The sequence below is a fragment of the Schistocerca gregaria genome, chromosome 7, assembly GCF_023897955.1.
Source record: "Schistocerca gregaria isolate iqSchGreg1 chromosome 7, iqSchGreg1.2, whole genome shotgun sequence".
Lineage (NCBI taxonomy): Eukaryota > Metazoa > Arthropoda > Insecta > Orthoptera > Acrididae > Schistocerca > Schistocerca gregaria.
In genome coordinates this window covers 401,207,587-401,329,482 of record NC_064926.1, presented here as the reverse complement: position 1 = coordinate 401,329,482, position 121,896 = coordinate 401,207,587, and the positions used below count along the sequence as shown (strand labels likewise).

General features: G+C 42.8%; 1 protein-coding gene and 1 pseudogene across 2 annotated transcripts; both read left to right on the top strand.

The window, feature by feature from the left end:
* The first annotated feature begins 411 nt into the window (after window positions 1-411).
* On the top strand, window positions 412-58,884 carry LOC126281711 (oxytocin-neurophysin 1-like). Of its 2 annotated transcripts, none has more exons than XM_049980886.1 (3): window positions 412-516; window positions 4,805-5,009; window positions 58,766-58,884. In XM_049980886.1, exons 1-3 carry the CDS (start codon window positions 412-414, stop codon window positions 58,876-58,878), a joined length of 423 nt encoding a protein of 140 aa, XP_049836843.1. In that variant the 3' UTR covers window positions 58,879-58,884. The 2 variants fall into 2 exon arrangements, with proteins under 2 accessions (XP_049836843.1, XP_049836842.1); XM_049980885.1 differs by lacking the exons at window positions 412-516; window positions 4,805-5,009 and adding exons at window positions 23,359-23,463; window positions 29,580-29,784.
* Window positions 58,885-81,718: 22,834 nt separating this feature from the next.
* Window positions 81,719-92,623, top strand: LOC126281709 (isotocin-neurophysin IT 1-like; annotated as a pseudogene).
* Window positions 92,624-121,896: the final 29,273 nt, after the last annotated feature.

The window sequence follows — 121,896 nt, the reverse complement described above, 5'->3', positions numbered from 1 at the left end:
AATTGGTTTAATCCTTCGCCTATTCACATCCTCTGCTAAACTATAGATCTATCCATTATCAAAGATAATTTTTGCCCCCCCCCCTACTTTATTGATGAAATCTCTTTCTACTAATTGGGGCCATCTGCCACTTAGTTTCTTTGCTTCTACGGATCATTCTATCTTTACACACACACACACACACACACACACACACACACACACACTAAGGGACAGATGAAAGGATGAAGAGGGTTGGAGCATGAGTGGTTGTATTGCAGTCCAGAGGTGAAAAGAAACAGGGGATGTGGGAGGGCTTTGGAGGCGGTGAGGACAAGATGGCCTGCACGGTGGGCATCGTTAGTATTCCAGTCCCGGACGACTGTGGGGGTATAAAAGCGGTGGACGCGACTCGACCGGCACACAGCAGCCATGAGGTTCCAGCAAGCAGTACTGCTCACCGTAGCTGTCAGCATCGCGGCCGCCTGTCTCATCACCAACTGTCCCCGTGGGGGCAAGAGGGCCGGCCTGCAACACGTAAGCCGTCCATGTTCTCACTCGCTGCGCTGTCTACTGATTCCACCTTAAAACTTCCCGCTATTTACACAATTAACAAATTTATTAACTCTCTTCAAATTGTCTTCACGTCATGTTTACTGTTAAGTCATCTCTCTCTGTTCGGGTTTGGTGGGTCTGTCCTCTTCAGGAGTATGGAAAAGTCTTGTTAAGGGAGACCGATGTCAATAGCCTTTAGTTTCTGGTCCAAGTGTACTTCCTCAGTAGGTACGCTATCTTGGTTTTCTGGCAGGTGCCAGAAATACCTGCTGCTTTTACCTCTGTCGAACATCGTGACTGTGACTCAGCAACAATGAGGAACTGTGTAGAACGGGGAGACTTGAATTGGACGTGCGGTACGAGCTAGTGCGATGTTCCTTTGCGTTGTCAGCACTGGTCTCGGTAGAGAGATGATATAATACACCACTGACATTAGCGGAAGCGTGTCATAGTTGTAGTCTGGATCGAGAAAAAAAGGTAATCGCGTGGTTGTATTGCAGTCCACGAGTGACTATTTCAGAACTTACAATAATTACGTTATTGCAGTGCTTGCGTTGCTCAGAAGTACGATGCAATGTTCTTGATGGAAGAGGCACTGTAGCGACTGCAGCCGTTATGAAATACAGTTGCGAATATTGGCAACCATCAGCTGTATAATTGAATGACGACAGTGAAAATTGTGGCGGACTGGGACTGTAATCCGGATTTTTCGCTGATGGGGAGCGACTGCTTTACCATTAGGCGATCCGAGAACGACTCACGTGTAGACACAGGGTTGACAACACGGGGAAGTTTGGGTTCGTCTATAAATCGTGCTCGGATACCCTAGGGTAAGATAAACCGGCAATCCTGGTTCGAGTCCCAGTATGGCACCAATTTTCATTTGCATCATCCATTGTACTACTGATGGGCGTCCATAATTGACCTACTAAGGTCGCACTGAAACTGTCTAGACTTAATGACAAACTTCAATCTGATTCTGACTTGTATAGTGCACATTATATATATATATATCCTCACTATGTGATGCATGTACTGCTAATGGTTGTCAGTAAGATACGGCATCAGGCAGGCAAATGGAGACTGAGGCCACTTTCAAACATGTCAGTTTGCTGATAACGCTGTCTCACAAGGGAATGCTGCATCTCTGTGTCCGTCACCGCGATCACTCTGAAAATGTTCACACCCCTTATTCACCCTGACAGACCCTGCAACAACACTAAACGCAAACAAGACTAATGTACTCTGGTTAGCATCCTACTGGTAAGAGAGAATTGTAACTCTAATCATTTACATATCCGGTTATGGTGTGTACATGTATGAAGTCACACTGACAACTGACCACGTCTTCTGGATGCTCATTTTTTTTGTTAGATAGTGTCATATGATAGCCAACGGCGTTGCCGTTGCGGTAACACCAGTTTTCCTCAGATCACCGAATGTAAGCGGGCTGGGCTAGCACTCGGATGGGTGACAATGCAGTCTGCCAAGTGCTGTTGGCAAGTGGGGTGCTCAGACCTTGTGAGACAAACTGAATAGCTACTTGACTGAGAAGTAGCGGCTCTGGTTTCGTAAACTGAGACACGGCTGGAAAGCAGTATGCCGACGACATGCCGCTCCATATCCGCATCCAGTGACGTCTGTGGTCTGAGGATGACACGGCGTCCGGTCGGTAGCATTGGGCCTTCTTGGCCTCTTCGGGCGGAGTTTAGTTTTAGCCTAATATGATCAATTATATATTCAGAGGTGAGCTTTTTGTGCTGGGGCGTAGATAACTACTGCTCCCTGCACATTGCAGTTGACAGAATGATCCTCATACCTCTCTTCACAGAATGGGTGTAGCAGAAAGCATTACTGTATGTGCAACATGGTTACAGTGTGGGCTACTCTCCTTGCAGAAGTGTCGACACGTGAGTCCAAAGGCCAAACCTATCCTGGACCCACGCTTATAGTGCGGCCGGCACTCTGGCATCTGGTAGAATAACATTCGGCCCCACTCCACAGACTCTTCCAGAAGTGCCCACATTCCGCTTTTAACCTTCCCGTGTTTCCCTATTAGCCAGCCAGGCAAGTTGCTGCACATTATCAGCAGAACGGGTAGTTTGTCCGCTCATCTTCTCACTACCCTTCACTACGTAGCAGTATATTCTGTACTCCTTCATAACAGTGCTAATGAGCAGACTTCGTCATTAATGAAAAGTCTTTTCATACCCGATTAGCACAAGACGAGGCTCAATGAAATATATGCTCATTTTGGATCATTTTAGGGCAGAAAATGGTGAATTTTATTTGTTCTTTTCTTCCTTTTCAGCGTATTTCGGCGTTATTTATTTATTTCGATATGAAAAAATCTCTGAAACTTCACTCTCTTTCGAGTGCTACTGGCTATTCTCAGTTCGAACCATCATCATGTCACCTCTAATGCATGTTATCTATGGTAAGCAGAACCATCTCTGAAAGTTGAAATTCCTAAGAACCTGAAGATTTCTTTTACACTGGAAGGCCAACTGAAGTAAAGTTTTGGAAGACTAGTTTCTGTAACCTTAGTGTGTTTCAGCTAGCTGAACAAAAAGAGATAAGTCCCCCAAACAGGCCTTGAAACCCAACAGTACCGACCGGCTTCTGTGTCATCGTCAGCCCACAAGCGCCAGTGGATGCGGAGGGGCATGTGGTCAGCACACCACTCTCCCGGCCGTACGTCAGTTTACGAGACCGGAGCCGCTCCTTCTCTAACAAATAGTTCCTCAGTTTGCCACTCAAGCACTGAGTGCACCCCGCATGCCAACAGCGCTCAGCAGACCGTATGGTCACCCATCCAAGCGCTGTCCAAGCTCGAGAGAGCTTAACTTAGGAGAGCCGACAGGGACCGGTGCTACCACTGTCTGACCCCAGTTATAGCAATTTTAATTACTTTTTCCAGGATGTATATTCATCTACATTTACATCTACATCCATACTCGCAAGCCACCTGACGGTGTGTGGCGGAGGGTTCACTGAAAAACAGTTCATTCTAAATTCCCAGAATGCATTTTAGCAAACACGGAATTCGTTTCTCATTTGATGTTGATCTAAAACTACATGTCTCAAAAGAATAAGCTTTTCTTTCATACTAAACTTTCTTCACACTACGTTGCATACCCCCAGGATGTGGTTTTTAATATCTGCTAAGTGATATTTTTTTGCTATTTCAATCAATGCTTGCCCATATACTGCTAAATGGCCTCACGCCCTTCCCATGCATTTCTACCCACTTGTCAGGCAGTGCTTCTTTGTCCTCTTTCAAAATATTTATGGAGTGAGGAAACTGCTGGTAAAATTTACAAACATTGCTTAGCATACTCGAGGTTGCCGAATGCGTGTTTAGTAACTTTTTACACAATTTGCATTGCGAGACACATACTGATTTAGTTGAAACTACCTCACAGACGCACGAAAACTTTTCCCCTCATGGACTTGGGTACTGCTTCCTGACTGATACATACTTCCCAATTCTCCATTTCTCCTCAGCATTCTTTAAGTTTGTTTTTTTCATTTTCCTGCTCCTACCGTTATGAAAATGAGCTACAGCGAAGTTACCTACAACCGGCCGCTGTGGCCGAGAGGTTCTAGGCGCTTCCGTCCGGAACCTACGACTGCTATGGTCGCAGTTTCGAATCCTGCCTAGGGCATGGATGTGTGTGAAGCCCTTAGGTTAGTTAGGTTTAAGTAGTTCTAAGTTCTAGGTGACTGTTGACCTCAGATGTTAAGTCCCATAGCGCTCAGAGCCATTTGTACCATTTTTGAAGTGACCTACGCAAACATATCCCGGCTGGTGACGTTACGTTGATAGCGCAACATGTCAGCTGTAGCAGGCTGTCGGGGTTTGTGAAACTCGGGCGTGCGGAAACCTAAGATAACCTGCTGTGGTTCAGTACACAGCTACTTTTGAAATTTGTGGTAAGTTCCTAGAGGACAAATTGCTGAGGTCATCGGTCCCTAGGCTTACACACTACTTAATCTAACTTAAACTAACTTACGCTAACGACAACACACACACCCAAGCCCAAGGGAGGACTCGAACCTGTGACTGATGGAGTCGCACGAACCTTGGCAAGGCGCCTGAGTCCACAGGTCTACAGGTACTCTAGTTTCTCCGTCGCGGCATGCTGAGCTGCTTAAGTGGTTGCAGCGAAGAGAGGGGCAGGAGAGAGAATCCTTACACCTCTAAACTCTAGGCAGACTGGCTGGTCACGGACTGTTGCGGTTACAGCCTGGCCTGGTGGTGTTGCAGAGGTGCGCGCCGTGCGGCCCTGGAGGGCAGGGCGTGTGCCTGGGCCCTCACATCTGCTGCGGCCCCCGCATGGGCTGCCGGCTGGCCAGCCCCGCGGACACCGCCGTCTGCCGCTCCACGGCGCCCTGCCCCCTGGACAGCCCCGAGATGCGCTGCGCCGGCGGCGTCGGCCGCTGCTCTGCGCCGGGGGTCTGCTGCTTCAAAGGTGAGCCAGGTGGCCAGGCATGTCGGGCTACGGAATTATTCTGTATCCTTGTACATCTTCAATTAGCCATTGAGGGACAATGAGGTTCAGCTGATTGCTTGATTCGTGTTACGGAATTCGCTGAAATAGTGACATATTTCCTGGTCGTGAAGGGACCTCCTCTCCTTTTTAAAGTGCCATATCTCAATCGGTAAAAACGCAACTATTAGGGGATCACTTCGTTGCCAACCTGTCTTTCTTCCTTTTCGACTGTTGCATATTCTTTTTTCTCATTAACAGATAGATATTTAAAGTTCAAATTTATGTCACACTCGAAGGTCTACAGTCCATTGGCGATATAAGAAGTTGAAGCTTCAAAGTCAATGCAATCGACAGCTATCGCCGTTTGTTTTACACACTCATCAAAACCTATCTTTCTTCCCGTTGACCTAGAATCATGAAATTTAAAAAAAAGCAAGGTTTCACAATAAAACCAAAGCAAAAATCTGTAAACTGTAGAGCTGCAATTATATTATGGAGAAAATTTTTTGTCATTTGTTATCTGACCCTCTGTCAGTTTCTCAGTTTCTTAAGATTCTCTTTTTCGTCAGGAATGAATAAATGTATCAGTTTGAAATTTATGTCACACCCTAAGGTCTATGGCCCCTTGACGGTGTAATAAATTTAAGCCTCTAAGTTAACGCTACTAAAAGATACGGCCAATTATGCCACATATTTTCCCACTTCGGAAGTCAGTCACCAGTACTTGCTGTTAGTTAGAGTCACCAAATGTGGCAAAAAGCGGATATCTGCAGTGCCAACCAATGCTACGAACTCAGTATGGAATCGGACCATATTCTATCAGGCCCAAAGAACTTTGTGCATTTTTAATGACTTCAACTGTTCCTCAACACTATTGACACTAACATCTATTTCATGTGTGATCTGAGGTTTTCCCGGCGTACAGAAATCTTGAAAATTTCTCTGGTATTCAGTTGGGTAGCGTCGTCCAAAAGGCACGATATTTCGGCAATCCGACTTCTTGCCATCTTCATTCATCTCTGTAGTGGTACGAGAATCAAATTGGGGCATGAAGCCTGGATTTTCGTTCGTAAAGAAAAATTTGAAAACAGAGTTAAGGATTTATGCTTTTGCTTTGCTGCCATCAATTCAGTTACTGCCTGGTCCATAAGAGTCTGTTTGTGCTACGCTACGATTTTACGTAAAAAAAAGCAGTGCGGGTGATCTTAGTGACCATTTGGATGTGTGTGAATTACTGCCTGATGAATGAGGTCCAACACCTGTAAGTAGATACACAAGAAATACTATTTTCCACAATAGGGCGTAATAATTTCGAAGATATATTTTTCCATTTCAGTAATACCATAAAAAAACGACAGCAGGACAAGAGGAACAGAACAACACACACGCAGACATCGTATACAATGCTCGTACCAACGTAAATAGCTGAAAATTTAAATCATTAATGAGAAAGTTGCAGGTTTTCGAAACAAATCGATTATGACTAATATAATTAAGCTGTGGAGTTCTATATGACTCCAGTCTTCCACAGTTCTCTATACAACTAAAACATTTGCGACTAAGTTTTCAGTTCGTAGTAAGGTGGTTAGCGTTGCTGATTTTCGATTTGGGGCTCCAGGTTCGGTTCCCGACGGGGTCCTCATCATTTGATCTCATGTTTATCGACGTGCTGGAGAGCCCTCAAACAGAAAGACCTTCGTTCTCCTTTTTGTGATATTGACACTTGCATTGGTGAACAAACACTTGCTCATCTCGATGCAGTCGAGATTTAAAGATTAACATTTACATCTACTTTCAAGACGCAAGCTCGAAAGTTTCGCTTACTATACAAATTATCTGTCCCCAAAAAATGTAAAGTAATATTATAGCAGATCTACTTTATGTTTACAACATTCTATTGATCGGATTTTAAAGACAGTTTTCTCATGTTTTAAAGCTGACATTTGTGAGAGAGGTTCCATTTGAAAGAACGCTTGTAAAATGAAATACGTGCAATTTGCGGTTATTCAGGCGATCAGGTAAACCAGTCGTTTGGATCAGTGATTTCAGAAGGAGAAATTCTGAATGTCATTTTGACAAGCCTCTTTTAAAGTCAACTTTGTACCGATAAGAGAGTTCTATTGTGATGGTAAGAGAATTTCAACTGGAGATATCGACTTGACAATCGTCCCTCTCGATTTCTGAGGAGTCACCAGATAAATGTGACGTGACGGAAGAGGGTATGGCACATTTATTATGCATCAATAATGTTTTCTTTCTCAGAATTGGTTGGTATAAGCTTTCCAGCTTTTTGGCAACAGAGTTTAGAAAGAAAACTTTGTGTTCACAACGAACGAATGTTCTGAGACGTCGTTCGCAGAGATTCACCTTATTTCAATGACCAACGTCTCCACTCATGTCATACGTGGCTAAAATTTGCCGGCCATAATTAGCAGTTCAAAAAATAGTGGAAATTCTTCCTGCTTGATCTATCTTTCGCAGATGGAACTGCGATCAACCACCAAGTCTTGTGAAGTTAAGTGTTTAATATGCAGTCGTATCTAAATATGAGAGCTTGGTGAAAATTAATTCCTCCGAATTTCTTATGTGAAAACCCTTAATGCTTTTCAAGTAAAACAAACTTTATTAGCATTATGTTTTTTTTTCTCTTCACGTATATATATTTATTTAGCAACATAGTTATCCTGGTGAAGGACACATTTCTCACAACGAGAGACCGTTTGTTCATACCGTCACTGTAGAAAGTTTGACTTTGTTTACGCGGCCACAACCTCACTTATAGTTGCACCGCTTCATTACTAGCAAAGTGAAGTGCTCCACAGTGTTCTTTCAGTTTTCGAAGCAAACGAAAATCGGATGGGGCCAATTTGGGACTGTGTGGAGGATGACGATGACTGTGAGCCTAAGACGTCGGATTGTTGGAGAAATCTCAGCACTCGTGTGTGGTCTGGCCATGTCATGTTGTAGGAGAGGTTACTCCATGTGTGGACTATCTCTTCGGTTACAAACTCGGTTACAGCACGCTGTTTCTCACACACTGACAGGGTTACGTCACCATGTTACACGCTAGAGTTCGGAGTCCTTTAGTAACAGAAGGTTGCAACTTGCGTCACCGAAGCGGGAAAGTCGACCTAGTAATATGTATGACGTGTAATACCACAACCGACATTGCGGACAGAATGAAAAAATTCAGGAGCATTATTTTTCAGCTCACCATTGTAATATAGAAGCGTTTCGTGATTAACGTTCAGTTCCTCATTATGGTCAATAATATCACAAAGCATTTTTGGCAGCTTGAACCGCATTCATCCTTTATTTGTAAACAATTTTTAAAATCTGTCGATTTTCTGTTATATTTTCACTCATATTCAATATAAATTCGTTTTTGGCTGTGCTGTGCTAGATCCGAATATGTTTCCAGAATTATGTGATCATAAGTTTGGAAGTTTATGGTAAGGACTATGGGACCAAACTGCTGACGTCATCGGTCCCTAGGCTTACACACTACTTAATATAAATTAAACTAATTTACACTAAGGAGAACACACACACCTATGTCCCAGGGAGGACTCGAACTTCCGACGAGGGGAGCCACGCGAGTCGTGACAAGACGCCTTAGACCGCACGGCTATCCCTCGCGGCTATGTGATCATAAAGTCAGCTACTGCAGATTACGACATTCACATCAACGTTTCAATACGTAAAAGGAAGTAAAGGACGGAAGAGTAGTGTTTTCCGTCCCGTCGACGAGGAGGTCATTAGAGACAGGGCAGAAGCTAGCATTAAGTAATGATTAGCAAGGAAGTCGGCCGTGCCCTTTCAAAGAAAACATCCCAGCATTTGCCTTAAGCGATATAGGGAAATCACGTGAAACTTGAACATGGATAGCCAGACGCAGATCTGAACTGTCATCCTCGCGAATGCGAATCCAGTGTGCTAACCACTTCGCCACCTCACTCGGTCAGCTTAAAGAAATTCACAGCCATGTTGCCGGTTTTATTACCTGTAGGAAATTATTATATTTGATCGACAAGTGAGTTTTGAGGAAATGCTCCGTGAAGTTAAATGGAATTCCTGGGAGAAGATATTCTTTTCACTACTGAGAAAATTTAGGAGACAGGTATTTAAGACAGACTGCACAACGATCCTACTGCCACGAACATAAATCTCACACAAGGAATGCGAACACAAGATAAGAGGGCTCAGTATTCTTGCGGAAACATATAGATAGTCGTTTAGCCTTTCCTCCATTTGAGAGTGGAACAGGGAAGGGAATGAGTAGCAGTGGTGTAAGTTACCGTCCACCATGCACCGTGTCGTGGCTCCCGGGATATGTACGTAGGTGTAGAAAATTGTTGCTGAGGTTTACACATTCCAATTCGTCACAGATTATCAATGACCCTTTATAATTACTCCAATAATTTAAAATGACCCTTAGTCTAAAGAAATCCACCCTGAGTGCATTGCAATGTGTTAATTCACCGCCAACTACTTCTTTAGTAGGAAAAAAGTGTTTTATTCAAGATAATTCACACGTTCGTCAAAAAAAACCAATAAAATTATGCTCTATTTTTTCTGGTGCTGTATTTTTCTTTTGTGTCTTGTAATAACGATGAAATAATTGTATGTTTCAGACTCATGCCACATTGATACTTCGTGTATTGCTGATACAACTGAATCCGCCGATCGGCATCCTGTGGACACGTTTGTTATCAGCGACGGTGACCGTGACGAGATGAGAATGTAATTTTGCAGCATGTAAAAGTTGAAATTCTGATAATAAATAAAGTTCTCATTAAGACTGAAACTGTCTTTCACTTATACTTGTTATATTTGTTAGCAATAATCGACTTTTATTTTATGTATTTGTTTTTCTGAAACAAAACTACTGTGGCATGGAAAGAGTCAAGAGTGCACAGAGCCTACTAAGAATTTGTAGTTCACAGAATGGTTATCAGAAAATAAAGTCGAACAGACAGACGGACGGACAACAAAGTGATCTTCTGGAAAAATTGGAAATTTGTGGTAACTTCTATGGAACAAAACTACTGAGGTCATCAGTCCCTAGGCTTACACACTACTTAACCTAACTTAAACTGGCAGCCGTGCGAACAGTGGCTATGCACCTAGACCGCACGGCTACAACGCACGGCTTAAGTGATCCTCTAAGAGTTCCATTTGTACCTATTGAGGTGTGGAAACCTAAAACATGAATGCAAGTTATGTACAATATTACATTCGGTTATGAAGGAAGTAAATTCTTGGTATCAGTCGGCAGTCACATTAACCTTCATGAATAATACTGCATCCTTTGTTTAAGGATTCTTCTTGCTGTCTTAGCCAACATAACGTGTTTATACTTCAGCCATCTTCAGACACTATTATTGAGAAAAAAAGCAACCTAAAATGGAAGTAATGTGTAATACTATTACGAAATGCAAGAAGACATTCAGGGGTTCGACAACTGATCTAACCTCTAGCGTTGACACTGAACGAGAAATTACATTTTTTTTTTCTCATAAGTTTTCTGTTTCATCTGATGTGCCAGGTAACGACTCTCTATATCACTCCAATATAGGGATTTTGCCCCATATGACTATCTCTAGGACAATTCCTTCATGTCCTCATACATGTTCTATCATCCTGTCCATAAGTAAGCGAAGAGATCCACCTCAGTGATTACATATCAACAATTCCTAAGTTTTGTTGTACTCAATTCACTTCCATTGCCGAGAAACAGCTGTGAAATACGAGCTGGATCGAGTCCATACTTTGAGGGCCAATCGATCCATAGCTTTGAATAACTGAGATACGCTTTTAGTAGCAACCAAGAAATATAAATGCTCACTGGGCTTGTGTGGTGATTGCGAATTTACAAATATTCCTCAGTTTGGGATTTGTAATGCCAAGTACTCGCACAAGCCTCCGATATTTGAGACAACTTGCTGCTGCTCTATCTTCAAGCGTAGATTATCTTGACGATATTGTCACTCATGAGAGAAGAATTTGAGAACCGTGTTTTCACTTTTTGCAAGAAGGACTAAAGTATAACCTCAAAAAGAGCAATTTTTTTGCAGCAAAAAGGAGGGCATATTTTGAATGCATTTATCAATACATTTATGTAGCAGCATATCATTTTAACTGAGCATCTAATCTACGCTACTAACCTCATGGAACGGCAAGCATTCCCAGGCAAAGTAAATTGCTGTGATAAATTTGTTCTCTAGGCTGCTGATATTACCCGCTCAGTCAACAATCTTCGCCACGGGAAGTGTGTTCAGTACTCTCTATCGTCTCGTCCTTTTCTCATGGTACTGACGCTATGCTGTACGGTGTTGATGCAGTTCTCGCAGACAGAAAGGCTGGTGGTTCCAAGCTAGCAATAGTTTTTACATCTCAGACCATCACAACCGTTTTTCGAAACTATTCACACATCGAAAAAGAATTGTGCCATTAAAATGTTCTACATATATTCATGCTATCTAATCAAAAGTATCTGGGAACTTATTACTGAATATTTATATGAGATGACTCAACCCTTTACCTTGATGAGAGCTTGAACGCTACTGGGAATAACGAATCTGAATATCTGTGGAGAATGTCAATACATTATTGCTCAAGAGCCGAAACTAGAGAAAGTAAGTGTTATTGGATGTTAGGGTTTCGAGCGGACTCCTCGTTCTAACTCATCGCATAGGTGTTCCTTTGAGCTGACGTTGGAACTATGGGCAGATCAGTCCATCCCAGGAGAGATACTGTCGGCAAACCTTCACCTCACTTGGTACTTTCTGGCAAGCTGCATTGTCATACTGATGCAATCACCGACTCTGAACTGTTCCTCTACTGCACGCGGACACAAAGCTATGAAGTGTGGTCATATACATTTGTATTTAGTGTTCTCTTAAGTGTTAGGAGGACCACATCCTGACCAAGATAAACATGATACCACCTCCTAGCTACTTCACTGTTGACACAACACGTGATTGCAAGTAATCTTATACTGGAGAGCCAAACCAAACATAGGACGAATCATGACCCCAAATCACTCGTTTTCAGTCATCCAGTGTCTAGTGGAGTTGCCGCCTATACTTTCTCAAGCGCACTTGACACCGACTCTAGAAATGTGTGTCTTATAAGATGATGCTCGACCTCTGTACCCATTACTGCTGTTAGAACTTTGGAGCTCATGAGTGATTCCTTCCCTCATTTAAAGCGATTGTTGACGACTAACATCCGCTATGATCGCTCGACGGTCAGCACATGAGGTCTGCCTAGTCTGGTTTTACGTCTGGTTGCTCCTTCACATCACCAACAATCGGTTTGGGCACTCTTAGGAGGATTGAGATGTCCCTGTTGGATCTGTTACCCAGGTGACATCCGATCACTAGACCACACCCAAAGTCACTGAGTTCTCCTGCCCGACCTGTTCTGCTGGTTCTGCTTCTCTACTGACAACACTTGCCACCCCCACCCCCACCTCCTTTTCTACTGGCAGGTCCGTCTCTCGTGGTCAATTTCGCGTTACTTCGGGGTGTCCGGATACTTTAACTCAGTTTGCATGGGAATAAGTTTCAGCCTGTCACCAACCACATAGCATAAGTTGGTCCTTGCTTGAGCACCTCTGTCAAAGCATTTGATAGACTGTAACACTGGGCTTCATTCATGGTTTCGTTTTACAAGCGACACCTGGCTGCACGTTGATATCGGCAATTCGACTTTAGCGTCACCTTTGCTCCTTCGGCATGCGATTGGTGGCGGTTGCCGATAAAATCCAGACACTGCTGGGTTCCCTCGAGATAGAGACATTGAAACCTGGCTCGCTCGTTGGAGTATTGTTCGGAACTTGATGTTAAAAGTTTTATTTAAAGCTAAAAATGTAATAATTTTTGTAGTGTGTGTACATATGTGCTACGTAATGGTTGGAACAATACGTTTTAGTGCATTTTTTATGACAATTAGCGCATGTTGTAACTTATATTCGTATATATCTGCCACGTCGCGCTGATTGGCCCATGTGTTTGAACAGAACATTCTATTATTAGAATCGGCTGTGTAAATACTCTACTGTATAATACACGCTGACGATGAACGTATTATTCTGATATTTAAAACTAATTAAGAGACTGTCGCAGTAGGTATAAATTGGTAATACTCTCGAGAAAGCGCTTGATAGACTTGTGTTGTTTGACTGTGAAAGTGATACCGAATTATCCACAAGAATAGCGAGTGAACAATACAGCCCTATGAAAGAATTTACTGAATAGTGTTGACATTACCGGAACTGTAACTGGTATTGTAGCATTCCCTCGCTATGTGTCAATCTTTCTTACTGTATTGGAACACTTCAGCGTTTATAAGAACAGCAGAAAGGAGCAGCCCGCGCTGAAGCTTCAGCCATGTGCTTTAAGTTTTGATCGTTAAGCAAACTTTGCTATCGCTAACCAGTCCACCTACCATTCCGTTTTCAGCATGTTGTGAAATAACCCAATGCAGGTACCTTGTTACGTTCATAAATAGTGATAGACCCACGATTTCATGAAGTAGAAATAATGTGTTTTCAGCTAGATATTTATCTGTTGGCTACCATAATTCTACAGTCACCGGTTGGACCACAGCTGAAGCTACTCACCATAGCTAATCACCAAACACGTCGAAACGCCAAAAAAAAACTGAGAAACGCCATTCTGGACATTTCTCAAAGAATAGCACTTGTTTTCAATGAATTTTCGCTTCTGAGCATCAATAGCGATCAATTCTATACGGCCATCCACCAAGCTCTGCAACTTTAGGTTCTTAAGATGCGGTACGAAAGTCTATGGGGAATGACCCAGACGAAGAACCTAGACAAGAAACGTGTGTTGCCCGAATACGGCAGTAGATGCCTAACAACTAGTCATGTGTGTAGTATATGGCAGCACCAGAGCTACATTCTCACCATGAACAACCCCAAATCGGACATGAGAACGAGTTCACTGGGATTTCGTTGACCATTTTGTGAAATCCAACCGATTGTTTGTGATGGATGAAGTGTTCAATTTTCCCTGTATTAATAATATGCAACCTAACTCCGCAGAAGCAACCGTTAACGCTTTAATTAAGATCCCGGAAACAGTTACATACAGCGATCCACCGTTTACAGCTCACAAGTTTCCACCATATCTAGATCTACATGATCAAGCTGTATCTAATGTGTTTTTATGTCTTATCCTTTGAAACTATTAACTACAGATTAACTAATGATAATTATGAAATATTTTGTCGAAATTACTTTACAGACCGTACAAATATGATACAGAGAAATCAATACACAAAAAATTCGCAGCTGTAATGCACTATAACTGTTAGTGGCATATTTTTCACATGGTTTTCAAGTCTTCGCAAATCTCGTTTTTGACTGAGTTACGATGATTGAAAAATGGGTCTCGGCCCGAAACTATTCATCGAGTGAATAAAAAATTAAAATGGTTTTTCGTTATACAGAGAAGGTTTAAAATTTAATGCGCAGTTCTATAAATCCCCCATAGTTATATGTATTCTAGAGGCGGCATGAGTGTCCTGGTAAGTTACGTAATATTCCTTATCTATGAGCATTCAAAATTTGCTATTTCATATGTATCTATAGTTTTATGTACGTATTGTCATGTTGTAGATGTAGGTACGCTACGTAAATTTTGTTAATAACTTGTTTAATATTATTTGGATATTTCAGTGAGTGGTTGCAAAATAAGTGCAATAGTTTTCTCTGTAATCTAGTATATTATACATATGTGTACTTAGCTTTAAATTTGAACAGTGGTCTTTATTACAATGTCTGTCTTGAATTCAGTAGTGTTTTATGTCAAGGAAACTATTTAAGGACGAGTGATGCGATATGTCGTCAGAAGGCCTTTGTCTGTGTCTGTCTTTTGGAGTCTTTTGTCAGAGATTTTGTGGTTTAGCGGTGAAATAAACAAACTTTTTGTTTTACATTCCTGTTCTGAAAGTTCCGTAATTCCAATGGTACCTAATAAAGGAATTCGCGTAATACTGTAAATATCATAAAATTTGTTATTCCATTTGGTTACTACTAGGTCACAATTGTCCAATACATGTTCGCAACATTTTGCATTTACAAATGAAGCCATAGTTAAGAAAATTTAGGTTAGCATTGTTATGTTTCAGTATTTTATGTATTATGATGTATATTCTATGTAAAAGTCTTTCATATTGTGTACGCCAGTTTCAGCATAAAATAAGCAGGGTTTTGTGGATAGTTACTCATAAAAATGTTAAACTTTTAATTGTTAGTTTAATAAATTTGCTCTGTAGTTTTGTTGACTTGATTACTAAAAAAAAGTATAAATAGGAGGAGCATTAGGGTCAAGAATGGACAGTTGGAGACCGTTTTGAGACGCAACTACTGTAGAACTTCTATGCAATAATGTAATTATGTAATACAGTATTTCAACTATGTAGGCTGTTATGTGGAGTGGGCTCCCACTAAGAAGAAATGGTGCAGCTTGTCATAAATAAACCTCTATAATACGACTTGGCACATGCAACTTGATACAGTTACCAGATGAAATGGACCGAGGTAACGACTATTTCAGCAGCAGCACGAAGCAGATTACTCCGAATTACACCGAACTACGATGCGTATAAGAAATCAACTGAACTATATAAGTATCACTGCTGAACTAATTACTAAAGTGTAAACTGTTTTAGCAGTAAACATTTGCATTTCTATAAAAGTAATTCTTGGAGATGTGGAAGCCAATGTGATCAGCCAAGAAACACCCCCATGATCACACGTTTCTTGCTATCTGTGGAACACAATAATAACAATAAGTTTTTGAGGGTTTTTTGTTTGGCTCAAATAATCTCTTTTCGGTGTTGAAAATTTCGCCGCAGCAAAATTTGACTGTCTCCCCAAGTTACAATAGTTTGGTTACATCAGCTGCGAGCCATAGACTTTAACACTTCAATGGACTATAACTGTTTGTTGCAGTTGATATTTGTATTCTTTTGTTGAGGACTTGTACTTTTTCACAGTGGTTATTCAGGAGAACGAACTTCACTTCTTGTCATAACTTTGCTTTCTAACTGAATCTATTCTGTTAATTATCGTGAATTACTTTACAGTTTAAAGTAATTTCTCTAATTAATACTCTGCTCAAACTTCATAATTAAATATTGCTTGTTTTTGTTTTGAATCTGCGGTTCATGTGAGCCACAATTCACATATCTGTAAATAGTATGTTGTAAGCATTTATTTGGTTTAAACTATAACTATCTGGCTTCATCAGCATCATTAATCTTACGGTACTTATCCAGTCATTTTGTTATTTAGTTACATTTTTCGCTGCCATTTTTCTTTAATAAAAATTGTTTAGGAATTATTTCTATGTTACACGATCTGGTTTTAAAACGACGGAGCACCCCCAGCCTCTCAGATATCACAATGAGTCAAGCCAACAAATTAGGTAATGCGTTACTCACACCTGTGGCAGCATATAAATCTGAGCTGCCGGTGCATTCGTAGGGGATGACCTACTTGTTTTACTACGAAGAGACAAGCAGTCAGTCTTGAGTGATGCAGTGCAGTTAACGGCTAGTGTGCACGATTAGCAGTTAATTTTGTGCAGTAAAATCTGGAGACATCGAGTTGTTGCATTCACAAAAGTAAGTCGTCTCAGATATGTACCTGCCGCGTATGCACGATTTTTTCGAGTCCAGATCAATGTCGTAACTGCTTGCACCACAAATCCAGCGAGAATTGTAGCCAAGAAATGCAACACGACGAGCAGCAGATATATGTTTCACAAGAGTCGCTGACACTACTTAGTTCATTATTGTTTAATTGTTTGTTAAGATACTGTAATGTGTTAACTGCTCACTGCTTACACGTCTATGTTGCAGCTAAGCAGGCGAAAACGTTTTTGTTTTATAGTTACATGTGTGAGGGGGGGAACGGTTACGTTAGGAAAAGTTCGTGTTAATTAGTTATGGGCAACATCCCTGTCAAGATGGTTTGTAATAACATGTGTTGGTATTACTTAAAGCTGATTAGTTCCTTTCTTTCAAGTAATTATGCATAGTCGTGTTGTTAAATAAAAATTATTATTATCAGTATAAATCTTTGCTCAGCAATATTAATGTGACGTAAAAGAGGAGGCAGAGGAAATGCCTTTGGGCCTATAGAAAAGTGATTATTTAGTTCCTTAAGTTTTCCTCATCTACTGAGATAATCGCTTTGCCATAATTCGTGGTTAATTTGAGTTGTAGGAAACTGTGTTTACTTGCTTCATTTTTTCATTGAAGTCAAGAAATTAAATTTCAGGAAAATCCTGGTTAATGATTTTAGATGAATATACAGAAACAACTGTCAGCTTTACTCACACAGAACAATCGATCATGTTCTTTAGCAAATAGTATGTTTTCTTCAGGTGAAAAAATCAAGAGAGAAGGTTATACTATCCCTGCTCCTACTACTGGATGTTTCTAAGTCATTGCAGCAACGTCTAAGACAAGAAATGCAGTGTATGTCAAAAGTGGTTAGGAAAAAGACTCATTTAAGCAGTTACTAAACTCTTCGAAATAATACGATTGCTTTAATAATAGTCCAAACAATTTTAGATCACGCTTAGACGTTGTACAAATCTAAAAGTACTAAAAACTTTGTCATAGATGACATATTTCAAGGCTAGCATTACTGAAATGTAACTAGCTCACTCAAGTGTAAAAACATGGCACTTCACTCAAGAGCTACACTTCGATCTAAGTTAAATAATTTGTTTCGTGGAAGCTCTGACTTCTCTTACTCTTTACTCCATGTACACGTGAGGGTAAATATAACGTTTTCTCATTCGGAGGAGAAAGTTAGTGATTGAAACGTCAAAAAAGATCTTCCTGCAACGAGAAATGCCTTTTTTTAACGGTTCCCACACCAACTCGTTTATCATAACCTGTGACACTTTCTCTATTTCTCGATAGTGCGAAACGAGCCGCCTTTATTTGAACCTTTTCGTTGTCGTCCGAGGGTTGTATCTGGTAGGGAGCTCATAGTACGCAGCAGTACTCCAGAAGAAGAGGGACAAGTGTTGTGTAAGCAGTGCCTTTAGTAGATTTGTTTCAGTTCCTAAGTGTTCTACCAAATAAAGCCGTCTTTGATTCGCACATTTTCTACATGATGGCTCGATTTTGTTTGTAGTAGTGATCCCATGGTATTTCGTGAATCTACAACCTCTAAATGTGTGTTATTCATCACCTAAGCAAAATCTAATGCTTATTAATATTGTTGAGAATCCCTCACCCTCTTTTATTTCCGGTTAAATACCACTTTATTGCAACACACAGATAAATTGTCTAAATTATTTTGCTATTCCTTCGTACCTTCTGAGGAATCTGCAAGAGTGTAAACATTACACTCATCTACAAAGAATCTAAATAGGTTTCCTAAATAGGTTACACAAAAGTAAGATCAACATAGGGCCTAGGGAACTTCCTTGACGAACCTCAGTTATCACTTCGGTGTCATTAGATGACTTCCTGGCAATTGCTAAAAACTGTGCACTTTCTGAGAAAAAATTAAGAATCCAGTCACACAGATTTTTTTTGGATTAGGGATTATTTGTGAGGGATGGTGCCAGAAGCATTCTGAAAATCTAGAAATATGGAATCAACATGAATCGCCTGTCGACTGAATTAGCGTGAATAAAAAGTCAGTAGTGTGAAAAATATTTCTAAATTCATGCTTGATACTTGACAATAGATTGTTTTCTTCGCAGTATGTCGTAATTTTAGAACACAATTTTACTACAAATCGATGTCGTGCCTCCCCACTTACTTAATAATAGTGAGGTGGGACGAGTGATTTTGGCTTTCAAAAAGCAAATGTTCAATACGAACAGGCGAAGTGTCCACAGAATCAACTTTAACGCCGTTTCTAATTCTTTACTGTTCTACATTGGTGAGTGAAAGAAATCACGTCAAAGTACTTCAAATGCACCAACTCTGGCTGGCGCTGCAATTCTGCATTGGGTACTGAAACCACCCCACTCTGTCTCTATTATCAGTTTTCGCTCTCGGTCTCTAAAATGCTTTCGGGAGGGCTGCACATAGTTAACATCCATGAGACGGAGTTGCCATTTACGTGGTATGTCAAGAGTAGCAACGGATGTGCTGTCCCCACAAAAAAAAAAAAAAGCGTCAGCAGTTGCATGTGGCTACCACGAAGCTCTTGCGTTCCTCATACGGTTCTCTTCTATGTCAACCTGTTCAAGGACCAATTTAAAGGTATATGTTGCTAGACACTGGGATTCGAATGTTTTATTGTCATCATAGACTTATATGTTGTTGCTGACCTTAGCACAGTCACGGCAATATTCGACTTTCTGTTTTTGTATATTACAACTAACTTTAACAGATGTCAGACTAGCGCCAATAGATCATACACATAAATCTTGCAAGAAACCGCAGTATGAAGCAAGAGAGATGATGTTCTGTGTGTTCTGTCGGAACAGTAACAGAAGATGAATTAGAAGCAACCACATTTGATAAGAAGACTAACAGGGTGAGGAACAGTGCCATCACAAATTGTAGTCGTAATTTATTCGCCATTGTAAAAGACTCAAAAGAGGAGTTGAATAGAACGGACAGTGTGTCGAAAAGAGGTTATAAGATGAAGATCGACAAAATTAAAACAAAGGTAATTTAGAGTAGCTGAATGAAATCAGTCGTTGCTGATATAATTAGATTAGGAGACGTTATGCTAAAAGACGTCGATGATTTTGTTAGCTCCCACCATCTTGGTAGTCTGATCACATGGAAGAAAGTCTACGAAGTGTTTCCTTGTTTCAAGTGCCTTCTTATAACATGAGAGCTTCGACTCATAAATTCTTATTAAACACTGTATGATTATATTTGAAAGGTACCCACTGCTGCTTCAGATTAACACTATGTACAATGGATTTATTATCGGGACCTTTGCATAAATGCCCAAACTTAAAAACTATGTCAATTCCGCTTGGCTCAATGATTGACATTCAAACATTTAGTAAAATTATTAAATAAAATTTCTTTTTCAACAGATAATAAAACAAAATAAAGAAAGGTTTGTCTAATCTTATAGAAAGAATGTACCGACTCATATATGATTTTTTATGGAACAAATTTGTTTATTCATTGAGCATTTCAGATATTTATAAGAACAAAGAAATTCACTTCTTTAATGAAATATTAAGGCGGCTGATCTTTACACAGCATGTAATATGCATCAGATTCCTCAATGTAATTTAAATGCATCTGACTTTCTTATTAACAATGTAAAATTTAACGCATCTGACTTTGTATCTTTATTGATCGTTAACGCATCTGACGTGTTACTAAAACTATGGTCCCCTACAGAATGGTATCTGTTATTAACACAAGTGCCCACTTTTGGATCGGAAGAAAAGGATATTCCACAACTGTACCCATTAATCAATATGCACACACAATTACTGCACCAACATATGCACAGGACAAAGCAAGGATCGAGCCGTTAGCAGTTCCGACAGTCACCATACAGTAACTATCTGTACTCAATATTATTCCACCGAATCCAAAATTATTACATATAACTTCCGAGCCTATTTGATTATGCACTTTGATAGCCACTATTGTACTGCTGTCTACTCCCCACGCAAATTCACCCACTGAAATATGAAAACCCTTCCAAAATTACATGTACAAAATACACACACTCAAGATGAACTACTTACTTTGTTGCAGCAAAAATTCATGGCTACGTTATCAGTTTACTAATCTCATTTCCCGTTCAGCAATTTTAATTATTCAGAAAATCTCCCCACGTGACTCTACTTTCCAATAAACATGAATAAGCAAGCATTATCTTCTCTTGATTTGCTAAATTTCGACACACGCTTTCACACGAGATACCACGTGTCCTTAACAAAGGATCGACCTTACTAAATCTTTCAAGATTGCAGATATGTAAGAAAATTGAAAATTTATAACAGTACTTAATTTAACACGAATATTTCGTTTAATAGCACACTTCCTACTTACATGCTATAGGTCCCTAGCACTCGTGCATCCACTAGTTATAAAATTGTTGATCAGCCCCACGTTGTGAGTGCCAGGTGTAAAACTAAATAAATTGCCACATGCACTCAAATATTTCAGTTTTTCATAAAGAACTTGCTTGCACAAACAAATTAGATTAAATTATTCACCATGAAATTGTATGTCTTGCTGCAAAAGAAGGTTGTTTACCTAATGTGAAACCATTAAACATAAATAAGACACATTTCTCACACTTAAATCGAGCATGGCTCGACCCATCTCAGAAAAGCGTCCTCTCTCGTCTAAGTCTTCAGCAGCATCCCACGACTCGCAGCCACGCTACCGTTCTGCTTGCCTCACCGCTCATGGTGGGGTAGCTCCCAACCAATCAGCGACTCAGCATTTCTCCAGTTTAAAGTTGCCGCTCAAACCTCCGTTCTACACAATGAGAAAGATACCGCGCTTTTCCTCCCAAAGACTGAAAAGTAAGTTTTGCAGACTATCCAACCTCACTACAGCCAAAAGCGGAAGTTTCAGAGCTTCTATATTAGCTGCCTATCGACTAGTTATTCCCCATCGTTCACCCACAATTGCTAAATACAATTCGATCCGTATGACCTCCTCGAAGATTCTTCCTGCAGTTACTTTCATTTCTTTCTCCCTCCTGCTGTGGACTCAATAGCATAAGGAAATAATAGGAAACAGTGTACATTCTTAACTTATTCAGATAATAAAAACAGTTCGATTCAACTGGTCATTCGTTTATAACTTGGTGTTCGTTTGCAGTCACCGACAGTAAGTCTGTACTTAGTAAATTAAATGATATTATTACGACCTAAAAATGATGTTATTTCGATCAAACTCGTGTTCTCAGTAGAACACGACGATCAGTTACATTAAGTATTGTTAGATTGTTAGAAATATAAATAAGAGTTGCCATTGCCAAAGACAACAGCCTCCTCTCATCACCAACGACTTCCTTTAAAAAAAGTGGCCAGAGAATGGGCTTGCCCTGCGAGAGCATTCTCGCACATTTTTTCAAATATGATGTGAAAATTTGTTATATATGACCTAGCACAGAGGAGACCCTAATCTTTCTAGTGGTCCACTTCCCAATATATTTAGCAGGCAATTTGTTTAAATTGTTAACAAAATATAAAAATAATAATTGACTACAATATTGTTGACTTAAAGGACGTTATAAGCTTGTCCGTCAACCCATATTATCACAAGTTTACCTAATTTCTGCCCGAGATTAACTGTCCATCTCACTCATATGGAAGTTTCCACAACGTCAATATGCACTGGTACTAGTTGAGTGCCTATTACAATGTCATATTGCTTTTACTATTATGAATTTCTAAAACAAAACAAAATACTTGGTGCAAAATATTATTTTCATGTACACTGGCTCTAGTTGAATGTCGTTTTAGTGTCATATTGCATTTATTCTTATGAATTTCTAACCCAAAACACAATGCATATTGAAAAACGTTATTTTCATGTACACTGGCAATAGTTGAGTGTCCTTTTAGTGTCATGTTGTATTTACTCTTTCAACTCCTAAATCTTAAAACTTATACATGTACACTCCACTCAACACCTCTCACTTTGTATAGCCCACAGTAACTTGGTATGGCATCTCACTTCATCAAAATTCAGTAAAACAAAACACTTTATCAGGATTGACTTTAGTGAGTTTAACACCCTTTATATTCCCCTTCATCCGAAATACACTTCTTACTCCAAAATACAACCCTCAATCCAAAATAACATCAATATACTGAAAAAGTACAAGGAATTATTTCGTTGACATCGTCAAGCTTGCGTAAGCATTCATAGTTAGCTAGAGTCGTCTCGAGTTTTCACTATTTGGGCATTGAGAACTGCACTGCTGTAGTAAAGATCTGGCAGACTAGAGACTGGAATAATGTCCGTTTGCTTTCGAGAGACAATAGCTTTCATATTTTTTTGGGTTATATGTAGGCTACAGCGCGACGTCTTGCGTTTTGCAAGAGTTTGTGTGTGTGTGTGTGTGTGTGTGTGTAAAGGTAGAAAGACGCTTAGAAGCAAAGAGACTAAGGGACAGATGAACGGATAAAGAGGGTTGGAGCGTGAGTGGTTTTATTGCAGTCCAGAGATGAAAAGAAACAGGGGATGTGGGAGGGGGTTGGAAGCAGTGAGGACAAGATGGCCTGGACGGTGGGCATCGTTAGTATTCCAGTCCCGGACGGCTGTGGGGGTATAAAAGCGGTGGACGCGACTCGACCGGCACACAGCAGCCATGAGGTTCCAGCAAGCAGTACTGCTCACCGTAGCTGTCAGCATCGCGGCCGCCTGTCTCATCACCAACTGTCCCCGTGGGGGCAAGAGGGCCGGCCTGCAACACGTAAGGCGTCCATGTTCTCACTCGCTGCGCTGTCTACTGTTTCCACCTTAAAACTTCCCGCTATTTACACAATTAACAAATTTATCAACTCTCTCCACATTGTCTTCACGTTATGTTTGCTGTTAAGTCATCTCCCTCAGTTGGGGTTTGGTGAGTCTGTCCTCTTCAGCAGTATGGAAAGGTCTTGTAAGGGTGACCGACATCAGTAGCCTTTAGTTTCTGGTCCTAGTGCACTTCTCCAGTAGGTACGCTATCTTGGTGCTCTGGCAGGTCTCAGAAACGGCTGCTGCCATGTCGAACTTCGTGACTGTGACTCAGCTACAACGGAGAAGTTCGTAGAATGGGGAGACCTGAATTGGACATGCGGTCGTTCTAGTGAGAGGCTGCTTTACGTTGTCAGCACTGGGCTCGGTAGAGAGATACCATGATACACCACTGGAATTAGCGGTAGGGTGCCGCTAGTTACAGTCTGGAATGTAAAGAATAGAGCATCAGATGGTTATATTGCAGTCCACGAGTGACTATTTTAGAAGTTACAATATAGGTTATTGCAGTGCCTGTGTTATTCAGAAGTACGATGCAATGTTCCTGATGGAACAGGCACTGTAGCGACTGCACCCGTAATGAAATACATGAAATGTATTCGCAGTTGCGAATGTGGGCAACCATCTGCTGTATAATGGAATGACGACAATGAAAAATTATGTCGGACTGGAAAAGAATGCGAATTTCTTGCTTATGGGGAGCGCTTGCCTTACCATGAGGTGATCCGAGAACGGCTCACTGGTAGACACAGGGTTGACAACATGGGTAAGTTTGGGTTTGTCTATAAATCGTACCATAATGGTGAAATAAACCGGCAATCCGGGTTCGAGTCCTAGTATGGCACAAATTTTCATTGGCATCATTGCATGTACAACTGATGGTCGTCTGTAATTGCAACAACGAATACATATCATGTTTTAATAATTTGTGGAAATCGTAAGTGTGCAAAAATGGTACTACCTCATGTGTGTGATTACTATATGCTGAGTAAAAGCACGAATATTTTCCAGTTTGAAATATTCAAATGTCTGTCAATTCCTAAGGGACAAAACTGCTGAGGTCATCGGTCCGTAGACTTACACACTACTTAAGCTAACTTAAATTAACTTATGTTAAGAACAACACACACACACACACACACACACACACACACACACACACACACGTCCGAGGGAGGCCTCGAATCTTCAGCGGGAGGGACCGCGCAGCCCGTGACATGGCGCCTTAAACCGCGAGGCCACTCCGCACGGCTCCAGTTTGAAAAATTGCTTAGAAGTTTAATGATTGCTTCTATATACGATGGTGATTTTGGAAATTTATTTAATATGAACTTAAACGCTTAAGTGATGGTTAGTTCAGCAGTAAAAGTTTGCCTTACTAATAATGACAGAACGCCTCTTTAAGAACATTTAGCTTGCTCAGAAGAAATAGTTATAAACCATCTAATTTAAGTGACGTAAATATTTTCAAAGACTTCATCACTAAGAAATAATATTTAATTTGGACATTTTGAAACAGTTTGAGTTTATCAACTGCGTATGGATCGATAGCTTGAAGAGGAACAGTTCTTTCAGAAACTTTGCGAAAGAGCCAAAGGATATAACTGACAAATGTTACAATTTTACAATTTCAACATGTTGTTGGTGTGGGAAAAGCAACTCTTTTATTTAAAAAAGAGTTTATTACAAATCTATCACAGTTGCAGCACATATATATTTTGGCGAGTAATTTCGAACCGACTGATTGATCCTCAAGTCTGACCTACTGACATCGCACTGAAAGTGTCTAGTATTAATGACAAACTTAAGTCTGATACTGAATTATATATATATATATATATATATATATATATATATATATATCACTATGTCTACATCTACATTTATACTCCGTAAGCCACCCAACGGTGTGTGGCGGAGGGCACTTTACTAGCCACTGTCATTATCTCCCTTTCCTGTTGCAGTCGGGAATGGTTCGCGGGAAGAATGACTGCCTGAAAGCCTCCGTGCGCGCTCGAATCTCTCTAATTTTACATTCGTGATCTCATCGGGAGGTATAAGTAGGAGGAAGCAATATATTCGGTACCTCACCCAGAAACGCACCCTCTCGAAACCTGGACAGCAAGCTACACCGCGATGCAGAACGCCTCTCTTGCAGAGTCTGCCACTTGAGTTTGCTGAACATCTCCGTAACGCCATCACGCTTACCAAATAATCCTGTGACTAAATGCGCCGCTCTTCTTTGGATCTCCTCTATCTTTTCTGTCAACCCGACCTGGTACGGATCCCACACTGATGAGCAATACTTAAGTATAGGTCGAACGGGTGCTTTGTAAGCCACCTCCCTTGTTGATGGACTACATTTTTTAAGGACTGTCCCAATGAATCTCAACCTGGTACCCGCCTTACCAGCAATTAATTTTATATGATCATTCCACTTCAAATCGTTCCGTACGCATACTCCCAGATATTTTACAGAAGTAACGGCTACCAGTGTTTGTTACGCTATCATATAATCATACAAAATAGGATCCTTCTTTCTATGTATTCGCAATACATTACATTTGTCTATGTTAAGGGTAAGTTGCCAGTTCCTACACCAAGTACCTATCCGCTGCAGATCTTCCTGGATTCAGCTGCAATTTTCCAATGCTGCAACTTCTCTGATTACTACAGCATCATCCGCGAAAAGCCGCATCATTAAGATAAGGTAACAGGAAGGTAAACGGAGACCAACAATGAGGCCCCTTTCAGACTTGTTAAGTGCTGATAATGCTGTCTCACACGAGAACGCTGCATCTCTGTGTCCGTCACCGCGATCACTCTGAAAATGTACACGTCCCTTATACACCCTGCCAGACGCAACAACAACAATAAACGCGAACAACACTAATGTACTCTGGTTAGCATTCTACTGGTCAGAGAGAATTGTAACTCTAATCATTTACATATCCGGTGATGGTGTGTACATGTTTGAAGTCACACTGATAACTGACCATGTCTTCTGGATGCTCACTTTTTTTGTCAGAGAGTGTAATATGATCAGCCAACGGCGTTGCCGTTGTGGTAACACCAGTTTTCCTCAGATCACCGAATGTAAGCTCTGTCGGGCTGGGCTAGTACTTGGATGGGTGACCATCCGGCCTGCCGAGCGCTGTTGGCAAGTGGGGTGCTTAGCCGTTGTGAGGCAAACTGAGGAGCTACTTGGCTGAGAAGTAGCGGCACCGGTCTCGTAAATTGACATACGGCCGGGAAGCAGTGTGCTGACCACATGCCCCTCCATATCCACATCCAGATGACACGGCGGCCGGTCGGTACCGTTGAGCTTCTTGGCCTGTTCGGGCGGAGTTTAGTTTTAGCCTAATATGATCAATTATATATTCAGAGGTGAGTTTTTTGTGCTGGGGCTGCTCCCTGCACATTGCAGCTGACAGAATGATCCTCCTACCTCTCTTCACAGAATGGGTGTAGCAGAAAGCATTACTGTATGTGCAACATGGTTACAGTGTAGGCTACTCTCCTTGCAGAAGTGTCGACACGTGAGTCCAAAGGCCAAACCTATCCTGGACCCACTCTTATAGTGTGGCCGGCACTCTGGCATCTGGTAGAATAACATTCGGCCCCACTCCACAGACTCTTCCAGAAGTGCCCACATTCCGCTTTTAACCTTCCCGTGTTTGCCTATTAGCCAGCCAGGCAAGTTGCTGCACATTATCAGCAGCATCTTCTCACTGCCCTACACTACGTAGCATTTTATTCTGTACTCCTTCATAACTGTGTTAAGAGTAGACTTCGTCATTAATGAAAAGTCTTTTCATACCCGATTAGCACAAGACGAGGCTCAATGAAATATATGTTCATTTTGGATCATTTTAGGCCAGAAAATGGTGAATTTTATTTGTCCTTTTCTTCCTTTTCGGCGTTATTTATTTATTTCGATATGAAAAAATCACTGAAACTTCACTCTCTTTCGAGTACTACTGGCTATTCTCAATTCAAATCAGCATCAGGTCATCTCTAATGCATGTTATCTGTAGTAAGCAGAACCATCTCTTAACAAAAATGGTTCAAATGGCTCTGAGCGCTATGCACCTTAACATCTATGGTCATCAGTCCCCTAGAACTTAGAACTACTTAAACCTAACTAACCTAAGGACATCACACAACACCTAGCCATCACGAGGCAGAGAAAATCCCTGACCCCTCCGGGAATTGAACCCGGGAAACCGGGCGTGGGAAGCGAGAACGTTACCGCACGTCCACGAGATGCAGGCCATCTCTAAAAGTCGAAATTCCTAAGAACCTGAAGATCTCTAATTACACTGAACGCCAACTGAAGTAAAGTTTTGGAAGTCTACTTTCTGTAACCTTAGTGTGTTTCAGCCAGCTGAAAAAAAAAGAGACGTAAATCCGTCCAAACAGGCCTTAAAAACCCAACGGTACCGACCGGCTGCTGTGTCATTCTCAGCGCACAGGCGCTACTGGATGCGGATATGGAGGGGCATGTGGTCAGCACACCACTCTCCCGGCCGTACGTCAGTTTACGAGACCGGAGCCGCTCCTTCTCTAACAAATAGTTCCTCAGTTTGCTTACCAAAGGGCTGAGTGCACTCCGCTTGCCGACAGCGCTCAGCAGACCGGATGGTCACCCATCCAAGTGCTATCCCAGCTCGAAAGCGCTTAACTTTGGTGTGTTGTCGGGAACCGGAGCTACCAAAGCGCCAAGGCCATTGGCTGACCCCAGTTATAGCAATCTTAATTACCCTTTCCTGGATCTCTATTCCGGATTCGCTGAAAAACAGTTCATTCTAAACTCTCCGAATGCGTTTTAGCAAACACGGAGTTGGTTTTTCAATTTATGTTGATTTGAAAACTGCGTGTTTCAATCAATAAGCAGTTCTTTCATACTAAACTTTCTTCGCACTACGTTGCATACCACCAGAGTGTGGTTTTTAATATCCACTGAGTGATATTCTTTTCATATTTCAATCAGTGCTTACCTATATACTGCTAAACAGCATCACACTCTTAGCATACATTTCTACCCACTTGTCAGCAACTGCGTGTTTGTCCTCTTTCAAAATATTAAAGGGTTGAGGAAACTGATGGTAAAATTTACAAACAACGCTTAACGTACTCAAGGTTCCCGAATATGTGTTTAGTAACTTTTTACACAACTTGGATTGCGAGACACATACTGATTGAGTTGAATGTGCCTCATAAATGCACGAAAATTTGGGCTCTGCTTCGTGACTGGTACGTATTTCCCAATTCTTAGTTTCCCCTCAGGCTTCTTTAAGTTTGGTTTGTTCGTATCCCTGCTATCACCTTTATGATAAATGAGCTGCAGCAAAGTTACCTACCGCTGGCCGCTGTGGCAGAGCGGTTCTACGCGCTTCCGTCCGGAACCGCGCGACTGCTACAGTCGCAGGTTCGATTCCTGCCTAGGGCATGGATGTGTGTGATCTCCTTAGGTTAGTTAGGTTTAATTATTTCTACGTTCTAGGGGACTGGTGACCTCAGATGTTAAGTCCCATAGTGCTCAGAGCCATTTGAACCATTGTTGAAGTTACCTACGCAAACACATCCCGGCTAGTCACGTTGTATTGATAGCGCAACCTGTTGTCAGCTTCAGCAGCCTGAACGGGGTTCGTGAAGCTCGGGCTTGAGGAAACCCAAGATGACCTGCTGTGCTACAGTACATAGCTACTTTGGAAATTTTTGGTAAGTTCCTATGGGACAAAACTGCTGAGCTCATTGGTCCCTAGGCTTTCACACTACATAATGTTACTTAAACTAATGTACACTAAGGAGAATACACACCCATAGCCAAGGGAGGACTCGAACCTCCGACGGATGAAGCCGCGCGAACCTTGGCAAGGCGCCTGAGACCCCGCGGCTACTTCGCGCGGTCCACAGGTACTCTTGTGTATCCTTCGCGACAAGCTGAGCTGCTTAAGTGGTTGCAGCGATCATAGGGGCAGGCGGGCTGGAAGGAGGGAACTTTTACATGTCTAAACTCTTGGCAGACGTGCTGCAGCGTGGCTACAGCTCGGCCTGCTGGTGTTGCAGAGGTGCGCGCCGTGCGGCCCTGGAGGGCAGGGCGTGTGCCTGGGCCCTCACATCTGCTGCGGCCCCCGCATGGGCTGCCGGCTGGCCAGCCCCGCGGACACCGCCGTCTGCCGCTCCACGGCGCCCTGCCCCCTGGACAGCCCCGAGATGCGCTGCGCCGGCGGCGTCGGCCGCTGCTCTGCGCCGGGAGTCTGCTGCTTCAAAGGTGAGCCAGGTGGCCAGGCATATCGAGCTACGGAATTACTCTGTAGCCTTCAATATCTTCAATTAGCCATTCAGGGACAATGAGGGTCAGCTGGTCGTTTGACTCGTGTCATTTAATTCGCTAAAATAGTGACATATTTCCCGGTCATGAAGAGACTTCCTTTCCTTTTTAAGGTGCCATACCTCAATCGGTAAAAACGCAACTGCTGTAGGATCACCTCGTTGGCAGCCTGAACAGATAGACATACAAAGTTCAAATTTATGTCACACACGGAAGTCTACAGCCCATTGGCGATATAAAGAATTGAAGCTTCAAAGTCAATGCAATCGCCATTTATGTCACATCTTCTGATACAAACACACTCATCAAAAGCTATCCTTCGTCCCGTTGACCTAGAATCAAGAAATATAACAAAAAAGCAAGATTTCACAACAAAACCAAAACAATACTCCGAAAACTGCAAATCTACAATTATATTATTATTATTGTTACCTGATTATCTGTTCGTCCGTCTGCTAAGACACTCTTCTCTCAGTAATGAATAAACGTATCAAGCTGATATTTATGTCACACCCTAAGGTATACCGTCCCTTGGCGGTGTAAAACATCAAGCATCTAACTCAACGCTATTAAAAGATAGGCCATTTATGCCATATATTTTCACACTCGGTAAGTCACTCACCAGTACGTGCTGTTGGTCTAGAGTCATGAAATGTGGCAAAAAGCAACGTTCCGGCATTGCCAACATATGGAAAAAACTGATAACGGTAAATCTGTAGTTACATCACACGAATTTTTTTTTCTCAGTTGTTATGTCTGTCTGTCCGTCCGTTCGCCTGTTGAGACTCCTTTTTCTTGGGAAAGGGTAGGCGTATCTTGTTGATATTTAAGTGATATGGTAATATCTACGGACCCTTGGCGGAGTAAAAAGTTGAAACTTCTGAGTCAACACAATCAAAAGATAAGGCCATGTACGTCACATATTTCGATACTCGCAGCCTTACTCATCAAAGTCTATAAGTTACGTCTCATTTGATGAAATTCGGCGAGGAGCAAGATTTCACAGTAAAAAGTAAAGGAAAACACCCGAAAATTGATAATTAGTATTTTATCAAGCGAAAAAAATACGCCTTTAGACATGTGTTATCCGACGTCAGATTTGGAACTAAAGCATTATCTAAAGTGTTGGAATCCCTGGAACCGATATCTGGCACGTATCAGTGTCGATAACAGCCAAAAATGGTCGAGATTCTCGATTTGTGGAACGGGTAAGCTGTCTGTATACACATACGAAACCCTCAGTGATCGAATCCTAATTGCACCTGGCTAGTTTTTTTAGAGCAGGGATCGGTAACCTTTCAGTACCCACGGTTTGCAGTGCCTAATACTGAAAGACTTGTGGATCTAATATTTAAGAGGTGCTGAAAAAAATAAGTAAAAATTCAGCAACCTTTTACATTCGATGGAGACGTGCGTTTTACATAAATTCTCCGTGAACTCAAATGGGTTCTCCTGGGAGGAAGACTTTGTTTCCACTGCTGAGAAAATTTAGGAGACAGGCATATATGACAGTGAAGAACGATGCTACTGGCACGAACATACGTCTCACACAAGGACAGCGAACACAAGACAAGAGGGGTGAGGATTCGTACGCAAGCATATAGATAGTCGTTTCTCCCTTTCTCCATTTGAGAGTGGAACAGGGAAGGGAATGACTAGCAGTGGTGTAAGGTACCCTCCACATGCACCGTATGGTGGCTCCCGGGATATGTATGTACGTGTAGAAACTTGTTGCTGAGATTTACACATACCAGTTCATGATAGTTGGTCAATGACACTTTATAGTTACTCCAGTAATTTAAAATGACCCTCAATGTAAAGAAACACCAAGAATGCATTACAGTATGTTAATTCACCACCAAACTTCTTCACTAGGAAAACGTGTGTTATTCAATCGTTCATTAAAAAAAACCAATAAAATTCTGATCTATTTTTTCTCGTACTATAGATTTCTTTGATAACTTGTAATAACAATGAAATAATTGTATGTTTCAGACTCATGCCACATTGATACTTCGTGTGTCGCTGATACAACTCAATCCCCCGATCGGTATGCTGTGGACACGGTTGTTGTCAGCGACGGTGATCGTGAAGAGATGAGAATATAATTTTTCAGCATGTAAAAGTTGAAATTGTGATAATAAATGCAATTCTCATAAAGATTGAAACTGTCTTTCATTTATGCTTGTTATGTTTGTTAGCAATATTCGACTTTCATTTTATTTATTTGTTTTTATGAAACAAAACTACTCTGCCATGGAACGAGTCAAGAGTGGACAGGGCATTGACTAAAATTTGTAGTTCACAGAATGATTATCTGAAAATAAAAGTCGAACAGACAGACGGACCGACAACAAAGTGATCTTCTAACAGTTCCGTTTGTACTACCTGAGGTGTGGAAACCTAAAACATGAATGCAAGTCATGTACAGTAGTATATTCAGATATGAAGGAAATAAATTCTTGGTGTAAGTCAGTAGTCATGTTAACCTTCATGAATAATTCTGGATCATTTGTTTAAGGATAGTTGTTGCTGTCTTATTCCACATAACGTGTTTATACTTCAGCCATCTTAAGACACTATTATTGATAACAAAAGTAACCCTAAAATGAGAAGTAATGTGTAGTACTGTAACGAAATGCAGGAAGATATTTAGGGGTTGAACGACTGATCTAATTACTAACGTTGATACTGAACGAGAAATTGCCAATTTTTCCCTCAAAAGTTTTCTGTTTCGTCTGATGGCCACGCCACGACCCTCTCTGCCACGCCAATAAAGTATTTCTCCCTATATGACTCTCTCTAGTACAATTCCCTCATGTCCGCATATATGTTCTATCATCCTTTCCTGCCTCGGTGATTACATATCAACAATTCCACAGGTTTGTTGTACTCAATTCACTCTCGTCGCCTCGAAACAGCTGTGAAATACGAGCTGGATCAAGTCCATACTTTCACGGCCAATCGATCCATAGCTTTGATAACTGAGACACACTTTTAGTAGTAATCAAGAAATGTAAATGCTCATTGGGCTTGTGTGGTGATTGCGAATTTACCAAAAATGCTCAGTTTATAGTGCCTACTACACTAAACTTCATGCAAAAAAAAAAAAAAAACTATCCAAAATGTCAATGACATATATTTCTTATAGGTGCATTTCGCTGGTAAATGCTTTTAATTACCTCTAGATGAATAGCTCAGACGTTTATGTTGGTAATTACGACCTTTTCATTATTCTAATTCGGTGCCTCCCATTTGTAATGCCAAGTACTCCAACAAGCGTCCAATATTTGGTACAACTTGCTGCTGCTTCTTCTTTACGCGTAGATCATCCTGACGATATTGTCACTCATGAGAGCATAATTTGCGAAACTTGTTTTCACGTTTTGCATAAAGGACTGATGTCTAGCCTAAACAAGAAAAAATTTTTTTGAAGCAAAAAGCAGGGCACATTTTGAATGCATTGAGCAATACATCTATGTAGCAACATATCATTTTAACTGACGATCTGATCTATCCTAATAACTTCATGGAACTGTCAGCATCTGCACGCAAAGTAAACTGGTTTGATACATTTGTTTTCTAGGCTGATGATATTCGCAACACACTCAACAGTCTTCGCCACGGGAAGTGTGTTCAAAAAATGGTTCAAATGGCTCTGAGCACTATGGGACTTAACATCTATGGTCATCAGTCCCCTAGAACTTAGAACTACTTAACCTAACTAACCTAAGGACATCACACACATCCATGCCCGAGGCAGGATTCGAACCTGCGACCGTTGCAGTCTCGTGGCTCCGGACTGAGGGCCTAGAACCGCTAGACCACTGCGGCCGGCTGAAGTGTGTTCACTACTCTCTATCGTCTCGTCCTCTTCCCATGGTACTGAAGCTATGCTATACGGTCTTGATGCAGTTATCGCAGACATAAAGGCTGATGGTTCCAAGCAATTAACAGTTTTTACATCTCAGAAAATCACACCCGTTTTTCGGAACAATTCACACATCGAAAAAGAAGTGTGCCATTAAAAAGTTCTACATATATGCTGTCTGATCAAAAGTATCTGGACACTTATTAGTGAATGTTTATAGGAGATGACTCACCGTTTGGCTTTATGACAGCTTGAAAGATACTGGGAATAAGGTGTCGGAATACCTACGGAGGAATAACAACATATTATTGTTAAAGAGCCGAAGCTAGAGAAAGTAAGTGTTAGGGTTTCGAGCGGAGTCCTCGTTCTAACTCATCCCCTAGGTGTTCAAATGGCTCCGAGCACTATGGGACTTAACATCTATGGTCATCAGTCCCCTAGAACTTAGAACAACTTAAACCTAACTAACCTAAGGACATCACACAACACCCAGCCATCACGAGGCAGAGAAAATCCCTGACCCCGCCGGGAATCGAACCCGGGAACCCGGGCGTGGGAAGCGAGAACGCTACCGCACGATCACGAGATGCGGGCCCCTAGGTGTTCCTTTGAGCTGACGTTGGGACCATGGACAGGTCAGTCCATCTCCGCAAACCTTCACCTCACTTGGTACTTTCTGGCAAGCTGCATTGTCATACTGATGCAATTACCGACTCTGAACTGTTCCTCTACTGCACGTTGACACAAAACTATGAAGTGTGGTCATATACTTTCGTATTTAGTGTTTTCTTAAGTGAAATAAGATTACCACATCCTGACCAAGAAAAACATGATACCACGTCCTCAGTGCTACACTGTTGACGCAATACGTGATGACGAGTAATGTTCTGCTGGATCGCCAATCCAAACATAAAACGAATCATGGCTCCGAATCAAACGTGTTCAGTCATCCAGTATTCAGTGGCGTTGCTCTTTCACCGTCTCAAGCGTGTCTTATAAGAAGCTGATCGACCGCTGTACCCCTTTACTTTTAACTTCCTACGCACTGTCATTGTGCTGGGTGGACTGCTGGAGCACTTTGGAACTCAAGAGTGATTGCTTCCCCCATTTAAAGCGATTGTTAACTTCTATCATCCGCTATGAATGTTCGACGGTCAGCACATCAGGTCTGCCTAGTCTTGTTTTACCTCTGGTTGCTCCCTCACATCACCGACAATCGGCTCGGGCACTCTTAGAAGGATTGAGATGTCCGTGTTGGATCTGTTACCTAGGTTGCATCCAATCACTAGACCACACTCTAAGTCGCTGAGGTCTCCTGGCCGACCTATTCTCCTGGTACTTCATATCTACTAACAAAACTTGCCACACCCACCCCCACCTCCTTTTCTACTGGCAGGTCCGTCTTTCGTGGTCAATTCCGCGTTACTTCGTGGTGTCCGAATACTTTTACTCAGTTTGCATGGAGATAAGTTTCAGCCTATCACCAACCACATAGCATTACTTGGCCCTTGCTTGAGCACCTCTGACAAAGCATTTGATAGACTGTAACGATTAGATTCATTTCTGGTTTCATTTTATAAGTAACACATGGTTGCACGTTGATATCGAAAATCGGACTTTAGCGTCGCCTTTGTTCATTCGGCATGCGATCGCTGGCGGTTGCTGAGAAAATCCAGGGACTGCTGGGTTCCCTCGAGATAGAGACAGTGAAAAATGGCTCGCTCGTTGGAGTATTAGTCAGAACGTGATTATAAAAGGTTTATTTAAAACTGAAAAGGAAATAATTTTTGTGGTGTGTACATATGTGCTGCGCAATAGTTGAAACAATACGTTTTAGTGCATATTTTATGACAATTAGCGCGCGTTAACTTATATTCGTATATATTTGCCATGTCGCGCTGATTGGGTCATGTGTTTCAACAAAAGGCTCTATTATTAGGATCGGCTGTGAAAATACCGTACTGTGTAATACACGCTAACGATGAACGTATCATTGTGATATTTAAAACTAATTAAGAGACTGTCGCAATAGGAATAAACTGGCAATGCTCTCGAGAAAGCGGTTGATAGACTTGTATTGTTTGACTGTGAAAGTGATTCCGAATCATCCACGAGAATAGCGCGTTAACAATACAGGCCTGTGAAATAATTTTCTGAATAGGGTTGATGTTACCGGGACTGTAACTGATGTTGTAGCATCCACTCTCTATGAGTCAATCTTTCTTACTGGGTTGGAACACTTCAGTGTTTATAAGAACTGCAGAAAGGAGCGGCCCGCGCTGAAGCTTCAGCCATGTGCTTTAAGTTATGATCGTTAAGGAAACTTTGCTATCGCTAACCAGGCCACTTACCATTCCGTTTTGAGCACGTTGGGAAACAAACCAATGCTGTTTCATAGATAGTGATAGACCCAAGATTCGACAAAATAGGAATAATGTGTTTTCAACTGGATAACTATTTGTTGGATACCATAATTCTACAGTGACCGCTTGGACCACAGCTGAAGCTACTCACCATAGCTGATCACCAAACATGTCCAAATGTCCAATAAAAATAACAAACAAATAAGAAACGCGATTCTGAGCATTTCTCAGGCAATAGCACTTGTTTTCAGCAACTAGTCATGTGTGTGGTATATGTCAGCACCAGAGCTACATTCTCACCATGAACAACCTCAAAACGGACATGAGAAGGAATTCACTGGGATTTCGTTGACACATTTTGTCAAATCCAGCTGATTGGTTGTGATGGATGCATTGTTCAATTTTACCTGTATTATTAATACGCAAGCCAACTTCGGAGAAGGAACGGTTAACGCTTTAATTAAGATCCCGGCCCCAGGCATATTCAGCGATCCATTGTCTACAGCTCTCAAGTTTCCACTACATCTAGATATACATGATTAGTCTCTATAGAATGTATTTTTATGTCTTATCATTTGAAACTATTAACTACTGATAATTATGAAATATTTACGTATATAGTCCACATCAATGAAACTATGTTTCACATTACATTATATTCGTTATTAATGTTTGTGAACAACTGATTTCTTCCTGAAGGAATTATTTTCTAGTGAATTTCTGAACACGCGATTTAACTTCAAAAGTAGGAAATAGCGTTATGCGAAGCAGGCTTGCAGGGCAACAGCAGAGGTCCGTTTTTTACGGCTTATGCCAACCTTCCAACCGAGTAGACGAAGTGAACAAGGTGGGTGACGAACGTGAGGTATGTAGGTGCCTGAGTGCCAGATGCTGGTTTTACCATAGGGTCGGTGTGTGCATGCTGACTGAAATATGGAGATGATACTACTGTAGCTTAGATGGATGAAATGAAATATTAATATTATTTGTTTTCGACGAAATTACGTTACAGACCGTACAAACATGATACAGAAAAATCAATACACCGGAAAATTCGCAGTCCTATACGTTGTAAATGTCCGTGGAATATTTTTGACATGGTATTCACGTCTTCGAAAATACCATTTCTGGCTGTGTTACGATAATTGAAAAATGGGTCTTGGCCCGAAACTAGTCATCGAGTGAAAAAAAATTAAAATTTGCAATTCCAGAATGGTTTTTTGCTATAGAGAGAAGGCTTAAAAGTTCAAGCGCAGTATTATACATCCCTCATAGTTATATGTAATCTAGAGACGGCATCAGTGAGTATTCACAATATGCTACTTCATATATATCTATAGTTTTATGCATGTATTGTCATGTTGTAGATGTAGGTGTGCTACGTAAACTTTGTAAATAACTTGTTTAATATTGTTTTGATATTTCAATGAGAGGTTGCATAATAAGTACAATATTTTTCTCTATTATCTAGTATATTAAGTATATGTGTAATTAGCCTTAAATTTGAACAGTGGTCATTATTGGAATGTCTGTCTTGAATTCAGTAGTATGTTATGTCACAGAAACTATTTAAGGACGATTGGTAGCCTATGTCGTTAGAAGGTCTTTGTCGGTGTATGTCTTTCAGAGTCTTTTGTCAGAGGTCAGTACTGGTAAGTCTGATGAGGAAACTTTGTGGCTGGGCAGCTGGATGCTATAGACTTTAACACTTCTGTGGACTTGCAACAATTTTTGTGAGCATGAGTTACATTGCCTAATTTTTTACTTAAAGTAGATTGTTTGATTGTGTTTTTTGTGACTGATTTCCACGACTATACGAAATGTAATTTTGTGTTTGGTTTTTGAAGCAGTTATGAACTATAAATGTTTGTTCCAGTTGATATTTGTACTTTTTCACAGTGGTTATTCAGGAGAACGAACTTCAATTCTTGTCATAACTGACAGTGAGAAACTTTGCTTTCTAACTCTGAATCTATTCTGCTAACTATCGTGAATTACTGTGCGGTTTAAAGAACTTTGCTTGCTAGTGTTTCTCTAATTAATGGTCTGCTCAAAACTTAATAATTAAATATTTCTTGTTTTCATTTTTAGTGTGCAATGCATGTGAGCCACAATCCACATATCTGTGAATATACGTCGTAAACATTTATTTGGTTTAAACGATAACTATCTGGCTTCATCAGCATCACTAATCTTAAAGGACTTATCCAGTCATTTTGATATTTACTTACATTTTTCGCTAACAACTTTGTTTACTTTAAGTTGCTTAGGAATTTGTTCTATGATACTCGATTTGCCTTTAGAACGACGGAGCACCAGCAGCCCCTCAGATATCACAACGAGTCCAGCCAGGCCGTCTTCAGTGGTGCAATACAGTTGACGGCTAGTGTGCACGTTAAACAGTTAATTTTGTGCAGTAAATATGGAGACATCGAGTTGTTCCATTCACAAAAGTAAGTCGTCTCAGATATGTACCTAACGCGAATGCAATTTTTTTCGAGTCCAGATCTATGTCGCAACTCTTTGCACCACAAATCCAGCAGAATTGTAGCCAAGAAATGCAACACGACGAGCAGCAGATATATGTTTCACACGAGACGCTGACACTACTTAATTAATTATTGTTTAATTGTTTGATAAGATACGGTAATGTGTTAACTGCTCACTGCTTACACGTCTATGTTGCAGCTAAACAGGCGAAAACGTTTTTGTTTTATAGTTACATTTGTGAGGGGAGGAACGGTTACGTTAGGATATGTTCATGTTAATTAGTTTGGACAACATCCCTGTCAAGATGATTTGTAATAAGATGTGTTCTTATTACTTGTAGCTAATTAGTTCCTTTCTTTCAAGTAATTATGCATTGTCCTGTTGTTAAATAAAATATTATTATTGGCAGTATAAATGTTTGTTCATCAGTATCAATGAGACGTAAAAGAAGAGACAGAGGATATGCCTCCAGCCTATAGAAAAGTGATTATTTAGTTTCTTAAGTTATGCTCATCTACTGAGATAATCGCATTGCCGTAATTCGTGGTTAATTTGAGTTGTAGGAAACTGTGTTTGCTTGCTTCATTTTTTCATTAAAGTCAAGAAATTAAATTTCAGGAAAATCCTTGTTAATGATTTTAGATGAATATACAGAAACAACTCTTAGCTTTTGTCACTCAGGAGTATCGATCAGGTTTTTTAGCAAATAGTATGTTTTTTCAGGTGATAAAATCAAGAGATAAGGTTATACTATTCCTGCTCCTACTATTGAAGACACGCACTGTGGTTTATTGGATGTTTCGAAGTCATTGCAGCAACGCCTAAGAAAAGCATTGCAGTGTATATCAAAAGTGGTTAGGAAAAAGACCCATTTAAGCAGTTACTAAACTCTTCGAAATAATAAGATTGCTTTAATAATAGTCCAAACAATTTTAGATCACTCTTAGACGTTGTACAAATATAAAATTACTAAAAGCTTTGTCATAGATGACATATTTCAAGGCTAGCATTACATAAATGTAACTAGCTCACTCAAGTGTAAATGCATGACACTTCACTCAATAGCTACACTTCGTTCTAAGTTAAATAAAAAATAAGAATCCAGTCTCACAGAATTTTTTTTTGATTAGACATTACTTGTGAGGGATGGTGCCAGAAGCATTCTGAAAATATAGAAATATGGAATCAATGTGAATCCCCTGTCGACTGAAATGGGGCGAATAAAAAGTCAGTAGTATGAAAAAATTTTCTAAATCGGTGCTTGAGATTGACAAGAGATCGTTTTCTTCGAAGTATGTCGTAATTTTAGAACACAATATATCTCCCAGAATCCTACTACAAATCGATTTCGTACCTCCCCACTTACTTTATAATAGTGGGGTGGGACGAGTGATTTTGGCTTTCAAACAGCAAATGTTCAATACGAACAGGCGAAGTGTCCACAGAGTCAACTTTAACGCCGTTTCTAATTCTTTACTGTTCTACATTGGTGAGTGCAAGAAATCAAGTCAAATTACTTCAAATGCACCAACTCTGGATGGTGCTGCTATTCTGCATTGGGTACTGAAACCACCCCACTCTGTCTCTATTATCAGATTTCGCTCTCTGTCTCTAAAATGCTTTCGGGAGGGCTACCCATAGTTAACATCCATGAGACGGATTGGCCATTCATGTGGTATGTCGAGATTGCCAACGGATGTGCTGTCCCCACAGTGCCTCATACCCTGACAATGGACACCCACTGCCCCCTCCCCCCTTGCTCAAGTTGCTCTTTCGCCAGGGGGCAGCTAACGTCGGAACATAGTTTACGTCAGCCACGAACAATGTAATGATTGACATATGTTCTGGGCCCCTCCTTGTGTACTGTAAATGCTAGTCACAGGGCAGCGTCAGCAGTTGCTTGTGCCTATCAAGAAGCTCTTGCGTTCCTCATACGGTTCTCTTCTATGTCAACCTGTTTAAGGAACAATTTAAAGGTATATGTTGCTAGAGCATTGGATTCGAATGTATTGTTTTCATCATTGACTTTCACGTTGTTGCTGAACTTAGCACTGTCATGGCAGCATTCAACTTTTTGTTTTTGTATATTACAACTGACTTTAACAGATGTCATACTAGTGCCGATAGATCATACACATCAATCTTGCAAGAACCCGCAGAGAAGTAGCTATGAAGCAATAGAGATGATGTTCTGTGTGTTCTGTCAGCCCAGTAACAGAACATGAATTAGAAGCAAACACAGTTGATAAGAAGACTAACAGGGTGAGGAACAGTTCCATAACACATTGTAGTCTAAACTTATTCGACATTGTAAAAGACTCAGAAAAGCAGTTGATTCGAATGGACATTGTGTCAAAAAGAGGTTATAAGATGAAGATCAACAAAATTAAATCAAAGGTGATGGAGAGTAGCTGAATTAAATCAGGCATTGCTAATGCTAAAAGACCTTAATGACTTTGCTAGCTCCCATCATGTTGGTAAAGTATGATTACATGAATGAAGTCTACAAAAGGTTTCATTGTTTCAAGTGTCTTCTTATAACATGAGACCTTTGACTCATAAATTCTTATTAAACACTGTATGATTATATTTGCAAGGTAGCCACTGCTGCTTCAGTTTAACACTATGTGCAATTTATTTATTTATGATCGAGACCTTTGCATAAATGCCCAAACATGAAAGCTATGTCAATTCCGCTTGGCCCAATGATTGATATTTTAACATTTAGTAAAATTATTGAATAACATTTCTTTTTCAACGAATAATAAAACAAAATAATCAAAGGTTTGTCTATTCTTATAGAAAGAATGTTCCGACTCAAATATGAATTTTTATAGAACAAATTGGTTTCTTCATTGAGCATTTCAGATATTTATAAGAACAAAGAAATTCACTTCTTTAAAGAAATATTATCGCGGCTGATCTTTACGCAGTATGAACTGTGTATCAGATTCCCCAATGTAATTTAAATGCATCTGATTTTCTTATTAACAATGTAAAATTTAACGCATCTGACTTTGTATCTTTATTTATCGTTAACGCATCTGACTTTTTACTAAAACTATGGTCCCCTACAGAATGGTATCTCTTATTAACACAAGTGCCCACTTTTGGATCGGAAGAAAAGAATATTCCACAACTGTACCCATTAATCAATATGCACACACAATTACTGCACCAACATGTGCACAGGAGAAAGGAAGGATCGAGTCGTTAGCAGTTCCGACTGTCACCATACAGTAACTATCTCTACTCAAAATTATTCCACCGAAAACCAAAATACATATAACCTTCGCGCCTATTTGATTATGCACTTTGATAGCCACTATTGTACTGCTGCCTATCCCCGACACAAATTTACCCTCTGAAATATGAATACCCTTCCAAAATTACACATACAAAATATACACATTCGAGATGAACTAATTATTTTTTTGCAGCAAAACTTCATGGCTACGTTATCAGTTTACTAATCTCTTTACCCGCTTTGAAGTTTTAATTATTCAGAAAATCTCCCAACGTGATTCTGCATTCCAATAAACATGAGTAAGCAAGCATTAGCTTCTCTTGGTTTGTTAAATTTCGACACACGCATTTACACGAGATATCACGTGTCCTTAACAAAGCGACCACGTTATTAAATCTAGCAAGACTGCAGCTACGTAAGGAAATTGAAAATTTGTAACAGTACTTAATTTAACACGCATATTTCATGTAATAAAACACTTCCTACTTACATGCTATAGGTCCCTAGCACGCGTGCATCCACTAGTTATAAAATTGTTCATCAGCCCCACGTTGTGAGTGCCAGGTGTAAAACTAAATAAATTGCCACATGCACTCAAATATTTCAGTTTTTCATAAAGAACTTCCTTGCACAAACAAATTAGATTAAATTATTCACCATGAAATTGTATGTCTTGCTGCAAAAGAAGGTTGTTTACCTAATGTGAAACCATTAAACATAAATAAGACACATTTCCCACACTTAAATCGAGCATGGCATGACCCATTTCAGAAAAGCGGTCACTCTCGTCCAAGTCTTCAGCAGCATCCCACGACTCGCAGCCACGCTACCGTTCTGCTCGCCTGACCGCTCATGGTGGGGGCGGCTCCCAACCAATCAGCGACTTAGAATTTCCCCGGTTTAAAGTTGCCGACCCAACCTCCCTTCTACACAATGAGAAAGATCCCGCGCTTTTCCTCCCAAAGACTGAAACGTTAGTTTTTCAGACTGTCCAACCTTCCTACACCTCTCTACAGCCAAAGGCTGAAGTTTGAGAGTTTCTATCGACTAGTTGTCCCTTATCGTACACCCACAATCGCTAAATATCGTTTGATCCTTATTATCTCCCCAAAAATTCTTCCTGCAGTTATTTTCACACTTTCATTTCTTTCTCCGTCCTGCTGTGGACTCAATTGGATAAGGAAATATAGGAGACAGTGGGCATTCTTGAAATATTCAATCAATAAAGACAGTTCAGTTCAACTGGTCATTCTTTTATAACTTGGTGTTGGTTTGGAGACACCGAGAGTAATTCTGTGCTTAGTAAATTAAATGATATAATTATGACCTAAAAATGATTTTATTTCGATCAAACTCGTGTTCTCAGAAGTACACACGATCAGTTGCATTAAGAATTGTTAGATAGTTATAAATATAAATAAGAGTTGCCATTTCTCAAGTCAACAGCCTCCTCTCATCACCAACAACTTCCGTTAAAAAATTGGCCAGACAATGGTCTTGCCATGTGAGAGCATTCTGCCACATTTTTTCAAATATGATGTGAAATTTGTTATATATGAGCTAGCACAAAGGAGAGCCTAACCTTTGTACTGGTCCACTTCCCAAGACATATAGCAGGAAATTTGTTGAAATTGTTAACAAAATATAAAAATAATAATTGAGTACATGATTGTCGACCTAAATGACGTTATAAGCTTGTCCGTCAACTAATATATCAGAAGTGTACCTAATTGCTGCCTGAGATTAACAATTATGACAAATTAGAAGGTAAATTACACAAAGGATTTTCTACACAGCATCATTTTTATATACACTGGTACTAGTTGAGTGCCCCCTCACAATGTCATATTGCTTTTACTATGACGAATGTCTCACCCAAAACACAATGGATATTGAAAAACATTATTTTCATGTACATTGGCACTCTTTCAACTCCTAAATCTTAAAATTTATACATGTACACTCCTCTCAACACCTCTCACTTTGTATAGCCCACAGTAACTTGGTATGACATCTCACTTCATCAAAATTCAGTAATACAAAACACTTTATCAGGATTGACTTTAGTGAGAAGTTTACCACTCTTTATATTCCCCTTCATCCAAATTACACCTCTTACTCCAAAATACAACCTACAATCCAAAATAACATCAATATACTGAAAAAGTACAAGGAATTATTTTGTTGACATCGTCAAGCTTCAAGTCCTGAATTCATAATTTTGTCCATTGCTACAGTTAGCAAACATTTATATATAATCACTCTCAATTGTACATTTTCACATGCATCCTACTGTTTCCCTAAAGTTACGACCCACCTTGGCGTCTATGATTTTTCTTATTCTGCACTCAGTCTTGAAGTCCACACAAAGCACTTTATCCACTAGTTACTATAGTTCCATCTAAATACTCCCCGTGTCTCTGTAATGCTGCTGAGCTTTGACGTGTGTACCATGGCAGTAAGCGCCCATTGTCCTCGCTCTGCCACACTCGCTCGTGCCTCCTGTTGTACTGCCGCGCGCTTTCACTCTCTGTGCCATGGCACGCCCATGCATATCTCCGGTTGTGACATTTCTCTATGATCTGCACAAGCCTACAATTCTTAGTATTTTCCCTATCTTACAATCTTACTTATCATACTTACGTACTATGAATCACATAATTATCACTTTACACCTTAACCCCAAAAGTTCTTATATTACAATAGATCATAATACCACACGGAAAATATTCCTGTTACTTTGAATATAACTGTCACTTACGTTTAGGTTGGGTCAAGGATTTAATGTTCAGTTTAGGGGATCCAGGCTAATCTCCTGGTTCACACATCACTCAGCATTTATGCATCATGTATACAGTCTTCTGTCTACTTGTTTGGCCTCATAATTCCAAGATTCCCAGTCACATCCTCTGCTATTATGCATCCATTTGAAATCACTCACTATGTAGTACTCAGTTGTTCACACAGATTCACAGCAGTGGACGTTTCTCACTCCTCCTTTGCACAAATAACAAAAAAAAAAGATATACCACCTGTTGCTCTTATAACTTGGCACTTTCTAATTTTGTTCAACCTGTCTGCCTCGTTCTTCCTTCTTTGTCACTCGTAGACCTCAAGTTTCTCTACACATAAACATCACTACCTCCTGGAACATAGGCGTAGAAACAAAGAAAATTAATACAACCATTCAAATATTGCAACATATTGTCCCCCTCTCTCTAGATGTTTTTAATTAATCATTTTACGACTAACTCAATAATTCTTCAATTTTAGTCTTTCATTGCCTCCGCTTTTCCGTTCTCTATCTCCCGTTATATGTAGACCTCATTATTACTTTTCATTCCTCTTGTTTCCCGTTCATTTGGTTCTGTTCTGCCATATTTATTATTAACATAATCTCACCTGCTCATAGCAATACAATAAAACTACATAACGGCTCAGTATAGCCTACACCAACTTGCACATACACAGTATAATAAAGCTCCCCTCATCGCGGCTTCAAAACGTATCTTCAAAGACTCGCATCATCGCGGCACCAAAATAAAACATATAAAATTAGCACGACTAATTCACATAAAAAATATCATTATTTCAATCCTGCAACATACCGTCACACGTATTTTCAGCTCACTTGATTCACGATTAGTCGTCCTTTGGCCTACATACTTAGCTTTATTGTTTTACATTAGTTCACCTCAGCCTTAACTACTATTGTCAGTCTGTTCTTCTCTTATTTCTATATTTCACAAACTGTTGCATATTCTTACATTACATATGTGGTGTGATCCCCTTGAATGACTACTTCTCAAAGTTTCAACTTCCACTGCATTCTTATGGATAACTCTCCTTACTCTAAATGGCCCGTAAAACACGTTAAACAATTTGTCTGTTTGAAACCGATGTTTCTTCGACAATCTGTGCGCCGTAATTAACACCATATCTCCCCTCGATAACTGTTTTTCTCTAATTTTCCCTTTTTGCCCTTTTACCCTTTCTACATCCCTTTTTTTAATCCCTTCAATAGAGCGTGTAACTATTTCCCTATGCCTCGTAATTGTGCCTTCTAAGTACCTCACAATATCTCTAAAAACATCTGGTGCCGCTTGATTATACATGACAGTAACTGGCGCCAACACTGTTACACCAAATGGCATCTCTTTCAAAATCTCCTCAAACTCTCTTAAATAGACACTCTTGCTCCTTTGATTTCTATTACAGTAAATACTGCACAACTACCATAACTCGTTAATAATCCGTTAACATGGATTGCTCGCCGGGTGATAGCGTGATATGAAATTGGTTTGATTCTTCGTCTCCGCACATTCTCTGCTAAACTATAGATATATACAGATGTCCATTAACAGAGATCATTTTTTCACCCCCTCCCCCCACCTTCCTCTTTCTACTCCCCTAGCTACAGTTCTTGCCGTGGTCCTCTTTAATGGCGTCAATGTGACATACTTTGACACTAGCTCAAAAGTTACTGGCACGTATCTAAACCCGTCTATCGACATAGGCAGTGGCCCAGAAATGTGCGGCTGCTAATTCTCTCAATCTATTCGGTAAGGCTCGATGGATGGGAGGTTTCGTTGAGACTGTTAACGGTTTTGCTTTCTGGCAAGTAACGTACTTCTTAAGAACCAATCTAACTCTCCTCTCCATGTTCATGAAATACACCGATTCCCTAAGACGTAAAATACATTTTCTAGATCTGTAATGTCCGTAGCAAAAGTGCACGTGCCGTACTACCTTGTTTACCAGTACAACTGATACAGAAATGACCCAAATCTCTGACTGCACTCTTCTGCAAAACAAAATATTATCATTTATCCTGTAAAATTAATCGAGCTTTCGGTTATTTTGCTGCACCTGTTTATCTCTAACCATCCTCAAAACAAAGTCTCTCAGTTGGAAAATTCCTATTTCCCCTCTAGCGTCTCTAACATAACTTTGAGATGGCATTTCAAGCATATACATTAAATCAGTCCAGTTTTCCCTATGTCTGTATCCTCAGTCTTGTCGTTCCCTAATGGATTGCGATATAGAGCATCTGAAACTACGTTTTCCTTCCCAGGTAAATGTACTACGAAATCCTGCAGATACGGTGTCCATCTCATCACCCTTCTGTGTGTCAGTTTGGCGGACGACAGCAACAGGAGCGTTTTATGATCAGTGTAGATCTTAGTAAGACGCCTGTACAAGTAGTACCGGAACTTACTAAATCCCCACACGATCGCCAAAGCCTCAAGCACAGTAACCAAATAGTTTTTCTATGCTTTTCTCGGTACTCGACCTGCAAAGGCAATTGGTTGCTGTATGATAGTTCCTCCTCGCTCGATTTCTTGGAACAGGGTCACTCCCAGCTCGCAACGTGAGCTATCGGTCGCCAAGCAGATCTCCTTATCCAAATTTGGATGTCCTAGTACAGAAGCCTCGAACAGTGCCGTTTTTAATAATTCAAATTCGTCCTGCGCCACAGCATCCCAGGACCAAAAAGCCTTCTTTCCACTTAAGTAGTAGAGTCGTGGCGTAGTCATTCCTTTGATTTGAATAAACCTCTTGTAGAAATTGATTAAACACAGATAATCTCGTATTTGTCCCTTTGTCTTCGGTACCGGAAAATCCCTAATCGCGTATAATTTATCCGGCTCCTGCCTAATCCCCTCTGGGGATATGACATGCCCTAAGAAATCTATCTGCTCCTTGCCAAATTCTGACTTACGCAGGTTCACAGTGACTCCAGACATAACAGAAGCATCTAATAAAATTTCTATCGTTCTGTTATGTTCGACCCAATTGTTCTGCGCTATGAGTACATCATCGATGTATAACGTTACTTTGTTTCTAAACTGTTCCGGAATCACAGTATACAGTGCCCTAATGAATGTCGCTGACGATACGTTCAGGTGGAACGGAAGCTTGCGGAATTGGAACTACTTTCCATAGCATAAGAATGCCGTATACTTACGATATGCGTTGCGGTGTCCGACTTCACATGCCAGAAGTTTCTCTACAAATCGACAGAGCTTAGCACGCTTATCCGACGGAAACGGTGTAACAACTCCTCAAGTGTTTCTGGCCGATCTATATCCGATACTACGATTTTGTTAACCCCACGTGAATCCAAAACCAACCGGATGCTCTTGTCGTTTTTCTCAATACATACAAGCGGACTGCTGTACGAACTAAACTCTGGTTCGATTATCTCCTGCTCCAGCATGATTTTGATCTCTTTTCCACCCACTCTTTGTACACCAGTGGAATTGAATATACCTGCGCCTGAAACTGTTGGTGCGGTTTCACGCTGAATTTATACACGAACCCAGGTATGGTCCCAGTTGTTTGCTGAAAGATCCTGGAGCGTCTTCTACGAATTTCCCTAAGCTCTCTGTACTCGAAGGTCTCCTTCATGTGAACAATTTTGACATGTATCTCTTCTTCTCATATATCCTCAATCCCTAATCTGCTATTTACTTTCCTTTCTTGTTTATCCTCGGACCACATTTTCCCATCTCTTCTCACCTCCAACGCTAAACTTATTGTGAAGGAAAGCCCTACCTCTTTACATTCATCGATTGGTATCTGAACTTCTACGTCTTGATTTTGTAAACTTACTCTATTTCTTCCAATGTCTATGTGCACCTTATGTCTACCAAAAAAAATCATATCCAGGATTCCCTCAAGCGATAATGTGGGAATTATCGATACCACAACATTGAGCGTCTGTCCTAAGTATTCCTACTCTATCTGTGTCTGCCTTTTTACCTCCACACACTTGTCTCCCATAGCCCCTCACACTATGGTTTTTGTAGTTGTAACATTGACCACGTTTTGGTTGCGCTGCACGCTAGAAATACATCTTCTTTCACTGCGCTCGTCTGACTCCACGAGTCCACTATAAACGGAATTATCATATTATTAATTTCTATGCTAATGATCGTCTGTCTCGCGTTTTATTTTGCGTCATTCTCTTCCAAAAACGTCTCTCTAATTTCGCCGTAGTCTGTTATAATACTATTCCATACGACATTTCTGTCGTTGACAGGCCCGTCGCATAGCTGTCAAATTCTGTTTCTCCTGTCCTCATTACCTCTGTTCGCTTCTACTCCTTGGCCGGCCTCCCATCATTTCCACCACCATTACCTCTACTATCGTTACATTGCCGTCGTTCAGCACCATAATTATATGTCCTGTACTGTCCACCTCCATCGTTTCCTTGATGCCAACTGCTATTACTCTGGTACCTTCCCCCATCGCTTCTGCGATTCCCATTCCGAGTACTATCGTTTCTCTCATTACTATTTCGCGTATTATTCAACGGTTTCCATTGATTGTAACCATAATTACCTGAAGGAACAGCCTACAAAATCCCTCGAAAGTGACGCATCTGTCTACTTTTTCTTGCATTATAGCACGGGCCTCATCACGTAAGTAATCACACACGGACTTAACTCTTAGCTTGTGGCCCGAAGAAGTCGATAAAGAATCATGGAACGTATCCACCCACATTTTCGGGAGTTGCGAAGCATCGCCGCCAGGATAGTGCGTATAGCTCTGTACCGTGACGAAATGCTTTCTGCATTCCTCATCCACATTGTCCATGTGTTCTTTGCTAGTACTTTCTCGTTATTCCCCGTCCTCTTTAGCCTGCATAGCCTCTTCCCTAATTCTGCCAAGTCTCTTTCTTCTGACTCCTCTAACGTGCTCATTTCGTGTAAATTGTCGCCAGTACGCCTTACTGCTACAGGTGTTGCAAAATTAGGTGGACGGATAAGGTAAGGAACGAGGAGGTTCTGCACAGAAACGGAGGGGAAAAGAATATGTAGAAAATACTGACAATAAGAACGGCCAGGGTGACAGGACATCTGTTAAGACATCAGGGAATAATTTCCATGGTACTGCGGGGAGCTGGAGAGGGTAAAAATGTGGAAGAAGAGAGAGATTGGAATACATCAAGCAAATAATTTAGGACGTGCGTTGCAAGTGGTACTCTGCGATGAAAAGGCTGCCACGGGAGAGGAATTCGTGGTGGAAGGGTAGATCCCCAGTCAGAAGACAGATGACTTAAAAAAAGGCAAAACAGCGGGGAATAATATGGTATATATTCTGAATAAATCCAACGTGCTTCCATAAAGTAAATGTGTTGTATCACTTATTGAAGGCCCTTCGTATTAAATTTAAGTTAGTGCAGCACTTAAATCTTAAGCTCCAAGTATTGGTATTTAAAAAGGCTAATTACTTACTTTTGTAGTTTATGTTGATTTACTATCGACTGAAGCTGAACAGCCAGCCGGGGTGGCCGAGCGGTTCTAGCCGCTACAGTCTGGAACCGCGCGACCTCTAGGTCGCAGGTACGAATCCTCACACGGGCATGGAGGTGTGGGATGTCCTTAGATTAGGTAGGTGTAAGTAGTCCTAAGTTCTAGGTGACTGATGACCTCAGAAGTTAAGACGCATTGTGCTCAGAGCCCTTCGAACCATTTTTGCAGCTGAACAAAATGTGTTTTGAAAGCTACATCTTTTCGGTTGGATAGGTAAAGCCTATTCTTGGGTCACATTACAGTTGGATAAATGTGCGAAAACTCTCAACACCTTGAAACTTCCTAGCAGATTAAAACTGTGTGCCGGATCGTGATTCGAACTCGAGACCTTTGCCTTTCGCGGACAAGTGCTCTACCAACTGAACTACCCAAGCACGACTCACCCCCCGTCTTCACAGCTTTTATTCAGTCAGTGTCTCGTCTCCTTCCTTCCAAACTTCACAGAATCTCTCATGCGAACCTTGCAGAACTAGCACTTCTGGAAGAAACGATATTGCGGTGACATGGATTAGCCACAGCCTGGGGGTTGTTTCTAGAATGTACTTTTCACTCTACAGCGGAGTGTGCGCTGATGTGAAACTTCCTGGCTGATTAAAACTGTGTGCCGGACCGAGACTCGAATTCGGGGCCTTAATCTTTCGCGGGCAAGTGCTCTACCAATTGAGCAACCCAAGCACGACCTGTCAGCTTTAATTTCCGCCAGTTGGTAGAACACTTACCCGCGAAAGACAAAGGTCCCGAGTTCGAGTCTCGGTCAGGCACACAGTTTTAATCTGCCAGGAAGTTTCATATCAACGCACACTCCGCTGTAGAGTGAAAATTTCATTCTCTCAACACCTTCCTGAAATTCGTGGGTGGAATCAACTTTTAGCAGCCTAGGACTGCACGAGGATATACCTCGTGTCTCCAGTGCATCACATTACTGTGCAGATCGCCAACTGGAATGCAGAACTCCTAGCTCTGTGACTGCATGTGTTGCTGTTTTGCACCTGGAGAAATGGTAAACTGCTGCTTTCTGTAGCTCGGTAAGGCTGAACGAGAAACAACGGAAAAATACTGAAGACATCATTTCGGCTCGGATTTGTAAAGCTCGCGTTTACCTCGACTGCTCATCAATTCCGAAACTTCAGCTGCACCAAGAATTCGCTCTTATTTCTCATGAAGAGAGTGACATCTAACAATACGCAAGACACACAGTGATTATTTTGTTGGGAGAAATTTAGGAAAGTACAGTTCATCCGTAAAGGAGGCTGCATATAGAACGCCAGTGCGACCTATTCTTCAGTACTGCACGAGTGTTTTGAATTCGCACTAGGTCAGATTAAAGCACGACACCGAAGCAATTCAGAGGCGGGCTGCTAGACTTGTTATCGGGAAGTTCCAGCAGGAAGCAAGTGTTACGGAAATGCTTCGGGAACTCGAATGGCAATATCTCGAGCTAAGGCGACGTTCTTCTCAGGCAACACAACTGAGAAAATTTAGAGAAGCAGCATTAGAGCCTGACTCCAGAATGATGCTGCTGCCGCCCACATACTTTAAGCGAAAGGACGACGAAGATAAAATACGACAAGTTAGGGCTCATACGGCTGGATACAAACAAAGGTTCTTACCTAGGTCCATCTGCGAGCGGAACAGGAAGGGAAACGACTATGACAATACAGAGTACCCTCCGCCAGGCACCGTTTGATACAGACTACAGACTGGAATAATGTCCGTTTACTTTCGGGAGACAAAAGCTTTCATATCTCTCTGGGTTATATGTAGGCAACACAGCGACTGACTGCGTTTTGCAAGAGTTTGTTTTCTCAATTTAATTGCCCATCAAAGATTATGCCGAGCTCTTCTATTGTTTTTTTTATCTTTAATAGGGTAATTGGGGGCCGCTTAGTTTCTTTCCTTCTAAGCATCATTCTACCCTTACACTTACACACACACACACACACACACACACACACACACACACACACACACACATACACACACGTGTGTGGAAAGAAACAGGGGATGTGGGAGGGGGTTGGAAGCAGTGAGGACAAGATGGCCTGTACGGTGGGCATCGTTAGTATTCCAGTCCCGGACGGCTGTGGGGGTATAAAAGCGGTGGACGCGACTCGACCGGCACACAGCAGCCATGAGGTTCCAGCAAGCAGTACTGCTCACCGTAGCTGTCAGCATCGCGGCCGCCTGTCTCATCACCAACTGTCCCCGTGGGGGCAAGAGGGCCGGCCTGCAACACGTAAGCCGTCCATGTTCTCACTCGCTGCGCTGTCTACTGTTTCCTCCTTAAAACTTCCCGCTATTTAAACAATTAACAAATTTATTAACTCTCTTCAAATTGTCTTCACGTCATGTTTACTGTTAAGTCATCTCTCTCTGTTCGGGTTTGGTGGGTCTGTCCTCTTCAGGAGTATGGAAAAGTCTTGTTAAGGGAGACCGATGTCAATAGCCTTTAGTTTCTGGTCCAAGTGTACTTCCCCAGTAGGTACGCTATCTTGGTGTTCTGGCAGGTGCCAGAAACGCCTGCTGCTTTTACCTCTGTCGAACATCGTGACTGTGACTCAGCAACAATGAGGAACTGCGTAGAACGGGGAGACTTGAATTGGACGTGCGGTACCAGCTAGTGCGAGGTTCCTTTGCGTTGTCAGCACTGGTCTCGGTAGAGAGATGATATAATACACCACTGACATTAGCGGAAGCGCGTCATAGTTGTAGTCTGGTTCGAAAAAAAAGGGCATGGCGTGGTTGTATTGCAGTACACGAGTGACTATTTCAGAACTTACTGCACTTATTGCAGTGCCTGCGTTGCTCAGAAGTACGATGCAATGTTCTTGATGGAAGAGGCACTGTAGCGACTACAGCCGTTATAAAATACAGTTGCGAATATGGGCATCATCAGCTGTATAATGGAATGACGACAGTGAAAAATTGTGCCGGACTGGGACTGTAATCCGGATTTTTCGCTGATGGGGAGTGATTGTTTTACCATTAGGCGATCCGAGAACGACTCACGTGTAGACACAGGGTTGACAACACGGGGAAATTTGGGTTCGTCTATAAATCGTGCTCGGATATCCTAGGGAAAGATAAACCGGCAATCCTGGTTCGAGTCCCAGTATGGCACAAATTTTCACTTGCATCATCCATTGTACTACTGATGGGCGTCCATAATTGACCTACTAAGGTCGCACTGAAACTGTCTAGACTTAATGACAAACTACAATCTGATTCTGACTTGTATAGTGCAATTTATATATATATATATCGTCACTATGTGATGCATGTACTGCTAATGGTTGTCAGTAAGATACGGCATCAGGGAGGCAAATGGAGACTGAGACCACTTTCAAACATGTCAGTTTGCTGATAACACTGTCTCACACAGGTACGCTGCATCTCTGTGTCCGTCACCGCGATCACTCTGAAAATGTTCACGCCCCTTATTCACCCTGACAGAGCCTGCAACAACACTAAACGCAAACAAAACTAATGTACTCTGGTTAGCATCCTACTGGTAAGAGAGAATTGTGACTCTAATCATTTACATATCCGGTTATGGTGTGTACATGTATGAAGTCACACTGATAACTGACCATGTCTTCTGGATGCTCACTTTTTTTGTTAGATAGTGTCATATGATAGCCAAGGGCGTTGCCGTTGCGGTAACACCAGGTTTCCTCAGATCACCGAATGTAAGCGGGCTGGGCTAGCACTCGGATGGGTGACCATGCAGTCTGCCAAGTGCTGTTGGCAAGTGGGGTGCTCAGACCTTGTGAGACAAACTGAATAGCTACTTGGCTGAGAAGTAGCGGCTCTGGTCTCGTAAACTGAGACACGGCTGGAAAGCAGTATGCTGACGACATGCCGCTCCATATTCGCATCCAGTGACGTCTGTGGTCTGAGGGTGACACGGCGACCGGTCTGTACCGTTGAGCCTTCTTGGTCTGTTCGGGCGGAGTTTAGTTTTAGCATAATATGATCAATTATATATTCAGAGGTGAGTTTCTTGTGCTGGGGCTGCTCCCTGCACATTGTAGCTGACAGAAAGATTCTCCTACCTCTCTGCACAGAATGGGTGTAGCAGAAAGCAGTAGTGTATGTGCAACATGGTTGCAGTGTGGGCTACTCTTCTTGCAGAAGTGTCGACACGTGAGCCCAAAAGCCAAAGCGCGTGCCTGGATCCACGCTCATAGTGTGGCCGGCACACGGGCAGCTGGTAGAATATTCGGTCCCTACTCCTCAAACTTTTCCAGAAGTGTCCACATTCCACTTTTAAGCTGTGGATGTTTGTCTAGTAGCCAGGCAGACAAGTTGCTGCACATTGTCAGCAGAACGGGCAGTTTGCCCGCTCATCTTCTCATTGTGCTACACTACGTAGCAGTTCATTGTGTTCGCCTTCATTACAGTGTTATGAGCAGACATCGGCATTAATGAAAAGTCTTTTCATAACCGATTATTACAAGATGTGGCCCAATGAAATATATGTTCATCTTGGGTCATTTTAGGCCAGAAAATGGTAAATTTTAGTTGTCCTTTTCTTCCTTTTCAGCGTATTTCGGCTTTATTTACTTATTTATTTCGATATGAACAAATCTCTGAAACTTCACCCTTCTTCGAGTACTACTGGCTATTCTCCATTCGAACAATCATCAGGTCATCTCTAATGCATGTTTTCTGTAGTAAGCAGAACCATCTCTGAAAGTCGAAATTCCTGAAGATGTCTATTGCACTGGAAGGCCAACTGAAGTAAAGTTTTGGAAGTCTACTTTCTGTAACCTTAGTGTGTTTCAGCCAGCTAAAAAAATAAGAGAAGTAAATCCGCCCAAACAGGCCTTAAAAACCCAACGGTACCGACCGGCTGCTGTGTCATTCTCAGCGCACAGGCGCTACTGGATGCGGATGTGGAGGGGCATGTGGTCAGCACACCACTCTCCCGGCCGTACGTCAGTTTACGAGACCGGAGCCGCTCCGTCTCTAACAAATAGTTCCTCAGTTTGCCTACCAAAGGGCTGAGTGCACCCCACTTGCCGACAGCGCTCAGCAGACCGGATGGTCACTCATCCAAGTGCTATCCCAGCTCGAAAGCGCTTAACTTTGGTGTGTTGTCGGGAACCGGAGCTACCACCTCGGCAAGGCCATTGGCTGACCCCAGTTATAGCAATATCTACTGAGTTATATTCGTTTCCTATTTCAATCAATGCTTGCCTACATACTACTAAATGGCCTCATGCCCTAAGCATACATTTCTAGTCACTTATCAGCCCCTGTGTCTTTGTCCTTTTTCAAAATAGTTATAGAATGAGGTAACTGCTGGTAAAGTTTACAAACATCGCTTAACATACTCGAGGTTCCTGAAGGCGTGTTTAGTAACTTTTTAGACAATTTGTATTGCGAGACACTTACTGATTTAGTTGAAACTGCCTCACAGACACACGAAAACTCTCCCCTCCTGGACTTGGCCTCTGTTTCGTGACTGGTATATATTTCCCAATCGTTAATTTGTGCTCAGCCTTCTTTAAGGTCGGATTGTTCATTTTCCTGCTCCCACCCTTATGATAAATGAGCTGCAGCGAAGTACCTACAGCCGGCCGCTGTGTCCGAGCGGTTCTAGGCGCCTCAGTCTGGAACCGCGCAACTGCTACGGTCGCAGGTTCGAATCCTGCCTCGGGCATGGATGTCTGTGATGTCCTTAGGTTAGTTAGGTTTAATTATTTCTAAGTTCTAGGGGATTGGTGACCTCAGATGTTAAGTCCCATAGCGCTCAGAGCCATTTGAACCATTTTTGAAGTAACGTACGCAAACATATGCCGACTTATCATGCTGCATTGATAGCGCAACCTGCTGTCAGCTGCAGCAGGCTGAACAGGGTTTGTGAAGCTCGGGCGTGCGGAAACCCAAGTTGACCTGCTGTGCTTCAGTACACAGGTACTTTGGAAATTTGTCGTAAGTTCAAACTGCTGAGGTCATCGGTCCCTGGGGTTACACACTACTTAATTTAACTTAAACTAACTTACGCTAACGACAACACACACACCCATGCCTAAGGGAGGACTCGAACCTGTGACTGATGGAGCAGCGCGAACCTTGGCAAGGCGCCTGAGTCCACAGGTCCACAGGTCCACAGGTCCACAGGTCCACAGGTCCACAGGTCCACAGGTCCACAGGTACTCTAGTGTCTCCGTCGCGACATGCTGAGCTGCTTAAGTGGTTGCAGCGAATAGAGGGGCAGGAGGGAGAATCTTTACACCTCTAAACTCTAGGCAGACTGGCTGGTCACGGACTGTTGTAGTTGCAGCGCGGCTACAGATCGGCCTGCTGGTGTTGCAGAGGTGCGCGCCGTGCGGCCCTGGAGGGCAGGGCGTGTGCCTGGGCCCTCACATCTGCTGCGGCCCCCGCATGGGCTGCCGGCTGGCCAGCCCCGCGGACACCGCCGTCTGCCGCTCCACGGCGCCCTGCGCCCTGGACAGCCCCGAGATGCGCTGCGCCGGCGGCGTCGGCCGCTGCTCTGCGCCGGGAGTCTGCTGCTTCAAAGGTGAGCCAGGTGGCCAGGCAACTCGAGCTACGGAATTACTCTGTACTAATCTTCAATTAGCCATTCAGGGACAATGAGGTTCAACTGGTTGCTTGATTCGTGTCACGGAATTCGCTAAAATAGTGACATTATTTCCCGGTCATGAAGAGACTTCCTCTCCTTTTTAAGGTGCCATACCTCAATCGGTAAAAACGCAACTGCTTTAGGATCACCTCGTTGGCAGCCTGCCTGTCTTCCTGTTCGGCTGTTAAAACCCTTTTTTCTCAGGAACAGATAGACATACAAAGTTCAAATTTATGTCACACACGAAGGTCTACAGCCGATTGGTGTTATAAAGAATTGAAGCTTCGAAGCCAATGCAATCGCCATTTATGTCACATATTCTGATGCAAACACACTCATCAAAACCTATTCTTCTTCCCGTTGACCTAGAATCAAGAAATATAACAAAAAAGCAAGATTTGACAATAAAACGAAAGCACAAAATCCGAAAACTGCAAATCTGCAATAATATAATGCGGAAAATTTTTTGTCATTTGATACCTGTTTCTCCGTCTGTTAGTCAGCCTGCTAAGTCCCTCTTTCCTCAGGAATGAATAAATGTATCAAGTTGAAATTTATGTCACACCCTAAGGTCTATGGTCCCTTGGCGGTGTAATAAATTTAAGCTTCTAAGTTAACGCTGTTAAAAGATACGGCCATTTATGCCACATATTTTCACACTCGGGAAGTCACTCACCAGTACGTGCTGTTGGTCTAGAGTCATGAAATGTGGCAAAAAGTAACGTTCTGGCATTGCCAACCGATGGAAAAAACTGATAACGGTAAATCTGTAGTTACATCACACGAATTTTTTTTCTCAATTGTTACGTCTGTCTGTCCGTCCGTTCGCCTGTTGAGACTCCTTTTTCTTGGGAAAGGGTAGGCGTATCTTGTTGATATTTAAGTGATATGGTAATATCTACGGTCCCTTGGCGGAGTAAAAAGTTGAAACTTCTGAGTCAACACAATCAAAAGATAAGGCCATGAACGTCACATATTTCGATACTCGAAGCCTTACTCATCAAAGTCTATAAGTTACGTCTCATTTGATGAAATTCGGCGAGGAGCAAGATTTCACAGTAAAAAGTAAAGGAAAACACCCGAAAATTGATAATTAGTATTTTATCAAGCGAAAAAAATACGCCTTTAGACATGTGTTATCCGACGTCAGATTTGAAACAAAAGCATTATCTTAAGTGTTGGAATCCCTGGAACCGATATCTTGCACGTATCAGTGTCGATAACAGCCAAAAATGGTCGAGATTCTCGATTTGTGGAACGGGTAAGCTGTCTGTATACACATACGAAACCCTCAGTGATCGAATCCTACTTGCACCTGGCTAGTTTTTTTAGAGCAAGGATCGATAACCTTTCAGTATACACGGTTTGCAGTGCCTAATACTGAAAGACTTGTGGATCTAATATTTAAGAGGTGTTGAAAAAAATAAGTCAAAATTCAGCAACCTTTTACATTCGATGGAGACGTGAGTTTTACATAAATTCTCCGTGAACTCAAATGGGTTCTCCTGGGAGGAAGACTTTGTTTCCACTGCTGAGAAAATTTAGGAGACAGGCATATATGACAATGCAGTACGATGCAACTGGCACGAACATACGTCTCACACAAGGACAGCGAACACAAGACAAGAGGGGAGAGGATACGTGCGGACGCATATAGATAGTCTTTTCTCCCTTCCTCCATTTGAGAGTGGAATGACTAGCAGTGGTGTAAGGTACCCTCCACATGCACCGTATGGTGGCTCCCGGAATATGTATGTACGTGTAGAAACTTGGTGCTGAGTTTTACACATACCAGTTCATGATAGCAAGTCAGTGACACTTTATAGTTACTCCAGTAATTTAAAATGACCCTCAATGTAAAGAAACACCAAGAATGCATTACAGTATGTTAATTCACCACCAAACTTCTTCACTAGGAAAACGTGTGTCATTCAATCGTTCATTAAAAAAAAACCAATAAAATTCTGATCTATTTTTTCTCGTACTATAGATTTCTTTGATAACTTGTAATAACAATGAAATAATTGTATGTTTCAGACTCATGCCACATTGATACTTCGTGTGTCGCTGATACAACTGAATCCCCCGATCGGTATCCTGTGGACACGGTTGTTGTCAGCGACGGTGATCGTGAAGAGATGAGAATATAATTTTTCAGCATGTAAAAGTTGAAATTGTGATAATAAATGCAATTCTCATAAAGATTGAAACTGTCTTTCATTTATGCTTGTTATGTTTGTTAGCAATATTGGACTTTCATTTTATTTATTTGTTTTTATGAAACAAAACTACTCTGCCATGGAACGAGTCAAGAGTGGACAGGGCATTGACTAAAATTTGTAGTTCACAGAATGATTATCTGAAAATAAAAGTCGAACAGACAGACGGACCGACAACAAAGTGATCCTCTAAGAGTTTCGTTTGTACTAGCTGAGGTATGGAAACCTAAAACATGAATGCAAGTCATGTACAATAGTATATTCGGATATGAAGGAAATAACTTCTTGGTGTAAGTCAGTAGTCATATTAACCTTCATGAATAATTCTGGGTCGTTTGTTTAAGGTTAGTTGTTGCTGTCTTATTCCACATAAAGTGTTTATACTTCAGCCATCTTAAGACACTATTATTGATAACAAAAGTAACATAAAGTGAGAAGTAATGTGTAATACTGTAACGAAATGCAGGAACACATGCAGGGGTTCGACGACTGATCTAATGACTAACGTTGACACTGAATGAGAATTGCCAATTATTTTCTGTTTCATCTGATGGCCACCCCACGACTCTCTCTACCACGCCAATATAAGAATTTTTCCCTTTATGACTCTCCCTAGTACAATACCCTCATGTTCTCATGCATGTTCTATCAACTTGTCCATAATTAGGCGAAGAGATCCGCCTCGGTGATTACATATCAACAATTCCACAGTTTTGTTGTACTCAATTGACTCTCGTTGCTGCGAAACAGCTGTGAAATACGAGCTGGATCTAGTCCATACTCTGAGGGCCAATCGACCCATAGCTTTGAAAAACTCAGATACACTTTTAGTAGTAATCAAGAAATGTAAATGCTCACTGGGCTTGTGTGGTGATAGTGAATTTACAAATAATGCTCAGTTTATAGTGCCTACTCCACTAAACTACACTAAAAAAAAGTATCCAAAATATCAATGGGAAATATTTGTCAAATGTGGATTTCGCAGGTAAATGTTTGTAATTGGCTCTAGATGAATAAATCAGACATTTATGGTGGTAATTACGACCTTGTCATTATTCTGATTTGATGCCTCCCGTTTGTAATGCCAAGTACTCCAACAACCGTCCAATATTTGGTACAACTTGCTGCTTCTATTTCTTTATTCGATGTGTTTCATCTGGATACTATTATCCTGACGAAATTGTCACTCATGAGAGCATAATTTGTGATCTGTGTTTTCATGTTTTGCAAGAAGAACTACAGTACAACCTAAACAAGAACAAAAATTTTTGAAGCAAAAAGGAGGGCATATTTTTAATGGATTGAGCAATACATTTATGTAGCAGCAAATCATTGTAACTAAACATCCGATCTATCCAACTAACCTCATGGAAGTGCAAGCATCTGCACGCAAAGTAAATTGGTGTGATAAATTTGTTCTCTAGGCTGATGATATTCGCCACTCACTCAACAGTCTTCACCACGGGAAGTGTGTTCAGTAATCTCTATCGTCTCGTCGTCTTCCCATGGTACTGAAGCTATGCTATACGGTCTTGATGCAGTTATCGCAGACATAAAGGCTGATGGTTCCAAACAATTAACAGTTTTTACATCTCAGAAAATTACAACCGTTTTTGGAACAATTCACACATCGAAAAAGAAGTCTGCCATTAAAATGTTCTACATGTATATATGCTATCTGATCAAAAGTATCTGGACACTTATTAGTGAGGAGATGACTCACCGTTTGCCTTTATGACAGCTTGAACGATACTGGGAATAAGGTGTCGGAATAACTGCAGAGGAATAACAACACATTATCGTTAAAGAGCCAAAGCTAGAGAAAGTAAGTGTTAGGGCTTCTAGCTGAGTCCTCGTTCTAACTCATCCCATAGGTGTTCCTTTGAGCTGACGTTGGGACCCTGGGCAGGTCAGTCCATCTCAGGAGTTATACTGTCAGCAAACCTTCACCTCACTTGGCACTTTCTGGCAAGCTGCATTGTCGTACTGATGCAATTACCGACTCTGAGCTGTTCCTCTACTGCACGTTGACACAAAGCTATGAAGTGTGGTCATATACTTTCGTATTTACTGTTTTCTTAAGTGAAATAAGAGGACCACATCCTGACCACGAAAAACTGCTGGAGCACTTTGGAACTCAAGAGTGATTCCTTCCCTCATTTAAAGCGATTGTTAACTTCTATCATCCGCTATGAATGTTCGACGGTCAGCACATCAGGTCTGCCTAGTCTTGTTTTACCTCAGGTTGCTCCCTCACATCACCGACAATCGGCTTGGGCACTCTTAGAAGGATTGAGATGTCCGTGTTGGATCTGTTACCTAGGTTGCATCCAATCACTAGACCACACTCTAAGTCGCTGAGGTCTCCTGGCCGACCTATTCTCCTGGTACTTCATCTCTACTAACAAAACTTGCCACACCCACCCCCACCTCCTTTTTTACAGGCAGGTCCGTCTTTCGTGGTCAATTCCGCGTTACTTCGGGGTGTCCGAATACTTTTACTCAGTTTGCATGGGGATAAGTTTCTGCCTATCACCAACCACATAGCATTACTTGGCCCTTGCTTGAGCACCTCTGACAAAGCATTTGATAGACTGTAACAATTAGCTTCATTCCTGGTTTCAATTTATAAGTAACACATGGTTGCACGTTGATATCGAAAATCCGACTTTAGCGTCGCCTTTGTTCCTTCGGCATGCGATCGCTGGCGGTTGCTGAGAAAATCCAGGGACTGCTGGGTTCCCTCGAGATAGAGACAGTGAAACGTGGCACGCTCGTTGGAGTATTAGTCAGAACGTGATTTTAAAAGGTTTATTTAAAACTGAAGGGTAATAATTTTTGTGGTGTGTACATATGTGCTGCGCAATAGTTGAAACAATACGTTTTAGTGCATATTTTATGACAATTAGCGCGTGTTAACTTGTATTCGTATATATTTGCCATGTCGCGCTGATTGGGTCATGTGTTTCAACAAAAGACTCTATTATTAGGATCGGCTGTGAAAATAGCTTACTGTGTAATACACGCTAACGATGAACGTATCTTTGTGATATTTAAAACTAATTAAGAGACTGTCGCAATAGGAATAAATTGGCAATGCTCTCGAGAAAGCGCTTGATAGACTTGTGTTGTTTGACTGTGAAAGTGATTCCGAATTATCCACGGGAATAGCGCGTTAACAATACAGGCCTGTAAAATAATTTTCTGAATAGGGTTGATGTTACCGGGACTGTAACTGATGTTGTAGCATCCACTCTCTATGAGTCAATCTTTCTTACTGGGTTGGAACACTTCAGTGTTTATAAGAACTGCAGAAAGGAGCGACCCGCGCTGAAGCTTCAGCTATGTGCTTTAAGTTATGATCGTTAAGGAAACTTTGCTATCGCTAACCGGGCCACCTACCATTCCGTTTTGAGCACGTTGGGAAACAAACCAATGCAGGTTCATAGATTGTGATAGACCCACGATTCGACAAAATAGGAATAATGTGTTTTCAACTGGATAACTATTTGTTGGATACCATCATTCTACAGTGACCGCTTGGACCACAGCTGAAGCTACTCACCATAGCTGGTCACCAAACATGGCCAAATGTCAAAAAAAAAAAAAAAAAAAAAAAAAAAAAAAAAAAAAAAAAACCCACACACACACACACACACATAAGAAGCGCCATTCTGGGCATTTCTCAGGCAATAACACTTGTTTTCAGCTACTAGTCATGTGTGGGGTATATGTCAGCACCAGGGCTACATTCTCACCATGACCTACCTCAAAACGGACATGAGAACGAATTTACTGGGATTTCGTTGACAGATTTTGTCAAATCCAGCTGACTGGTTGTGGTGGATGTATTGTTCAGTTTTCCCTGTATTATTAATACGCAAGTCAACTTCTGAGAAGCAACCTTTAACGCTTTAATTAAGATCCCGGCCTCAGTCACATACAGCGATCCACCGTCTACAGCTCTCAAGTTTCCACTACATCTAGATCTACATGATTAATCTCTATCGAATGTATTTTATGTCTTATCATTTGAAACTATTAACTATTTATGAAATATTTACGTAAATAGTCCACATCAATGAAACTATGTTTCACATTACTTTATATTCGTTAATAATGTTTGTGAACAACAGATTTCTTCATGAAGGAATTATTTTCTAGTAAATTTCTGAACATGGGGTTTAACTTCAAAAGTAGGAAATAACGTTATGCGAAGCAGTCCTGCAGGGCATTAGCAGTGGTCAATATTTAACGGCTTATGCCAACTTCCAACCGAGCAGACGAAGTGAACAATGTGGGTGACGAACGTAAGGTATGTAGGTGCCTGAGTGCCAGATGCGGGTTTTACCATAGGGTCGGAGTGTGCATGCTGACTGAAGGACGGAGATGATACAATTGCAGCTAAGATGGATGAAATGAAATAGGAATATTATTTGTTTTCGACGAAATTACGTTACAGACTGTACAAACATGACACAAAAAAATCAATACACCAGAAAATTCGCAGCTGTATGTGCTGTAACAGTCCAGGGCATATTTTTGTCATGGTTTTCACGTCTTCGGAAATACGATCTTTGGCTGTGTTACGATGATTCAAAAATAGTTCTTGGCTCAAAAATAGTCATCGAATGGATAAAAAAATTAAAATTTGCAACTCCGGAATGGTTTTTCGTTATACAGAGAACGCTTAAAAGTTAATGCGCAGTATTATAAATCCCACATACTTTTATGTAATCTAGTGGCGGTATGAATGAGTATCCACAATATGCTATTTCATATATATCTATAGTTTTATGCATGTATTGTCATGTTGTAGATGTAGGTGCGCTACTTAAACTTGATAAATAACTTGTTGAATATTGTTTTGATATTTCAATGAGAGGTTGCATAATAAGTGCAATATTTTTCGCTGTTATCTAGTATATTATTCATATGTGTAATTAGCTTTAAATTTGAACAGTGGTCATTATTGGAATATCTGTCTTGAATTCAGTAGTATGTTATGTCACAGAAACTATTTAAGGACGAGTGGTAGGATATGTCGTCAGAAGGCATTTGTCAGTGTATGTCTTTCACAGTCTATTGTCAGAGGTCAGTACTGGTGGGTCTGATGAGGAAACTTTGTGGCTGAGCAGCTGGGAGCTATAGACTTTAACACTACTGTGTACTGTAAATGCTAGTCACAGAGCAGCGTCAGCAGTTGCTTGTGACTGTCACGAAGCTCTTGCGTTGCTCATACGGTTCTCTTCTATGTCAACCTCTTTAAGGATCAATCTAAAGGTATATATTGATAGAGACTTGGATTCGAATGTTTTGTTTTCATCATTGACTTGTATGTTGTTGCTGACCTTAGCACAGTCACGGCAGCATTGAACTTTTTGTTTTTGTATATTACAACTGACTAGCAGATGTCAATCTAGCGCCGATACATCATACACATAAATCTTGCAAGAAACCGCAGAGAAGTAGCTATGAAACAATAGAGATGGTGTTCTGTGTGTTCTGTCAGCCCAGTAATACAACATGAATTAGAAGCAAACACAGTTGATAAGAAGACTAACAGTGTGAGCAACAGTTCCATAACACATTGTAGTAGAAACTTATTCGACATTGTAAAAGACTCACAAGAGCAGTTGAATAGAATGGACATTGTGTCTAAAACAGGTTATAAGATGAAGATCAACAAAATTAAAACAAAGGTGATGGAGAGTAGCTGAATTAAATCAGGCATTGCTGATGCTAAAAGACCTCGATGACTTTGTTAGCTCCCACTATGTTGGTAAAGTATAATTACATGAATGGAAGTCTACAAAAGGTTTCATTGTTTCAAGGGCCTTCTTATAACATGAGACCTTTGACTCATAAATTGTTATTAAACACTGTATGATTATATTTGCAAGGTAGCCACTGCTGATTCAGTTTAACACTATGTGCAATTTATTTATTTATGATCGAGACCTTTGCATAAATGCCTAAACATGAAAGCTATGTCAATTCCGCTTGGCCCAATGATTGATATTTTAACATTTAGTAAAATTATTGAATAACATTTCTTTTTCAACGAATAATAAAACAAAATAATCAAAGGGTTGTCTATTCTTATAGAAAGAATGTGCCGACACAAATATGTATTTTTATAGAACAAATTGGTTTATTCGTTGAGCATCAAATGTGCATCAGATTCCCCAATGTAATTTAAATGCATCTGACTTTCTTATTAACAATGTAAAATTTAACGCATCTGACTTTCTATCTTTATTTATCGTTAACGCATCTGACTTTTTACTAAAACTATGGTCCTCTACTGAATAGTATCTCTTATTAACACAAGTGCCCACTTTTGGATGGGAAGAAAAGGATATACCACAACTGTACCCATTAATCAACATGCACACACAATTACTGCACCAAAATATGCACGGGAGAAAGGTAAGGATCGAGCCATTAGCAGTTCCGATTGTCACCATACAGTAACTATCTCGACTCAAAATTTTTCCACCGAAAACCAAATTACATATAACCTCCGCGCCTATTTGATTGTGCACTTTGATAGCCACTATTGTACTGCTGCCTACCCCCGTCACAAATTTACCCTCTGAAATATGAATACACTTCCAAAATTACACATACAAAATACACACATTCGAGATGAACTACTTACTTTTTTGCAGCAAAAATTCATGGCTACGTTATCAGTTTACTAATCGCTTTCCCCGCTTTGAAGTTTTAATTATTCAGAAAATCTCCAAACGTAATTCTACATTCCAATAAACATGAGTAATCAAGCATTATCTTCTCTTGGTTTGTTAAATTTCGACACACGCTTTTACACGAGAAATCACGTGTCCTTAACAAAGGGACCACGTTATTAAATCTATCAAGATTGCAGCTACGTAAGAAAATTGAAAATTTATAACAGTACTTAATTTAACACGCATATTTCATGTAATAAAACACTTCCTACTTACATGCTATAGGTCCCTAGCACTCGTGCACCCACTAGTTATAAAATTGTTGATCAGCCCTACGTGGTAAGTGCCAGGTGTAAAACTACATAAATTGCCACAGGCACTTAAATATTTCAATTTTCCTAATGAACTTGCTTCCTCAAGCAAATTACATTAAATTATTCACCGCGAAATTGTTATAAAACCACAAACTTGCAAATTACTATCACAAAGGAAAGCAACAATTTTACATCACCTACTACTGCACATTATTTAACTTAGTAAATTTCGTCACCCCAAAATATTAATATTACTTTACGTCTAGCTGCAAAAGAAGGTTGTTTACCCAATGTGAAACCATTAGTCATGAATAAGGCACATTTCCCACACTTAAATCAGGCATGGCTCGACCCATATCAGAAAGGCGTCTTCTATCGTCCAAGACTTCAGCAGCATCCCACGACTCACAGCCACGCTACCGTTGTGCTCGCCTTACCCCTCATGGTGGGGGTGGCTCCCAACCAATCATCGGCTAAGAATTTCCCCAGTTTAAAGTTGCCGGTCCAACCTCCCTTCTACACAATGAGAAAGATCCCGCGCTTATCCTCCCAAAGACTGAAATGTAAGTTTTACAGACTATCCAACCTTCCTACAGCTCTCTACAGCCAAGGGCTGAAGTTTCAGAGCTTCTATAATCGCTGCCTATCGACTAGTTGTCCCTTATCGTACACCCACAACAGCTAAATATCGTTCGATCCTTATTGTCTCCCCAAACATTCTTCCTGCAGTTATTTTAACACTTTCATTTCTTTCTCCGTCCTGCTGTGGACTCAATAGGATAAGGAAATATAGGAAACTATGGGCATTCTAGAAATATTCAATCAATAAAGACAGTTCAATTCAACTGGTCATTCTTTTATAACTTGGTGTTGGTTTGCAGACACCGAGAGTAATTCTGTGCTTAGTAAATTAAGTGATATTATTATGACGTAAAAATTATTTTATTTCGATCAAACTCGTGTTCTCAGAAGTACAGGACGATCATTTGCATTAAAAATTGTTAGATAGTTATAAATATAAATAAGAGTTGCCATTGCCCAAGACAACAGCCTCCTCTCGTCACCAACAACTTCCGCTAAAAAAAAAAAGGGCCAGAGAATGGACTTTCCATGCGAGAGCATTCTCGCACATTTTTTTCAAATATGATGTGAAATTTGTTATATATGACCTAGCACAGAGGAGACCCTAATATTTTTACTGATCCACTTCCCAAAACATATAGCAGGCAATTTGTTTAAATTGTTAACAAAATATAAAAATAATAATTGAATACGAGATTGTTGGCTTAAAGGACGTTATAAGCTTGCAACTCATATTATCAGAAGTTTACCTAATTGCTGCCTGAGATTAACTGTCCATCTCACTCATGTGGAAGCTTTCAGAATGCCAGAAAAATAATTACAGCTCTTAACAATAATGACAAATTTGAAGGTAAATTACACAAAGGATATGTTACACCGCATTATTTTTAAGTGCCCTAGTGCTAGTTGAGTGCCCCTTACAGTCTCATATTGATTTTACTATTGCGAATGTCTAACACAAAACAAAATACTTATTGAAAGATACTATTTTCATGTGCAGTTTCTCTAGTTGAATGTCCTTTAAGTGTCATATTGCATTTACTCTTATGAATTTTTAACCCAGATCATAACGCATATTGAAAAACATTATTTTCATATACACTGGCACTAGTTGAGTGTCATTTTAGTTTCATTGCATTTACTCTTTCAACTCCTAATTCTTAAAATTTATACATGTACACTCCACTCAACATCTCTCACTTTGTATAGCCCACAGTAACTTGGTATGACATCTCACTTCATCAAAATTCTGAAAAACAAAACTCTTTATCAGGATTGACTTTAGTGAGAAGTTCACCACTCTTTATATTCCCCTTCATCAAAAATACACCTCAAACTCCAAAATACAACCTTCAATCCAAAATAACATCAAAATACTGAAAAAGTACAAGGAATTATTTCGTTGACATCGTCAAGCTTCACGTCCTGAATTCATAGTTTGTCCATTGGTACAGTTATAAAACATTTATATGTAATCACTCTCAACTGAACATTTTCAACGCAACCTACTGTTTCCCTAAAATTCCGACCCACCTTGGCGTCTATGATTTCTCTTATTTTGCCCTCAGTCTTGATCTCCACACAAAGCACTTTATCCACTAGCTACTATAGTTCCATCTAAGTACTCCCCGTGTCTCTGTAGTGCTGCTGTGCTTTGACGTGTGTACCATGGCAGTAAGCGCCCATTGCCCTCGCTCTGCCACACTCGCTCGTGCCTCCTGTTGTACTGCCGCGCGCTTTCACTCTCTGTGCCATGGCACGCCCATGCGTACCTCCGGTTCTGACATTTATCTGTTATCTGCACAAGCCAACAATTCTTAGTATTCTCCTTATGTTACAATCATACTTATCCTACTTACGTACTATGAATCCCATAGTTATCACTTTACACCTAAACCCCCAAAAGTTCTAATACTACAAATTTTTTATGTGACAGAAAACATCTTCAGTCACGTGTCTCTTTGGTCACAACATTCATGGAATACCACACAATGAATATTTCTTTCAGTTTAAATCACAAATTTGGATGTGCCTAAAATTATCCTCAGTGACTCCTCCCCTACCTTACACATCAACCAACAAAATTTTTAATGCTACAAGTTTTTATGTTACGAAAAAACATCTTCAGCGACATTCAGGCAATACCACATAGTAATTATTTCTTTCAGTTTAATAACTAAAATTATACCCAGTGACTATTCCATATCTTACACATCGACCACCAAAAGTTCTAACACTACAACGTTTTATGTGACAACCATAAAACATCTTCAGGACTTGTCACTGTTGTCACTCCAATAATGTAGATCATAATACCACACGGAAAATACTCCTGTTACTTTGAATCTAACTGTCACTTACGTTTAGGTTGGCTCAAGGATTTAATGTTCAAGTTAGGGGATCCAGGCTAATCTCCTGGTTCACACATCACTCAGCATTCATACATCATCTATACAGTCTTCTATCTACTTGTTTTGCCTCATAATTAGAAATTCCTAGTCACTTTCTCTGCTATCATGCATCCATTCGAAATCGCTCACGTTTGTAGTACTCAGTTGATCACACAGATTCACAGCATTAGACTATTCTCATTCCTCATTTGCACAAATAACAAATTGTCATTTCACTCAACCTGTCTGCCTCCCTCTTCTCGATGTCTTCCTTCTTTATTACTCGTAGCCCTCACGTTTCTCTACATAATAACATCACTACCTCCTGGAACATACGTGTAGAAACAAAAAAAATTAATACAACCATTCAATTATTGCAACATGTTTTCCCCCTTTCTTTAACATGTTTTTAATTAATCATTTTTAAGACTGACTCAATAATTCTTCAATTTAGTCTTTCATTGAATCCGCTTTTCCGTTCTCTATCTCCCGTTATATGTAGACCTCATTATTACTTTTCATTCCTCTTGTTCACCGTTCATTTGGCTCCGTTCTGCCATATTCATTATTAACAAATTCTCACATGCTCATAGCAATACCATAAAACTACCTAACGGGTCAGTATAGCCAAAACCAACTTGCTGATACACATTATAATAAACCTCCCCTCATCGCGGCCTCAAAACGTATCCTCAAAGACTCGCATCATGGCGGCATCAAAATAAAACATATAAAATTAGCACGACTAATTTACATAAAAAATATCATTATTTCAATCCTACAACGCACCATCACACGTCTTTTCAGCTCACTTGATTCACGATTAGTCGTCCTTTGGCCTACATACTTCGCTTTATTGTTGTACATTAATTCACCTCAGCCTTAATTACTATTGTCAGTCTGTTCGTCTCTTAGTTCTATATTTCACTAAATGTTGCATATTCTTACATTACATATATGGTGTGCTCCCCTTGAATGTCTACTACTTAAAGTTTCATCTTCCACTTCTTCTTATGGATAACTCTCCTTACTCGAAATGGCCCGTAAAACAGGTTAAAGAATTTGTTTGTTTGAAACGGATGTTTCTTCGACAATCTGTGCGCCGTAATTAACACCTTATCTCCCCTCGATAACTCTTTTTCTCTAATTTTCCCTTTTTGCCCTTTTACCCTTTCTTTATCCCTTTTTTAAATCCCTTCAATAGCGCGTGTAACTATTTCCCTACGCCTCGTAATTTTGCCTTCTAGGTACCTTACAATATCTCCAAAAACATCTGGTGCTGCTTGATTGTACATGACAGTAACTGGCGCCAACACTGTTACACCACTTGGCATCTCCTTCAAAATCTCCTCAAACTCTCTTAAATAGACACTCCAGGTCCCGTGATTTCGATTACAGTAAACCCTGCACAACTGCCCCAACTCCTTAATAATCCGTTCACATGGATTGCTCGCCAGGTGCTGGCGTGATATGAAATTGGTTTGGTCCTTCGTCTCCGCACATTCTCTACTAAACTATAGATATATACAGATGTCCATTAACAGGGATCATTTTTTCGACCCCCCCCCCCCTACTTTATTGATGAAATCTCTTTCTACACCCCTAGCTACAGTTTCTTGCCGTGGCCTTCTTTAATGGCGTCAATGTGGCATACTTTGACACTAGCTCAATCGTTACTTTCACGTAACCTAAACCCTTCTATCGACATAAGCAGTGGCCCCAAAATGTTCGGATGCTAGTTCTCTCAATCTATTCGGTACGACTAGATGGATGGGAGGTTTCGTTGAGACTGTTAACGGTTTTGCTTTCTGGCAAGTAACGTACTTCTTAAGAATCAATCTAACTCTCCTCTCCATGTCCATGAAATACACCGACTCCCTAAGACGTAAAATACATTTTCAAGATCTGTAATGTCCGTAGCAAAAGTGCACGTACCATATTACCTTGTTTACCAGTACAACTGATACAGAAATGACCCAAATCTCTGACTGCACTCTTCTGCAAAACAAAATATTATCATTTATACTGTAAAATTAATCGAGCTTTCGGTTATTTTGCTGCACTAGTTTATCTCTAACCATCCTCAAAACAAAGTCTCTCAGTTGGAAAATTCCTATTTCCCCTATAGCGTCTCTAACAAAATTTTGAGATGGCACTTCAAGCGTATAAATTAAATCAATCCAGTTTTCCCTAATGTCTGTATTCTCAGTCTGGTGGTTCCCTAATGGGTTGCGAGATAGAGCATCTGCCACTACATTTTCCTTACCAGGTATATATACCACGAAATCCTGCAGATACGGTGTCCATCTCATCAACCGTCTGTGTGTCAGTTTGGCGGATGACAGCAACAGGAGCGTTTTATGATCAGTGTAGAGCCGCCCGTACAAGTAGTATCGGAACTTACTAAATCCCCACACGATCGCCAAAGCCTCAAGCACAGTAACCAAATAGTTTTTCTATGCTTTTCTCGGTACTCGACTGTCAAAGGCAATTGGTTGCTGTATGATAGTTCCTCCTCGCTCGATTTCTTGGAACAGGGTCACTCCCAGCCCGCAACGTAAGCTATCGGTCGCCAAACAGAACTCCTTATCCAAATTTGGATGTCCTAGTACAGGAGCGTCGAACAGTGCCGTTTTTAATGAATCAAATTCGTCCTGCGCCACAGCATCCCAGGGCCAAAAAGCCTTCTTTCCACTCAAGTAGTACAGTTGTGGCGTAGTGACTCGCTTGATTTGAATAAACGGCTTGTAGAAATTGATTAAACCCAGATAACCACGTATTTCTCTCTTTGTCTTCGGTACCGGAAAATACCTAATCGTGTATAATTTATGAAAAATGGCTCTGAGCACTATGGGACTTAACATCTGAGGTCATCAGTCCCCTAGAACTTAGAACTACTTAAACCTAACCAACCTAAGGACATCACAAACATCCATGCCTGAGGCAGGATTGGAACTTGCGACCTTAGTGGTCGCGCGGTTCCAGACTGAAGCGCCTGTTTTTGTTGTGAACGGCCAGTGTCGGTTGGTCCGTCAGTGTGCTCCCTGCCACCGTTGGATAAGCAGCTGCAGCAGCAAGTCGTATAACCCTAGCTTACTTATTTGTTAGATAGTTTAATTAATTTCTTTGCGTGTTTTTGGGTACTTGCATTGTTTAATTCATATATTTCGGGCGTATTATAGTACTTGACAGTTCTAGCATCGCGCTTTAGTGTTTACTTCGTAGATTCTTACTTAAATTGCGTGTGAGTTTCGTATAGGAGGTGCAATTTCGAGTTTTACTTACTGTAATCGTAAATGCAGCAGATTGTAGCGCAGTCGTTAGGCATTTGTACAGGTTAGTTGATACATTCTTTTCGTGTTCCGCTTGCGTTATCTAGGCACGGACTCGTGTTTCGGTAACTGTTGTTAAACATCGATTAGAATGGACAGGGACTGCGATTGCTGCGTTCGGATGAGGGCTGACTTGGCATCCCTTCGCTCACAGCTGCAATCGGCGCTGACTTCGGTCGCGTAGCTTGAGGCTGTTGCCAATGGGCACCACTGTGGGGAGCCGGACTCGGGTATCACGGGGATGTCAACCTCGTCCCGTCTGTCCCCAGATCGGTCTGCCGCTGTGGTGGCCCCGGTTGCTGCCCGCAGTGGGGCTGAGCCCTCGCCTGTGGTTGATTGGGAGGTCGTTCCAAGGCGTGGCAGGCAACGAAAGGCGTCCCCAGAGGCTGATCAGAAAGCCTCCCCGGTGCGTCTGACAAACCGGTTTCAGGCACTGTCTCTGGCTGAGCCAGATGCAGCTGCCTGTCCTGTTTCAGAGGATCACTCTCAGCCTTCAAGGTCCGGGCAATCGCAGAGGGTGGGCTTACTGGTAGTTGGGAGCTCCAATGTTAGGCGCGTAATGGGGCCCTTTAGGGACACGGCGGCTGAGGAGGGGAAGAAATCCAGTGTGCACTCCGTGTGCATTCCGGGAGGAGTCATTCCTGATGTGGAAAGGGTCCTTCCGGATGCCATGAAGAGCACAGGGTGCAGCCAGCTGCAGGTGGTGGCACATGTCGGCACTAATGACGTGTTTCGCTTTGGATCTGAGGAAATTCTCTCTGGATTCCAGCGGCTATCTGATTTGGTGAAGGCTGCCGGTCTTGCTTACGAGATGAAGGCAGAGCTCACCATCTGCAGCATCGTTGACAGAACCGACTGCGGACCTTTGGTGCAGAGCCGGGTGGAGGGTCTGAATCAGAGGCTCAGACGGTTTTGCGACCGTAATGGCTGCAGATTCCTTGACTTGCGCCATAGGGTGGTGGGGTTTCGGGTTCCGCTGAATAGGTCAGGAGTTCACTACACTCAGCTGGCGGCTACACGGGTAGCGGAGGCTGTGTGGCGTGGACTGGGCGGTTTTTTAGGTTAGAAGGCCTCGGGAAAGTGCGGGATGGGCTGCAATGTCAAAGGGTGCTTGGCAATTATAGGACGTGCTTGGATCAAGGAACAGTCGGAATTATAGTTGTAAATTGTTGTAATTGCGCTGGAAAAGTCCCTGAGCTTCAAGCGCTAATAGAAAGCACAGAAGCTGATAACGTTATAGGTACAGAAAGCTGGCTAAAGCCTGAAATAAGTTCTGCAGAAATTTTTACGAAGTCTCAGACGGTGTTTAGGAAAGATAGATTAGGCAGAATTGGTGGTGGAGTGTTTGTGTCTGTCAGTAGTGGTTTATCTTGTAGTGAAGTCGAAGTAGATACTCCGTGCAAATTGGTGTGGGTGGAGGTTATACTTAACAGCCGAATTAAGTTAATAATTGGCTCCTTCTACCGACCCCCAGACTCCGATGATACAGTTGCGGAACAGTTCAGAGAAAGTTTGAGTCTCGTAACAAATAAATACCCCACTCATACGTTTATAGTTGGTGGGGACTTCAACCTACCCTCGGTATGTTGGCAAAAATACTTGTTCAAAACCGGTGGTAGGCAGAAAACGTCTTCCGAGATTGTCCTAAATGCATTCTCCGAAAATTATTTCGAGCAGTTAGTCGACGAACCCACGCGAATTGTAAATGGTTGCGAAAACACACTTGACCTCTTGGCCACAAACAATCCAGAGCTGATAGAGAGCATCATGACTGATACAGGGATTAGTGATCACAAGGTCATTGTAGCTAGGCTCAATACCATTTCTTCCAAATCCATCAGAAACAAACACTAAATTATTTAATTTAAAAAAGCGGATAAAGTGCCACTAGAAGCCTTCCTAAAAGACAATTTCCATTCCTTCCAAACTGACTATGCGAATGTAGACGAGATGTGGCTCAAATTCAAAGATATAGTAGCAACAGCAATTGAGAGATTCATACCTCATAAATTGGTAAGAGATGGAACGGATCCCCCGTGGTACACAAAAAAGGTCCGAACGCTGTTGCAGAGGCAACGGAAAAAGCATGCGAAGTTCAGAAGAACGCGAAATCCCGAAGATGGGTTAAAATTTACAGACGCGCGAAATTTGGCACGTACTTCGATGCGAGATGCCTTAAATAGGTTCCACAACGAAACATTGTCTCGAAATTTGGTAGAAAATCTGAAGAAATTCTGATCGTATGTAAAGTACACAAGCGGCAAGACGCAGTCAATACCTTCGCTGCGCAGTGCCGATGGTACTGTTATCGACGACTGTGCCGCTAAAGCGGAGTTATTGAACGCAGTTTTCCGAAACTCCTTCACCAGGGAAGACGAATGGAATATTCCAGAATTTGAAACACGAACATCTGCTAGCATGAGTTTCTTAGAAGTAGATACCTTAGGGGTTGCGAAGCAACTCAAATCGCTTGATACGGGCAAGTCTTCAGGTCCAGATTGTATACCGATTAGGTTCCTTTCAGATTACGCTGATACTATAGCTCCCTACTTAGCACTCATATACAACCGCTCGCTCACCAATAGATCTGTACCTACAGATTGGAAAATTGCGCAGGTCACACCAGTGTTCAAGAAGGGTAGTAGGAGTAATCCATTTAACTACAGACCTATATCATTCACGTCGGTTTGCAGTAGGGTTTTGGAGCATATACTGTATTCAAACATTATGAATCACCTCGAAGGGAACGATCTATTGACACGTAATCAGCATGGCTTCAGAAAACATCGCTCTTGTGCAACGCAGCTAGCTCTTTATTCGCACGAAGTAATGGCCGCTATCGACAGGGGATCTCAAGTTGATTCCGTATTTCTAGATTTCCGGAAAGCTTTTGACACCGTTCCTCACAAGCGACTTCTAATCAAGCTGCAGAGCTATGGGGTATCGTCTCAGTTGTGCGACTGGATTCGTGATTTCCTGTCAGGAAGGTCGCAGTTCGTAGTAATAGACGGCAAATCATCGAGTAAAACTGAAGTGATATCAGGTGTTCCCCAGGGAAGCGTCCTGGGACCTCTACTGTTCCTGATCTATATAAATGACCTGGGTGACAATCTGAGCAGTTCTCTTAGACTGTTCGCAGATGATGCTGTAATTTACCGTCTAGTAAGGTCATCCGAAGACCAGTATCAGCTGCAAAGCGATTTAGAAAAGATTTCTGTATGGTGTGTCAGGTGGCAGTTGACGCTAAATAACGCAAAGTGTGAGATGATCCACATGAGTTCCAAAAGAAATCCGTTGGAATTCGATTACTCGATAAATAGTACAATTCTCAAGGCTGTCAAGTCAACAAAGTACCTGGGTGTTAAAATTACGAACAACTTCAGTTGGAAGGACCACATAGATAATATTGTCGGGAAGGCGAGCCAAAGGTTGCGTTTCATTGGCAGGACACTTAGAAGATGCAACAAGTCCACTAAAGAGACAGCTTACACTACACTCGTTCGTCCTCTGTTAGAATATTGCTGCACGGTGTGGGATCCTTACCAGGTGGGATTGACGGAGGACATCGAAAGGGTGCAAAAAAGGGCAGCTCGTTTTGTATTATCGCGTTATAGGGGAGAGAGTGTGGCAGATATGATACACGAGTTGGGATGGAAGTCATTACAGCATAGACGTTTTTCGTCGCGGCGAGACCTTTTTACGAAATTTCAGTCACCAACTTTCTCTTCCGAATGCGAAAATATTTTGTTGAGCCCAACCTACATAGGTAGGAATGATCATCAAAATAAAATAAGAGAAATCAGAGCTCGAACAGAAAGGTTTAGGTGTTCGTTTTTCCCGCTCGCTGTTCGGGAGTGGAATAGTAGAGAGATAGTATGATTATGGTTCGATGAACCCTCTGCCAAGCACTTAAATGTGAATTGCAGAGTAGTCATGTAGATGTAGATGTAGATGAACCGCTCCTCCACACTGGCCGGCTATAATTCATCCGGATTCGGCCTAATCCCCTTTGGAGATATGACATGCCCTTGGAAATCTATCTGCTTCTTACCAAACTCTAACTTACGTAGGCTTACAGTGACTCCAGAATTAGTAAAAGCATCTAATAAAATTTCTAGCGTTCTGTTGTGTTCGACCCAATTCTTCTCCGCTATGAGTACATCATCGATGTATAACGTTACTTTGTTTCTAATCTGTTCCGGAATCACCGTGTCTAGTGTCCTAATGAATGCCGCTGACGATACGTTCAGGTCGAACGGAAGCTTGCGGAATTGGAAGCACTTTCCATAGCATAAGAGTGCCGTATACTTACGATATGCGGTGAGAGGTCCAACTTCACCCGCCAGAAGATGCTCCGCAAATCGACGGAGCTTAGCACGCTTATCCGGTGGAAACGCTGTAACAACTCCTCAAGTGTTCCTGTCCGATCACTTCCGATACTATGATTTTGTTAACCCTACGTGAATCCAGCACCAACCGGATGCTCTTGTCGTTTTTTTCAATACATACAAGAGGAGTGTTGTACGGACTAAACACTGGTTCGATTATCTCCTTTTTCAGCATGATTTTAATCTCTTTTCCACCCACTCTTTGTACACCAGTGGAATTGAATATACCTGCTCCTTAAACTGTTGGTGCGGTTTCACGCTGAATTTATACACGAACCCAGGTATGGTCCCAGTTGTTTGCTGAAAGATCCCGGAAAGTCTTCTAACAATTTCCCTAAGCTCTCTGTACTCGAAGGTCCCCTTCATGTGAACAATTTTGACTTCGATCTCTTCTCTCTTATATCCTAAATCCGTAAACTGCTACTTCATGTTTATCCTCTGACCACATTTTCCCATCTCTTCTCATCTCCAACCCTAAACTTAATGTGAGGCACAGTCCCAGATCTTAACATTCATCGAATGGTATCTGATCTTCTATGTCTTGATTTTGTAAAGTTACTCTATTCTTTCCAGTGTCTATATGCACCTTATGTCTACTAAAAAAATCCATCTCCAGGATTCCCTAAAGCGATAATGTGGGAATTATCAATACCACAACATTGAACGTCTGTCCCACGTATTCGAACTCTACCTGTGCCTGCCTTTTTACCTCCACACATTTGTGTTCCTTAGGCCCCCACTCACTATGGTCTTTTGTAGTGGTAACATTGCCCACGTTTTGGTTGCGCTGCACTCTATAAATACATCGTCTTTCATTGCGCTCGTCTGACTACACGAGTCCACTACAAACGGAATTATCACACTATTAATTTCTATGCTAATGATCGTCTGTCTCGCGTTTTCTTTTGCGTCATTCTCTTTAGGACGTGCGTTGCAAGTGCTACTCTGAGATGAAAAGGCTGCCACGGGAGAGGAATTCGTGGTGGAACGGATCAAACCAGTCAGAAGACAGATAACTTAAAAAAGGCAAAAGAGCGGGTAATAATATGGTATATTGAAATCCTGAATAAGTCCAACGTGCTTTCAAAAAGAAAATGTGTTGTATCACTTATTGAAGGCCCGTCGTATTAAATTTAAGTTAGTGCGGCACTTAAATTTTAAGCTCCACGTATTGGTCTTCTTGGTTCCTACATTAGAATGGAATATGGAGTGCCATGGAGTCGGCACACCGCTGTCCCAGACCTAGGAGCCGCTAGTACTCGCCCAAGTAGCTCCTCAAATAGCAGCACGAGGCGGAGAGCGACCCATTCCAGTACTGCCACCAAGGAACATTACCTGGCCGCACCGGCAACTGGAGTCAGGACCTCCCCATAGCAGTCAGCCACACTGACCAGTGGGCGGCGGAGACGGACAGTGAGGAAGGACAACTCGTGTGGCATTGTCAAGGAATAAGGGAGAGAGTGGCACGGATGTGGTAAGCAAACTGCGGTGGCAATCATTAAATGAAAGGCGTTTCTCGTTGCGGTAAAAACTGCTTACAAGATGATATTCTTTCAAATGCCAAAATACAAAGCCGGAAATAAATAATATATTTGGAAAGACGACGTCGATTTTGATCCAATGACGGTGTATGCCACCTTTGGGTTAGTGGATGTATTGATAATGGTTTCAACGTCATCCGCCAATAGATGGTGTAGTGGCATAGCTACCAGAGAACCATCTGTATCTAACATTTAATAGAGAATGTTCACAGCCAGAAGGCTTAGTGTGATGCAAACGTTTGAAGCAAGCAGGCAACCATGCCACAGTGACGCATTCGTGCTTCCTGCAACTGAGCAAGACTGAAAGAGATCAAACTGTGGGCTTCTCAGCGACGGGATGGTTCTTTCGGAGAACTGCCACACAACTGGACATACTGCAACGATGCTGGTGTCAGTGGTCATTGGAGGAGGTTCTGGACGTCTACGCAGCGTAGACGCCCGCTAGGATTGTCGTATACGGCAGCAGTGCCTGATCATACAGCCACCACAGCACGGATAGAAGGGCTTGTGACCGCAGACGTGTCAACATCAGCTGTTGCGAACCGGTTTTGAGCAGAGGGGTTACGGGCACGTATACCTCTAGACCCTCTTCCGCTCACACCACAGCATCAACGTGCACGCTTCGACTGGTGTCGTCAAAGGATCACCTAGAAGATGGAATGGCGCTCCGTGGTTTTCAGCGATGAAGGCTGATTCTGCCTGCATGCAAGGTGAAGCGAAATTGAAAATCTGAAGTAGAAAAAAAGATCAGAATGATTGAGAAAATACTGCTAGTTTTCAACAAAAATGCCACATTAATACCCCTGGAAGTGGAGAAACATGAAATAAACTTTAAAAAGGCTAATTACTTACTTTTGTAGTTTATGTTTATTTACTATCGACTGAAGCTGAACAGCCAGCCGGAGTGGCCGAGCGGTTCTAGCCGCTCCAGTCTGGAACCGCGCGACCGCTAGGTCGCAGGTTCGAATCCTGACACGGGCATGGGCGTGTGTGATGTCCTTAGATTAGTTAGGTGTAAGTAGTCCTAAGTTCTAGGGGACTGATGACCTCAGAAGTTAAGACGCATTGTGCTCAGAGCCCTCTGAACCATTTTTGCAGCTGAACAAAATGTGTTTTGAAAGCACCATTTTTCGGTTGGATAAATGTTCGAAAACTCTCAACACCTTGAAACTTCCTAGCAGATTAAAACTGTGTGTCGGACCGTGATTCGAACTCTAGACCTTTGCCTGTCGCGGACAAGTGCTCTACCAACTGAGCTACCGAAGCACGACTCACGCCCCGTCTTCACAGCTTTAATTCCGTCAGTGTCTCGTCTCCTTCCTTCCAAACTTCACAGAAGCTCTCCTGCGAACCTTGCAGAACTAGCACTCCTGGAAGAAACGATATTGCGGTGACATGGATTAGCCACAGCCTGGGGGGTGTTTCTAGAATGTACTTTTCACTCTACAGCGGAGTGTGCGCTGATGTGAAACTTCCTGGCAGATTAAAACTGTGTGCCGGACCGACACTTGAACTCGGGACCTTAATCTTTCGCGGGCAAGTGCTCTACCAATTGAGCAACCCAAGCACGACCTGTCAGCTTTAATTTCCGCCAGTTGGTAGAACACTTACTCGCGAAAGACAAAGGTCCCGAGTTCGAGTCTCGGTCTGGCACACAGATTTAATCTGCCATTAAGTTTCAATCAACGCACACTCCGCTGTAGAGTGAAAATTTCCTGTTAGCAGCCTAGGGCTGCACCAGGATATACCTCGTGTCTCCAGTGCATCACATTACTGTGCAGACCGCCAACTGGATTGCAAAACTACTTGCTCTGTGACTGCATGAGTTACTGTTTTGCACCTGGAGAAATGGTAAACTACTATCGTGATTCCGTGGTGCATTAAAGGCAGGGCCGTCCTTAACGGGTATTGGCGGACAGATGACGCACCCATATTACTACCATGTTCAAGTGTTGAAAACTGATGACGAAATCTGTGCGCTAAGGTGTTAAACAGGCTGCTTTCTGCAGCTCGGTAAGGCTGAACGAGAAACATCGGAAAAAGACTGAAGACGTTATTTCGGCACGGTTTTGTAAAGCTCGCGTTTACCTTGACTGCTGATCAACGCCAAAACTTCAGGTGCATCAAGAATTCCCTCTAATGTCCCATGAAGTGAGTGTCTTCTAAGAAGACCCAAGGCTACAGTGATTGCGGTAGGGAAAGCGAATGGCCAACTTTGTTTTGTTGGGAGAAATTTAGGAAAGTACAGTTCATCTGTAAAGGAAGCCGCATATAGAACGCTAGTGTGACCTATTCTTTAGTACTGCACGAGTGTTTGGAATTCGCACTAGGTCACATTAAAGGACGACACCGAAGCCATTCAGAGGCGGACTTCTAGACTTGTTACCGGTAGGTTCCAGCGACTCTCAAATGTTACGGAGATGCTTCGGGAACTCAAATGGCAATCTCCAGAGGGAATGTGACGTTCTCCTCAAGCATCACTATTGAGAGAGTTTAGAGAAGCTGCATTTGAAGCTGACTCCAGAACGATGCTGCTGCCGCCAACATACTTTTAGCGAAAGGACCATGAAGATAAAACACGACAAATTAGGGCTCATACGGCTGGATATAAACAATAGTTTTTGCCTTGCTCTATATGCGGGTGGAAAAGGAAGGGAAACGGCTATTAATGATACAGGATACCCTCCGCCACTCACCGTTTGGTGGCTTGCGGTGTATGTATGTAGCTATGTAGATTTAGGTAGAACTGCAGTTTTTCTCATAAAAGCCAGCAATGATAAATATGCAGTTCAGTGGAGTCGTGGCCCTCCCTTGAACAATGACACCAGTAAAGAAAACAGTACTTGAAAAAAAAATCCCTAACTGATTACATGAAGGACTGACATCATCCAACAACTGAATGTTACTCTAAGGTCTTATGTAAGCATTCAGAGTATAGTTTTCAATTTTTACGCCCCGAGAACTGCACTGCTCTAGTAAAGATCTGGAAGGACTAGAGACTGGACTAATGTCCGTTTAGTTTCGGAAGAAAATAGCTTTCATATGTTTTTGGGTTACATGTAAGCAAGAGAACGATTTCCGGTGTTCAGCAAGTGTTTCTTTTTCTCAAATTAAATGTCCATTAAAGATTTTGCTGACTCTTTTACTATTTCTTTTTTTAATAGAGTAATTGGGTGTTAGCTGCCGCTTAGTTCCTTTGCTTCTAAGCATTATTCTACCTTTACACACACACACACACACACACACACACACACACACACACACACACACACGTGAGCCTGAGTGTGTGTGTGTGTGGTAGAAAATACTTAGGTGCAAAGAGACTAAGGGACAGATGAAAGGATGAAGAGGGTTGGAGCATGAGTGGTTGTATTGCAGTGCAGAGGTGAAAAGAAACAGGGGATGTGGGAGGGGGTTGGAAGCAGTGAGGACAAGATGGCCTGGACGGTGGGCATCGTTAGTATTCCAGTCCCGGACGGCTGTGGGGGTATAAAAGCGGTGGACGCGACTCGACCGGCACACAGCAGCCATGAGGTTCCAGCAAGCAGTACTGCTCACCGTAGCTGTCAGCATCGCGGCCGCGTGTCTCATCACCAACTGTCCCCGTGGGGGCAAGAGGGCCGGCCTGCAACACGTAAGCCGTCCATGTTCTCACTCGCTGCGCTGTCTACTGATTCCACCTTAAAACTTCCCGCTATTTACACAATTAACAAATTTATCAACTCTCTCTAAATTGTCTTCACGTTATGTTTGCTGTTAAGTCATCTCCCTCAGTTCGGGTTTGGTGAATCTGTCCTCTTCAGCAGTGTGGAAACGTCTTGTAAGGGTGACCGACATCAATATCCTTTAGTTTCTGGTCCAAGTGTACTTCTCCAGTAGGTACGCTATCTTGTTGTTCTGGCAGGTCTCAAAAACGTCTGCTGGTTTTACCTATGTCGAACTTCGTGACTCTGACTCAGCAACAATGGGGAACTGCTTAGAATGATGAGACTTGATTTTGACATGCGGTCGTGCTAGTGGGAGGCTCCTTTGCGTTTTTAACACTGGGCTCGGTAGAGAGATACCATTATGCACCACTGATATTAGCGGTAGGGTCTTGCTTCTTTGCAGTCTGGAATGAAAAAGGAAAGCATCCCGTGGTTTTATTGCATTCTACTAGTGACTATTTCAGAAGTTAACAATAATTACGTTATTGCAGTAGCTGTGTTGTTCATAAGTACGATGCAATGTTCCTGATGGAGCAGACACTGTAGTGACTGCAACTTTTGTGAAATACATGAAATGTATTCGCAGTTGCGAATATGGGCAACCATCTGCTGTATAATGGGATGACGACAATGAAAAATTGTGCTGAACTGGGACTTACATCCGGATTTTTCGCTTATGGGGAGCGATTGCCTTACCATTAGGCTAACCGAGAACGACTCGTGACTAGACACAGAGTTGACAACATGGGGAAGTTTGGGTTTGTCTATAAATCGTACTCGGATACCCTAATGGTAAAATAAACCGGCAATCCGGGTTCGAGTACCATTATGGCAACAAATTTTTATTGGCATCATTCCATTGTACTGCTGAAGGTCGTCCATAATTGCAACAGCGAATAGATATGATGTTATAATAATTTGTGGAAATCGCGAGTGTACAAAAATGGTACTGTCTGATTACTGCATGCTGAGTGAAACCACGAATATTTTCCAGTTTGAAATGCTCAAATGTTTGAATGTGTGTGAATTCCTAAGGGACCAAACTGTTGAGGTCATCGGTCCCTAGACTTACACAAGGCTTAAGTTAATATAAACTAAATTATTCTAAGAACAGCACATACACCCCCATGCCCGATGGAGGACTCGATCTCTGACGGGAGGGGCAACGCACTCCGTGACATGGTGCCTCAAACCGCGCGGCCACTCCGGGCTGCTCCAGTTTGAAAAGTTGCTTAGAAGTTTAATGACTCCTTCTATATACAATCACGATTTGGAAATTTATGTAATATGAACTTAAACGTTTAAGTGATTGCTAGTTCAGCAATAAAAGTTGGACTTAAAGAAAACTTTTTATTTAATGAAGAGTTGATTACAAGTCTATCACAGTTGCAGCGGATATTTTTTGTTGAGTAATTTCGAACCGACTGATGCACCCTCAAGCCTGATCTACTGAGATCGCACTGACAGTGTCTAGTCTTAATGACATACTTCAGTCTGATCCTGACTTGCATAGTGAGCATTATATACATATATAGACATTTACCTATCGTCACTATGTGATGCGTGTACTGATAATTTTAGATTGTTCTCATTAAGATAAGGCAACAGGCAGGCAAATGGAGACCGACGATGAGGCCCCTTTCGAAAATGTTGGGTGCTGATAATGCTCTCTCATACGAGTACGCGGCATCTCCGTGGCCGTCACCGTGATCACTCTGAAAATGTTCACGTTCCTTGTACACCCCGCCAGACGCTGCAACAACACTAAACGCGAACAACACCAAAGTACTCTGCTGAGGATTCTTCTGGTCAGAGAGAATTGTAACTCTAATCATTTATGTACCTGATGATGGTGTGTACATGTATGAAGTTACACTGACAACTGACCATGTCTTCTGGGTGATCACTTTTTTGTCACACAGTGTAATATGATCAGCCAGTGGCGCTGCCATTGTGGTAACACGGTTCTCCTCAGATCACCGAATATAAACGCTGTCGGGCTGGGCTAGCACTTGGATGGGTGACCATCCGGTCTGCTGAGCACTTTTTGGCAAGCGGGGGGTGGGGGGGGGGGGGGTGCTCAGCCCTAGTGAGGCAGACTGAGGAGCTTCTTAACTGATTAACTGAGAAGTAGCGGCTTCGGTCTCGTAAACTGGCATACGGCCGGAAAGTAGCGTGATGACCACATGCTCCTCCACATCCGCATCCAGTTACGTCTGTGGGCTGAGGATGACACGACGGCCGGTCGGTACCGTTGGGCCTTCTTGGTCTGTTCGGGGGGAGTTTAGTTTTAGTGTAATATGATCAATTATATATTCAGAGGTGAGCTTTCTGTGCTGGGACGTAGATAACTGCTGCAACCTGCATGTTGCAGCTGGCAGAATGATTCCCCTACCTCTCTTCACCGAATTGGTGTAGCAAAAAGCAGTAGGGTATGTGCAACACGGTTATAGTGTGGGACGTGTATGGACCACTCCTCTTGCAGAAGTGGGGACACCTGAGCTCAAAGGCCAATGCGCGTACGTGGACCCATGCATGTAGTGTGGCCGGCACAGTGGAAGTGTCCACATTCAGCTTTTAGCGTGCCCATGCTTACCTGTTAGCCAGGTAGGCAAACTGCCACACCTTATCAGCAGAACGGACTGTTTGCCCGCCCATATTCCCACTGCACTACGCTAGGGAGCAGTTTATTCTGTTCGCCTTCATCACAGTGTTATGAGCAGACATCGGCATTAATGAAAATTCTTTTCCTACCCGATTAGCATAAGATGAGGCTCAACGAAAAATATGTTCATTTTGGGTCATTGTAGGCCAGAAAATTGTAAATTTTATTTCTCCTGTTCTTCCTTTGCGGCATATTTCGGTTTTATTTATTTATTTCGATACGAACAAATCTCTGAAACTTTCTCTTTCTTGTAGTACTGACTATTCTCAATTCAAAATATCATCAGGTAATCTCTAATGCATCTTTTCTGTAGTAAGCAGAATCATCTCTGAAAGTTGAAGTTCCTATGAACCTGAAGGTGTCTGTTAGTCTGTTACAGTCAAAGGCCAACTGAAGTAAAGTTTTGGAAGTCTAGTTTCTGTAGTCTTAGTGTGTTTCAGCCAGAAAAAAAAACGGGGGGGGGGGGGGGTGGTTAGTCCGCCCAAACAGGCCTTCAAACCCAACGGTACCGACCGGCTGTTGTATCATTCTCAGCCCACAGGCGCCACTGGTTGTGAATATGGAGGGGCAAATTGTCAACACACCGCTCTCACGGCCGTACGTCAATTTACGAGACCGGAGCCGCTATTTCTCTATGAAATACTCGTAGTTCCTCAGTTTGCCTCACAAGCGCTGAGTACACCCCGCCTGCCAACAGCGCTCAGCAGAACGGATGGCCACCCATCCAAGTGCTATCCCAGCTCGAGAGCGCTTAACTTTGGTGTGTTGACGGGAACCACAGCTACCACTGCGACAAGACCATTGGCTGACCCCAGTCACAGCAACTTTAATTACTTTTTCAAAGATGTGTATTCCGGGTTCGGTGAAAAACAGTTTATTCTATATTCCCAGAACGCATTTTGATGTTGATTTGAAAACTACAAGTCTCAAGGAAGAAGTTTTCCTTTCGTACTAAACTTTCTACGCACTACCTTACATACCACCAGAATGTGGTTTTTAATACGCACTGAGTGCTATTTTTTTGCTGTTTCAATCAATACTTGCCTATAAACTCCTAAATAGCCTCACGGCCTTCGCATACATTTCTACTCACTTGTCAACCACTGCGTCTTTGTCCTTTTTCTAAATATTTATGGAGTGAGGAAACTGCTGGAAAAATTTACAAACATCGCTTAACATACTCGAGGTTCCCGAATGTATGGTTCAGTAATTGTTTACACAACTGGCATTGCGAGACGCATACTTATTTAGTTGAAACTGCTTCATAAACGCACGAAAGCTTTTCCCCTCCTGGACTTGGGCATTGCTTCTTAATTTCTTCTCAGACTTCTTTAAGTTTGGTCAGTTCCTTTTCCTGCTCCCACCGTTGTGATAAATGAACTGTAGCGAAGTTACCTACAGGCGGCCGCTGTGGCCGAGCGGTTCTAGGCTCTTCAGTCTGGAACCGCGACAATGCTACGGTCACATTTTCGAATCCTGCCTCGGGGATGGATGTGTGTGATGTCCTTAGGTAAGTTAGGTTCAAGTAGTTCTAAGTTCTAGGGGACTGATGATCTCATCTACATCTACATCTACATCTACATGACTACTCTGCAATTCACATTTAAGTGCTTGGCAGAGGGTTCATCGAACCACAATCATACTATCTCTCTACTATTCCACTCCCGAACAGCGAGCGGGAAAAACGAACACCTAAACCTTTCTGTTCGAGCTCTGATTTCTCTTATTTTATTTTGATGATCATTCCTACCTATGTAGGTTGGGCTCAACAAAATATTTTCGCATTCGGAAGAGAAAGTTGGTGACTGAAATTTTGTAAGAAGGTCTCGCCGCGACGAAAAACGTCTATGCTCTAATGACTTCCATCCCAACTCGTGTATCATATCTGCCACACTCTCTCCCCTATAACGCGATAATACAAAACGAGCTGCCCTTTTTTGCACCCTTTCGATGTCTTCCGTCAATCTCACCTGGTAAGGATCCCACACCGCGCAGCAATATTCTAACAGAGGACGAACGAGTGTAGTGTAAGCTGTCTCTTTAGTGGACTTGTTGCATCTGCTAAGTGTCCTGCCAATGAAACGCAACCTTTGGCTCGCCTTCCCGACAATATAATCTATGTGGTCCTTCCAACTGAAGTTGTTCGTAATTTTAACACCCAGGTACTTAGTTGAATTGACAGCCTTGAGAATTGTACTATTTATCGAGTAATCGAATTCCAACGGATTTCTTTTGGAACTCATGTGGATCATCTCACACTTTGCGTTATTTAGCGTCAACTGCCACCTGACACACCATACAGCAATCTTTTCTAAATCGCTTTGCAGCTGATACTGGTCTTCGGATGACCTTACTAGACGGTAAATTACAGCATCATCTGCGAACAGTCTAAGAGAACTGCTCAGATTGTCACCCAGGTCATTTATATAGATCAGGAACAGTAGAGGTCCCAGGACGCTTCCCTGGGGAACACCTGATATCACTTCAGTTTTACTCGATGATTTGCCGTCTATTACTACGAACTGCGACCTTCCTGACAGGAAATCACGAATCCAGTCGCACAACTGAGACGATACCCCATAGCTCCGCAGCTTGATTAGAAGTCGCTTGTGAGGAACGGTGTCAAAAGCTTTCCGGAAATCTAGCAATACGGTACCAACTTGAGATCCCCTGTCGATAGCGGCCATTACTTCGTGCGAATAAAGAGCTAGCTGCGTTGCACAAGAGCGATGTTTTCTGAAGCCATGCTGATTACGTGTCAATAGATCGTTCCCTTCGAGGTGGTTCATAATGTTTGAATACAGTATATGCTCCAGAACCCTACTGCAAACCGACGTCAATGATATAGGTCTGCAGTTAAATGGATTACTCCTACTACCCTTCTTGAACACTGGTGCGACCTGCGCAATTTTCCAATCTGTAGGTACAGATCTATCGGTGAGCGAGCGGTTGTATATGAGTGCTAAGTAGGGAGCTATAGTATCAGCGTAATCTGAAAGGAACCTAATCGGTATACAATCTGGACCTGAAGACTTGCCCGTATTAAGCGATTTGAGTTGCTTCGCAACCCCTAAGGTATCTACTTCTAAGAAACTCATGCTAGCAGATGTTCGTGTTTCAAATTCTGGAATATTCCATTCGTCTTCCCTGGTGAAGGAATTTCGGAAAACTGCGTTCAATAACTCCGCTTTAGCGGCACAGTCGTCGATAACAGTACCATCGGCACTGCGCAGCGAAGGTATTGACTGCGTCTTGCCGCTTGTGTACTTTACATACGACCAGAATTTCTTAGGATTTTCTACCAAATTTCGAGACAATGTTTCGTTGTGGAACCTATTAAAGGCATCTCGCATCGAAGTACGTGCCAAATTTCGCGCGTCTGTAAATTTTAGCCCATCTTCGGGATTTTGCGTTCTTCTGAACTTCGCATGCTTTTTCCGTTGCCTCTGCAACAGCGTTCGGACCTTTTTTGTGTACCACGGGGGATCCGTTCCATCTCTTACCAATTTATGAGGTATGAATCTCTCAATTGCTGTTGCTACTATATCTTTGAATTTGAGCCACATCTCGTCTACATTCGCATAGTCAGTTCGGAAGGAATGGAAATTGTCTTTTAGGAAGGCTTCTAGTGGCACTTTATCCGCTTTTTAAAATAAAATTATTTTGCGTTTGTTTCTGATGGGTTTGGAAGAAATGGTATTGAGCCTAGCTACAATGACCTTGTGATCACTAATCCCTGTATCAGTCATGATGCTCTCTATCAGCTCTGGATTGTTTGTGGCCAAGAGGTCAAGTGTGTTTTCGCAAGCATTTACAATTCGTGTGGGTTCGTGGACTAACTGCTCGAAATAATTTTCGGAGAATGCATTTAGGACAATCTCGGAAGACGTTTTCTGCCTACCACCGGTTTTGAACAAGTATTTTTGACAACATACCGAGGGTAGGTTGAAGTCCCCACCAACTATAACCGTATGAGTGGGGTATTTATTTGTTACGAGACTCAAACTTTCTCTGAACTGTTCCACAACTGTATCATCGGAGTCTGGGGGTCGGTAGAAGGAGCCAATTATTAACTTAATTCGGCTGTTAAGTATAACCTCCACCCACACCAATTCGCACGGAGTATTTACTTCGACTTCACTACAAGATAAACCACTACTGACAGACACAAACACTCCACCACCAATTCTGCCTAATCTATCTTTTCTGAACACCGTCTGAGACTTCGTAAAAATTTCTGCAGAACTTATTTCAGGCTTTAGCCAGCTTTCTCCACCTATAACGATATCAGCTTCTGTGCTTTCTATTAGCGCTTGAAGCTCAGGGACTTTTCCAGCGCAACTACAACAATTTACAACTATAATTCCGACTGTTCCTTGATCCAAGCACGTCCTGTAATTGCCAAGCACCCTTTGACATTGCAGCCCATCCCGCAATTTCCCGAGGCCTTCTAACCTAAAAAAACCTCCCAGTCCACGCCACACAGCCTCCGCTACCCGTGTAGCCGCCAGCTGAGTGTAGTGAACTCCTGACCTATTCAGCGGAACCCGAAACCCCACCACCCTATGGCGCAAGTCAAGGAATCTGCAGCCAATACGGTCGCAAAACCGTCTGAGCCTCTGATTCAGACCCTCCACCCGGCTCTGCACCAAAGGTCCGCAGTCGGTTCTGTCAACGATGCTGCAGATGGTGAGCTCTGCCTTCATCTCGTAAGCAAGACCGGCAGCCTTCACCAAATCAGATAGCCGCTGGAATCCAGAGAGAATTTCCTCAGATCCAAAGCGACACACGTCATTAGTGCCGACATGTGCCACCACCTGCATCTGGCTGCACCCTGTGCTCTTCATGGCATCCGGAAGGACCCTTTCCACATCAGGAATGACTCCTCCCGGAATGCACACGGAGTGCACACTGGATTTCTTCCCCTCCTTAGCCGCCGTATCCCTAAGGGGCCCCATTACGCGCCTAACATTGGAGCTCCTAACTACCAGTAAGCCTACCCTCTGCGATTGCCCGGACTCAGATTTTAAGTCCCATAGTGCTCAGAGGCATTTGAACCATTTTTGAAGTTACCTATTGAAACCTACCCCGGCTAGTCACGTTGCATTGATAGCGCAACCTGTTGTCAGCTGCAGCAGGCTGAACGGGGTCCGTGAAGCTCGGGCTTGAGGAAATCCAAGATGACCTGCTGTGCTACAGTACATAGCTACTTTGGAAATTTTTGGTAAGTTCCTATGGGATCAAACTGCTGAGCTCATTGGTCCTTAGGCTTTCACACTACATAATGTTACTTAAACTAATGTACACTAAGGAGAATACACACCCAATACATGTGCGGAAACAAGTTGACCTACTGTGCTTCAGTACACAGGTACTTTGGAAATTTGTGGTAAGTTCATATGATACCAAACTGCTGAGGTCATCGGTCTCTGGGGTTACACACTACTTAATTTAACTTAAACTAACTTTCGCTAACGACAAAACACACACCCATGCCCAAGGGAGGACTCGAACCTCCGACGGATGGAGCCATGCGAACCTTGGCAACGTGCCTGAGACCACGCGGCTACCCCGCGGTCCACAGGTACTCTTGTGTCTCCGTCGGGACAGGTTGAGCTGCTTAAACGGATTGCTGTACTTGCAGCGCGGCTACAGCTCGGCCTGCCGGTGTTGCAGAGGTGCGCGCCGTGCGGCCCTGGAGGGCAGGGCGTGTGCCTGGGCCCTCACATCTGCTGCGGCCCCCGCATGGGCTGCCGGCTGGCCAGCCCCGCGGACACCGCCGTCTGCCGCTCCACGGCGCCCTGCCCCCTGGACAGCCCCGAGATGCGCTGCGCTGGCGGCGTCGGCCGCTGCTCTGCGCCGGGGGTCTGCTGCTTCAAAGGTGAGCCACGTGGCCAGGCATGTCGGGCTACGGAGTTATTCTGTATCCTTCTACATATTGAATTAGCCATTGAGGGACAATGAGGATCAGCTGGTCGCTTGATTCGTGTCATTGAATTCGCTAAAATAGTGACATATTTCCTGGTCATGAAGGGACTTCCTCTCCTTTTTAAGGTGCCATACCTCAATCGGTAAAAACGCAATTGCTATAGGACCACCTCGTTTCCAGCCTGTCTGTCTTCCTTTTCGACTGTTACAAACCCTTTTTTCTCAGGAACAGATAGACATGTAAAGTTCAAATTTATGTCACACACGAAGGTCTACAGCCCATTGACGACATAAGGAATTGAAGCTTCAAAGCCAATGCAATCGCCATTTATGTCACATCTTCTGATACAAACACACTCATCAAAACCTATCCTTCTTCCCGTTGACCTAGAATCAGGAAATATAACAAAAAATCAAGATTTCACAATAAAACCAAAGCACAAAATCCGAAAACTGCAAATCTGCAATAATATTATGCGGAAATTTTTTTGTCATTTGATACCTGTTTCTCCATCTGTTGAGTCCCTCTTTTCTCAGGAATGAATAAATGTATCAAGTTGAAATTTATGTCACACCCTAAGGTCTATGGTTCCTTGGCGGTGTAATATATTTATGCTTCTAATTTAACGCTATTAAAAGATACGGCCATTTATGCTGCAAATTTTCACACTCGGGAAGTCACTCACAACTGATAACGGTCAATCTGTAGTTACATCACATGCATTTTTTTCTCAGTTGTTATGTCTGTCTGCCCGTCCGTCCGTCTGTTGACAATCCTATTTCTTAGGAAGGGGTAGGCGTATCTTGCTGATATTTGTCTCATATGGTAAAATCTACGGCCCCTTGGCGGTGTAAAAAGTTGAAACTTCTGAGTCAACACAATCAAAAGATAAGGCCATGTACGTCACATATTTCGATACTCGCAGCCTTACTCATCAAAATCTATAAGGTACGTCCCATTTGATGAAATTCGGCGAGAAGCAAGATTTCACAGTAAAAAGTAAAGGAAAACACCCGAAAATTGTTAATTTGTATTATATTAAACGAAAAAAATACGCCTTTAGACGTATGTTATCCGACGTCAGATTTGGAACAAAAGCATTATCTAAAGTGTTGGAATCCCTGGAACCGATATCTGGCACGTATCAGTGTCGATAACAGCCAAAAATGGTCGAGATTCTCGATTTGTGGAACGGGCAAGCTGTCTGTATACACATACGAAACCCTCAGTGATCGAATCCTACTTGCACCTGGCTAGTTTTTTTGGAGCAGGGATCGGTAACCTTTCAGTACACACGGTTTGCAGTGCCTAATACTGAAAGACTTGTGGATCTAATATTTAAGAGGTGTTGAAAAAATAAGTAAAAATTCAGCAACCTTTTACATTCGAAGGAGACGTGCGTTTTACATAAATTCTCCGTGAACTCAAATGGGTTCTCCTGGGAGGAAGACTATGTTTCCACTGCTGAGAAAATTTAGGAGACAGGCATATATGACAATGAAGAACGATGCTACTGGCACGAACATACGTCTCACACAAGGACAGCGAACACAAGACAAGAGGGGTGAGGATTCGTGCGGAAGCATATAGATAGTCTTTTCTACCTTCCTCCATTTGAGAGTGGAACAGGGAAGGGAATGACTAGCAGTGGTGTAAGGTACCCTCCACATGCAGCGTATGGTGGCTCCCGGAATATGTATGTACGTGTAGAAACTTGGTGCTGAGTTTTACACATACCAGTTCATGATAGCAAGTCAATGACACTTTATAGTTACTCCAGTAGTTTAAAATGACCCTCAATGTAAAGGAATCCACCAAGAATTCATTACAGTATGTTAATTCACCACCAAACTTCTTCACTAGGAAAATGTGTGTTATTCAATCGTTCGTTTAAAAAAAAAAAAAAAAAAAAAAAAAAAAAAAAAAAAAAAAAAAAACAATAAAATTCTGCTCTATTTTTCCTCGTGCTATAGATTGCTTCGATATCTTGTAACAACAATGAAATAATTGTATGTTTCAGACTCATGCCACATTGATACTTCGTGTGTCGCTGATACAACTGAATCCGCTGATCGGTATCCTGTGGACACGGTTGCTGTCAGCGACGGTGATCGTGAAGAGATGAAAATATAATTTTACAGCATGTAAAAGTTGAAATTGTGATAATAAATGCAATTCTCGTAAAGATTGTAACTGCCTTTCATTTATACTTGTCATGTTTGTTAGCAATATTTGACTTTTATTTTATTTATTTGTTTTTATGAAACAAAACTACTCTGCCATGGAACGAGTCAAGAGGGCATTGACTAAAATTTGTAGTTCACAGAATGGTTATCAGAAAATAATAGTCGAACAGACAGACGGACGGACAACAAAGTAATCCTCTAACAGTTCCGTTTGTACTAGCTGAGGTGTGGAAACTTAAAACATGAATGCAAGTCATGTACAATAGTATATTCGGATATGAAGGAAATAACTTCTTGGTGTAAGTCAGTAGTCATATTAACCTTCATGAATAATTCTGGGTAGTTTCTTTAACGATAGTTGTTGCTGTCTTATTTCACATAAAGTGTTTATACTTCAGCCATCTTAAGACACTATTGTTGATAACAAAAGTGACGTAAAATGAGAAGTAATGTGTAATACTGTAACGAAATGTGCAGGAAGACATGCAGGGGTTCAACGACTGATCTAATGACTAACGTTGACACTGAATGAGAATTGACAATTATTCCCGCATAAGTTTTCTGTTTCATCTGATGGGCCACCCCACGACTCTCTCTACCACGCCAATATAAGTATTTTGCCCTTTATGACTCTCTCTAGTACAATTTCCCCATGTCCTCATACATGTTCTATCATCCTGTCCATGAGTAGGCGAAGAGATCCGCCTCGGTGATTACATATCAACAATTCCAAAGTTTTGTTGTACTCAATTCACTGTCGTTGACGTGAAATAGCTGTGAAATACGAGCTGGATCGAGTCCATACTCTGAGGGCCAATCGATCCATAGCTTTGAATAACTGAGATACACTATTAGTAGTAATCAAGAAATGTAAATGCTCACTGTGCTTGTGTGGTAATTGTGAATTTACAAATAATGCTCAGTTTATAGTGGCCTACTACACTAAACTTCACGCAAAAAAAAAAAATAATACTATCCAAAATATCGATGGCAAATATTTGTCAAATGTGGATTTCCCTGGTAGATGCTTGTAATTACCTTTAGATGAAGAACTCAGACATTTATGGTGGTAATTACGACCTTGTCATTATTCTGATTTGATGCCTCCCATCTGTAATGCCAAGTACTCCAACAAGCGTCCAATATTTGGTACAACTTGCTGCTGCTGCTTTTTCTTTACGCGTAGGTCATCCTGACGATATTGTCACTCATGAGAGCATAATTTGTGATCTGTGTTTTCACGTTTTGCAAGAAGAACTACAGTACAACCTCAACAAGAACAAAAATTAATGAAGCAAAAAGCAGGGCATATTTTGAATGCATTGAGCAATACATTTATGTAGCACCATATCATTTTAACTGACCATCTGATCTATCCTACTAACCTCATGGATCTGCAAGCATCTGCACGCAAAGTAAATTGCTGTGATAAATTTGTTCCCTAGGCTGACGATCTCTTCGCCACGGAAAGTGAGTTCAGTACTCTCTATCGTCTCGCCCTCTTCCCATGGTACTGAAGCTATGCTACACGGTCCTGCTGCAGTTCTCGCAGACAGAAAGGCTGATGGTTCCAAGCAATTAATAGTTTTTACATCTCAGAAAATCACAACCGTTTTTCGGAACAATTCACACATCTAAGAATAGTTGTGTCACTAAAATGTTCTACATACACTCCTGGAAATTGAAATAAGAACACCGTGAATTCATTGTCCCAGGAAGGGGAAACTTTATTGACACATTCCTGGGGTCAGATACATCACATGATCACACTGACAGAACCACAGGCACATAGACACAGGCAACAGAGCATGCACAATGTGGCACTAGTATAGTGTATATCCACCTTTCGCAGCAATGCAGGTTGCTATTCTCCCATGGAGACGATCGTAGAGATGCTGGATGTAGTCGTGTGAAACGGCTTGCCATGCCATTTCCACCTGGCGCCTCAGTTGGACCAGCGTTCGTGCTGGACGTGCAGACCGCGTGAGACGACGCTTCCTCCAGTCCCAAACATGCTCAATGGGGGACAGATGCGGAGATCTTGCTGGCCAGGGTAGTTGACTTACACCTTCTAGAGCACGTTGGGTGGCACGGGATACATGCGGACGTGCATTGTCCTGTTGGAACAGCAAGTTCCCTTGCCGGTCTAGGAATGGTAGAGCGATGGGTTCGATGACGGTTTGGATGTACCGTGCACTATTCAGTGTCCACTCGACGATCACCAGAGGTGTACGGTCAGTGTAGGAGATCGCTCCCCACACCATGATGCCGGGTGTTGGCCCTGTGTGCCTCGGTCGTATGCAGTCCTGATTGTGGCGCTCAACTGCACGGCGCCAAACACGCATACGACCATCATTGGCACCGAGGGAGAAGCGACTCTTATCGCTGAAGACGACACATCTCCATTCGTCCCTCCATTCATGCCTGTCGCGACACCACTGGAGGCGGGCTGCACGATGTTGGGGCGTGAGCGGAAGACGGCCTAACGGTGTGCGGGACCGTAGCCCCGCTTCATGGAGACGGTTGCGAATGGTCCTCGCCGATACCCCAGGAGCAACAGTGTCCCTAATTTGCTGGGAAGTAGCGGTGCGGTCCCCTACGGCACTGCGTAGGATCCTACGGTCTTCGCGTGCATCCGTGCGTCGCTGCGGTCCGGTCCCAGGTCGACGGGCACGTGCACCTTCCACCGACCACTGGCGACAACATCGATGTACTGTGGAGACCTCACGCCCCACGTGTTGAGCAATTCGGCGGTACGTCCACTCGGCCTCCCGCATGCCCACTATACGCCCTCGCTCAAAGTCCGTCAACTGCACATACGGTTCACGTCCACGCTGTCGCGGCATGCTACCAGTGTTAAAGACTGCGATGGAGCTCCGTATGCCACGGCAAACTGGCTGATACTGACGGCGGCGGTGCACAAATGCTGCGCAGCTAGCGCCATTCGACGGCCAACACGGCGGTTCCTGGTGTGTCCGGTGTGCCGTGCGTGTGATCATTGCTTGTACAGCCCTCTCGCAGTGTCCGGAGCAAGTATGGTGGGTCTGACACACCGGTGTCAATGTGTTCCTTTTTCCATTTCCAGGAGTGTATATTTATGCTATCTGATCAAAAGCATCTGGACGCTTATTAGTGAATATTTGTAGGGGATGCCTGGACCCATTGCCTTTATGACAGCTGGAATGCTACTGGGAAAAATGTGTCTGAATATTTGTGGCGTAATGGCACCACATTATTCCTCAAGAGCCGAAACTAGAGGAAGAAAATGCTGTTGGATGTTAGGGTTTGGAGCGGAGTCCACGTTCTAACTCATCCCATAGGTGTTCCTTTGAGCTGACGTTGGGACCCTGGGCAGGTCAGTCCATCTCAGGAGTTATACTGTCAGCAAACCTTCACCTCACTTGGTACTTTCTGGCAAGCTGCATTGTCATACTGATGCAATCACCGACTCTGAACTGTTCCTCTACTGCACGTTGACACAAAGCTATGAAGTGTGGTCATATACTTTCGTATTTAGTGTTTTCTTAAGTGAAATAAGAGGATCACATCCTGGCCACGAAAAACATGATACCACGTGCTCGGTACTTCACTGTTGACTTAACACGTGATGACAAGTAATGCTCTGCTGGATCGCCAAACCAAACATATCATGAATCATGGCTTCGAATCATTCTTGTCCAGTCATCCAGTGTACAGTGGCGTTGCTCTTTCAGCGTGTCAAGCGTCACTTGGCAGTGACTCCAGAAATATGTGACTTATAAGAAGCTGCTCGACCGCTGTATCCCATTACTTTTAACTTCCTACGCACAGTCATTGGACTGCTGGGAGCACTTTGGAACTCACGAGTGATTCCTTCCCTTATTTAAAGCGATTGTTGACGAACATCATCTGCTATGAATGCTCGACGATCAGCACATGAGGTCTGCCTAGTCTACCTTTGGTTGCTCTTTCACATCACCAACAATCGGCTTATACACTCTTAGAAGCATTGAGATGTCCCTGTTGGATTTGTTACATAGGTGGCAACCAATCACTAGCCCCCTCTAAGTCGCCCAGCTTTCCCAGCCGACCTATTCTCCTGGTACTTCTTCTCTAATAACAATACTTGCCACCCCCACTCCCATTGTTTTTTATGCTGGTAGGTCCGTCTCCTGTGACGCCTAGTGGTCAATTCCGCGTTACTTCGCGGTGTCCGGATACTTTTACTCAGTTTGCATAGAAATAAGTTTCAGCCAACCACATACCATAACTTGGTCTTTGCTTGAACACCTCTGTCAAAGAATTTGATAGACTGTAACAATCAGCTTCATTCCTGGTTTCATTTTGTATGTGACACATGGTTGCACGTTGATGTCGACAATCCGACTTTAGCGTCGCCTTTGTTCCTTCAGCATGCGATCGGTGGCGGTTGCCGAGAAAATCCAGGGACTGCTGGGTTCCCTCGAGATAGAGGCAGTGAAACATGTCTCGCTCGTTGGAGTATTAGTCAGAACGTGATTTTAAAAGGTATATTTAAAACTGAAAGGTAATAGTTTTTGTGGTGTGTTAAAATGTGCTGCTCAATAGTTTTAGTGCATATTTTATGACAAGTAGCGCGTGTTAACATATATTCGTATATATATGCCATGTCGCGCTGATTGGGCCATGTGTTTGAACAAAAGACTCTATTATTAGGGTTGGCTGTGAAAATACCGTACTGTGTAATACACGTTAACGATGAAAGTATCACTGAGATATTTAAAACTAATTAAGAGACTGTCGCAATAGGAATAAATTGGCAATGCTCACGAGAAAGCGCTTGATAGACTTGTGTTGTTTGACTGTTAAAGTGGTTCCGAATTATCGACGACAATAGCGCGTGAACAATACAGCCCGGTGAAAGAATTTTCTGAATAGGGTCGATAGTACCTGGACTGTAACTGGTGTTGTAGCATCCACTCTCTATGAGTCAATCTTTCTTACTGGGTTGGAACACTTCAGCATTTATAAGAACAGCACAAAGGAGCGGCCCGCGCTGAAGCTTCAGCCATGTGCTTTAAGTTATGATCGTTAAGGAAACTTTGCTATTGCTAACCAGGCCACTTACCATTCCGTTTTGAGCACGTTGGGAAACAAACCAATGCAGGTTCATAGATAGTGATAGACCCACGATTCGACAAAATAGGAATAATGTGTTTTCAACTGTATAACTATTTGTTGGATACCATCATTCTACAGGGACCGCTTGGACCACAGCTGAAGCTACTCACCATAGCTGATCACCAAACATGTCCAAATGTCCAATAAAAAAAACCACACACACACACACACACATAAGAAGCGCCATTCTGGGCATTCCTCAGGCAGTAGCACTTGTTTTCAGCAACTAGTCATGTGTGTGGTAAATGTCAGCACCAGAGCTACATTCTCACCATGAGCAACAGCAAAACGGACAAGAGAAAGAATTCACTGGGATTTCGTTGAGACATTTTGTCAAATCCAGCTGATTGGTTGTGGTGGATGCATTGTTCAATTTTCCCTGCATTATTAATACGCAACCCAACTTCGCAGAAACAACCGTTAACGCTTTAATTAGGATCCCGCCCTCAGTCACATACAGCGATCCGCCGTTTACAGCTCACAAGTTTCCACCACATCTAGATCTACATGATTTGCCTGTATCTAATGTATTTTTATGTCTTATCATTTGAAACTATTACCTACTGATTAACTACTGATAAGTATGAAATATTTACGTAAATAGTCCACATCAATGAAACTATGTTTCACATTACATTATATTCGTTATTAATGTTTGTGAATAACTGATTTCTTCATGAAGGAATTATTTTCTAGTAAATTTCTGAACATGGGCTTTAACTTCAAAAGTATGAAATAGCGTTATGCGAAGCAGGCTTGCAGGGCAACAACAGTGGTCTGTATTTAACGGCTTATGCCAACTTCCAACCGAGCAGACGAAGTGGACAAGGTGGGTGACGAACGTGAGGTATGTAGGTGCCTGAGTGCCAGATGCGGGTTTTACCATAGGGTCGGTGTGTGCATGCTGACTGAAGGATGGAGATGATACAGTTGCAGCTAAGATGGATGAAATGAAATAGGAATATTATTTGTTTTCGACGAAATTACGTTACAGACTGTACAAACATGAGACAAAAAATTCAGTACACCAGAAACTCCGCAGCTGTATGCGCTGTAACAGTCCAGGGCATATTTTTGACATGGATTTTAAGTCTTCGGAAATACGATTTTTAGCTGTGTTACGATGATTCAAAAATAGTTCTTGGCCCAAACATAGTCATCGAATGGATAAAAAAATTAAAATTTGCAACTCCGGAATGGTTTTTCGTTATACAGAGAAGGCTTAAAAGTTAATGCCCAGTATTATAAATCCCTCGTAGTTTTATGTAATCTAGAGGCGGCATGAGTGAGTATCCACAACATGCTATTTCATATATATCTATAGTTTTATGCATGTATTGTCGTGTTGTAGATGTAGGTGTGCTACGTAAACTTTGCAAATAACTTGTTGAATATTGTTTTGATATTTCAATGAGAGGTTGCATAATAAGTGCAATAGTTTTCTCTGTAATCTAGTATATTACGCATATGTGTAATTAGCCTTTAATTTGAACAGTGGTCATTATTAGAACGTCTGTCTGGAATTCAGTGGTGTGTTATGTCACAGAAACTATTTAAGGACGATTGGTAGGCTATGTCGTCAGAAGGCCTTTGTCGGTGTATGTCTTTCAGAGTCTTTTGTCAGAAGTCAGTACTGGTGAGTCTGATGAGGAGACTTTGTGGCTGAGCTGCTTCGAGCTATAGACGTTAACACTTTTGTGGACTTGCAACAATTTTTGTGAGCATGAGTTACACAGCCTAGTTTTTTACTTAAAGTAGATTGTGTAATTGTGTTTTTTGTGACTGATTTCCGCGACTATACGAAATGTTATTTTGTGTTTGGCATTTGAAGCAGTTATGATATTTGTATTATTTGTAGAGGACTTGTACTTTTCCATAGTGGTTATTCAGGAGAACGAACATCAATTTTTGTCATAACTGACAGTGAGAAACTATGCTTTCTAATTCTGAATCTATTCTTCTAACTATCGTGAATTACTGTGCGGCTTAAAGAACTTTGATTGATAGTTTTTCTCTAATTAATGGTCTGCTCAAACTTCATAATTAAATATTGTTTGTTTTTATTTTGAATTTTACAATTCATGTGAGCCACAATTCACATATCTGTGAATATACATTGTAAACATTTATTTGGTTTAAACTATAACTATCTGGCTTCATCAGCATCACTAATCTTACAGGACTTATCCACTCATTTTGATATTTACTTATATGTTTCGCTAACGTTTTTATTTACTAAAAGTTGCTTAGAAATTTGTTCTATGTTACACGATCTGGTTTTAAAACGACGGAACACCACCAGCCCCTTATGTATTACAACGAGTCAAGCCAACAAATTAGGTAGTGCGTTACTCAAACCAAGAGCAGCATATAAAACTGAGCTGCCAGTGCATTCCTACGTGTTTTACTTTGGTTCCTGGCGCTCAACACATGAAGAGACAAGCGGTCAGTCTTCAGTGATACAGTGCAGTTAACGACTAGTGTGCACGGTAAGCAGTTAATTTTGTGCAGCAAAATATGGAGACATCGAGTTGTTGCATTCACTAAAGTAAATCGTCTCAGATATGTACCTGCCGCGAATGCACGATTTTTTCGAGTCCAGATCTATGTCACAACTGCTACCACCACAAATCTTTCCAGAATTGTGGCCAAGCAATACAACACCACGAGCAACAGATATATGTTTCACACGAGACGCTCACACTACTTAATTAATTATTGTTTAATTGTGTTTTAAGATACCTTAATGTGTTAATTGCTCCCTGCTTACACGTCTATGTTTCAGTTAAGCAGGCAAAAACCTTTTTCGTTTTATACACTCCTGGAAATGGAAAAAAGAACACATTGACACCGGTGTGTCAGACCCACCATACTTGCTCCGGATACTGCGAGAGGGCTGTACAAGCAATGATCACATGCACGGCACAGCGGACACACCAGGAACCGCCGTGTTGGCCGTCGAATGGCGCTAGCTGCGCAGCATTTGTGCACCGCCGCCATCAGTGTCAGCCAGTTTGCCGTGGCATACGGAGCTCCATCGCAGTCCGTAACACTGATAGCGTGCCGCGACAGCGTGGACGTGAACCGTATGTGCAGTTGACGGACTTTGAGCGAGGCGTATAGTGGGCATGTGGGAGGCCGGGTGGACGTACCGCCGAATTGCTCAACACGTGGGGCGTGAGGTCTCCACAGTATATCGATGTTGTCGCCAGTGGTCGGCGGAAAGTGCACGTGCCCGTCAACCTGGGACCGGACCGCAGCGACGCACGGATGCACGCCAAGACCGTAGGAGCCTACGCAGTGCCGTAGGGGACTGCACCGCCATTTCCCAGCAAATTAGGGACACTGTTGCTCCTGGGGTATCGGCGAGGACCATTCGCAACCGTCTCCATGAAGCTGGGCTACGGTCCCGCACACCGTTAGGCCGTCTTCCGCTCCCGCCCCAACATCGTGCAGCCCGCCTCCAGCGGTGTCGCGACAGGCGTGAATGGAGGGACGAATGGAGACGTGTCGTCTTCAGCGATGAGAGTCGCTTCTGCCTTGGTGCCAATGATGGTCGTATGCGTGTTTGGCGCCGTGCAGGTGAGCGCCACAATCAGGACTGCATACGACCGAGGCACACAGGGCCAACACCCGGCATCATGGTGTGGGGAGCGATCTCCTACACTGGCCGTACACCTCTGGTGGTCGTCGAGGGGACACTGAATAGTGCACGGTACATCCAAACCGTCATCGAACCCATCGTTCTACCATTCCTAGACCGGCAAGGGAACTTGCTGTTCCAACAGGACAATGCACGTCCGCATGTATCCCGTGCCACCCATCGTGCTCTAGAATGTGTAAGTCAACTACCCTGGCCAGCAAGATCTCCGGATCTGTCCCCCATTGAGCGTGTTTGGGACTGGATGAAGCGTCGTCTCACGCGGTCTGCACGTCCAGCACGAACGCTGGTCCAACTGAGGCGCCAGGTGGAAATGGCATGGCAAGCCGTTCCACACGACTACATCCAGCATCTCTACGATCGTCTCCATGGGAGAATAGCAGCCTGCATTGCTGCGAAAGGTGGATATACACTGTACTAGTGCCACATTGTGCATGCTCTGTTGCCTGTGTCTATGTGCCTGTGGTTCTGTCAGTGTGATCATGTGATGTATCTGACCCCAGGAATGTGTCAAAGTTTCCCCTTCCTGGGACAATGAATTCACGGTGTTCTTATTTCAATTTCCAAGAGTGTAGATACATGTGTGAGGGGAGGAACGGTTACGTTAGGGAAAGCTTGTGTTAATTAGTTATGGGCAACATCCCTGTCAAGATCATTTGTAATAACATGTGTTCGTATTAGTTGAAGCTAATTAGTTCCTTCCTTTCATGTAATTATCCATAGTCGTGCTTTTAAATAAAAAATAATTATTGGTAGTATAAAAGTTTTTTTGTGGTTTTAGGGCGCACAACTACAATGGTTATTAGCGCCCTGACTAATTTAGGAATGTACCGCGAGGCACAAGGTTAAAACAGCAACTAAAAGGGTCAACACTATAAAAGACGTATTAACTGGCACAGGATAAAAATCTACAGCATAATCAAACGTCCTTAGACAGGTGTGTCAAGTTGATAAAACGAAGAACGCGAGCAGCAGCTCCTGGGTCATCCGCTAAAATGGCATCCAGAGTACATGGCAGGCCAAGATCAAGACGCAGCGTAGTAAAATCCGGACAGGACGTTAAAATGTGGCGGACCGTCAACAATTGCCCACATGGACAGAACGTCGCCGGCGCTGCCGTCAACAGATGGCGATGGCTGAACTGGCAGTGTCCAATTCGTAGCCGGGCCAAAACGACTTCCTCCCGCCGAGAAGGACGTGAGTCGGACGTCCAAGCTGCGGGAAGAGGTTTCAAGGCCCGAAGCTTGTTGTCCCTAAGTGCAGCCCAATCGGCATGCCACAGCGATAAAATGCGCCGACAAATGACCTTGCTACAATCTGATGAAGGGACACAACAAGAAGCCGTCCGAGGCTGGAGAACCGCAGTCTTGGCCGCGGCATCTGCAGCTTCGTTCCCAGGGATACCGACATGGCCAGGAACCCACATAAAGCTAACTGGAGACCCGTCGTCCACCAGCTGCTGAAGAGAGCGTTGGATCCGGTGCACGAAAGGGTGAACCGGATACGGATCACTGAGGCTCTGGATGGCGCTCAGAGAATCGGAGCACATGACATAAGCAGAATGTCGGTGGCGGCAGACGTAAAGAACAGCCTGGTAGATGGCAAAGAGCTCAGCTGTGAAGACCGAACAATGGCCATGTAGCCGGTATTTGAAACTTTGTGCCCCGACAATAAAAGAACACCCGACCCCGTCATTGGTCTTAGAGCCATCTGTATAAATGAAAGTCATATTAATGAACTCCGAACGAAGTTCGACAAAACGGGAGTGGTATACTGAACCTGGGGTAACCTCCTTTGGGAGCGAGCGGAGGTCAAGGTGAACGCGAACCTGAGCCTGGAGCCAAGGTGGCGTGTGGCTCTCGCCCACTCTAAAGGTTGCAGGGAGTGAAAAATCAAGGAGTTGAAGGAGGCGAAGAAAGCGAACTCCAGGGGGTAGCAGGGCAGAGACATACAACCCGTATTGACGGTCGAGAGAGTCGTCAAAAAAGGAACGATACGATGGGTGGTCGGGTATTGACAGTAGCCGACAGGCGCAACGACAAAGCAGTATATCGGGCCGGTAGGTGAGTGGCAATTCACCGGCTTCAGCATGAAGACTCTCGACGGGACTAGTATAAAACGCTCCGATCGCAAGCCGTAAACCCCGATGTTGTATGGAGTTGAGGCGGCGTAAGATGGACGGCCGTGCAGAGGAGTATACAAAGCACCCGTAATCCAGCTTGGAGCGGTCGATCGACCGATATAGGCGAAGTAGGACGGTTCGATCCGCTCCCCACGACGTCCCACTGAGAACACGGAGGACATTTAGAGAACGGGTACAACGGGCAGCCAAATATGACACATGTGGAGACCAACTAAGTTTTCTGTCAAAGGTAAGACCTAAAAATTTTGTTGTCTCCACGAATGGGAGAGCAACGGGGCCGAGTCGTAAGGACGGTGGGAGAAACTCTTTGTAGCGCCAGAAGTTAATACAGACTGTTTTCTCGGAAGAAAAACGGAAGCAATGGCGACACTCCAGGAGTAAAGACGGTCAAGAGAACCCTGAAGACAGCGCTCCAAGAAACATGTACGCTGGGCGCTGCAATAGATGGCAAAATCGTCCACGAAAAGGGAGCCTGATACATCATCTGGGAGGCAATCCATTATTGGATTGATCGCTATGGCTAAGAGAGCGACGCTCAAAACGGAGCCCTGTGGCACCCCATTCTCCTGGCGAAAGGTTTCTGACAGGACAGAACCCGCACGTACCCTGAACTGTAGATCCATTAAAAAGGAACGAATAAAAAGAGGGAGGAGACCGCGGAAGCCCCATGTATGCATGGTGCGGAGAATGCCCGCCCTCCAACAGGTGTCGTAAGCCTTCTCCCAATCAAAGAACACAGCCGCGGTCGGGCGCTTCCGCAAGAAGTTATTCATAATGAAGGTCGACAAGGTAACCAGATGGTCAACAGCAGAGCGGCGCCTACGAAATCCACATTGTACATTGGTAAGTAGGCGTCGAGATTCGAGCAGCCAAACCAAACGAGAGTTAACCATTCGCTCCATCACCTTACAGACACAGCTGGTAAGCGAGATGGGTCGATAACTAGAAGGCAAGTGCTTGTCCTTCCCCGGCTTAGCAATCGGTACAACAATAGACTCATGCCAGCATGCGGGAACATGTCCCTCAATCCAGATGCTATTGTAAGTACGAAGAAGGTAACCTTTACCCGCAGGAGAAAGGTTCTTCAGCATCTGAATATGAATAGAATCAGGCCCCGGAGCGGAGGACCGTGACCGGGCAAGTACATTTTCGAGTTCCCGCATGGTGAATGGGGCATTGTAGTTTTCACAATTCGAGGAGTGGAAATTAGGTGGCCGAGCCTCCTCTGCCTGTTCTAGGGGGAGGAAGGCAGGGGGGTAATGAGTGGAGCTCGAAACCTCTGCGAAAAAGCGGCCGAAGGCATTGGAGACATCCTCAGGGGCCACAAGGACGTCATTCGCGACCGTCAAGCCAGAAACTGGTGAGTGGACCTTAGTGCCAGATAGCCGGCGCAGGCTACCCCAGACAACAGAAGGAGGAGTAAAACTGTTGAAGGTGCTTGTGAAAGCAGCCCAGCTGGCTTTCTTGCTTTCTTTAAAAATACGACGACACTGCGCACGTAATCGTTTTAATTGATACAATTCGCCACTGTAGGGTGGCGTTTAAAGGTGCGTAAAGCACGTCGACGAGCCCCTTAAGGCGTCTCTACATGCTGCGGTTCACCAGGGGACCGGTACGCGACGTGGAGAAGAAGTAGTGTGAGGGATGGAATATTCAGCAGCAGTGAGAATGACTTCCGTGAGGTGTGCGGCCTGACTATCGCAGCTTGTGAAGGTTTGATCCTGAAAGGTCGCCCTGGAAGAGAAGAGCCCCCAGTCTGCTTTGGAGATGTTCCAACTAGTTGAGCACGGAGAGGGGGTATGATGCAGGAGATGGATAACACAGGGGAAGTGGTCGCTCGAATATGTATCAGAAAGCGCATACCACTCAAACCGGCGTGCAAGTTGGGTAGTACATACAGAGAGGTCTAAATGGGAATAGGTGTGAGAGATGTCTGAAAGGAAAGTAGGGGCGCGAATATTGAGGCAGATAAGATTGAGTTGGTTGAAAACGTCTGCTAACAGGGACCCCCTCGGACAGGATGCTGGAGAGCCCCAAAGAGGATGGTGAGCATTGAAGTCTCCAGTTAACAAAAATGGTGCAGGGAGCTGAGCAATAATTTGCAGCATGTCTGCCCTGGTAACGGCAGACGACGATGGAGTGTAAACGGTACAAATGTAAAATGTAAAAGTGGGGAGAGTAATGCGGACGGCAACTGCCTGCAGGCCGGTGTGCAATGTGATGGGATCATAGTAGATATCATCCCGGACCAGCAACATAACCCCTCCATGAGCCGGAATACCTGCCACAGGGGGTAAGTCAAAACGCACAGAGGTTTAGTGTGCCAAGACAATTTGATCGCATGGGCGTAGCTTCGTTTCCTGGAGGGCTACGACGAGTGGACGGTGCAAGCGGAGCAGCAATTTCAAGTCCTCTCGGTTGGAGCGAATGCTGCGAATATTCCAGTGAATAAGTGCCATCGTGAGAGGAAGAAGATGCAAGAAGGGGTCATCTCTAAGGCCGCTGAGGGCCCGGCTTCGAGCGAGCACTGCCGCCGCTAGCAGGAGGCGGACAGTCATCGTCCATTTGTTCTTTAGGTTCATCGGCCATCTTGTGAAGATGGCCAGGAGGGGGAGCTTCCTCCGCTGGTGAACGGCGAGATGTTCGGCTACCAGCGGTGCGGCCAGGCGAAACGGATGACGGCCAGGGGCGGCAACCACTGGGGGGCGCAGGAGGAGAAATGCGCCGTGGTGGGGAAGGAGACCTGTGCTTCCTACGAGCCTTCTTGGAAGGTCGTTTTGTGGAAGGATTGGTAGGTGGCTGAGGGTTCGAGGTACGTAGAAGGTCTGCCCGTGCTTCTGACTTCTGGGTCTTCGTCCTGGCAGAAGCTGATAAGGGTGCTTGTGTCGGAGGGGCGACGGGAGGAAGAGGAGACGTCGACCGGGCGATCTTAGCACTGGTCGAACGGACGACCGTAGTGCTGAAGGTCAGATCGCATGTCTGCGTCGCCACCTCCCTGGTAGTCCGAGGAGAGGCGAGGACAGTACTGTACTTCCCCGCTGGGAGCAACGTGGGCTTCCTACTAGCGAATAGCTTGCGAGCAGCCGAGGTGGAGACTTTCTCTTTGACCCGAATTTCTTGGATACAGCGTTCTTCCTTGTAGAGGGTGACAGTCGTCGGAGGACGCTGCATGGTCATCGTGATAGTTCACACAACGAGGAGACGGAGGTGGAGAGTCACTGTAATGGGCATCCCTGCCACAAGTCACACATGTAGCCGCATTGGAACAAGAATGGCGAGTGTGATTAAAACGCTGACACTGGTAGCAGCGCGTTGGTGTCGGGACATAGGGGCGAACAGAAATAACCTCGTAGCCCGCCTTGATGCGCGACGGCAGCTGAACACTATCAAAGGTCAAGAAAAGTGTCCGGGTCGGTACAAGGTCAGTGTTGACCTTTTTCATGACCCTATGGATAGCCGTCACGCCCTGCTCAGCGAGGAAAGACTGAATCTCCTCGTCAGTCAATCCGTCGAGTGATCTAGTATAGACCACACCACGAGACGAATTCAAAGTGCGGTGAGCCTCCACCCGGACAGGGAACGTGTACAGGAGTGTGGCCCGAAGCAGTTTTGTGCCTGAAAGGCGCTCTCAGTTTCTAGTAACAAGATACCATTACGCAACCTGGTACAAGACTTGAAAGATCCGGCTATGGCATCTACGCCCTTCTGGATAACGAAAGGGTTGACAGAGGAAAAATCCTTTCCGTCCTCAGATCGAGAAACTACGAGGAACTGTGGGGCAGGCGGTAGTACTTTTGTCAAGTGGCTGGTCAAGTTTCCGTTTGTGGGCAGAAGCCGAGAGAGAAGAAGAAGAGAAATCCATTGCGGAGGGATCCCCAATGATTGCCAGCGTCTCCGATGGCGCGCTCCTTCCTTGTGGGGACCCTGTCAGAGGGCACTCCCGCCTTAGGTGATTGTTCACACCTCAGGTCACACCTCCCGAGAAACGGACGGAGGGACCAATCGGCATGGTCGGAAGGTGTCAGCTCAGGCAATCACCCCTCCCTGGGCCTGGCCTTTACCAGGGGGTACGTGCGTGCCTTACTTGTCTACCCAGGGCGGGGAATTACGCGCTACCCCGTCACTGGCTACGCGTGGGTCGGCCTTCAGACACCCACAGGGAGGAAGGAAGAAGAGGAAAAAGAAAGGAGAGAGGGAAAGAAAGGACAGACTGTCGCGAACGCCGAAGCGGAGACCAGAGAAGGAAAAGAAGGCAAGGAGAAGAAGGCAAGGAGAAGAAGGCAAGGAGAAGAAGGCAAGGAGAAGAAGGCAAGGAGAAGAAGGCAAGGAGAAGAGTAAGTAAGACAGTGAGACGGAGAAGAGCAAAGAAAGGAACCAACCAAAGGAAGGAAGAAACCAGAAGAAGTGAAAAACCAAAATGAACGCAAATATAGGTCGTGAATCCGTCCGTCTCCGGACGCAGGCGCTAACTACCCCCTTGAGGGGGAGAGACTCCTTTTAGTCGCCTTTTTACGACAGGCAGGAATACCTCGGGCCTATTCTAACCCCCGGACCCGCAGGGGGGGATAAAAGTTTGTGCAGCAATATTAATGTGACGCAAAAGAAGAGACAAAGGAAATGCCTTCAGCTTATAGAAACATGATTATTTAGTTTCTGAAGTTTTGCTCATCTACTGAGATAATCCCATTGGCATAATTCGTGGTTAATATGAGTTTCAGGAGAAAGTAGAAAAACAAAATTGTTTTTGCGTGCTTCATTTTTTAAATTAAAGTCAAGAAATTAAAATTCAGGAAAATCCTTGTTAACGATTTTAGGTTAATATACAGAAACAACTCTCAGCTTTTGTCACTCAGGACTATACATCATGTTCTTCAGCAAATGGTATGATGGCATGTTTTTTTTTCAGGTGATGAAATCAAAGGTAAGGTTATACGATTCCTGGTGCTATTGCTCAAGACACGCGCTGTGGTTTAATGGATGTTTCGAAGTCATTGCAGCAACGCCTAAGACAAGAAGTGCAGTGTATGTGAAAAGTGATTAGGAGAAAGACCCATTTGAGCAATCAGTAAACTCTTTGAAATAATACGATTGCCTTAACAGTCCAAACATTTCAGATCGCAATTAGGCATTATACAAATCTAAAATTACAAAAGCTTTGTCATAGATGACGTATTTCAATGTCCAGCATTACATAAATTTAACTAGCTCACTCAAGTGTAAAAGTACGGCACTACACTCAAGAGCTTAGCTTCGTTCTGAGTTAAATAATTTGTTTCGTGCAAGCTCTGATTTCTCTTATTACTATGGTCTTTACTCTCTGTATACATGAGGGTCAATTTTTCACATTCGGAGAGAAAGTTAGTGATTGAAATGTCATGAAAATATATTGCTGCAACGAGAAATGCCTTTGTTCTAACGATTATAACACCAACTCGTTTATCTGTGACACGTTCCCAATTTCTCGACTGTGCGAAACGAGGTGCCCTTCTTTGAACCGACGGTTCTGTCTGGTAGGGAGCGCATAGTACGCAGTAGTACTCCAGAAGACGAGTGATAACAATTGTATAAGCAGTGCCTTTAGTAGATTTGTTTCAGTTTCTTAGTGTTCTGCCAAATAAAGCCGTCTTTGTTTCGCAGACTCCAAAATATTTTCTATGTTTGTAATAGTGATCCCTAGGTATTTAGATCAATCTACAACTTCTAAATGTATGTTATTCATCGTGTAACCAAAATCTAATGATTTTTTTAATCATTATTGTTGAGAAGCGCACACCTTTTTTATTTCCGGTAAATGCCACTTTATTGCAGCACACAGATACATTGTCTGAATCATTTTGCTATTCCTTTGGACCTTCTGATGAATCTACAAGACTGTAAACAACAGACTCATTTGCAAACAATCTAAATAGATTTCATAAATAGGTTACACAAATTAAGAACAACTGAAGTCCTAGGGCACTTCCTTGAGGAACCTCAGTTATCACTTCAGTGTCACTAGATGATTTCCTGTAAATTACTACGAACTGTGAACTTTCTGAGAAAATTAGGAAGCCAGTCCCACAGTATGTGTTTTGATTAGAGATTACTTGTGGCTGGCTGCTGTGACCGAGCGGTTCTAGGCGCTTCAGTCCGAAACCGCGCTGCTGTTACTGTCGCAGGTTCGAATCCTGCTTCGGGCATGGATGTGTGTTATGTCCTTCGGTTACTTAGGCTTAAGTAGCTCTAAGTCTAGGGGACTGATGACATTTGAACCATTTTTTGATTACTTGTGAGGGATGGTTCTAAGAACCTTCTGAAAATCTAGAAATTTGAAATCAACAGTAGTCCCCTTTCGACTGAATTTGTGTGAATAAAATGTCAGTAATATGAAAAAATATTCTAAATCCGTGCTTGTTACGTGTCAATAGATCGTTTTCTTCGAATTATGTCGTAATTTTAGAACACAATGTATCTCCCAGAATCGTACTACAAATCGATGTCGTGCCTCCCCACTTACATTATAACAGTGAGGCGGGACGAGTGATCTTGGCTTTCAATACGAATAGGCAAGCTGTCCACAGAATCAACATAAACGCCGTTTCTAATTCTTTACTGTTCTACACTAGTGAATGGAAGGATTCAAGTCAAAGTACTTCACATGCACCAACTCTGTATGGTGCTGCAATTCTGCATCGGGTACTGAAACCACCCTACTCTGACTATTATCCGTTTTCTCTCTGGGTCTCTGAAGGGCTATCGGGAGGGCTGCCCATAGTTAACATCCATGAGACGGAGTTGCCATTCATGTGGTATGTCGAGAGTACCAACTGATGTGCTGTCCTCTTAGTGCCTGATACCGTGCCGTTGGCCTCACACTGCCCCCTCTACCTTTCAACTTATGCTGCAATAGTTGCCACTATATTGGCTGTTCTGGCCTGTGTACATAATACGGGGGGGGGGCTTTGTATCTAGCTTAGCTACTGATAGTAACCACGAGGAAGAGACCCCCATCGTGCTGAAGTTGCAAGGGGGCAACTAGGGGTGGAACAGCCCGCCCGGTTGGCCGTGCGGTCTCACTCTAACGCACGGCTTTCCGGGCAGGAAGGAGCTCCTGGTCCCCGGCACGAATCCGCCCGGCGGATTATTGTCGAGGTCCGGTGAACCGGCCAGTCTGTGGATGGTTTTTAGGCGGTTTTCCATCTGCCTCGGCGAATGAGGGCTGATTCTCCTTATTCCGCTTCAGTTGCACTATGTCGGCGATTGCTGCACAAAAAAGTTCTCCACATACGTTTACACCACCATTACTCTACCACGCACACGTAGGGATTACACTCGCCTGTGAGACGTTCCCTGGGGGGGTCCACCGTGGGCCGAACCGCACAATAACCCTGGGTTCGGTGTGGGGTGGCGGAGGGGTGAAGTGGACTGCGGTAGTCGTCGTGGGGTCGTGGACCACTGCGGCTGCGGCTGGGACGGAGGCTCTCTGTCGTTCCTAGGTCCCCGCTTAACATACAGTACATACGAGGGTGGAACATGGTTTACGTTAGCCACCAACCATGTAGTGATCGACATATCTTCTGGGCCCCTCCTTTACTGTGTCCTGTAAATGGAAACCACAGAGCAGCATCAGCAGTGGCTTGTGCCTACCACGAAGCTCTTGGATTCCTCATACGGTTCCCTTCTATGTCTACCTGCATAAGGAACAGTTGGTGATGTTCTGTCAGCCCAGTAACATAATATAAATTAGAAGAAAACACAGTAGATAAGAAGACTAACAGGGTGAGCAACAGTGCCATTACGTATTGAAGTCCAAACTTATTCGACATTGTAAAAGACTCGCAAGAGCATTTGAACAGAATGGACAGTGTGTCGGAAAGAGGTTATAAGATGAAGGTGAAAAAAAGTAAAACAAGGGTAATTGAGAGTAGCTGAGTTAAATCAGGCACTGCTGATATTATTAGATTAGGAGACGTGATGCTAAATGTACTCGATGACTTTGTTAGCTCCCACCATGTTGGTAAAGTCTGATTACATGAAAAAAAATCTACAAAAGGTTTCTTGTTTCAAGTGCCTTCTTATAACATGAGAGCTTTGACTCATAAATTCTTATTAAACACTATCTCATTATGTTTATGAATAACTTCACAAGGGGAAGGCTTTCTTTGGGTAATGTATTGATCTGTACGTATAAATGGTCATTTAAATGAAATTTAAAGATCAAGTTTCCAATTAGCAAGTCCATGACCTGATTTAAGTAACATGTAAACACACCGTCTTATAGACAGAGGTACAATGACCATACGTAGTTCAGTTTACCATTTTGCCACACAAAGCCTGAAATTGCGAGTATAATGCGCTAGAACAAACATCGAATGGAGTCTGAGATACCATCGGCTGCTACGAAGATTTTAAAGCAATGTACCTTAAAAAATCTGATAGATCCTGCAGAGAAGCTAGAACTAATCGTGCTGCTGAACAAATAAATATGGAGTCTGAAAGCAACTTTTATGACAAAATACGTTTGCTGAAAACATATGAGCTTAGCAGAAAATCTACTACAGTTTAATTACAAAGTACAATAATGTATGAGATGGAATTGTTACGGTTCAACTATCAGTTTAACATTGTCAAGAAAATATTGATGAATTGAGAGAGATTGTATTCAAGTTAATGATTACTTTAACTCGAGACACAGCTCATGGCATAAGAAAAATAGAGTTATTCATAAATGGACCATTTCGCATTCTATGTCACAAAATAACAAAGAATTTAGCTACAAATTCTTCAGGAATAGTTAGGTGAATGAGAATATAATCTACTTTGCTTGCGTATGATTCAGATGTACTATTGAGAAATCGATTTCTGTCCCACGTGTATGGAGACTGGGTAACTCACAGTATAAACCATGACCTATTCTGCCATCCATAACTGTTTTCTGCAAACTTGAAATCGTTGCGTTGTATTAATACACTAAGGTATGTATTCCTAGTATTTACCTCATACTGACTTATAGCTCATACCAAGGGTATGGACTAAGCACTCTCATGGTGAGTTTACACATCAGTCTTCCCCACTAACAACTTGTCAGCACAGAGCTACACACTCTGAGCCAGTCATCTAATGCGTAACAAGAACTTCAAGCAAATCTCCCTCGTCTGCCTTTGTCGTATTTAAACGCTGTCCAAGCCGTGCTGGCGCATGAACATGCTGAGATCTCAGTCGCCAAGATACTGCGCTTAAAAGAACGTGACTCAGGATTCTTTTTATGACTGTCCAAACACTGTACTCACTTCAGACATCGATTACTGGGCAAAGATTATGTTTACAATGTGCTAGCAAGTTAGAAGTCTTGGAAAATAGCAAAGCTGATTGTTGTCGTGTGATGAGAAACTTTCAAGTTTTTTCATTTGGGCAGCAAAATAACTGACTATTACCAAAATACAGAAGATATAAAACGAAGTCTGTCAACAACAAGAAAAGTATTTTTGAAAAAGACCAATCTGTTTCCATCGAATATAAATTTAAGTGTTAGGAAGTCTTTGTTGTGTGTACCTACTTTTTTCAACATCTTACACATTTTGTCCAAGTGACATTATCAAAGCCTTTTTCTATGTCTCTGAAAACTATGAATGTAGTTAGATTCCTTTTCACTCGTTTATCTATAGCTCATTTTAGAGCTAGTATTGCTTCTCTGGTTCCTCTGTTTTTTCAGAATCGAAACATTTCCTGAGAGTGTAGCTTTATTTACTGCTTTAAGCGGTTTATTGCATCAGAGGTTATTATTTTAGATGCAGAAACAACTTGACTCAGAATCCTATAGTTTCAAATTTTATGAAATTCCTTATCTTAGGGATTTAGAGAACTGTTATTCAAGGAAGCAATTGCAGTATTGCTAATACCATCAAATACTTTGCAAAGGTATCATGAAAGTGAGAATATAAGAGGGACTGGGTCGTGTGCAGAGTCATATAGACAGTCATTTACTCTTGCCCAGTATGCAAATGGAGTAGAACAGAAGAACGCTAATACACGACGATTCATCCAGCACGCAGTATACAGTGGCCAGTGGAACATATGTTGGGCGAAATTTCAGTGCATATTGTAATGGTGAGTGCAGAAAGTATACAATATTTACTGATGAAAATTCACCAAATTTTTTGACCCTAACAGGTCAGTCAATAATAAATATCAAGTTTTGTTTTTAAAGGCTTGATCTAGGGAGACCAACTGTGAACAAACTTCACTAACTGTTTAAAGCATCGAAAAGTAGGGAGGTTGATACCCCCTGGAGCAGGGTCAAGCTAGATAGACAACTCGCACTACATAATTTATTATCCCTCCTTATCATCCTGAACAAAAGAATAATTTGTTACCCACTTGTGCATAGTGGATACAGCAGCGCTTGACAATATGGCGGCCTTTGGTTATCCAATATGTTGGACCTAGCCCATTTGTCCTCAAGGTCAAAGGATCACTGGGGGAATCCAAGAGAGCAGAACTATCTCAGTTGTCTTTGACAGTTATTGGCTGAGACAATGGACTCCCCTATCCCAAGGACATTACTGTTAAAGAAAAATGATTTCCTCCTCCTTTCCCCTTGCCTCTTGGATGACAAAGGATGCCCCCATCGCCTTGGGCTCTCAGACCGTTTGTGTGAAGGACTCATTTTCATCAGTAAAGATTAGGTTATGTGTTTAAAAACAATGGTGTAATGGAGTGCAATTGAGCTATTCTACCACTGCCAGCTGATATTGGCGCTGGAAAGTTCAGGGTTCAAGTTCTGTCATGTTTCATATTCTTCATTTTCGTTTTCCTTTACTTTTGACACATTTAACGTTTAGACAATTATGAACAATGTAGGGAGAGCTATCATGCCCTCGAGCTTCACTAGGAGCAGGTGTAGACATTCAGAATTACACTGTGGAACTGCAGAATTCCTTCTTTAATCTATTTTCACAGTATTTAAACCAGTAAATTTCTTTCTACTTGACAGTTACACTATGGAGATGCTGGATTCATTCTTTCGACAAATTTCACATTTGCTGTGCAACGTCTACATTGTGCTGACGCTGAATTCTTTTTTTGAAATCAAGTACACTATATCCAAATCAGATACGTTGAAGTACCGATGGGAGTGCTGGATTGATTTATTCATACAATAAGATGTGCCTTATGTAACTTTTAAGCGATATTGTGAAATCCTTAGACTCTACAGAAAACATCGCTAACATGTCTTATGTGGTTGGACAGTTCACAAAATACCCCACCCTAACCATGTGGTATACTGCTAGCAGGCAGCAACATGTCCCAACTGTAGTTGAGCTGACCTCGACTGTGCTTAGCTGTCCTCTGTCGTGTGTGGAGGCTGTATGCCACTACACACACCAGCAGAGGGTCCCTCAACTCATCACCGTCCACCACCAATGCCCCCTGCTCTGCACTGACAGAGGTGAGGGCTCGCCGCCATCTGATGCTGTGAAAAATGATTAACTACACCTGATCACATCTGTCTCCTGAGACTGAGACGGCACTTGCTCCCCGCCTCAACAGCAACCGAGGCACAAAATCGTATGCTGTATCTCGGTATATAGAAAACTTAAGAGTCAGATTTTTACAATGTTTCTGGGTTGAGGAGGTGAATGGTGTCCAAGTCACAAGTGGAAGCCTGTGCTGACATCAACAGTTCTGAGCCAAGGGGCACCAAGGAAAGGATCGGGACAATCGAGACAGATGTGGGACCCAATAGTAGATGGAAGCGGCCATGGAAAATATCTTCTGGCCAGGGCAGCTTGTTGAGTCTCGTATATGGAGCACATTGTGAATGTCAGCTATAATGGTGCTTGTGCCCCTCCTGTAGATGTATTGCCATGCCAGACACTTAGTCAGGACCGCTCCCCAGTGACCCTCTTGGGGAATCTCGAAGACCCAGTCATGGAAGGCATGTGGGATGACCATGTGGGTCCAGTCATTGACGCACAGGATGAGGTTTATGTCTTTCATTGTTGAATGTTTCTGTTGATGCTCCCAAAAGCCTGGAGGTCAGGATGTCGCAGCATCTTACAGTTGAAGGGGCAACCCTGATGGTGTATTGTAGGACATCATGGAGGATGGTATCCCATCTATGTATTGCCAGATGTGTTCCATGTTCAGGGAAAGCCAGGCGACTGCCTCTGTATCCATGTGGAAGCAGACCTCCATATCCTCATCAAAGGGCATGTCTTGTCCTATGGGTAACCTGGAAAGAAGGTTGGCATTAGCACTATGTGCTGTGGAGCATAACTGGATTCGTACGAGTATGTGTTGTTGGGGAGGAAGAGAGGACAGCATTGCAAGCAGCATACCTTCTTGGTGGGGACTGGAGCAGCCGACTTGAGCAGTGGAAGCAGCAGCTTGTGGCAGAACAGATGGCTGTAGAAGTAGTAATGAAAATTTTTAATTCCAGAGATGAAAAACAGTGCCTCCTTTTCCATCTGACTATAGCTGTGCAGCATGGCATTCAAAGTCTTAGAAACAGTCGTTCCAGACCATCAGTCACACCAAAATCTGATGCATTAAATGTCAAGTCTACAGGCATCGAAGGGTCATAGGCAAGCAGTCAGGTGGTCTATAGGAGTGTATGACATAGAGCTCCACCAAAAGCCCAGTTGATGGGCAAATAAAAATTGCAGCCATGCTGTGAGGAAACAAGGATTTACTACATTTAAAAATAAAATGCACTGTGTAGATCAGGTCCATGGGAATTTCTTGCAAAGTAGATGGTGGAAAGGTTCAGGCAGCACCATGGTGTGCAGGATGAATTGGTGATAAGATTTAAGTTGCCCAAGTATTGATTTCGATTGTGATCTGTCTTTGTATAACAGTAACTTTTGAATAGCCTTGATGCACTGAGAGGGAAGGCGAATTCCAGGAGCTCTAAACATATATCCAAAGTGTTCCCTTTGTCGAACGAAGAGGTCACACTTGTACTTGTTTCACTGCAAATGAACCCCATGAAAAATGGAAGAAAGAGCATCCAAGTTGCGAGCAAGGTCCATGGCCGACTTTCCAGCCACCAGGATATTGGTTAAGCGATTAGCCATTCCATGGGACATTATGGAATAACTGTTCAAGATATCTCTGAAAAGTGGCAGGCACATTAGCTATGATAATCGACAGTTGATTGTACTGAAAAAAGCAAAAGGGAGTATTTATGATGAGCACTTGTTGAGAAGCAGTTTCCAATGGCAGCCGTAGATAGAAGTCCTGGAGATCAACCTTGGCAAACACTATACCACTCCTGAGCTTAGTCAAAATGTCTTCCAGTTATGGAATAAGGTAGGAGTCTATCACTGACTGAGATAGCATTAAAATCACCACAGATCCTGAGAACGCTGTTCAGCTTTTGCACAACCACTATGGTGGTGACCAATCTGCTGTTGGAGATTGGCGTGAGAATTCCCTTGTCTTGAAGCTGTGGGAGTTCGTGGCAAAACCTGTCATGTAGGCTGAATGGGACAGAGCGGGCTTTGGAGTTAGCGACCGTGGAAGGAGGTGCTGAAAATACCAAAAAGCCCTGATGTGAAAGAACTGGTGTTGATGACGCTATCAGTGGGATTGGGGCTGTGAATCCCTAAGCCCAAGACATTAAAGAGGTCCAGACAATGGAGATTACAAGTGACACGGCCGAAAATGCACTGGAGATGTAGATGAGATAATTAATAAAACTACAGAAGGGAGTGTCAAAATGTTGAACGGGGTGCCCTCAATTTGCGATACATGACACAGTCGATAATGGTTGTAGAGGAGCCGGTGTCTATCTGCAGGCCCACCAGAACTGCATCAATTAGTGCAGTGACAGACATCAACTTTTTTGGTAGCTCGGAGAAAAGACTTCACAAAAGAGATATCAATGGGGTCAGTGTCCTCCACTGCCAACAGTGACACAACAGTGAGACACAACGTACTTCCACTCAACAGGCATCGCTGTGGAAGACATGCACATTTTGGCCCTGTGACCAGATTTGGTGCAGGTAGCATACTTTGGTTGCTGGCATTGCTATGATTGGTGACTGACAAAGCGTTGGCTACAGGAGGGCAGCTGTTGGAATCAATGTGGGCCAGATGGTTCCTTGGCAGCCTTCTGGGCGGGTTTAGATAGAGAAGGGTTCCCATGGACTAGACATGAGGCAAACACTCATGGTGGATCTTACACAGTCGCTGAAGAGCGCAAAGATAGCTCAAAGGTACGAATGATAGGCAGACTTGTTGTGCACTGTGGACATGTACACCTGAGAATCAAAGTAATCGAGAAAACTAGACCTCAATGTAGCGTAAGGGAGAGCATGGGGTTCTGCCTTAGTGTGGAGCCGATGTATCAATTTAGATAAGGAAGCGCCAGCGTTGGTCAGGAGGAAAGAGCTTTGGTGAGTCTCACTGATGATATCATGGGTGACAGAATGATGATGATGTTTTGTTTTTGCGGCCCTCAACTGTGCGGTTATCAGCGTCCGTACAAATTCCCTACCTTTGCTCAGGCCAGTCTCACCACTTTCATGAATGATGATGAAATGATTAGAACAACACAAACACCCAGTCATATCGAGGTAGGTAAAAATCCCTGATTCCGCCTGGACCCCGTGCTCGGGAAGTGAGAACGCGACCGCGAGACCACGAGATACGGACGCAGGCGAGAAAATGTTGCTCCATCTGTGAAATGTAACACGACCAAGGTATCACTTCCCAGTCGAATTCCTGAAATAGTGGTGGTCAGATGTTGCAGACCTAGGTGTCCAGCAAACGCTGGCGTCGACTGGGTGATCGCCCTGACCCTCTCCACAAGGTGTTGGTTAGTGTGCTGCGTCCCCTGCAGCAGAAGCATCACAGGATGAGTCCACTGGGTCTGCAGTGGTTACCAAGGGTGAAAATGTCCGTATGCAGAGACACTACCTATAATAGTTGCATTTAGAGTTTGTTTAAGGCCTCATTAACATGAGGTGTTGAGGGCTCAGAGCACAATCAGAAAGAAACATACAAGTAAATTACTCTATCCATTTATTAACAAAATGATTTTCTTCTACTTAACATAAATGGTCTTCTTTGACCGATATTGAAATTCAGCACAGACATGTGCAAGAATTTCTCTAACATGTTAGAGAAACTTGGACTAAATGGAAAGTACACTGTATGCTTGATAACACAATCCTTCAAATAGTCTGGAACGCTCAAAGATTTCCTCTGTAATATGATACAGTACTCTCACTCAGAGAACTCAGAATGAAACGTCTGGCAAAACCGGTATAATTTCAAAGTCCCTTCAACCTCGTCAGACGGATCTGATAGTAAGGAATGTTACCAAATAATGTTTAGGAGTACGTCGCCGAACTTAGTATTGTCCACTGGAAGTGATGGAGGCATGCGCTCGGAAGCAGTGGGCGTTTCACAGTATAAGACATCAGTTGACTGTCTCCAATACAACCGCCTGGACCGGTTTACTTGCGGGCCTGAGTGGCCGAGCGGTTCTAGGCGCTACAGTCTGGAACCGAGCCACAACTACGGTCGCAGGTTCGAATCCTGCCTTGGGCATGAATGTGTGTGATGTCCTTAGGTTAGTTAGGTTTAAGTAGTTCTAAGTTCTAGGGGACTGATGACCTCAGAAGTTAAGTCTCATAGTGCTCAGAGCCATTTGAACCGGTTTACTTCGTTAATTGTTATTTCATCTCCCTCGCCCCATGTTGGCGTTAGGGGGGAGGGGGGGGGGGCTCTCAACGGAACAATATTCCGCCCTTCAGCCAAGTTAATTAAAAAGTACAGAAGGGGAAACAAAATTAGTGACTGTTTTTCTATTTTAAATTGAAAGTCAAAGACACAGTTAAAAAACGAATGTATATATACACATCTTAAGAGCACATCACAGAAAGGTGAAAGCCTTCCAATTAAAACCACGAAGCACAGCACTTTCAAATAAAATCTGAAGGATCTGCACTGGGTGATAAGTGTTGTTGGAGGAGAGAATGTGTTCCATAGGGCTGTGGGTAAAGAGATACAGACAGTTATATAGGGAAACTATGCAGAGGACTGTTAGGAGGTGAGGCAGATAGGGAGAATACAGACAGTGGGAAAGACAGAGGGTGAGGAGTAGAGTGGTGTGTGGGGAGGGTAGTGGTTACAAGAGGAATGGTGTAGGGATAGATGGAGAGGAAAAAAGAGAGAGGGGACCTGATGTGGAGTGAGATAGGTGAAGAAGAATTAAAGTTGGTATGAGGGATAAATATCAGAGCAGATCTCATTGTCTGGTAGTTGGTCGAAGTTGCATTGAGATAGGATTTGGATGTGAGGGAAGGATGGATGTGTTTGTGAAGGCATCGCAGCATCAAGTGGATCAAATGGCTCTGAGCACTATGGGACTTAACATCTATGGTCATCAGTCCTCTAGAACTTAGAACTACTTAAACCTAACTAACCTAAGGACAGCACACAACAGCCAGCCATCACGAGGCAGAGAAAATCCCTGACCCCACCGGGAATCGAACCCGGGAATCCGGGCGTGGGAAGCGAGAACGACTACGAGATGTGGGCTATCGCAGCATACCAGGTTTGGTGATCAGATGGGAGACATTTCAGTTGTAGGAATCTAGTTTTGCGGATGTTATTGGAGATGCAGGGTGGTTCAATGTTGGTGATAATGAAAAGGAATTTGATAAGATGGTAGTGCTTCCATGTGGGGGAAGGTAAACAGATGTGGAAAGCAAGGAGGAGTGCAAGATGTTTGAAGATTTGGAGAGAATTATAGAACTTGAGTGAGGCAGAGGTCCAGGCACTATTTGCATAGCAGATGGTGGGTCAGACCATGGTTTTTTAGGTGTGGAGAATAGTGGAGGGGTGTAATCTCAAGTTTAGCCTGTTAGTACATTTGGTCTATTGTGGACTTCCTGTTGGTTGGTTAGAAGGTGAAGTTTCCACGTTATCTGCCTGTTGAGGGTTAGTCCAAGATATTTTAGTGCATTAGTTAACTGGATAGGATGGTCATGAATAGTAAGGTAGAAGTCATGGAGGTGGGAGGTGCAGGTGGTTTGTCCCAAAATTATTGCTTGCGTTTTGGAGTGGTTGATATGGAGGAGACGTTGATTACACCAGGAGGTAAACTGATTGAGGGGGATTTCGAGGATCATTGAAACTTCTGGACTGTGGGTAAAGGGCAAGGAAAGCAATATCACAGCATACTGAAGGAAGTGGACTGATGAGGGTGGTTTTGGCACATCATGAGTGTAGAAGAGAGGGGAGAGGACAGAGCCTTCAGGCACTCCTGTAGTGGCATGGAAAATATTGGAATTGGTATTGTTAATAGTGACAAAGGAGGACCAGGCAAAATACGATGGACGTAGGTAAATGTCTGCATTTGAAAATAAAACGAATGCCAATGCCATACATGGTCATAGCCTTTTTATAGGTCGAGGGAGGCAAAAATAGCGATTTTATGAGAGTTCAGTTGGCGGGATAGGAGATGGGTGAGGTGCAGGAGCTGGTCATAACAGGAGAAATTGGGACAGAAGCCACAGTGATTAACGTGAAGGATGTGGTGCTGTTCAGGTGTTGATGGATGCATCAGGAGAGGAGGATTAGAAGACCTTGCTGATCACTGAGGTGAGGCAGATGGGGCAAGAGAAGGAAGCATCAGTGGAGGTTTGTGTGGTGAGAGGGAAAGCAGTATTTTGGATTTTTTCCATTGTTGAGTGGTAGGATGGTCGTGTAAAGGGTTGCAAGTGTGATTATAAAGAAAAGTAGGCATTCTTTAACGTGTCGATAAGAAATGCAGTCGTGAGATGGGATGTGTTGTGCTTTTTGTGGAGTACTTGTTGCATATTGTATGTTGTAATTGGTGTGTTTCATTCTGTTTGTGGTATGTTGCCCAACTGCTGGAAGCTGGGGGACAGGCGTGGGGCAGATGTATTTTTATGTTTGTGAATGATAGAGAAAAGAGAGTCATCAAAATGAGGGTCATCAGGTATGGAGATGTCACAGAGATACGATTAAAATGGTTAGCTTTTGTTAGCTTTGCTCAGGTTATCAGGTAAGAGATGGTTATAGTGGAGAAGCGAGTAGTGAGGTATGGCGTTAGAGCCAGTGAGTCGATGGAAAATTAATGGGAAGTGTAGTGTTGAGTCTAGTGCATGTCTGACTCCAGACCTGGAGTTTTTTAGCATTTACTAAATTCCTGATGTGTCTCTGTATTTGCAGGCGACTAGTGAGTGTATTCCAACCACGAGTCCACAAGACATAGCAGTATAAGCGTGGATCAAGGCTGGCATGGTCCTAAATACTC

Bases quoted from the DNA above. Each gene is read 5' to 3' on its own strand.
- LOC126281711 (XM_049980886.1), top strand. From the start codon at position 412: ATGAGGTTCCAGCAAGCAGTACTGCTCACCGTAGCTGTCAGCATCGCG. The intron at 517-4,804 runs GTAAGCCGTCCA...GTGGTGTTGCAG, and splicing joins AGAGGGCCGGCCTGCAACAC to AGGTGCGCGCCGTGCGGCCC. The intron at 5,010-58,765 runs GTGAGCCAGGTG...TGTATGTTTCAG, and splicing joins GGGGGTCTGCTGCTTCAAAG to ACTCATGCCACATTGATACT.